The following is a 139,937-nucleotide window of genomic DNA, read 5'->3' as shown; positions in this document are numbered from 1 at the left end:
CCAAGTACCTCTTGTACACTCTGTGGCGCAACATTTGACCAAGGCGCAAGGTTTGACCCGGGCGCAACATTTGACCCGGGCGCAACATTTGACCAAGGCGCAAGGTTTGACCCGGGCGCAACGTTTGACCCGGGCGCAACATTTGACCGGTCAAATGTTGCTCCTCTACCAACAACTCTTGGCACAAACTCCTTGTAACTTAGAATATTTTCTAAGTCACATACATACAACACCATGGGAGCAACTTCACTTGGAGAGCAAACTTTGACCAAGTCAAAGTTTGCGCCTCCAAGCCATTCCTTCAGTGGTACACCTTGCTCCAACCTGAAAATACTCTAAGTACTCACACTGGAATGCACTGAGGAGGCGCAACCTTTGACCGTGAGTCAAAGCGCAATGTTTGACTTCTCCACTGGACAATATTGGCGCAAGTTTCTTTTGGTGAAAATATTCTAAGTGACATACATTCAGTAAAGCTCACTACAGGCGCAACTTTGCTTATGAGCGCAAGTTTTGACCAAAGCGCCACCTTTGACTTTCAAGTGGCGCAAGCTTACATCTTTGGAGTTAGTTTTTATTTGGACGATTCAATTTAACCACAGTTAAATTGAATTCGTCCAGGACGAACTCAAGTCGTCCAGGACGAACTCGTTAACCATGGTTAGTTTATGAAAGCCTATAAATATGTGATTGTGGTTCTCACAATTTACATCATCCTTCGGGATGAAATGGCCAAGTGCTCGGCACGGCTACTCCCACTATACACACACCCTAGCCTAGCTTTGTAATAGAAATATCAGTAGTGGTTAGAGTTTGTAATATTGAGAGTAGTGGCCATTGTAGCCGAACCTTCGGGTTTGGATTTATAGCACCTTCGAGGTATTTATCAATATACAGATATACCTTGAAAATATTGTGTGTTGGTTTAATATTTTCATATCCTCAGAAACCGACCTAATAAATATCCGGAACACGAAACCCATTACAGGACTGCAATTTGTTTATCCGCAAGATTCGAAAGAATTTTAAATTGTAGTGAGTATCGTATTCAACCCCCCCTTCTACGATACTTTGGACCTAACAGTTAATTTCAAAAAAAAAAGTCGAGTTATATAAATTTTTCTTCACAAATAGGCCCTTATCTCACATGGATTTATCATTATGACCCAAAAGATGAAAGGGGGATCATTATGAACCCAAAAGATGAAAGTCCCCCGCCCCCCTAAAAGTACAAGACACGATGAGAATTTTCAGCCAGCTCTTGCTCATAATTAACTTGCTAGTCAAGCTCTCTGGCTGTTTTGCAGGTTTAGGGTTCGTTTATTAATGAGACTTCAGTAGAATGCATACTTAAATAACTTGCAGATTTTCTAGTACGGGTCCATGAACATACACTAACAATCATTTTTTAGCTAAATGGTGGATTCTTATCGGCTCCTATTCCATTAATAATAGTGCCCCTGCATGAACAAAAAACCTCACCAATTAAAATCTCCCACCTAAATAAAAAATCATTGTCAACATGTGTCATATACATACACCAGAAAGACCCAAATACTTATATCATTATAAAAGTAGAGAAGTACATGACCTATTTCAGACCTCCGTTATACTCCCACCGTCACTCTCCTTTCTTTACAATTACTTTTGCATTATTTGACACGCATTTCAAGATGCATATATAATATAATTTCATAAATTACTTTTAAAATTTTCCTTTTTTATAAATATTTAAACATTAGATTTTATTCAGAAGATAAAAAAATTAAAACAATTTATGAAACTACATTCTATAACAGGCTTAAAATGCGTGTCAGGCCATTATACAGCGAGTACATTGCCCACAGCTTGTTCCACCATAAAGATGCCCTCCTGCTGGGGGGCATTTCTATGGGAAATTAAAAAATACAATTCCCATAAGATAAATAGAGGTAACCAGAATGGATACAAGAGACGCAAGCTGCATACTTACAAAAGATATTTCAAACTATAACAGATCACAACCAGGTAATGCCAGCCAATACTCGTACTTGACAGCAGAACAGACAAATCTAAGCTTTGTCGGACCGTTGACAACTTCAACTAACAAAAATTTGGAAAAATTAGTCCAATTTCACAGGGCCATCTTCCAACTGCGGTTTCTTTGGTTCAGCAGGAAAGTATTTTATACCAATCATGTCACCAACACTACTGATGACCTGACAAAATTCGAAGGATTTAGAACACAAGCATGTTCTTTTAATTAAGATTACATCGAGTAAAAAGTTCATAGCTTCTACAGTACAGTCACATTTGCATTTTGCAGGAAAACATAAACAGAGTATATCATGGAGGATAATTCATGTTCTTTTTTTAAAGTTACAAATATTAACTATAAAGCGGAAGGAGCCAGGAGGAGTGCAAACTAACAGTTTTGTCAAGTGCCTCACAACAAGACATAAACATAAGAAAGCCAATTTAATTTGCTGTGGCACTTTTCAATATATAAGCTTCAAACTCAACACAATAACAGTGACTAAATTTTGTCCTCCACTATCCTTGATAAAAAATAAAACAGTCTGCAAAGAAGTGGTATATTTACAGGTTTAAAACACTAACATGAGAACTTCATGATTATAGTATTAGTTTTAGTAACAGAAAACTGTAAGCCTGATGACAAGGAATCCTAAAAATTCCAAGGTCTTTCATTAAATCTGTGTTAAAGGAAGAATGTAAAATTATTAGGCTATTCAAGTCGGAAGAATTCAGAAGTACCTTTAATGCTTTAATCATATCTTCCCTTGTGTGAGCAGCAGAAAGGCATATGCGTGCCCTGGCTAACAACAGAGGGGTAGCTGGAAAAGCAACAGTCACTACAGCCAACTGCAAAAGACAAAAATGATGCGAGCATTCAGCAAAGCTAACGGTAATTTAAGCAGAAATAAATAAACAATAGCCTCAAAAAAGAAATAAATTGAGGAATTTTTCATATATAATAAGCAGAAGAGCTATAAGAAAGTGTTATATAAAATTTCTAAACGACTGTAGAAAGAAACTTGCATTTTGTTTAAGGCACTCCCGCGAAAAAGCAGGAATTTTTGCTGGATTATATAGCATTATTGGCATAACAGGAGAGTCATTGTCTCCTAGGACCTCAAATCCCATCTTCTGAAGCTCCGACCTGAAAAAATTGCTGTTTTCACGTATTCTTGCAAGTTTTTGAGCCCCTGTTTACACAATGTGCTAAAATCATGAGTATTTACCATTTATTTAATACTTAATGAATTAAATTAAAACATCTTATGAAAGGCAACAAAGTTCTCAGACCTACCTCTATTAGAACCATCCTGCCCAAGTATAACCTTTATTGCAGAAATTATCTGCTGAGCAGCTGGAGGTGATATCGATGTGGCATATAGATGTGCCGGGCAAGTGTGCTTTAAATACTGAATAACTTCCTGAAAATAATTCGCAAGATAATAGTTATGTAAACAAAGTCCATAACCCATTCTATTCACCAGCATCTAAAAATCCATAAATGACAGACAACAGAAAACAGTGCACAAAGTTACTAATAACTAATAAGAACCTTTGCCTTGTCAATTTGCCTCTGGAAAGTACTATATACATTACATTTATTGCAAGTTACAGCTGCAGCATATTTCCTTATACAGTTATGTTCACACATGAACTGCAGTGAGTTATTTAATTGGCAAGATAAACATTTTCCAAGTAATGATACGAATCACAGCAATGTGAATTCGATATGGCTCACATAATTTCAAACAATATGCAACACAATTGAACGGGTTTTAGATGCAATGTAACCATATCATGCCATTAATCAAATTATGAAGGAAGCTCAAGGAAAGATGAAAAAAGACTAACTTTCGATCCAGCAATATAGCCACCACATGATCCAAATGACTTGGTAAAAGTTCCCATCATGATATCCACATCAGCAGTGTCAACACCTAAAAGCTCACAAACACCCCTTCCTGTTTTACCGATTGCTCCAATGCTGTGAGCCTCGTCTAAATATACATATGCCTGGAGGAAAAAAAGTTAACTCTGAGTCTTCGACAGCTGTAAGTTATCACAATTATTAATAAACCTAGTGATAACCCATCCATGGCATGGGTCCTGAGTTCAATACCATGTGTGGATGGTTGGACCATTCAAACATATAGGTTACTACAGGATTATCAATTACAATAAAAGCCCAAAATATATACTATATGAGGCACCCACTAGAAAATGACAGAGTAGCAATCAGGATGACAGACCATATTCAGTAATATATAAGTATATAATTAATGCTTTACCTTGTATTTCTTGCAAATTGCAACAATCTCAGGAAGTTTGCACAGTTCTCCTTCCATGCTGTATATACCCTCAACAATAACCATAATTTTTTTCCATGGTCTATGTGTTCTAGGTTGTCCTTCGGCAATATTTTCTCTCAAAACACTTTCTAAGTGGGATGGAGCTGCATAATTTATACACTAAAAAAATTAGAGACCAAAAAATTAGGGACCAAGTGAGAACTAAAAAATAAACATGCATACAACTCTTAAATGGCTTTTAAAATTTAGGATTCTCTTGCGACATTTAAACATGATAATAGAGCTTACTGTTGTGTTGAAAAACTCTAACTGTAGCTCCGGACCCCCTAGCACCGTTTACTATAGAGTTGTGGTTTAGAGAATCACTAATTATCAAACCTCCCTGTTGATAATCATATTAAGTGTGAGAGCTCAAAATTTGATGCAATGTGCCTGTTACATATTGAATGAACATTGAGCAATACCTTTCCAATCAAGGAAGGAAGGATAGCAGAGTTTGTTGCATAGCCCATTCCAGTCACTAAAGCAGCTGGCTTGCCAACAAAATCAGCAACACATTCCTCCAGTTCAGTATGCAATGTTGTCGTGCCTAGTTTGATAAGCAAGTTAGCTCATAAATAAGCGAAAACATATATGTTAATGTTTCTAGCTAATGATGATGCTACCTCCATCAGTACGAGTACTGCAGGTACTGGGAGAAAACTTCTTCATAGAATCAATAACCCGGGGCGTGCAGTATTCATCTGCCGCAGCAAAGCCAAGGTAATTGTATGATCCCAAGTTGAGACATCTGCTAACATTAGTTGTTCGCCTGTCCAGCACAAAGATTTGGCAGTAAAATGGTTAGAATTGCAAAACTGCCTTGAACAAACTAGTGTATGTAGAGGGAAAAACAAAATAACTGTTGAACAGGAGGAAACTGTTGACCATTTATATGCAAACTTTATGTAGAAATGAAGCTATTACAATAAATACACTTTCAAACTCACTTTAGTGTCTTGTTATTGTCCTTGGAGACACGCTCCACCACATTAACCCAAGCATCGGGAGGACTCGATATTGGCCGACCAAAACAGTCCTACACATTAATAAATAATATTACCTTCCACAATTAATTAGCTGGAGCATGGCAACAGACTCAAAAACTAAACAGAAAATCAGTTTGATCCTACACAAAATCCGAATTCGGAGCATCAAATATACCTGGATACGAAGATACAACCGGCGAGTATAAAAGTCCTCAAGGCCTAAGACGATTGGAGCATAACCCTAACAAAAACACGTACGTAAATCGGATCAGATCATTAAATCTCCCAAGCATAACTTCAAATTATAGTACAGTACCAAAAAAAACACAAAATCCAAAATGATACAGCATAACACGACCTTGATATAATTAATTAGATCAACAAATGTTAAGCATAATATCTAATAACATACTAAAAGCATCACAATATCGAAAAAAATACAGCACGATACGACCTTGATATATACATACATGCAGGTAAATGAGGTGAAATCAATACATAAGGTAGATCACAAATGAGATCAATACAAGCATGACATCAAATAATTTATTCAAAACATAACAGAACTCGAAAATACAGAATATAATATAAAGTAAACAATAATTAAAATACACAGGGGAGGGAGAGTGGGTGAGGGAGAGAGAGAGGGAGGGAGGGAAGAGAGAGAGAGAGAGAGAGAGAGAGAGAGAGAGAGAGAGAGAGATGTACCTGGAGATTGTTACCGCGCCACCAATCGAAGATCTTACGAAAGAAATCACGAAACTGACCGAAAGCAAAGAGCAATCCATAGCTGAAATATGTAGTTAAAGCGGTTATATACGGTATCGTAATCATTGTTTGAGTGGATCAAAACGACGTCGGGGAGATGAGCAGATCGGAGAATATGATCGGAGAAAACGGAGAGAGACAGAGAGGATCGGATTGGGTCAAAACTAGTTTCCAATCCTCTCGATTTTTTTTTTATTTTTTGAAAAATAAAATGGTAGGATTGAAATTTCAACGAAATGTCCCCACTCGCTGTCCGAACAGACTATATTATTTGTCATTTGACAATTATTATGGTATAAAATAAAATATTTGATTATAATTTTTGAGCTATCAATCGTTTTAATCTATTTTATATTAATATAAGTATATATGCCAATTCCAATTTTCTAGTACGTTAAAAGAGTCTCCAAATGCTAATAAAATTAAACATTGTTGAAATTTCTTAAAATTTGTACACACTGCATTGTAGCACGTAGTATTATACTCCCTCCGTCCCATTTTAATTGACACTTATTTTTTTTTGGACGTCTCAAAAAAAAAACTTATTACGCTTACTATTTTTGAACACTACTTTTCAGTATTACACCCACTACTTCTTCAACTATCTCTATTCTATAATAATATAAACACTATTACACCCATTACTTTTCTCCACTATTTCAAATTATTACTCTTAAAATTTTGATGGGTCCAATCACTTTACCAACTTTTCAACTAATTTAATTTTTTAATTTTCATGAAAGTCAAAGCAGTTCAATCTTTTTGGGACGGAGGGAGCATGTCACAGATTCTAGGTGGTCTGATTAATGAATTGACTTGTTATCAACCAAATCACAGGGTCTCTAAATGATACTTGTATTAATTTTGTATTTTGATAATTAAAGAATTTTTATTCGAGAGTGAAGTGTAGACTTTGGTATTTGTAATAATGATTTAAGATTCTAGTTCATTAAATTATGAGATTTAGTAAATGTATTTGAGAGCAAAGTTAATTATCAAAATTTGTAAGTTCATTTGAGAGTGAGATTTATTCTGATATTCGAGAACTAGTTAATTCTATATTAGTTGAAGAATAAAAATTAAAATAAATAAACTAGCTATTAATACCAAATGAACGAGGAAAGTGGAGACACATCACACATCTCACATAAGAAAAGTATTTGCATCTACCGATACGAGAAAACGTTGAGCAATGTCTTGCCATAATACTTTGAATAGTTGAATACTGTAGTGAACTTCAACGTCGTCGCATCACGAGACCCCGGAACAAGAAGAAGAAGAAATAGGGAGCACTGTTTTGGTTTTGGTGTATTTCAAACCAGATAAAATAAGAAGATATTAATGCATCTACGAGCATGTTTACGGGATAAAATAATAAGGATTTATTTAAAAAAATATATATTTATGAAATATTTTTCGGTGAATAATATCTAACAAGTATTTCATATTTTTTTTTGTCAGGAGTATTCCATATTTATTATTTGCAAATAATTTGTTAATTTTTAAATATACATATTTATGTACTTTTTGCATAAATAAATGATTTTTTTAAATAAAATAAATCAAAATATGCCAAACATACTCACCATGCCAACTAGGTTTCTTATTTTAGAGAACTAGAACGGGCCTGATACAAATTTTAAATATCCTATAAAACATAGTTTGATTAATTATTTAAACTTTCTTTTTTATAAAATTTAATTATTATTGATTTGTGTAGAAACTGAAATAAAATTATATTATTAATTTGTGGTAAAAAGTTTGATTTTTTTTAAAGATGGCAACAAACTGGATCGTATATAAACTATAAACCACGATTTGTCGATTTCACCTTGGAAATTTTATATGACCAATGATATGCGAATTTGTTTAGTTTTTAGCCGATAACCACTTAGAATCGAATTGCGTACATTTCTAAAAACCATGATATCGACTTATAAGGCAAGAACTTCTGCCTTCGCTATTGCTTGATGTCGTCGAAACTCGAAAGTACAGTGGCGGAAACAGGAATGAAATTCAGGGGGGCTCAAATTTGTAAAGGACCGATTGAAATTTGGATACCGAACCTCGATACCACATTCATCAAAGGGAGACGGTCATCTCTCTAGGTTGCACGTATTGATTGGTTAAAAGGCCTCAAAGAGAACGTTGTTCAAAGTGCACTAAGGGCCCAGTTTGTCCTTCTCACAAAAACCCCATTGCCGGAAATATTAAGCCTACTGAAGGCAGGAAGAGTCGGAGAGAGCAGGTTGCAGGCCCTGCGGGCTATGGGCATTAGGAGACGGCCGCCGGGACTGAGCAGGTTGTGGCGAATCCATTCACTGCTAAATGAATTTATCACAGTGAGAAGCTGAGTTAGAGTAGTGTCAAGTGTGTGAGTATGACTTATTCTGTTTGAATGTATTTGTTAATAAAAATCTCTTTAGGTTAAGAGTAAGTCCAAAGCAGAGAGAGAAAGAGAGTATGTATAAAAATTTATTATAATATATAAGATAGAGCAAGGAGAGAGAGGTGCCTTATAAATAAAGCTTCAAGAGGTTGTCCTAATAATATAAGGCATGTCATTGTTGGATCAACATTTTTTATCAAATCTCCTAACTTATGACTTAGGACATGTTATAAGGTATCTCTTGAACTCGCTCTAAGCATCCTAAATTATACAGACATGAATAATTCAGCGGGGGCTGAAAAAAAAATATACACTGTTTTTAAGAGGTTAGGGGGGCTCTAGCATCCCCTAGCCCCCTCTGGTTCCGCCACTGCGAAAGTACATATAATCATGAACTCTTTACAACAATAACGAGAAATCATCAGAACAGATTTCTTGATTCATTAGTACACCAGAACAGATGAAAAGTAACGTTCACAGACTCACAGTACCCTAGACATAATCTAGTAGAAGCAGAAGCAGCTGCTCGCATTCGAATTTCAACAGTGAATTCTAGCACTTGGGGGCGTTACGAATCCGGCACTTGGCTGGAAGCTGCACAGCAAGTTCCGGGTCGATCCCGAGAGCTGCAGGCAACATGGTGTTGTTCTTGTAGGAACACAAGCACTTCATATCAGCATGCGATATGGCAGCGCAGCATGGTTTTGAAGGTGCTGTTGGGTGTGGCTGAGTTACAGCTGGTTTGCATGCCATTAGGCTGTCCAAGGAGACATTGCATATCGATTGAGCATCGACTAGTAGGCCACTGCTTGCAGTGCCAATGAAAAGCATCAAAGCCAGGACTAACCAGGACTGCATATTTGTTTCTCACAGGTTTAGTATCTCGCGAAGGAGAGTTCTTGATCGTGTAGTGGAAGGGGGGATTGGTCCGAGGCCTTGATGAAGAACAGGTGAGATTATAAAGGGTGCAGAAATGTTGATTTGTGTGCCCGTGAGAGTGCAGTAGACAACTACAACATGCTAAAAGCCAAGATGGTTTCACGGGTTTGGGTTCTGTAGCCGAAATTAAGCGCTTATAGAAATGGTACACAGTCACAAACAGTTACAAGTCACACCAAAGGGACACCCGTCACATCCCATCCCTCACATGACATATATAGTTTTGTTCAAGGGGTCTCAGGTCCGCGTCTCACAGCCTTGTTTCAGGGGTCTGCAGTCCGCCTCTCACAACCTTTTGGTTACAAAGGGAGCAAATAACTGTGGGGAAAAGGTCACGATTTGATGTTTAGTTTACGGATTTTCTAGTGTGTGTCCATGAGCATACACGAACAACCACTTTTTCATAAGATAGTGGATTTCTATTGACTCTCATCTCATTAATAATGATGGCCCCATAGCTTGTACAAAAATCTCCTCCAATCAAAATCTTCCAACTAACTAAAAGTACTTTGTTAGTGTGTGCTCATGGCCGCACACTAATAATGCACACTAAAAAGACTCTTTAATTTAAGAGTAATTGACAGTTTGCAACCCTTAACTTAAGTGCCTTTTTCGATTTGGTTACTTATTTATAATCTTGGCACTATGCAACCCATATCTTATAAATTTTAACCAACCTGCAACCCGCTGTCGAACTCCCGTTGAAAGTTAACAGTCAACCTCGTTTGACTGTTATGTTTAATAGCTTTAGAATAAAACAGTTGAGTCTCGAGAAGACGCAACCATTTCTCCCCGCCCAACATCATCTCCAAATTCCCCCCTTTTTCTCTATCGACTGATTGAAGCAACAAACCCTAGCTGTTGATCGAGTGATCGAGTGAGAGTAAAACGACTGTTGATTCAACACAATGAGAGGTAGATTGAGGATAGATGGTCGCGTTTTTGGAGAGAACCCTAGCTGGCTTGAAGTTCCAGTTGAGTTCTGGAGCAAGCGACTGCCCGCTGGTAGTGATGCGCCGGTGATTCCAGAGCCTATTCTTGCTCCTGGCGACGAAACCCCAAAATATGGAGGTACATCATCTCCCAAATTCCCCCTTTTTCCTCCTTTGTATATGCATGCTTTGTGTTCAGTGATTTCCTTGTATGATTCATGTGGATATGCCCGTAATTGATAGTATATTACTCTAGGATTTATGTGTTCAGAGTTCTAATTGTTTACTGTATAGTTCAATCTAGTTGGGTTTATATAGTGTGGTGCTTTTTATAGTATGTGGTGGTCCCTTTATGCTTATATATTGTCTGAATTGAAGGAGCAAGCATTTTTTTACTCAATCTGTTATCACGTGCATCCTAAAGTGTCCTTTTTTAACATATTTTTACCTATATGTATGTTCAAAAACAGAGGATTCAAGATATTTTACTATTAAAGTGCATTATGGTGGGAGGTTTGATGACAATCTTGATAGTTATGTTGGAGGTGAAATTAGGTATTTTGATATGTGTGAAGTTGTGGATTTTCGTCTAATTGATATGGAGTCTATGCTGACAGAGCTGGGGTTAGTGTTAGGAGAATTTTGCCTTTGGTTTTGTATTCCTGATACAGAGTTGTCGAAGGGGATTATGCCAATTGTCAGTGATGAGGAAGTGGAATCAATTAGTGTTTTCACTGCATATTCTAGATGCTTGAACATATATACCACAGATGAGCCACTTGATGAAGTTGTAGGTGATGGTTGGGATAACTTTTCATTAACTCAATTAGCCGAGGATCAAAGGATTGAGAGGATAGAAGAAATGAGAGAGGAGGTAGGATATGTAGGTGAGCCTGCTGGTGGGGATAAAGGGGTAAATCCATCTAAGAAAAAAGAAGAAGAGCTGAGTTGGGAAGGTGACTCTTCAAACCTGGATTCTAGTGACAGTGAAGTAGAGAAAGTCCCACCAAAAAGGAGGAGAATACCCCCACCTAATCCACCCTACAGGACAAGGAAAAGAGGAAGATATTCAATGTTGAGGGTATGTACACATGTAAATTTTCATATGTAAACTGTAATTTTCATATGTAAAAGTGTATGACCTGTGTATCATTTTTTTTCAGGGACTGTTCAAAAATACAGAGGACACTCCAGTCATCATTACTGATGAGGATGGTCCTCCTGAAAGCCAACCAAGTCAGGTTGAAGAAAAACATGAGAATTCAAAGTCAATGAAAGGGAAGACAGTGAAGAAGAAGACAGTGGCAAGGAAAAAAGCTAAGAGAGGCAGTGAAAAACAACAGAGCACTGAAGAAAAAAATGTGGCTAATGAAGATGCTGGAAACAATGAAGATCATGTGGCTAATGAAGATGCTGAAACCACTAAAGATGATGATCATGTGGCTGCAGGCATGCTTTTTGCAAATGGAGCAGTATTCAGAGCTGCAGTGAGGAAACATGCCATAGTCCAACAAAGGCCTATCCGGTTGAAGAAGAATTTTAAAAACATTATAAAATGGGTTTGCAGTGAGGGTTGTCAATGGAGGTGCTATGGTATCAAGCAGCAAAGGACAGAGAACATACAAATTAAGACACTGATTAACAGACATACTTGCAATCCTACATGGGTGCAGAAATGTATTAATTCCACCTGGATTGCAAAGGAATATGAGGACGAAATCCGATTGAACCCAGAATGGCCAACACAAGCATTTCATGCCAGAGTTGTTAATGACTTGAAATGTCAAGTTTCATTGTCTATGGTGTACAGAGCACTGAAGAAGGCTAGGGATAATATCCTTGGAAATCATGAGATGGAGTATGCAAAAATCTTTGCATATGCAAATGAAATCAAAAGACAAATGCCATCCTCCACAGTGAAGATTATGACTGAGCAAGCTGAAGAAGGTGGAACCTGTACAAGGTTTAAAAGATTCTATGTTTGCCTAGGTCCACTAAAGGAAGGGTTCTTAGATGGCTGCAGACCAATCATTGGATTAGATGGATGCCATTTAAAGGGTCCGTTAGGAGGAATTTTGCTGACTGCTGTTGGTACAGACCCGAATGATGGGATGTATCCAATTTGTTGGGCCCAGGTTGAAGCAGAAAACAACGATAGCTGGGAATGGTTTATCAGATTGCTTAAAGAGGACCTTCACATGGAGAATCCAGGATCTTACACCTTCATCTGTGATAGACAGAAGGGTTTAGTTAGGGCTCTTGAAACTGAGGTCCCTGAAGCAGAGCATCGCTTTTGCGTAATGCATCTCTACAAGAATCTGTGGAAAGAACATAAAGGAATTGGAGTTAGAAGGCTCCTCTGGTCTGCTGCTAGGTCAACAACCCCTTACCATTTCAACCAAAATATGGAGGCTCTTAAGAAGGTATTAAATCATAATTTAATCAGCACATAATATTAGCACACAAATAATATTAGCACACACATAATATTAGCACACACATAATATTAGCACACACATATATTGATTCACATAATTTCACATAATTTCAATTGATGCATATTATCAGTTAGCACCAAGGGCTTACGACTGGTTAGCAGCCAAGCCAAAGTCACAGTGGAGTAGATCAGCTTTTAGAGATATTTGCAAGAGTGACATGTTCGTTAATAACAACTGTGAAGTTTTCAACAATGCAATCAACAAGTTTAGAGGTATGGGGATTGTTACAATGTTCATTGGAATTCAAAATACATGTATGGAGAGGATCTGCAAGAGGCTGACAAAAATGGACAAGAGGGACACTATCTTCTGCACAAAACCTCTTAAGAAGTTGCACAAGTAACTACTTTACTACTTCTGTTGTTTAAATTTTATGTTATATGCTACTTGGACTAATTACTATTACTTAAAAATCTTGAACCAGATCTATGGAATTGGCTGCAAATGCAAGGCCAACTTGGAATGGAGGCCACAAATTTCTTGTGACCATGAGTGATGGAGGCCATCAAATTGTGGTGGACCTGCAGAATCGATCCTGTGCTTGTAAAAAGTGGCAATTAACAGGTATTCCATGTTTTCACTCATGTTCATGCATATTCTTTTTAAAAGAAAATCCACTGGACTATATGCATGAATGCCACAAGAAAGAATACTATCTGAGGGTATACGGCCACATTCTTGAACCTTTAAATGGGGAGGAATTTTGGGAGGAAACATTTGAAACTCCAATATTACCTCCAAAAACAAGAACAGCTCCTGGTAGGCCGAAAAAGAAGCGAGACAAAAAATCTGATATAGTTCAGACAAGGGAGAACAACCCAAGTATGCTCAAGAGGACTGGAACCTCTCTCAAATGCAGTTATTGCTCAGAATGGGGGCACAATGCAAGAACTTGCCAGACAAAGGTACTAATTATATTTGAAATTATTTTAGGTGTTATGCCATGTTTCTAATTTAATTTGAAATCTGCAGAAAATTGATGAAGAAAAGAAGAGGAAAGAAGATGGGGGAGAGGAAGGAGCTGGATCCTCAAGGGCTGCTAACATTAAAAAGTGCAGTGTATGCCAACAAGAGGGGCATAATAAAAAAACATGCACTGCTAAAGAAGCTGGAACCTCAGTTGCAGAAAAGGTACATTCATGTTATACTATTTGCTTTGATATATAAGCACTTACTTACATTGTTTTTGAGTAACCAAACTGTTTTTGTTTCACAGAAAACAGATCCAAACCAAGCTGGGAGCACTGCAAACAAAAGAAAAGACTCCAAAGCTGTAGTACAACCACCAGCAGAGGCATCAAAACAACCAACTGCCGCCAACAAAGTCCAGAGAACAGCTGAGGTTGTAAATACAACCAGTCATGGAGGGATCTTCAGAAAATTTAAGCCACCAGCTCAGTCATCTTCTAGACAGTGCTTGGGAGTTGAGCCAATACCAGGGCAGAAGTACACATCTTTAAAGAATTTGCAAGATGCTGGTAAGAAGAAGCAGAAGGAATTGCTGAAGAAAAACTAGGAGCTGCAGATGATGTGTTGTGAGACTTTCTTATAATTATTGTTTTGTGCTTGCTGGGATTTTATTTTTGGAAGGTTGGCACACCAACCTTACCCTTTAACATTGATTCATCTGTAACTGTGGCTGAGATTTTATTTTCTGATGTTAATGCTCCAACTACATTGCTGCAAATGTGATGGTATTATATCTTTCATTGTTGAGTTACAACTGCTGGGTTAGATAGTGAAATTCCATTTTTAGCCTTGCATTTTAACGTCTCCCGTTAGTACTTTAACGGGAGTTGGAGCGTGGGTTGCAGGTTGCTTAAAAATTATAAGCTTTGGGTTGCATAGTGCCAAGATTATAAATAAGTAACCAAATCGAAAAAGGCACTTAAGTTAAGGGTTGCAAACTGTCAATTACTCTTAATTTAACCACAAAAGTACACATAAAGGCACATATGCACAACTTAGAAAAATTTATCAAAGAAGAGATCTAAATGCACGAAAAAAAAAACGACACCATCTATACTGTATTAGTATAAATGCCAAGATTATGCACTTGCCGCCATTACAGAATACTTAAAAAAAAAATTAATTTTTAATATATTTTTTAATTTTTTTTTCTTTGAATAAAAGTTTGATATTTAAGTTTTTATTAAAAGAAAATTTCAAAAAAAAATATTATGAAACTATGTTTTATAGGAGGTTTAAAATGCGTGCAAACAGTGTACGTAAAGGGGAGGGAGGGAGTACGTTAAAGAGTCTCCAAAGTGCTAATCAAATTAAACATTGTTAAAATTTCTTAAAATTTGCTGATTAATAAATTGACTTGTTATCGACCAAATCACAGGGTCTCTAAATGATAAACTCTATTAATTTTGTATTTTGATAATCAAAGAATTTTTATTCGAGAGTGAAGTGTAGACTTTGGTATTTGTAATTGTTTAAGATTCTAGTTCATTAAATTATGAGATGAGATTTAGTAAGGGGCCGTTTGGTTCGCTTCGGGGAAACGGAATGAAATCTAGAAAGGAAAACACAGATAAAGGAAAGGAATGATCCTGAATTGTTTTACCTGTTTGGTTTTGTTGCAGAAACGGAATGAAAATTTGTGCGATTAATTTTATATTCGATTTTCTTAATATTATATAATTTCAAAAGAGTTAAATGTATTCATATCTATAACAAGATAATTTATTTACAGTCTAATAAATTAATATAATTTATTTAAACATACTATTAATTTTTTAAATAAATTAACATGTGAATTATGTCACAATTATATTTAATTTAAAAAACTAAATTAAAAATTATTTTTAATTCTTAAAAATACTTTATATGATAATCTTTTATTTTAATTGTTTAAAATATGAATTATAACTCAAAATAGAAAAAATGTGAGGAAAGGGAATCCAAATACCTAATTGGGGGTGGGGAATGAGTTATGAGCAATATGAGGTAAACACACTGCTAAAAAAAGGAAAGGGAATGATGATTTTTACCAAACAAACACGTACAAAGGGAATCAATCAAACAAACACGTACAAAGGGAATCAATCAGGCTAATTACCTTATCTTTCCCTTTCTGAATACTCCTAACCAAACGGCCCCTAAGCGTATTTGAGAGCAAAGTTGATTATCAAATTTTGTTAGTTTATTTGAGAGTGAAGTTTATTCTGATATTCGAAACTAGTTTATTCTGTATTAAGTGAAGAATAAAAATTAAAACAAATAAACTTGTTATTAATACTAAATTGACGAGGAAAGTGGAGACATAATCTAGTAGAAGCAGAAGCAGCTAATCGCATTCAAATTTCACTAGTGAATTCTAGCACTTTGGGGCGTTACGAATCCGGCACTTGGCTGGAAGCTGCACAGCAAGTTCCGGGTCGATCCCGAGAGCAGGCAACATGGTGGAGTTCTTGTAGGAACACAAGCATTTCATATCAGCATGCGATATGGCAGTGCAGCATGGCTTTGAAGGTGCTGTGGGGTGTGGCTGAGTTACAGCTGGTTTGCATGCCACTAGACTGTCCACGGAGACATTGCATATCGATTGAGCGTCGACTAGTAGGCCACTGCTTGCAGCGCCAATCAACAACATCAAAGCCAGGACTAACCAGGATTTCATATTTGTTTCTCACAGGTTTGATATTTCGCGAAGGAGACTTGGGGGATTGGCCTTGATGAAGAATAGGTGAGATTATAAGGGTGCAGAAATGTTGATTTGTGTGCCCGTGAGAGTGCAGTAGACAACTACAACATGCTAAAAGCCAATATGGGTTCACGGGTTTGGGTTATGAAGCCGAAATTAAGCGCTTATAGAAATGGTACAGTCACAAACAGTTACAAGTCACACCAAAGGGACACCCGTCACATCCCATCCCTCACATGACAAGTATATTTTTGTTCTGAGGGGTCTCAGGTCCGCGTCTCGCAGCCTTGTTTCAGGGGTCTGCGGTCCGCCTCTCACAACCTCTCGGTTACAAAGGGAGCAATAGGGGGAAAGTGTTTTAATTTACGGATTTTATAGTGTGTGCCCATGAGCATACACTAACAACCACTTTTTCATTTACAGCTCTCATCCCATTAATAATGATGGCTCCTTGCTTGTACAAAAATCTCCTCCGGTCAAAATCTTTCACCTAACTAAAAGTAGTTGTTAGTGTGTGCTCATGGCCGCACACTAGAAAGACTCTTTAATTAAACCACAAAAGTATGCATAAAAGCACATATGCACAACTTAGAAAAATTGTCAAAGAAGAGATCTAAATGCACAAAAAAAAACACCACCACCTATACTGTATTAGTATAAACGCCAAGATTATGCACTTGCCACAATTACAGAATACCTAAAAAAATTGATACAATGATACAATTTTTATAGAACAAAAATTATGGCATTAGGAATTGCAGATAAGGAAGTTTATCGTGCACCCTTAGACGCTGAATTAGGAACTTGTCGACATTGACACACATGGAATGAGAGGTCTGACATGAAGGTGAGAGCCAGTGAGGTCGGCCAAGAATGACTTCCTAGAAACCATTTATAAGAATTGTTACATTCATTTTTTTTATGAATGTAACTATGATGGTATTTAGGCAAGTCATCCTTGGCTTACCAAACATGAATGGCTCTGTATCTTCATACAAGACCACTCTTCCCCTTTCGAATTCTTCCTTAATTCACACTACAGTATTTGCTTTGGTTGTGATCTTGTTTGGACTAAGCAGCTTCCTTTATATAGGAAGCCCTGGAGAGTTCTTTCTTCTTTTCGACGGATTAGATTCTCAACTTGAAAGCAAAAGAAGAGAATTATAGGAACCATATCTGTTTTCTCGACAGCTACCAATTGTCAACACACACCATTTCATAGAATATATTCTATCCTTACTTATTGAGGATATTAGAATGTCAAAACTTTATTGGTTTGAACATCACAATACAGAATTTCGTTTTCTTATTAGGCCATGGTCAATTGTTCTATTCTAAACTTCTTCAGATATAAAGTATAATCAGAATAGCTTTCTACTTCTCTGATTAGCATGTTATCTATTCACATGCATCTGGATTGATGGGAGAATTTATTGTTGAGCACGTGTTTTATTCGTGATGGTACAAGTTGAGCAGTGGCACAGAATCTTCATATAAATAAAATGTCAACTCTTTATAATTATGATATTCTTATACATATATAAACTTTTACTGAAATTTGCAAGTTCATTGATCTATATTCATGCTTATTAGTGCTATAAAATATCTTGATCAGAACGGGATTATGCAAATTTCGCTGGCTACATGTTACTGCGATCTTTTTCATATTTGTTGTATGCTGATTATGTTACCTTATGGCCTATGATTAATTTGAGACAAAACAAGTGAAATGCATCGGGAACTAATGCCTTTCCAGTACCTCCTTCCGGCAATATAATCCACTCTGAGCCAAGTCATATCGGTCTGAGACATACAAAGAGCTTCTCTTTTGGACTTGATGCAACTTAGTTCAATTTTTTCAGTAATTTTTGGCTGATTTCTAACATTATTTCATAAGTTAATGTAAGTACTGGTAATCAAAAGTCTTTAAGTGGAAACAAAAGATGCCTGCTTACCTTATTATCTTCTTATCTGCGCCTGGTCTTTAATTTAAGTATGTCATATTCTCTGTTCTCATGCTTGTCTTTCTCAGTGTAAGTTAAAAACATCAACAAGAAACTGTGTTCTGTGATTGATAAGAACAAAGCATTTTTTTTGTATAACAAAGAGTCAATTCAGACCGTCAGTACTTGAAGGAGAAACGATATGCACCTGCGTTAAAGTTCATACTGATAGGATACGATGTTTATCCTTGTCACGAAGGAGCCTTATATGCATGGCAACCTTAAATGTTTTACGTTGTTATATGCAAATATGCAATTATTATGCACTTCTTTACTCTAAAATTTTTCACTGACAAATTACTTTAGTTGAATAAAATACCTCTCAGAGTAGAAAGTCACAGTTAATTACTTGAAAAACTGTTGATGAAACATCGACTAACTACGTACTGGATGGATTAAATCAGTGGTGTTTAGTTGACATGTACCAGCTGCATTTGACGTCATTGCTCCGTGCATTCTTAGTGCACGCAGGTAATATCTTTACTGTTAGAAGCTAGCATCTTCAACTAATATGTCAAACTGGCACAGGATGTAAAGTTCATGTTTGAGATTAGCCACAAATATTACTTCAGACACTGATAACAAAAAGTTGAATAGAAGAGGAGCAAGTATTAGGATATGTAGACTCCCTGTCCCACCTTTCCATCTTGAATGCAGATTATATGTGTACCGTAAGGACATAGAATCTGTGAAGTTACCAGTTCTGAGTTGAACTCGAGACTTTTGCCAACACTTAGCTCTGATATCATGTTAAGTTACCATGTTAAGTTACCATTTCTCCAAGGATGACGAGGATCATACTGTATCAGATCCTACCTATATCCGGAGAGGCTAAGATCTTTGGTTTGTAAATACATGTAAGGGAATCAAACACTTAGCTGAGTGGATATAGTTAATTAAACACTCAACTGTTTTAAAATATACACGTATGACAAACTTGACCTATATTTTTTCTTTCGTATCATCTTTTGAATAGGTTCACACCGGTATGATTCAGATTTTACCCATAAATGTCACTGTCGAATCTAAGGAGCTAATGGAATCTGAAACACATTCTGCAGAACTAAAAAACCAAACATGATAAGTCTTACAAATCAAGTTTATTTCTTTCAAAACATCTTACATATATTTAATTGCTGTCTCGCTTTGAGTTTCAGCTTCTTCACAACTCAGTTCATTTGTAAGCTCTACACATGCATGTAGTGAAAATGATCTTTAAAGAAATAGATGAAAATTTCTAACATCAAATTTACAAATAAAATGCTTGTGGAGTTGGCTTTAATTTGATGGAGGAACGTACGTAGAAACGAGCTACATATTGTAGGCAGTACTAGTTTCTTCATGATCTGATTCATATGAGGAGCCCTGCTGGTCTGCCATTACACTTGAACCCATACAGAATGAGGTAGAAGAAGAGGTACAATAACTCGATTCATCGTAACACAGAGAGCCTGCCATTGCATCATCATTCTTTGAAAAAATGTGACACAGAACCCAATCACCCATTTGCTTCATACAATTCTGCAGATTTAAACAAAATTAATGTGGGAAAATAGTGAATGCATATCTATTACAAGCCAGATGCATAGTCATCATAGATATCAGTGTGTTTACCTGATTGTTTAGTGATTGAAGTAGCCGATATTCGTGCATGATCCAGTTGCTTCTGGAGGAATGAGGATGCTTCCCTCTGTAGAAAACCAGTGTCTTCCTCATTCCCATTATAGGTTGCTTAATATTCCTCCTTGTAGGGAACGTTATATGTTTGTCGAGTCCTGTGGCTTTCCAGTAGCCACTTGCACTTGCTCTGTTACTTCTGTTCCCATTCCTGTACTTATCTTCTCTCTTGCTAAAGAAGTACTTGTCCTCCTCCACATCACCTATAGACATTACAATCTTTTATACTACACGTAGCGACATATTGAAAGATACCACGAGTTACTATGTAAAATGCAACAAACCTGGCAAGGTCCAAGGATCATAATTGAAGATATTCTCAATGTCAGGAATGACTGAAGCAGGCAAAGGCGAGGACGTTACTCTACGTGCCAAGTACTGAAACACAATCTCCTCATCTGTAGGCTGAAACCGGAAACCTGGAGGCAAATTAACCGCCCCATCTTTAACAAAATTCAGCTTGTCCATCTTACCAGAACTTGATTACTAGATCACTTTGCTAGAAGAAAGAAGCTCAGTACAGAACTGATGAAGAATGAAGCAAGTTCAGCCTTTATATAGCATGTGTTTTCCGTTTCATGCATGCAATAATAATTTCCCTCTTCGAAGCAATTTAATATGCAGGATCCACGTATGAAAAGACAGAAGTTCTCAAACTTCATTGCTACTAAATCTTTTACTTTGTTTCTTTAATTTAATAATAATCTTCAGATTCCAACAGTGAGTGCTTGCTTTGGTCACTTTAAAGCATACTGAACTTTTAGATCATGTACAGTCACTGGCTTTTCTAACATGTCTGATTCTGCTACATTGCTCAGTATTAAAGATTATTGGTTTCTGATAAAGCATTAAGGAAACATGTCCCTCATATGCAGCTCTCTTTTTTCATTTCAGTTATTTAAATTCACCTAATTCCCTGTATGCAGGCCTCTCAGTCCACAGACATTGCTAAAGTTTCATGCAGTGTGCAAGTTTCGATTCCTTACCATATAAGTAAAGTCCTCGACGTTCTATTTATGATCAAGATAATCCGCAAATAAGATTAACAGGTCCTACTTCTTCCGTACTTCAATTGATAATCAGATAATCAAACTGAAGATAATATAATTACAGTCGCGAATTCTGTCATATATGAAAATAAAAATACCGCTCCTAGGCCAAAGTGATCGGATTCAGTATGGATGTGGATCCTGGATCGTATAGTAGGATTTTTCTGAAATTTTTGAATTCGACATTAGAATGTCTGTCTGCAGGCTTAACAATACACAGGTTTTTTGATTTCATATAAAAAAACAGTAGGTTTTGTTCTGATAGAACTAGCTAGTGATCACTTTGTGTATCAGGTGGATAAATGACATAGAAAGTTAATTGCTCCACCTAAACTTCCACCAACAAGATGAGATTATTGACTAGAATATCAGCGGATCCTGCCTTTTTATATGTTAATTTTGAACAGTTTGGCCTTCGATGTTTGTATCGAAAAATGAAATTAAAAGCTCTGCTTTAATTTAAAAGCAACACAGCGTTGATTAGAAGAGAAAAAGAAGGTGATAATCGATTTGAATTGAACAGGTGCTTTCCTTCGTTGAGAAGATGTTACTTTGTGTTGCTGCTGCTGTTCTTTAAAGTAATCGAGAGATATAAAGTCAGCTCCATTCAAGAAAAGCACCGCAGCTTATTTAATTCTCTTCTGCTTTTCCTTGCATAATTTGGTTGACATAACGTACTTCTTTCAATTGTACACCGTTATGATCACTTTTCATTAACGGATAGTGTAAATTTTTAGGTCTGTAGCATAGAGAAAACTTCTATGACGTGCATGCTGAGTAATGTTTTAGATGAGCCGGTTATTTAACGCGGTATTAGAGCCCGGTTTAGGAGGAGACTCGGGATTGTAGTGTTATAGCCAAATTTGGCTAGGTCCTTGTTGGGCCAAGTATGTACTTAGTTTAACTAAGTAAGACATGAATTGGGCTAAGAGTCCTATATAAAGGAAGGACGCGTCCTCCTGCTTATAAAGTGAGGACGCGACCGACCCTTGGTGTTGCTTGAAAAGGACGCGTCCTCCGAGTCACAAGGAGGGACGCCTTACTTGAGAGTGTTGATGGAGAGACGCGACCGACCTCCGTCCACCCACGTCCTGTAATATGTGGAGGAGGGCACGCCCTCTTCGGAGGTGACCGAGGGGCGCGTCCCTTGTAAGAAGTTGACAATGAGATGAAGACCAAGGGCGTGCCTTTAACGGGGTGTCCTCGCCTCCCCGGGGGCGCGACCTCATGTTAAAGAAGGACCTGTCTGATGTGTTGTAAGAAGGCTCTTCTTATGAGAGAGTGTACATTCGCTGAGACAACCCTTCCGAGGGAGACGAAGACCGTCCCTCCGGGGATAGGAAGACCTACCCCTCCGGGGGGATATGACGACCCCTCCGGGGGATACGACGACTCTTCCGAGGTGTTGTAGCCGTTTTTGTATATCATGTGGAGGGGAGGACGCGCCCTCCCCAGACATGGCCCGGGAGGTGTGGTCTCTTGTCCAGTAAGGAGGATTGAAGACAAGATAAGGGAAGGACGCGCCCTCCCCAGACATGGCCCGGGAGGTGCGGTCTCTTGTCCAGTAAACAGGGATGAAGACGGGAATTGGGAAGGACACGTCCTCCCTATCAGGGCGCGTCCTTTGACTCAAACGAGGCATAGTTATGAAATACATGATGAGAGAGAGAGGATGAGTGAGTCTCCGTGACGACCCTTCCGAGGGATATGAAGACTAGTTACCAAGCTCATTTGGTAGTTACCAAGCTCATTTGGTAGTTATCAGGCTCATCTGATAGTTCCCGGGCTCATCCGGGCATGATCTACAATCCTCAATCCTGCTATCTGCCGAGTTAACCCTCGTGTGGGGGCTTGAGGTGATCATGGCTCTTGAAGGCCCTCCGGGGTAACACGAAGGCCGATCATATGTCTGGATCCTGTATTCTGGTGAGTTAGCCCTCATCGGGGGATTGAGACGATCGTGTAATTCGGCTCCTTGTCTACCTTGTTTGAAGATGAAGACCTCACCGAGAGGTGAGGACATGTCCCTGCACCTCGAGGGGTTAGCCATGGCTCTCCCAGATAACTTCTCCATAAGAGTCGTGGTAGATGCTATCTCTCGTAGTGGAGATATCGTTGAATCCGTGATCTATTTGGATTAGGAGTCTGGGGTAGTCATACTCAAGACTAATTCTAACAGGAGTAGGATTCTCCAAGATGGGCCTTCGGCCTATCTCCGACCTTATCGCCAAGAGGCCTAGTCCTGATCAAACTAGGACTCTTGGTCCAATAGAACTACGTATGGCTTGATCCCCTATAAATAGGGGTACGTAGGCACATTGGGGGATCATGAGTTGAGAGCACGTGAGACCAACTCAAAACCCTAATCTCAGCCACCCCCTAAAACAAACAACCACCACTCTCCGGCGACCAAAACCACCGTCACGGATCTTGATTCCGGCCATGAACCTCATCTTTGTTGATTACCAAATTCCTCTATCAACAAATTGGCGCTAGAAGGAGGGGCTATTCAAGATCTTCATCTTAGGAGGAAGAGATGTCACACGACGGAGATTCGCACGTAGAGGAGGAGCGTTTTCCGGCAGGGCGATGGCTAGAGCACAAAAGAGGAGGAGACCTTCATCTACTTTTTCAGGAAAAGGACGATATCTCCATCGGGAGTTTGAAGGAGGACGATCATCAACGAAATTCTAGGAGGTAACCTAATTTGCGATCAGGGTTTTCTGGACCGGGAAGTCAGCGAAGGATGTGATTTTCGGAGACCTGACACCTACGAAGAGGGTACGCCTCCCCCGGACAGAGTACGCCTCCCCCGGACAGAGTACACCTCCCCCGGACAGGGTACACCTCCCCCTGACAGGGTACGCCTCCAAGTGATGTGGTGCTCGACTACCACCGTGAGGAACGAATTCCCTAACACCTCCGAAGAAGGCGCACCTCCGGGTAAGATTCTCACAATGCTTTCGCATGTTATTGCTAACAAGTCTGTTGTGGTTTGAGTCTTTACGAGAAGGAGATCGCCTCCCTGGAAGCCTCAACGGTTCTCTGAAGGGGCGCGCCCTCCCCAGAGCAAGTAATTTGAGGTTCGCGAGAGGCGCATGTTGAAGGCCTGACCACATGTGATGATATGAACGGGAAAGTTACGAAGGGCGAGCTATTGAGATGGAACCTAGCTCGAAAAGTCGTAAGGATGCGCGCCTTCCCCTGACCGGGCGCGCCCTCAGGTAAATACTAAACTCCCTCAGTATTTGGTTCCCTAAGACTACTACATGTGTAAATTCACAGGTAATATGGTGTTACCTTTAAGAGGAGTACACCTCTTCTCCATGAGGAGTAGTCGCACTTTCCTCCAACAAGGCGCGCCCTCCCGAAGAGACAAACATACTCAGGAAAGAGCTCACTAGTCTTGAAGAGGTCACGTCCCTCCCTAGGGCGCGCCCTCTCGGAAGTACTCATCACTTGAGGAAGCGCATGAAGGCGCGCCCCCAGGATAATAAGGTTGAGGAGGAATATGCTTCAAAGACGCACCTCCTCCTAGTTGGACGCACCCCGAGTTTCAAAGTCACGTTTCCAGGGTTGATAATTTGGGAGGACGCGTCTTCCCCCAACAGGGCGCGTCGTGAGGTAACACTGACCATCAGTATTAAGTCGTATACATGATAAAGTGCAGGTCAAGTCCAACATGCTAAAGGAGCTGTCCATCTTGATGAGGGCGCGCCCTCCGTTCTACAGGAACGTAGCATGATACCTGCAAGGTCTTTGATCAAGGTACACTTAAGGCCTTTCAAAGGTTACCAAATTATCCATGACCAGCTCTGGGTACTATGAATTTTAACCATCCATGATACGCTCTGGATGTCATCCACGATCTACTCTGGATGCTATGATTATTTACATATCCATGATACGCTCCGGATACTATATTTGCGCATCCATGATACGCTCTGGACATTATACTTGCGCATCCATGATACGCTCTGGATCTTACATATCCATGATATGCTCTGGATAACATTTTATACTATTCATTCCCCATTGATCTATGAGCTCTGGGACCTGTGCGATGCACCGGAGTTATGAAAACCACGATAAGATTCGTGATGCCCCATATGGGAAGATGTATGGACTGGGGAGTGGTCCTCTTGATTTTCTTAAGCAAGTGATTCACGCGTGAAAAAGTAAAGCTGCGCCAAAGGCCGCGCCCTCTACTTAATCCTTGGAAAAGATCAAAAGAGCCCACATTACAAGTAAGGCTGCGCCCTCTGCTTATACAGTCCTTGAAAGAAAAGAAATATTGCAAGGCAGCGCCATCAGCCGCGCCCTCTGCTTAGGCAATTCTTTAACAAAAAGAATTAAAAGGGGTCATGTTATAACAAGGCAGCGCCACTCTGTAAGTCGCGCCTTATATTTACTATTCCCAGGTACCATGGACACACTAAGGCTAAAAAAAAAAAAACCCACAAACCTTCGCACAGCGAGGGCGCGCCCTTCTTTTGTTGAAGTTCATTGGCGCGAATGTTATGGTTGAATGTGTCCTTTGGAAGGAATAAGCGAAGCTGCGCCACTGTCAACAACAGATAGGCCGCGCCCCCTGTTTTCTTTTGTCTACATAAAGATTGCTTATTATTTATGAACACATCAAGAAGACGCGACAGCCTCATGCTTAGCAACTTTGCTAAATGATCAAAGACACCGACATTATATACATGCAAGGCTTGTGCACAGCCTGCATCTTGGAATGTCGAGGAATAGAAGTGGCTTACGTCACGCCTCTATGGGCGGACGCCCTCTCGGAAGAGGATGTGTGGTATGGAGTAAAAATTTCCCTGATATCTCCAATATCAAGAAAATTTGGGGAGTACTTGTTATAGCCAAATTTGGCTAGGTCCTTGTTGGGCCAAGTATGTACTTAGTTTAACTAAGTAAGACATGAATTGGGCTAAGAGTCCTATATAAAGGAAGGACGCGTCCTCCTGCTTATAAAGTGAGGACGCGACCGACCCTTGGTGTTGCTTGAAAAGGACGCGTCCTCCGAGTCACAAGGAGGGACGCCTTACTTGAGAGTGTTGATGGAGAGACGCGACCGACCTCCGTCCACCCACGTCCTGTAATATGTGGAGGAGGGCACGCCCTCTTCGGAGGTGACCGAGGGGCGCGTCCCTTGTAAGAAGTTGACAATGAGATGAAGACCAAGGGCGTGCCTTTAACGGGGTGTCCTCGCCTCCCCGGGGGCGCGACCTCATGTTAAAGAAGGACCTGTCTGATGTGTTGTAAGAAGGCTCTTCTTATGAGAGAGTGTACATTCGCTGAGACAACCCTTCCGAGGGAGACGAAGACCGTCCCTCCGGGGATAGGAAGACCTACCCCTCCGGGGGGATATGACGACCCCTCCGGGGGATACGACGACTCTTCCGAGGTGTTGTAGCCGTTTTTGTATATCATGTGGAGGGGAGGACGCGCCCTCCCCAGACATGGCCCGGGAGGTGTGGTCTCTTGTCCAGTAAGGAGGATTGAAGACAAGATAAGGGAAGGACGCGCCCTCCCCAGACATGGCCCGGGAGGTGCGGTCTCTTGTCCAGTAAACAGGGATGAAGACGGGAATTGGGAAGGACACGTCCTCCCTATCAGGGCGCGTCCTTTGACTCAAACGAGGCATAGTTATGAAATACATGATGAGAGAGAGAGGATGAGTGAGTCTCCGTGACGACCCTTCCGAGGGATATGAAGACTAGTTACCAAGCTCATTTGGTAGTTACCAAGCTCATTTGGTAGTTATCAGGCTCATCTGATAGTTCCCGGGCTCATCCGGGCATGATCTACAATCCTCAATCCTGCTATCTGCCGAGTTAACCCTCGTGTGGGGGCTTGAGGTGATCATGGCTCTTGAAGGCCCTCCGGGGTAACACGAAGGCCGATCATATGTCTGGATCCTGTATTCTGGTGAGTTAGCCCTCATCGGGGGATTGAGACGATCGTGTAATTCGGCTCCTTGTCTACCTTGTTTGAAGATGAAGACCTCACCGAGAGGTGAGGACATGTCCCTGCACCTCGAGGGGTTAGCCATGGCTCTCCCAGATAACTTCTCCATAAGAGTCGTGGTAGATGCTATCTCTCGTAGTGGAGATATCGTTGAATCCGTGATCTATTTGGATTAGGAGTCTGGGGTAGTCATACTCAAGACTAATTCTAACAGGAGTAGGATTCTCCAAGATGGGCCTTCGGCCTATCTCCGACCTTATCGCCAAGAGGCCTAGTCCTGATCAAACTAGGACTCTTGGTCCAATAGAACTACGTATGGCTTGATCCCCTATAAATAGGGGTACGTAGGCACATTGGGGGATCATGAGTTGAGAGCACGTGAGACCAACTCAAAACCCTAATCTCAGCCACCCCCTAAAACAAACAACCACCACTCTCCGGCGACCAAAACCACCGTCACGGATCTTGATTCCGGCCATGAACCTCATCTTTGTTGATTACCAAATTCCTCTATCAACATGTAGCACCAGCAGATGTGTTCGAATATACTTGGAGATGGGAGATCGGGCTATTTTACTTGAACTGAAAATATATGTACGAGAAAAAAATGAAATTCCTTGTTGGCAACGATACTGGCATATTATAGCAGATTGAAATGTTGCTGTGAGTGTTAGATACTGGATGAATGCAGATGGTTTCTTACAAGGTCGGGTTACAGATGGTAGATGTTGGATCTTCATGTCCCGGGCTATTACAAAATTAGCCTGTTAGAACTTAGAACATACAAAGTCAAAATCCACATAAAAACTAGTTGAATAATGAGGCAAAATAGATCGGCAATATATATGAGAGAAAAGCGTCATGTGTCATAATTTTATAAATAATTTCTAAAATACAAAACTTGGAGTAATGACCTAATATATCATTTATTAATATGCATTTTCAGAAAAAAAAAATTCTAAATCAAATTACGTTTAGATTTGAAAATCACTGCGAAACGTAACATGATCTAGCGATTTAGATGTAAAACATTACATGTTCATAGCGTTCATCTTTCAAAACACTAAATTGTGTAACGTTAAAAAGTGAAAGGGAATAAACACAGCGGAAAGTGATTATTATTTATGATGAGACTAGTGTTTTTGCCCGCGCTCCGCGCACGATCTTCAAATTTTTATTGAATTTTGTTATTATTATTTCACAAATACATTTAATAAATAATTATATTTGAATTTTCAAATAAAGTATAAAGTAGGAAGAAAAAAATTATATTAGACATAACTCTCTTATATTTAAGTTTATTATATATCAAGAAAATTCAAGTGAAATTATATGTCAAACAATATTAAACTAAAATTATATATCAAACAAAACATTATGTTAATAAGAACATCAAAATTATACGTCAAATCGAATAAATAGATTTGAATGACTATCCACTATAATGATAGTTATACTACATTTTTGTTTCATGAGATATTGGGCAGTCACAATTCTACCCGACCCGAGTCTAACTCGTACCGAGCGGATTGTGTTTTACCAAACCCAAATTATAGGGTTTCGGATAAAAATTTGTTTTCAAATCCGAATAATTTTCGGGCCAGGATAGGGTTTGATTCGAACCCGACCTGAAAACCCGGAACTCATTTCGAACTCGAACCCGAATATATATATATACATACATACATACATACATACATACATACATACATACATACATACATATATACATAATATCTTTTAAAATATATTTATTATTTACTATATAATAAAATTAAAACAAAATTAAGATATTTATATTTAATATTTTATATATATTTAATATTATTTGTTGAATAAATAATAATTACTCGTGTAATATCCTTCAAGTTCAGGTTTAAGATTCCTAAAATTTTCAAGTTTGGGTTCAATTTTGGTATTTGCGAAACCAATTTCGACCGACCCGATTGCTATCTGTAACAGTGATACATATCTACTATGATCAAGGTGACCTACATAAAATGTTTAATACGTACTATTAATGACGTAATATTAAAATTTATAAAAATATTTTTTATAATATCTATATCACTATGTTAGAAACTTTAATATATATATTATTCCCAAAACTAAAAATTGATATATTTGTGACATAGCTAAATATTAAACGACTCACGGATATTAAATATTAAATAAAAATATAATTATAAATTTCAATTTTAATTTTTAAACACTTTATTTATATATAAATTAATATGATTTAACGCTTAGTTATATGATACATGATAAGCTTAAAAATTGTGACAGTATATCCAATATAACTATCTTCTTCAATTTTCATTAGTTGTGTACAAAGTCAAAATTCAAAAAATGCTATGATACATGGAATGATTACCATTCAAAATTTAATATAATTGTCAGTCAATGATTACGCCCAATTTTAGGATTTTTAGGACATGTGATTGGTCTAAAATAAATATGGAATATGATATGACACGTCAAAATTTAAAATAGGTTTTCAATATAATTATCTTCTTCAATTTTAATTAGTTCCGTACAAATTTAACATTCAAAAAATGCTATGATTATGGAATGTAGTTATTGCATTACCATTCAAAATTTAATATAATTGTCAGTCATTGATTACGCTCAATTTTAGGAATTCAAAGATATGTGATTGATTATTCTGATACGCTTAAATAAATTAGAGAAATTATAATGACATGGCAAAATCTAAAATATGTGGCATTGAGGTGGACTTTTTTTTGAAATATGTGGCATTGATGACGTGGCACTGTTCAGGATTTATAATATACATAGATTTGGAGTCATTTTTTTTAAAACTGTGATATTGAAGTCAATACCTTACTATATAAATCAAGTCTAGTGTTTTTCAGGTTGAGGTTGATTACGAATATGAATCCGAAAAAAAGAAATATTTACGGACCTATTATATGTTAGGCAAAACAAACTCCAAATTATATATAATATAGATTATTATATATTTAAACAATAAATATTTTTATATATGTTATTTTTATATTATCTATCATTTAAATTTAATAATAATCAAATGCAAAATTTCTAGTGGCAAAAATGTATGGAGCAGCAGAAGATTATACTCCCTCCGTCCCTCCTGTTCTTATCGAATGAGTTGAGTACGAAGGTTAAGAAATATGTATAAAGTAATGGAAAAGAGAAAGAAAAGTGGGTGAAGTGATTTGACCCATTGATTTTTAATGTATAAAAAAAAGATAGTGGAGTAAAAGTAGTGTGAAAAGGAAAGAAAAGTGGAAAAATGGTAGGACCCATTGACTATTTATGGTAACCATCGATTATTTATGATAAGTTTTGAAATGTAAAAAATTGGGTGAGACATTAAAAAAAATATAAAGAAATGAGTACGACGGAATGTGTATAAAAAACAAAGCTACTCGCAAATAAGACGAGGGAAGTTAACGAGAAATTATTCTGGGCCAAAATACAGGTTCACCTTATCCAAACAATCTTTGGGCCGGTAAGTAAGTGGGTCGGAGCCCATTTACCAAATCAACGTCCTTAATTCTCCTCCTCTATCAATCGAGTTAATCTAGGGTTTTTGTCTCACGACTTTGCTTGACTGAATTCATATTAATTTGCAATCCCTTAATTAAAAATCCAATGGATCCTTCAGCTCTGAATTCCCCTCAAATGCAGCACTTCATCAATGTAAGCTCCTCTCCCACTTTTCTTCATCCTTGTATATATTTCTTTTTAATTTAACACACACACACACACAAATTTGAATTCACATATAATTCCCCTTATTGTTTGCTTTTTGTTTGTTATATATCGTTTCGTGTTTTTTTACCTCGAAATTTGATTGTTTCTCTGTTGCTCTTTTCGAAACCTTAGTGTATTTCAGTAGGTGGAATGTAATTTGGTTTGGTTGATCAGACCTATGAGTAACTGCTCGTTTTTTGTGTGGGCGTGTTACGTATATCATGAGTTATTAGATTTCTAAGTATGCAGTGAGTAATGTAATAGATAATGCCGTTTAGTTGGAAGATGAGGACGGAACCTTGTCAGTTGTCACTGAGTACTTCTTCGTCATATCGAAACCTATAATGCTTTGTATTGTTGGATGGAACTGAATTTGAACTATTTTGTAGGGATTTTTCTATAATTATCATTTTTCATATTCCTTCCGTATAAATTAAAACTAGATATTGATCCCAGAATATGCAGAGGTATATGCTGCTATAGTGTTTTTAACATTTTTTTGTTGCATTCCGCTTCATTCCACCCACTCCTGTCAATGGAGTATAAGATTTTTCTTAGAGGTAACAGTTGCACTTGCGCCTTACTCCCTATTCTTAGAAGGACCCAAAGCAAAAGAAAACAGAGGTAAGGAAAGTGATGACGATGAAATTACTTTTAAGAGAAATAAACGAAAATGAATTTTATTAGAATGCTTCACTCCGTAGCATTGTTATAAAAGCTGGCCTGGCTGCTGATCAAAGTATCAAACAATAGTATGGGTTCCATATTTTGGTGGTGAAACCTGAATTTGTAATTAAGTATTTCAATAACATATCATATACAAAAAAATGTGGAACAAATATGTATTATCTTTTGAAGAAATGTACAAAACAAAGGAAATAAATTTTATTTGAGCATAAACTCTATCTCGAATCTTGTTGATTATACCAGCTTTTATTTGTCTTATTTTTTAATTTTTTTTTATTAGTTTTATCAATTTTAGCATCTCTGTATGACTGTATATCATATGTACAACAGTAAAAGTTGCAAAAATCATGTGCTTCACTTCGATGAATTGCACAATTTGCATTTGCTTGTTGCTTTTATTTCCCGGGGTGGCTTTGCACTTCTGCGTGCGTTTGAGCATTTAACAACTGCAACAACAAAATCTAATATATCATGTATTTTACTTTTTCTTCCGCAAAACAAAAACCAAGTTACATTGTTATTTCTTTGAACTGTAGATGTTACTTCTTTATATATTCCTTGTATATACTGTATAATTGATAACTGTGATTTTATTCTTTTTGCCTGGTCAATTTTTTTATAACATGGGTTGTGAATCAGTGTGTGTTCTTTTTTTAATCACTCTGTTGCCTATGGACATTGGCAAAAAATTATTGTGTGCTGGTCTGAAACATTTGTTTCATATGGTAAATTCTTTTAGACATTGGTAATTTTTTTTTATAACATGGGTTGTGAATCAGTGTGTGTTCTTTTTTAATCACTCTGTTGCCCATGGACATTGGCAAAAAATTATTGTGTGCTGGTCTGGAAAATTTGTTTTATATGCCACATGAGTGCAAGAAGGTACTACGAAAAATTGGCACTTAAAGATTGCTGTACAGATTTGTGTCCTGTTTGATATTTTTACTCAGACCAAAGCTCCCTCTAACCATTTTCTCTTTTTTATACATCAATGCAGCAAGAAAAGGAAAAGGCTATGTTGAATGAAATGGTGGCAAAGCTTACCAATGTCTGTTGGGATAAGTGTGTCTCTGGTACTCCAGGCAGCAAGTTCAGTTCTAGTGAATCAAATTGCCTTTCCAACTGTGCCCAGCGTTACATGGATATGAGTATCATTATTATGAAGCGCTTTCAGTCGATGCAATGAAGAGGGAAAAAGCAGCAGACTTGTGTCACTGTTTCACATTACTCTCTATCATTTACCAAATCAAATTTTTTAGTATCATCTTTTGAGTTTTCTTTTAATCGAATATAGATTTGTGCGAATCCTTGTAACATGGGAATTTGGAGGCTGCATGGAACTCACATAATGATTAATATGTGTTGCTAATGAAATCCTAAGTAGGATTGGAACCAGTTACACATAGTATGCATTAGTTATGGTGTCCTTGAGATGGCTGACGGACCATGACTTATTTTATTTTTTTGCTAAGTCGGACCATGACTTATATTAACATGGACTCCATATATGCTTAGAGTATATAAGAAGACGTATACAGTATAAAATTATGTTTTATATGCATCTTAAAATACTGTGTTGGGAGAAGAAAAAAAACTGTATAGGACATAGGGATTATAAAGATGGAAACTCCAAACAATAATATACATATATATTAAAACTTAAACCAACTTATCTCATATAAATATTCTTGAGGTAATCTTATGTCTACGTTTGTTTTTAAAAAAACAACAGAATTTGGCTCTTCCAAAATCTATGATCACTTATTTATTTTATTTTGTCCAACAAAATTCTACCCTAAGAAACAGCCACATAGGCCCGCGCCCGGCATGGGCGAGTTCAAATTGCTCCAACATTCCAACTACAGATCAGATGTTCCGACTTGATTAAAGTTGAAACCCTTTCTCTAGAACAGTTGAGTGCTTAAGAGTTTATGGTATAGTTGAAGCAGAAATATGCGACCATCTAATCATTTTACAATATTAATTTCCATATATTACAATTTCTAATAAAATAAATTAATGTCGCAGACATTAATTTCATTTGCAAAAAAGAAAGTAATTGCTCCAAGCACCATGAAAAAGAAATATACACAAAACAGCACACCCTAGGTTCAATCTCACCATAGCCTACTCAATCATTAAAAAAAAAAATTCTAGTTTTTGATCTTTGCCCACTGCTATTGGGCCTTTTTCTACCTGGTGATTCTATAGCTTGTGACTGGTTCGTCATTGCCAGTCCCCTCCTGTCAAGTTCTTGTCTTTACTGTCAGTCACTCGATTTGATTCCCCGGATGCCATAGCAACTACATCAGGTGGAATATTTAGAGTTCCACTTCTCCTTCCCCAACTAGATCGTCTAGGATGTAGAATGCTTCGGCCTTCTGTTCCTTCCACGTCAATTATTCTGCTCAAGTCCTGTGAGGCCTCTGCACCTCCCCTATTCACACCATCATTATTACTGAGTTCTCTTTCGATTTCACTTGGCCCTGTTGCGGTGTCATCCCAAACTGGTTTCCTCCCTGCTTCTACATCTCCCATGGTTTTCTCTAAGTTTGGGCTAACGAAACCTACACTGAGTGACCTAGGTGGGATACCAGGCTCTTTCTGCACTTTCGCCCTAAATTTGTTCTTAGATACAGGAATGCTAGTAAAAAATACCTCCTTGAAGTTCTCAACAATCCCTCTGTTATATGGATTGTCTCGTCGATCATATCGGTATCTAAAATTTTCATAGGTTGACTGCAGAAAAAATAAACACATCGTTTAAATTGACATTACTTGTAAAATTTATTTCTATATCCAAGGTTAGTATGGAGATCAAGATATGAAACTGTAACTATCTTTACCTGGTTTGTACTGATTAGATAAAGATGGAAAACTGTAAGACCCCCAACAAACCAGACTGCAATGAATGTGTATATTATTAACACAATGGATGCAGGGTAATTAGTCATTGCCTTCCAGATGGATGTATTCTCCCTATCCTTCACTCTTAAAATGAAGACCCAACAAATACCAAAGACATACACGCAAAGCAGCGTTGCTGAAGAGACAAACATGAAGAAGAAACGGTAGTTCCGCTGCATGCAGAAGAGGGAAAGATCATCATTGTCAGACACAGGGTGGATATATATTTTATTTCAACTGAGATATGTAATGCATGTTTTAAGATTCCATATAACTGAATCATCACTGCAGGCCCATGATGGAGAGGCAGATAGAAGGGTCAAGACTACAGCTAGGTAACCTCCACAAAACTGAGTAAGAATCATATACCAGAGTACATAAGTAACAATAAAGGAGGAAAAATATAGAATTAAGGCATGATGCTTCTGGGTAAGTTCCATACTTTCAAAAAGATAGTAGCGAAAAAGGATGAGGTAAATATTAAAAGAGGTCTGAACCTTGTTAAATTAATTAAACTTGACATGAGGAACTACTTAAGGCGGGTGACTCACAGTCCTAACTCCTACGGGTAACTAAGTAAGAAACTATAAGATGAAGATCTTTAGAAACTGGGAAAAGCTTTAAATGCCCCTGTCTGTCAACTGTCATCATATTAAAATCAATAGATGAATAGGTGGAACTGCATATTAAGCATCCACAAACATTCCACCATTAAATGGGCAGAATGCACATGGTGGTGAAGGGACCAAAAAATTATCTCACTCAGACAAGCCCCTTAACTTTTAATATAAGAGAAAGAGATCTGAACAATATTAGAATACTTTTGGTAGTATAAGCTTAGGAATTTTATATGTGTATTACAAGGCACCTTTTTCTCCGAATAAACTAGCAGTCTAGCACAGATTTTATTTAGTGAAGCGGTCCTGAACACAACTCGTTATAGCTATATCGCATATAGTTTAAAACAAATAAATCATCTGCCCATTAAGGAATAGTCAGGAAAATAGGAGATGGTAGGGCCACAAAAACTAATTAAGGAGTGGCATTATATATATGTATTAGTTACCGACAGGTTTAGAATTTTAGTCAACAAGAAAGAAAACCTATGTACCGGTAAGAATAGTAAGAAAACTTACCAATCCAATACATTGTCCAACCCAAGGGCAGTGATGGTCAAACCGCTCCACGCAGTTGTTGCATATTGAGCAATGTGAACACCGAGGAGGTCTATAAAGCATGCAGGTATCACAATATTTGACTTTCACAGTTATACCGTTGACAACTACATCTTTAATGCGAGGCAAACGTAGTCCTGGAGTTTGTCCACCCCCAACCACGTTGGTCCCATCATAGTTTTCTGGCTCCGGAGGGTGTGCATTGCGAGGAACAATACCAGGATCTCTTCCAGAAGTAAGTAGAAGAAGCACCAGCACCTAAGAAGCAATAGCATGTTCTGTCAAATTCCAGTACTACAATATAATTTTTTTAAAGCTTACAAGTTGTTTTTTTTGTTGCAATATAATTTTGTTCATATCTTGTATTTGGGGAAAATAGAATCTATTACTACATTCCATATCATTTGTTACCACATGCTCAGCATAGTAGATATCATAAGAAAATGCTAAAGAAAGAAGGTATGAACAAGTTAATTAAAAAATTCATGAAATATTTTCAGAATACTCCTTCAGTATTCTGAATCTCAAATCAAAATATTAATATTACATATAGGAGACTGAAAGACTGGGAAATTATACAATCAGTTGGCACTCAAAAATGAAGTTGGTGTACTAAATATACATATGGGATTTAATGCCCTCGTACCTTTAAACTAAAATGACAAAGTTGGTTTCATAAACATATATGAACAAGAAATTTAGATATATGCAGACTTGATAGGCTATGGACAAGAAATCCCAAACAGCAGTTTGAAACACCTAACAGACTATGTATTAGAATTGATCGTCAGTCGAAATTCCAACTTACCACGCACGTTATCTCAAACATTATCATATGCCAAGAAGCTATAAGCCTCTAATCTCTATCCATACACATAATCATCTTTAAAGTAAGCTAAGATATCAGGCCAGATCTAACAAGCCAAAAAGAAGAAGGCATCTTTCTCCTTTTCCTATCTAGGTGAACGTCTAAAATGTAGTGGCCTCTTACACCCCCAGGCATACACACCATCCGCCATTTCCTCAACTGGCAAAACATCTAAACTTAAGGAAGGATAGTTGACTGGGAGAAGAATCAATGTAATAATTATTAAAAAAAAATAAAATAAATAAGGCTGCACCCTGTCTATTTTTTGTCCTTCCTTTAAAGACAAATGAGTAATTTGTCAGAAAAAACAAATTCATTTCTTCAAAGTATAAAAAAAAAAAAAAAAAAACTTCGACAAGAATCTCCTCATCCAAGGTTTTCAAAAAACAGTCGGAATATATCTTTCTAATATTGAGAAATATGCACCACAAGTTACATTCTCATTTGTAAGTACTCAACTAGCCTCCTTGGATTGCAGAAAATGCTTATGTTTAAGTTGAGTTTAGCCACTATAAAAGGAACCTCTAGCTTTCCATAGTTATTTACAAGCCTGAGTGAAGCAATCTCTTGATATATTTAAATAATATGTGTAGCTTCATTTTATATGGATGTATCGTATTTAATAGCAAACAAAGAAGTTTCAGCGTTGTATATTATTTCACCAATTAGTTTAAAGAGACTTCTGACCGAAGACATTACAAGCCAGGCATTTGAAAGCATATTAATATCACAATGGCGATTCTAAAGCAAAATTTGCTAAACCATGTACAGGTAGCTGTAACTAGACACAATACAAAGTAATAAAATGTTTCGAAGGTAGGATAAATTTGGAACAAAGCAAGACTCACATAAATTGTGAACAGCACAGTAACAACAACAATCCAGATTCCAAAACTATCAGAATATTCATCCATTAGTTTTCTGCCAATAAAGCCACAAAAAACACCAGCAGGAACTGCTATAAGAAATATTGTTAGGAAGATTGATCTTATATCTGGTCCAAAAATCAACCTCCCCTGAAGAAGAAAAACCTGTACGAAAGTAAAAGCTCATGTCAAATTGAGTGCACATGTCAACTGCTTGATATGCCAAGCCAAAAAAAATATTAGCAACATATTAATTATAATGAAGGCATCATAACCTGTTCCTCAAAACTTGAATGAAACTTTATACAAACATAATGTCAAAAGATCCAACTGTTTTCACTGCTGTCTTAACCACACTCTCTCTTATGCCTAACTTTCTCGCTAATAATTAGTTATAAAACATTGAAACTGTTACGTCGTGTGTTGGTTGGGGAGTGTAATGAAATGAGTAAAATTTCAAAACAATATATTATAGATAGGAGGGAAGTTTTGGAAAAAAAATGTATGAGTGCAGAATTGTTATGATGAGATTTTAGAAGAAATTGGGTATAGGAGAGAATGGGGAATTCCTTCTACATGTGGTGGGGGGGGGGGGGGGGGGGGGGGGGGGGGTTGTGACTTCTAGAATAGGGTGTAGGGAATGGAATGAGTGAAGGAATGAAATTTTTAAACAAGTGCCCAATCAGTTTAAAGTTGGTACAAACCGAATGAAGGAATAGAAATCATAGATATTAAGTATTTACCCACAAAAACAGTACAAATTCATAACATCCCCTCCTGATGTCATTTCTCCCAAATTCCCACCAACCGAGTAATAACTACACTTTTCAACCTGACATTTACCAACACAGTAGAAGTTTCTCCGGAAGAAAAAAATTAGTTGTAATGTAATGCCCCAAGGTTACAAGCCTAATGCGCATCGGATCATTCACAAATCACAATCCACCACAAGCCATTTTAACAATTTTTGTTTGTACACATTAGTCATAAGCCTGCGCTTACAAATGATATTCAATATTACTCTAGTCAGTTGCAATTTTTGATTAATACACAAAAAAGGCTATATATGAACGAGTCTATAAATCCAATTGTAAACAACAGAAAGCTCAATCATACAGTAACAGAATTAATAATTTACAGAAGGTCACTTACATTGCTTCCTTTCCATGCCTGATAAGCACGGAGGGGGGCGGATCCGTCGTCGTTTAATTCCGATGTAGTTTTAGGCGGAGGCACCACGTACATCCTTTCTCTCTCTCTCCCTCTCCCGAATCTCGTTCTCTCTCTCTCCCAGTCTCTCCCAACAGCAATAGCTAGTGTATGAGTAGTTCGATTAAGTGATTGCAGGTCAATGCAGTGTATGAGTAGGATTATTAACAGATTTTGGTAGGTCAATGCAGAGAAAAGGCAAAAGAAAGGCGGCTCTTTTTCGACTTTTCCCCTTTACAGTTCCGGCTATTCACCGACGGACATCTTTAATAAACTCCCCTACTTAATTTAATTTTAACAAATTATGAATTTTTTCTTTAAAAAAAACAAATTATGAATTTTAGGAGTTTAACAAGCTAATACAAAATTTAGTAGATTTGATATAGATATATTATTTTTAGATTAACAAAAATCTATCAAATATTGTCAATATTATCGTATGTTAATTTTTATTAAATCTGTAAGTGACTCTTAATGGAATAAAAATAGGAATGTAAAATCTTATTTGATATCATTTTAATGAAACATGAGATCTATAGAAAAATGATAATTATTAGTCTTTGTTTTCATGTTTACATGAAAGAAATTTTAAACGATTAAGAATGAAATAAGTTGCAAGAAAACGAGGGTAAAGTTAAAAATATTGTTGATTTGGATTATATACCGAATTATGTGTGCTTCCTCAAATTATATGTATATATAAATACTTTTTTGTTTAATTTATTTTTTTTAATGTTATTTGATATGTTTATTTAAGAATGTATGTAAAATATAATTTTATGACATTTATGTTTTATTAAATTTATATATTTTTTTATTTATAAAGAAAATATTAAACTAATTAATGATGTTAAAGTAAAGGGAAGAGCATCTCCAGCCGCGTTGGTCACAATCGTCGGCTAAATTAGATATGTAAGAAGAAGACATTAGGTGAAACTTGTTGGATCCGACCGACTGTTTTAATTATATTTGTTAGTTATAATTTTGAGAATAATATAATATTTATATTTATATTGTTATAGATAAAATATGTCAGTTTAATATGATAATAAATGATGGGTTTATTACCTATTTCCTGCTTGGTATGGTTTAGGTAACAGAAAAAGAGGTATAATTTATTTTTGTAATACACTGATTCTAACTGTTTATTGTTACAGTATATTTGACGAAGCTGTGTGCGTCTTTATCAATCTTAATGTTACTTTTTTTTGATCAAATCTTAATGTTACTTGTTTGACTGTTTACGTAAGATAAGTGATAACAGAAAATAGGTCTTTATCAATCTTAATGTTACTTGTTTGACTGTTTACGTAAGATAAGTGATAACAGAAAATAGGTAACGAGAAAACAAATCATGGCAGGTATCTTTTCAAATCTATCTAAGTTTAAAATAATTTATAATTGAATAATAAAAGACTATATTATTAAAATTATATTTATTTTCATTAATAAAAATATTTTTGATTTAATCTGTATAATAATTACAAATAATTTTATATTTCAAGTTTTTAAACACCAAAAGCCAGAATTCAAGTCACAACGAAGGTATCTCTTGAAGTCCATCTAAATTTAAAACAATTTATAATATAGTAATAAAAAAGAGTAGATTATTGAAATTATATGTATCCTTAATTAGAAAATTATTTTTGATTTAACACTTATAATACCTTTATATTTCAAGTTTTTAAACACCAAATTTTGCCAGAATTCTAGTCTTTCATCATCATGATATGGATCTTTTACATTTCACAGGGGTCCTGTTATCAAGATAAACAGCTCACCTTCTCACTCTTATGCAAGACTCAAAGTCCCAACTCCACATTTCAAGACCATCATCAATTAACTCTTTTAGCCCAAACCCTATATTAATAATTTTAATAAAAATTCCTTTCGGAGGGTGTATCATGTATGCTATAAATTTATTTATTTTTCAAAATGAGAATAAATCTCAAGATTCGACAAGATATTAACTAAAGAGCTCTTTTTATTCAATAAATTTTATAATTTAATTTATTGGACATTCAAGATGACATAAAATATTTAGATAATAAATTTCGATATCTTGAGAAAAATTACATTTCTTCAAGTCATCGAAAAAACTAAACATAATAACAAATCTTAGGATCAAGCTCACTAAGATAAAATTAACAAGATCGACAGTGTCTTCACAATTGGGACTTTTTTATTATTTAACGTTTTGACTTTTGGCACACATCTTTAGGTGAGTTGGCCGGATTGTAAAAATTATTATTTTTAATTGATTTTTTTGTAAATTAAAATTTTGATTATATATTTTATTCAAAAGAAGAAAATTTAAAAAAAAATATTTTTAACTACTCGGTCAAAGCACTTAAAAAACATGCGTAAAGTTAAAACGTCAAATAATAAAAAACGGAGAGAGTAGAAAACATAAGATAAGAGATATTTCATATAGAAAACAAAACTGAAACGAACTCTAAGCCATATTAATGAAAGAGGTCTAACCAAAGGAAACTTCGGGTAAGACCTCCATACACTATACAGTGATGTCCTGATCCGCTCAGCGTACATATTCCAAATCTATACTTTTATACTAAGCCAAAATCGCACATTTTTGGCAGATTAAACAAGAGATCTAATAGGAGTATTCAATATTCAGTTAAATGTACATGTTATGTGTGTATGTGCCCTGCCTTGTACAGCGGCCGAGTGCCGACATACATTATACGAGCCATACACTAACTGGTGTGTATATAAGCCAAGTTCGACCCCCGGCCTCGGCTAAAACAAGGCATTTTACCAATTTTATTGCTGTGAACACATGCATGCGGTCTAATGTAATCCACTCCCCGACCCCGTGTGTTGAACAGAGTGATTAACACCTTGATTGTGATTTATGAAATTACTAATTACTAATTAATAAGTAAAAATATCCAATATTGTGGATGGACACTTTTCAGAAATTCTCGTTCTTAACTTTATTCGAAAAAATAGGGGGAGAGGGGAAATAATCTTCTGAATTTTAGAAATCAGTATATACATTATTCAATTTATTCTAATTATTAACCTTGTTTGTATTGTATTGCATTTAGGTAGCATCACTTTTTATCACTTTGGAGAGGGTCATAAAAATCAGCGATAGGACCTAATTGTTTGAGCTATTAATTTAGAATTAATCGAAAATTGTTGATTTATCTGAGTGAAAATCGAATGTATTTTAGTATTAATATATTGTTTAATATTTAGTTGTAATTATATTAGTTATTTATTAATAAATATATATTTACTATATCGCAATTTCTATAATTGTTCATAATTAAAATAAGAGTAATTGACAGTTTGCAACCCTTAACTTAAGTGCTTTTTTCGATTTGGTTACTTATTTATAATCTTGGCACTATGCAACCCAAAGCTTATAATTTTTAAGCAACCTGCAACCCACGCTCCAACTCCCGTTAAAGTACTAACGGGAGACGTTAAAATGCAAGGCTAAAAATGGAATTTCACTATCTAACCCAGCAGTTGTAACTCAACAATGAAAGATATAATACCATCACATTTGCAGCAATGTAGTTGGAGCATTAACATCAGAAAATAAAATCTCAGCCACAGTTACAGATGAATCAATGTTAAAGGGTAAGGTTGGTGTGCCAACCTTCCAAAAATAAAATCCCAGCAAGCACAAAACAATAATTATAAGAAAGTCTCACAACACATCATCTGCAGCTCCTAGTTTTTCTTCAGCAATTCCTTCTGCTTCTTCTTACCAGCATCTTGCAAATTCTTTAAAGATGTGTACTTCTGCCCTGGTATTGGCTCAACTCCCAAGCACTGTCTAGAAGATGACTGAGCTGGTGGCTTAAATTTTCTGAAGATCCCTCCATGACTGGTTGTATTTACAACCTCAGCTGTTCTCTGGACTTTGTTGGCGGCAGTTGGTTGTTTTGATGCCTCTGCTGGTGGTTGTACTACAGCTTTGGAGTCTTTTCTTTTGTTTGCAGTGCTCCCAGCTTGGTTTGGATCTGTTTTCTGTGAAACAAAAACAGTTTGGTTACTCAAAAACAATGTAAGTAAGTGCTTATATATCAAAGCAAATAGTATAACATGAATGTACCTTTTCTGCAACTGAGGTTCCAGCTTCTTTAGCAGTGCATGTTTTTTTATTATGCCCCTCTTGTTGGCATACACTGCACTTTTTAATGTTAGCAGCCCTTGAGGATCCAGCTCCTTCCTCTCCCCCATCTTCTTTCCTCTTCTTTTCTTCATCAATTTTCTGCAGATTTCAAATTAAATTAGAAACATGGCATAACACCTAAAATAATTTCAAATATAATTAGTACCTTTGTCTGGCAAGTTCTTGCATTGTGCCCCCATTCTGAGCAATAACTGCATTTGAGAGAGGTTCCAGTCCTCTTGAGCATACTTGGGTTGTTCTCCCTTGTCTGAACTATATCAGATTTTTTGTCTCGCTTCTTTTTCGGCCTACCAGGAGCTGTTCTTGTTTTTGGAGGTAATATTGGAGTTTCAAATGTTTCCTCCCAAAATTCCTCCCCATTTAAAGGTTCAAGAATGTGGCCGTATACCCTCAGATAGTATTCTTTCTTGTGGCATTCATGCATATAGTCCAGTGGATTTTCTTTTAAAAAGAATATGCATGAACATGAGTGAAAACATGGAATACCTGTTAATTGCCACTTTTTACAAGCACAGGATCGATTCTGCAGGTCCACCACAATTTGATGGCCTCCATCACTCATGGTCACAAGAAATTTGTGGCCTCCATTCCAAGTTGGCCTTGCATTTGCAGCCAATTCCATAGATCTGGTTCAAGATTTTTAAGTAATAGTAATTAGTCCAAGTAGCATATAACATAAAATTTAAACAACAGAAGTAGTAAAGTAGTTACTTGTGCAACTTCTTAAGAGGTTTTGTGCAGAAGATAGTGTCCCTCTTGTCCATTTTTGTCAGCCTCTTGCAGATCCTCTCCATACATGTATTTTGAATTCCAATGAACATTGTAACAATCCCCATACCTCTAAACTTGTTGATTGCATTGTTGAAAACTTCACAGTTGTTATTAACGAACATGTCACTCTTGCAAATATCTCTAAAAGCTGATCTACTCCACTGTGACTTTGGCTTGGCTGCTAACCAGTCGTAAGCCCTTGGTGCTAACTGATAATATGCATCAATTGAAATTATGTGAATCAATATATGTGTGTGCTAATATTATGTGTGTGCTAATATTATGTGTGTGCTAATATTATTTGTGTGCTAATATTATGTGCTGATTAAATTATGATTTAATACCTTCTTAAGAGCCTCCATATTTTGGTTGAAATGGTAAGGGGTTGTTGACCTAGCAGCAGACCAGAGGAGCCTTCTAACTCCAATTCCTTTATGTTCTTTCCACAGATTCTTGTAGAGATGCATTACGCAAAAGCGATGCTCTGCTTCAGGGACCTCAGTTTCAAGAGCCCTAACTAAACCCTTCTGTCTATCACAGATGAAGGTGTAAGATCCTGGATTCTCCATGTGAAGGTCCTCTTTAAGCAATCTGATAAACCATTCCCAGCTATCGTTGTTTTCTGCTTCAACCTGGGCCCAACAAATTGGATACATCCCATCATTCGGGTCTGTACCAACAGCAGTCAGCAAAATTCCTCCTAACGGACCCTTTAAATGGCATCCATCTAATTTCTTCTACCTATCCTACCTCCTCTCTCATTTCTTCTATCCTCTCAATCCTTTGATCCTCGGCTAATTGAGTTAATGAAAAGTTATCCCAACCATCACCTACAACTTCATCAAGTGGCTCATCTGTGGTATATATGTTCAAGCATCTAGAATATGCAGTGAAAACACTAATTGATTCCACTTCCTCATCACTGACAATTGGCATAATCCCCTTCGACAACTCTGTATCAGGAATACAAAACCAAAGGCAAAATTCTCCTAACACTAACCCCAGCTCTGTCAGCATAGACTCCATATCAATTAGACGAAAATCCACAACTTCACACATATCAAAATACCTAATTTCACCTCCAACATAACTATCAAGATTGTCATCAAACCTCCCACCATAATGCACTTTAATAGTAAAATATCTTGAATCCTCTGTTTTTGAACATACATATAGGTAAAAATATGTTAAAAAAGGACACTTTAGGATGCACGTGATAACAGATTGAGTAAAAAAATGCTTGCTCCTTCAATTCAGACAATATATAAGCATAAAGGGACCACCACATACTATAAAAAGCACCACACTATATAAACCCAACTAGATTGAACTATACAGTAAACAATTAGAACTCTGAACACATAAATCCTAGAGTAATATACTATCAATTACGGGCATATCCACATGAATCATACAAGGAAATCACTGAACACAAAGCATGCATATACAAAGGAGGAAAAAGGGGGAATTTGGGAGATGATGTACCTCCATATTTTGGGGTTTCGTCGCCAGGAGCAAGAATAGGCTCTGGAATCACCGGCGCATCACTACCAGCGGGCAGTCGCTTGCTCCAGAACTCAACTGGAACTTCAAGCCAGCTAGGGTTCTCTCCAAAAACGCGACCATCTATCCTCAATCTACCTCTCATTGTGTTGAATCAACAGTCGTTTTACTCTCACTCGATCACTCGATCAACAGCTAGGGTTTGTTGCTTCAATCAGTCGATAGAGAAAAAGGGGGGAATTTGGAGATGATGTTGGGCGGGGAGAAATGGTTGCGTCTTCTCGAGACTCAACTGTTTTATTCTAAAGCTATTAAACATAACGGTCAAACGAGGTTGACTGTTAACTTTCAACGGGAGTTCGACAGCGGGTTGCAGGTTGGTTAAAATTTATAAGATATGGGTTGCATAGTGCCAAGATTATAAATAAGTAACCAAATCGAAAAAGGCACTTAAGTTAAGGGTTGCAAACTGTCAATTACTCTTAAAATAATATAGTATTTGATTGTAATAAATTATTATATATATTTCGACTAAAAAAATTTATAAGTATTAATCAATTTTTAAAAATCGAATCGATCAATCGAAATAAATAGGAGATTAATGAGTTAAATCAGAAATTTTCCCGTTTAGAACAATGCTTTGTACAACATTCCCTCGGCTCTTTTTTGATTTTTTATACGTAACCATATTCCTTTATAGATAACTATTTTTGGTTTCCTCTTGTTATCTTGTAGTGGGCCCTCACAAAATCCAATTTTAATGCATAGTAAAACGTAGTATAAGTGTGTAGTTCATTGTTCCCTTCTCCACTCATTCTAAGATCAATCTTGTACGTAAATGATGAAGTTTCGTAGAGGTTTATGCCTGCTCTTAGTTTCAGTTCTCTTCTTGCTTGGCTATGGCACTGCTTGTTCTGATGGCACATGTAAGGTACACTTCTGTTCATATGTGAGCAACATTTTGTTGGTGGTCTCTTGATTTATAACCATTTGTTCATTACCAAATGAATGTAGCTGCTGGATGAATGTTCAACTGATGAAGATTGTGAAGCTGGGCTGTATTGTTTCTCTTGCCCTCAAGGTTTCTCAGGGTCTAAATGTGTGCGATCATCGGTTACCAACCAGTTCTCCCTCCTGGTATGAAATCTTGTAGTATCATCCTCTCGATCTCCTTTGGTAAAATCTTGATCAGGTTTTATATATTAATGTGAAATTTGGTTCGATGACATTAAGAGGTTTCATACACGAGTGTGTGAGTATTTAATTTTCTGTTTTCAGTCGTTGACAACTATTTGTACACTTGTGTAACAGAATAATACACTACCATTCAACAAATATGCATTCCTGACAACCCACAATTCCTATGCAATCGAGGATGAGCCACTTCACACTCCAATTCCGAGGCTATGTCCTTTTAATCAAGAAGATAACGTCACCATGCAGCTAAATGTATGCCCTTGCCTCTCATAACCTTCCAACATTCCTAAATTTTCCCCTGAATGAGTTGAAATAAGTTTCTTTGTTCTGTTACAACCTTGCAGAATGGCGTTCGGGCTCTAATGCTCGACACGTATGATTTTCAAGACGATATCTGGCTGTGCCATTCTTTCAATGGAAACTGCCACGATTATACAGCATTTGTAAGTAAAATGTAAAAGTTGTCTAACAGCTAAATTCTTAAATGCATGAGCTCTGAGCCTGTGATTGCTCTTGCACTGGACTAGGAACCGGCTATGGACACTTTGATTGAAATTGAAGCGTTCTTGTCAGCAAATCCATCAGAAATCGTGACACTCATCCTAGAAGACTACGTGCACACCCCCAATGGATTAACCAAATTATTTACAGATGCAGGGCTGATGAAGTACTGGTTCCCCGTGACAAGTATGCCTCAGAATGGCCAGGACTGGCCGCTAGTGAGCGACATGGTAGCTAATAACCAGAGGCTGCTAGTGTTTACTTCGATTGAATCCAAACAAGCAGATGAAGGCATTGCTTATCAATGGAACTTCATGGTGGAAAATCAATGTAGTTTCCCATTGTCTACCTGCATTCCATATCTACTCGAGACGTCTTGTGCTTTATCTAATATTGAGTATGATTTCAGATGGAGATGGGGGAATGGAAGCTGGAAATTGTCCTAACAGAGGGGAGTCATCGCCACTTAATGACACGAGTAAATCACTAGTCTTGGTGAACTATTTTAGAACTGTTCCGCTCAAGTTATTAGCCTGTGGAGAGAACTCGGATGACCTCATTGACATGCTTTACACCTGCTATACCGCGGCTGGGGACCGATTTGCCAATTTTGTTGCTGTTGATTTCTACAAGGTACGCTTGTTCTTACTCCGTCCTCTCCTGAACCGAGCTCTAACTGAATACCACCGGTCTGTCTTTTTTAGTACTCGGGGAAACCCTGATTTCTGAATATGAGAAGTGAGATCATACAAACGATAAACACACATTTTGTTGATATGAACAGAGGAGTGAAGGAGGAGGAACATTTCAGGCTGTCGACACGCTGAACGGAGAGCTACTATGTGGCTGCAATGATGTACATTCCTGCGAAGTAAGTTAGTCATAAGTAATATTAAACACGCGAGTCTTGATTTGATTATTAAACGTTTGAACTTGACATATGAAACATGGGTCGTTTGATGCTTGATTTGCAGCAAGGATCTAGTGGATGTGCTGCCAGTCCTGGTCCCAGTCCAAATCCAAATTCTCAAGGAAAATGAGACAGTTTATAAGGAGAAGACTCAATGATATATAATTTAAAAGGGCTTGAAAAAAGTTATACAACTCTGTTGCTTATAAACAAGTTACTAGTAAATAACAATTGTACAAGTTTTGTTACTATGCCGCCATCATTTTATACTATAACCAATATCACATTTTTCAGAATATAACCAGTACATTCTACCAATTTTTGACTTTAAATCAGTTTTTAGCTTATTTATAACTTTAAGTCAGCTTTTGACTTATTACACAAATGTACGTTTTTCCCACAGCAGTACAGGGTTAGTTTCCCCACTGCTTTCCAAGAGCTATATTTGTACATGTATAATAAAATGAAAAGAATAAAACAAATGCAGAAAGTATACAGAACTGCTCAACATTATGTATCAAAGCAGCCTTTTAGGGATATTATACATCTGTTTTGGAATCTAGATAAACAGGCTGTACAACATCACAATTAAAGGAGACGGGTCTTTATTTAAATGAACTGAAGAAGCTGATTGTGTCTTTCAGCGCAGTGATGAAGTCGTCAACATCCTGTTTTGTGTTATAGAAGTATAGACTAGCACGTGCACTAGCATTAATGCCTAAGAAGCGATGTAGAGGCTGAGCACAGTGGTGACCTGATCTTATAGCAACTCCATGCTGGGAACAAACATTGAACATATATCAGCCATTAGAATACCTTTCATTTTATATATATCCTGGTTCCTGGCCATCGATGGTGAGGGACTGTTTATGTAAACCAATAAAATTTCAGCCCTTCTGCTCCCCCCTACCAGCATAAAAAAAAATTGCTGGAAGGCAAACCTCCTAGTAACTTTTTAAACTGGAAAGCAAAACTCCTTCGAGCAAATTTTTGTGCTGGGAGCAGACTTTTTGATCTCAGGCATTGGATTTTGTTGGATGTATAAACAGTTCCTGGCCAGGGACTAGGATCCCTACATGTATATACATTCCTTCTGACTGTTATAAGTTGACTATATTCCACCAACATTACTACAAGGCAAGAAAAGAAAACGAAAAAAATATATCACAATAAGATCCCACAATCTGGTTCAAACCTGTTGATCAAGGAATGTTGCAATGTCTGTGGGGTGAATATCTTCTACATTGAAACAACAAAGAGCTGCCCGGGTAACAGTTTCTGAAGGTGCAGGACCATAGATTCGAACATTTGGCACCTCTCGAAGACTTCCATATAGATAGTTAGCCAGCTCTACCTACAAGGCGGACATATATTACACACAAATACAATAACCAAAGTTTTATTCTAAGAAGAAAGAGTATATTTGGTGTTACAGACTTCTCATTTTCACTTTATGACCAGACGTCTGGAATTAAAAGTTTCCAGAAACATTCTGTTCAGTTCTCCCTAGTACTTTTAGGACACTTGTTCCACACCAGAGGGATGAAAACTTTATAGCATGTAAACTTGGTAACTATACTATGTGTTAATCATGCAAGTTCAAGCACAAGTAAACATCACAAGCTAGAGCTTGTAAGACCTTATCTTCTTAGACAGTAAAAATGCTAATTTTCTGAGCCTTTAATGGCCCTTAAATAAGTTGATCATCAACATTATATGTTAGCATAGAATTAACGAAGCATGACCTCGCCTAACAAACACACAATAAAAAGGTTGAAGCTTGGTTACGAGATTATCTGACCCGACATTAGCTGCAGTAAATAAGCTTGCCTGGCTCAATCTAACTTTATCTAAATCAAGCCACACGCTTGAGGCAGCGAAGCGACCAAGGCAGTGCTTCAGGACATCCCGAAGCAAACTGAGTCCATGAAGTGCCTTGCGTCTGAGACGCGAGACAACACGAAACATGCGCCTTGGTGTTAAGAGGTCTTTAAAGACCTCACTGCCTCAGCCTAAAGCAGAGAATTCTAAATATGCATGCATGCATGTCAAGGTTGCTAGTTCCACTTGTTTAAAAAAAAGGAGTTGCTAGATAAAATCATCTAAAACTATGCCAGGTTTAGCAGAAAGCGCAATGTCACACCACCTATATATAATCGAGGCACCAAATTAGAAGCAAAAAATGACGAAGGATACAATGAACTGTAAAGCAAGACAATACAGAACACACCTCATATTCATGAATCTTTTGCATGCCAATACCAGAAAGATAATCAATTGCTGCTCCCAACCCAACAGCTTCACCGATTGCTGGGGTTCCAGCCTCAAATCTGGTATATAAAATTTATAAAATAAGTTAACTAATTCATAAACATGGTCAACTACAGTACATAACTTTATGTTTGTTTCTATATTGGCAATTTGTCAACAAATACATATTACTGACGAGAATATATTGACGCGGGCCTCTAATCCCCATAGATGACATTTAATATAGGTACACCACCTCAACATTAACATGTCAGGAAAAAAATTTACGCTATGAGGTAGAAAAGACTACTAACCTAGATGGAGGTTCAGCATAGGTAGAATGATCCAAAAATACATCAGCTATCATTTCACCGCCCCCTGTTATTCCAAATAACATAACAAGGGCATTAATATACTTGCAGTCTTGCACAGGTAATACTTAACTCTGAGGCATTCAATTAGTGTTTATTTGCTTTTAATATAGATTGAATAATTTAAGCCATCTAGTTCACATTCAATTAGCAAATTCTACAATGGTTTTAGTTTACTTCTGAAAACATATAGCTGATTTTAAATCTTCTCTATTCCACACAAATATTTATGCATCAGTCACCTCTCAAACATAATTTGCCTATCCTTTGCTCCAGTCCATCTACCATTCTACTTCGAAAAGTAGATACCCATTTTATTACCTCAACCTCAAATCTCATCATCTCCATGAGCTACCCCCCCCCCCCCCCCTCCCTCTTTTTGGAGGCAAACTTCTCCATCACAACCTTTTTATTCAATTCCCACAAAGGAATAAAAATCCTACACAACAAAATTCTTGGTACAAAAAGTATACATGACATGCCTTGCTAGGTATTTAAAATTATTATCCATTTTGTAAATATCTTACCTAAGAAAGGGGGCATCGCAGCAAGCAGCTCACTTTTTCCATATAAGAATCCAATGCCTGTAGGCCCACACATCTGAAGCATGCTTAATCCTTAAACTTGAATACTATCTCACACCACTAATATCACAGAAAATATATTAAAACCTACCTTGTGAGAAGAAGCAACAAGAAAATCAGCATTCAGGCTTTGGACATCCACCACCATGTGTGGAACACTTTGACAAGCATCAACCAGAACCTTTGCCCCAACATCATGAGCCCAAAGCACAATTTCCTCGATTGGAAGAACAGAAGCTAAAAAGAGGAAAATAATATTGATAATGAAAATAGTGTATTTACATAATTGAGATATAATACCATTTTAAACTTTAACTAGGAGCACACGGCGAATCTATGTGCGAAGAATGGAAGCCATAATTATGAAAATTCATCGAACTGTTAATATGTTGTTAGTAGTTATTGGATTCAGAATGAACTTATCTATGACATCTACCTAAACCAATTTATACTCCAAATTAAGTGGCATTTTCGAGAAGAAAAGCAGTATAAGCGCTGCTTTTATTCCAAATATTTTCCATACCCCCTGTTAGACAATTTGACACGACACTTCTTCCATATCTGATCATTTAACTGAAATGGGGACATTTAACCAACTAAGAGACCACAGATCAAGTCAACTTGCAATGAATTATGTGCATTGGTCCAATTCAGGAACAAGTTCTCATCACACCATAAAACATACAAACTGTAGTGCAAAAACATGCATAACCTACTTACCAAGCATGTTTGAGACATGGTGAAGGACTACAAGCTTTGTATTTTTTGATAACAATTTCCTTAACGCTTCCATATCTGGTACTTCATCGTCCGTAAGACTCACAAACTTTAGCTCGGCACCAGTCTTTTGGGCCACAATCTGCCATGGAACAACAGCACTGTGATGTTCAGCAATTGTGAGCACAACCTGCAGTTCATTAGGAAAGTTCAGTATATAAAGCAGTCATCAATATATAAAAAGCATATTTACCAGAAATTAAGAAACACATTTGCCACCGTCACAAAAAGGAATACAAATATAGACAGCTGAGGCGAGACAGTTGAAGCAAATTTTGAAAGTAAATCGAGCTTATTAGAATAATAAGATTGAATATGGTTTGATTGAGTGATCTCAGGCAGGAGGAAAGCAAAAAAGGTGTGTCTATTAGCATTAGTAATTGAATCACTAAATGACTAAATTTCTTCCTGCCTAGCGGCTAAGATACTAAAATGATCATACATAGTGTGCACAGATTCCAGCTATGCATCAGAAATGGAGAAATTGTTGGACATCACTCGCCTTTTAATTTAGCTTGTAAGCTAGTTTTTGTAATATTTCTTTGGGTTGTAACCAAGCTTAACAGCACATATCAATTTTAGAGGTTAAACATTTGATTTTCAATACAAAATATCCAGAAAAATAAAGAGAGAAATTAAGCAGTCTTCCATGATACAAGAAAGTACAAATCCTAAACAACAGGAAAATTTGTAAGAGAACCAGATAAACTTATACATACATAACTAACAAGCAAGTTGCAATATATGAGAATATAAATGTCAAGCCATTCTTGAACATTGGTAACAGATCTCCTGCTATTTTGGATTGAATTACTACTCTGCTATTCCCTCCTAAGTCCTATGTCATTAATATAGTACACGATGTCCTCCAACATGCAAGGCCATACAGGTATTCCTAAACAGACCAAATAATCTTACAAATCCAATAAATACAAGATTATATCCAAATTGGAGTATCGCCAAAAGTTTACTTAGAATCTAACGAATAAGTGGGGCGTCAAACTTCAAAGATTAGATTTGCAGGTTCTGGGACCTGTTTACATTTTTAAACTAGTTCTATGAATGGGGCGTGCAACTGAACAACAAAACATTTATAATTGTCTATGTCTATAAAAAGAGTGGAACTGGTTCGTTTTAAAAAAAGGGGCCTTATAAGAAAGAAATATAGTATTATTGGTACAATGAAACGAGAGAGTATATAAGTAAATCGTGACTTCCACAAGGAATTTCAACAAATTTTCAAATAGCTCCACATCACTGAGAAGGTTAATTTTTTGCCTATCCAACGACACTGTGGCTTGACAATAAACTTCTCTTAATGTGAAATTTGTACTAGGCCTCCACTCAAGAACAGTAATCAAACAACATATAACACTACAAGAAATAATTCAAAGTGGCACACAGCTTCCTACAATTAGAACACTATTCGTCACAAGAAAAAAATACTAGTGAACATCCAGTAAGACTGACATCTTCTTAACATACAGAGAAACGAACGGGAAGCAAATAAAATATTGTAATATCAAACAAGAGTTGTAGCATAATGGTTTAATGCTTAAACAAGGGAAGTTAAGAGAAGTACTTGGTCGCCTGTCTTGAGATTTGTAAGTCCCCAAGAGTATGCTACAAGGTTGATAGCTTCCGTAGCATTTCTCGTAAAAACAATCTCTCTAGAATCAGGTGCATTAATAAACGTAGCAACCTTTTTCCTTGCTAATTCATATGCATCAGTTGCCTTTGCACTACATTGAGAGTATCAAGTCAATACAACTCATACTAAATTACCGTATTAACTTAATATAAGATAATAACTACTTGCTAGAGATCATAAACGACAGAACCTAAGAAAATGAACTCCACGGTGCACATTAGAATTGTAAGCCTCGTAATAGTTGTGTAAAGCGTTCAAAACAGCAGTTGGCTTCTGCGACGTTGCTGCATTATCGAGGTAGACCAGCTTCGATCCATTTATTTCCTGCACAACTCATAACAGTATCCATTTCAATTATATTATATATCAAGATAACATTCTGTTAAGTTTCTCCTAACAATAATTACCTCTCCTTTCCAATTTTATAGGTCGTTTGACTTTTTACGGATAACTTGAACTTATAAAAAGGACAGGAGTGACTAATCAGGACGTCTTACGAGGATCATATTAGTTTATCGAAAAATAAAAATCGGGAATTAGTGGATACCTGGTGCAGAATAGGGAAATCGGGGCGGGTAGCGTGGCCTAGAGATTGTGTTTCCGAAGCTACAGAAGAAGCAGCAGCAGCACATGAAGTCCTCCTAGCTAGCGCCCATGAATTGAAACAAGTAGGAGGCTTTTTAAGGGACAAAGATGAGGAATAAGAAGAAGATGAAGAGGGGAGTATCTTGCTGAATGCTCCGCCTATTGAACTCATCATCTCAATTCACAGCAGTCCTTGTGAGAATCCAAACCCCTTTTCTCAATTCATGTGCCACTGGAAACTCTATGTACGGTTACCGCTACTATCCTCATTTCTAGTTTTATTTCAGATAATATTTTGTTTTTATTTCTTTTGATTATCATATTATTGATTGTTTTTGTTAGTAAGGTCAGAGCATTCAGTCAGTTTGGTTCAAAATTGGAATGAATCAAATAGATCGAAAACTAAAATTTCAATTTTTTTCGGATTGAATCGGACCGAAATTTCATTATGAACCGATTTTGAACAGGACTGAACTTAAATAATTCGGTTCGGTTCGATATGTAGTAAAATAACCGAAATATTCAAACTAAAAGAAAAATTATATTATAAATAAAACTAAATTTTATGGATTATTTAAAAAAATAAAATTAATTAATTACCAACACTTTATCAAAAATAGATTTAATTAAATTTATAAATTATATATTATTATTATAGTATATAACACACACATATATAGGGGTGGGATCAAATAAAAACTTTTTTAAGTTACAAACTTACAAAAAAAATTTTTTGAATTCTTTTTAATCTCCCAACCTATTAATCCTTATAGAAAGTATTTGTGTTGAAAATTATTGGAAAAGACATCACAATTTTAAAAATAACACATAAATAAATCGTGCATTAAACACATTTGTAATTAGGGTTCAACATTGGTTGTAGAACATTAATTATCATTGTGTTAGATAATATTTATAGAGATGCTTGAACTATACATCTAGGGTTTGGGTAGGATCTAGAAAGATATATATTGATTATATAACACGTTTAACTTAGTTCTTATATTGAAAAATCAGTTTATGTACTTCTCCAACACAATTTTAATCGATGTTCAACAAAAATATCTTAAAAAATGTTGAATACAAGTTATATATGTATTGAACAAAAAAAGTTTGTAAGTTTATAATTTTGTACCAGAACCCCTATATATAATATAAGAGTCAAGTTCTATGGAGTACAACAAATATTGGAGTATTGGAGTACAAGATTCATACAATATAATTTAGTCATCCAAAATCTTCATTTTTTGTGTTCTACAATATTTGTAAACATCCGACAACCTGGAGATTATGTTCTACAACATAAACATTATAATCAAAAGATAGAACAATTATTTTTATAAATCGTAGGACATTATGTTCTGCAATATAACTTATAAGCAGAACACCAATTTTAATGCTTGTTAAAGTTGAAAGATATTAATGATTAATGATAATTATGTTTAATACTACTTATAAATGATAAATCAATATACTTATATAAAGGAGAAGCGAGGTGCGTGTATGTAGTGCCTCTCATATCGTTCTGTTCTATTTTTCTAATTTTCTGGAATTTTTGGATGAAAAATATCAAAAATTAGAACTACTTTTTTTAGTTTTGGATATATTAGAAGTAAGTTTCTGTTAGATATAATTGATGATTACTACTAATGTTCTTAAAGTTTGTTTTAGAACAGGAATCATCAGAGTTTAAGCTAGAAGCTGATCAGAGTTAAGTAAAGTCTGACAGAGTTTAGTAAAGTCTGACAGAGTTTGATAAAGTCTGATCAGAGTTTACATAGTCAAGACTCGACAGAGTTTACACGTGGAAAGAGCTCAGAAGCGGATATACTTCAAGGAAGGATAGATGCTGAGGAGTGATTTGCTGACTATGGAAACTAAACAGAAAACTGGAGCAATCTTTGATTGATAAATTTATTAGCTGATTTATAGGATATCAAATCAGAGATTGATTTTGTAACTGTGTCTATATAAACACAGATTAGGGTTACTCTATAGGAGTTGAGTTATCGAGTACATTGTTAAGAACCCTAGCAGCTCTTAGTGATACAATATAAATCACTGAGAGAGTTTTTGTAACTATTAAAGCTTTGTGAATATAAGAGTTTACTGCTTTCGATCTCTTATATTGTCTTACTGTGTTACAGATTGTGATCACTATATCATTCTATATAGTGAAAATATAGGACCTAACAAGTGGTATCAGAGCCAGCTCTGTTAAGATTACTACAGTGAGATCTTAAACACAATCATGTCTGAAAAATCACAAGCTTCATCCTTTAGAGTTCCAATCCTTAAGGCATCTGAATATCCAGTCTGGAAAGAAAGAATGATCATATTCTTAGACTCTGTTGATCCAGAATACCTTGACAGGATTTTTGATGGACCACATATGCCCACCAAGCTCTCTGTTGGGATTGCAGATGAACCTCAAAAGATGGTTCCAAAAGAAAAGAAAGACTATACTCCAGAGGACATCTCATCAATCAGCAAAGATGCAAAGGTGAAGCATCTGTTGCATAGTGCCCTTGATAATGCAATGTCTAATAGGGTGATTGGGTGCAAAACTGCTAAACAAATCTGGGATGCTCTGGAAACCAGATGTCAAGGAACTCAGGCCATTAAGAAAAACAGAAAAACAATCCTTACACAGGAGTATGAACACTTTGACTCAAAATCTGGTGAGTCCCTGACAGATCTGTATGACAGATTTGTCAAACTGCTGAATGACTTATCTCTGGTGGACAAGGAATATGATCTTGAAGACTCAAACCTCAAATTCCTTCTAGCTCTTCCTGAAAAATGGGATTTGAAAGTCACTACAATAAGAGACAATCTTGATCTTGGAGAAATGTCTCTTGATGATGTTTATGGAAGACTGAAGACTCATGAACTTGAGATGGAACAGAGGAGCAAACGACATGGAGGAAAATCAAAGTCTGTTGCTCTGAAAGTTCAAGAGGAAGCTGCTAAGAGCAAGGGAAAAGCTCATGTCACAAAGTCTGACATTGAGACATCAAACTCTGATGACTCAAACTCTGATGTTCCCTCAGACTCTGAAGAAAGTGATGATGAGATGATGCAGTTAGCAGCATTGATGGTGAAGAGCTTCAAGAAGTTGGCCTACAAAAAGTTCAACAAAGGCAAAAGTTTTTCAAGGAAAGACAGAAACTCTGACAGAGTTTATGAGAAGAAGAACTTCAGGAAGAATGAGGGCAAGGAAGGGAAAGCTGGAAAAGCTGACAAGTACACCTGTTTCAACTGTGGTGAAAAGGGTCACTTTGCATCTGAATGCAAGAAGGCCAAAAAGGAAAAAGAAAAGGCCTTTATCACCAAGAAAGGAAACTGGACAGATACATCTGATTCAGAAGAAGAAGTCAACTATGCTCTAATGGCAAACACTGACAACAACTCTGAATCTACTGCAAAGGTACCTCATTCTACACTTGCCTTTGATACTGAAGATATAACTGAGTTAAGATTATTTCTTAAAACTTTGCACACTAGCTTTAGAGATCAGACTTTAGAAAATGAAAGATTAAAATCTGAAACTCTGAGTGTAAAGAAAAGGAATGATTTTTTAGAAAAAGAATTAGTTCTAATGCTAGAAGTTCAGAAAGAAAGAGATGATGCTGTCATTGTCAAAGATGAATTATTAAAGAGGTATGCATCTCTTCAATCAGAACTTGCTAAGGAGAGGGAGATTATTAAGACATGGACTAGCTCAGGCAAAACTACTCAGGATATCTTAGGTAGTGGAAATTGGAAAAAGGGACTAGGTTACTCTGATAACTCAGAAGCTGAGTCATCAAAAACAGAGTTTGTCAAAACTCAAAAACCTAAGGTTAAACCTGTTAAATTTGTTGCTGAATCCTCTAAGTCTAAACAGAGTAGACCAAAATCAGAGATTAACAACAATTTAAAATCTGAAAAGCCCAAACAGGTTAACATAGGACTGATGACTCAGAAACAGCTTAAACATAAGCTTAAAGAGGTAAAGTCTGATGACAAAAACAAGGAGCCTAGGAAAAACAGAAATGGCAAGATTGGCATAGACAAGAGTAATAACTACATGCCTGTTCCAAATGCACCTAGGAAGACATGCCATAACTGTGGTAATACTAATCATCTTGCTAATTTTTGCAGGAAGAACAAGGACATTAACTCTTTACCTACAAAGTCTGGAGTTAGAAAAAGTAGTATTAGATATAAACCACAAGATCCATGTTTTCATTGTGGTAGTTTATGGCATTCTATTTATACTTGCAAAGAATATCATAGTTTGTATTATGATTATTATCAATTGAAACCTTCTTTAAAGGTTAATAAAAACTCTGCAAGTACAAACTCTGTTTCTAGTACAAACTCTGCTACAAAGTCTGTTAGCTCAAACTCTGATAATAATAAAGAATCCGCTGCAAAAGCTAACAAACTTAATAAGGCCAAGGGATCCAAGCAAGTCTGGGTCCTTAAAACTAACAATTAGTGGTCTTTGTGATTGCAGGGCAACAGGAAGAATATCCTAGTCTTGGATAGTGGATGTTCAGGACACATGACTGGAAATAAAGCCCTGCTATCAGAGTTTGTGGAGAAAGCTGGCCCAAGTGTTTCTTATGGAGATGGCAACATAGGAAGGACTCTGGGATATGGCAATATCAATCTTGGAAATGTCATCATATCAAATGTAGCTCTTGTTCAAGGGCTAAAGCACAATTTACTCTCTGTCAGTCAGATCTGTGACAAAGGGTATCATGTTGATTTCTATGAAGAACACAGTGAGATAGTTAGCAAGTCTACAGGCAAAGTGGCAGTGATTGCTCACAGACATGGAAATATCTATGAAATCCACTTGCCTACAAACTCTGAAGGAAAAGCAATTTGCTTATCTACAAGAATCTCTGCAGAAGAAAGTTGGAAATGGCATAAGAAGCTCTCACATCTAAATTTCAATTCAATAAATGAGCTTATAAAGAAAAAGCTTGTGAGAGGACTCCCTGAATCACTACTAACATCTGATGGATTGTGTGATTCATGTCAAAAAGCCAAGCAGAGAAAGACATCTTTCAAGAGTAAGACTGAATTCTCAATAAACAAACCATATCATCTTCTACATGTTGATCTATTTGGACCAGTCAATGTACCATCCATTGCAAGGAAGAAATATGCTCTTGTCATTGTTGATGAGTATACCAGATACACTTGGGTATATTTTCTTCACTCTAAAGATGAAACAGCCTTGCATCTGATGGATCATGTGACACAACTGGATCATGGATCTGATGACAAAGTGAAGATCATTAGAAGTGATAATGGAACTGAGTTCAGAAATTCAACAATGGAGGAGTTCTGCAAAGAAAGAGGTGTAGTGCAACAATTCTCTGCACCTGGTACACCACAGCAAAATGGTGTAGTTGAGAGAAAGAACAGGACTCTTATAGAAGCTGCCAGAACTATGCTTGATGAGGCTAAATTGCCTACTTATTTCTGGGCAGAAGCTGTTCAAACAGCTTGTTTCACTCAAAATGCAACCTTGATTAATAAGCATGGCAAAACTCCATATGAGATGGTGAAGAAAAAGAAGCCAAATCTGAAGTACTTTCACATATTTGGGTGCAAATGCTTTGTATTGAAGACTCATCCAGAACAGCTTACCAAGTTTGATTTAAAAGCTGATGAAGGCATTTTTGTAGGTTATCCTATCATAACAAAGGCCTTCAGAGTCTATAATCTGAGAACCAAGGTGATCATGGAATCCATACATGTGTCATTTGATGACAAAAGAATAATGGGTCTAACAGATATGGATGATCATGAAGAACTGCATTTTGAAAATGAAGAAATTTTCTCTGATTCAACAAACTCTGATGATCAGTCAAACTCTGACTGTGAACAGAATACAGTAAACTCTGATGAAAACTTACAAGTTCATGATGGTGAAGCACTTGCTGAGGGGGAGCATCAGAATGTTTCAGACTCTACTCAAGACTCATCAGAGAATACTAACTCAAACTCATCAGAGAATGCTGATTCAAACTCTGATAGCACAATTGCAGGGGGAGCTACAGAGAATAATCAGCAGAGTCAGGAGAGCATGGATCAAGGGGGAGGATCCAATGATGAAAATGGTCAACTTCCACATGCTAGGAAGTGGACAAAATCTCATACACCTGATTTAATTATTGGAAATCCAGAAGCAGGTGTACAAACAAGGACAGCTACAGCCAATGAGTGTTTACATCATTGCTTTCTGTCACAAACAGAACCCAAAAAGGTGGAGGAAGCTCTTCAAGATGCTGATTGGATTCAAGCAATGCAAGAAGAGTTAAATGAATTTGAGAGAAATAAAGTCTGGACCCTAGTACCAAGACCTAAAGACAGATCCATAGTTGGTGCAAAATGGGTGTTCAGAAACAAAACTGACAGTGAGGGTGTAATTACAAGGAATAAAGCAAGACTTGTGGCAAAAGGGTATTCACAACAGGAAGGTATTGACTATGATGAGACATTTGCTCCAGTTGCAAGATTGGAAGCAATTAGAATCTTTCTGGCCTATGCTGCACACAAGAAATTCAAAGTATTTCAGATGGATGTCAAAAGTGCTTTTTTAAATGGGAAACTGGATGAAGAGGTATATGTTGAACAACCTCCAGGCTTTGTGGATCCAAAACATCCAGACTATGTCTACAGGTTGGACAAAGCACTTTATGGACTAAAGCAGGCTCCAAGGGCATGGTATGAAACTCTAGCTCAATTTCTTCTTGAAAGTGGATTTACTAGAGGTACCATAGATAAAACTCTGTTTTATTTGAATCATGGTAATGATCTGCTTTTAGTTCAAATCTATGTTGATGACATTATTTTTGGCTCCACTAATGCTAAACTCTGTCAAAGATTTGCCAAGCTCATGCAGTCTAGGTACCAAATGAGCATGATGGGGGAACTCAGTTATTTTCTGGGCTTACAAGTTGAACAGACTGAAGATGGGATTTTTATAAATCAAGCCAAGTATACCAAAAATCTTTTGAAGAAATTTGGTATGCAAGACAGTTCAGCTGCAACTACTCCTATGGCAACAGCAACCAAACTAGAAAAAGATACTGGTGCATCAGTGGACATCACAAACTATAGAGGAATGATTGGATCATTGCTTTATTTGACTGCAAGTAGACCAGACATTATGTATGCCACATGTCTATGTGCAAGATTTCAGGCAGATCCAAGAGAGCCTCATCTGATTGCAGTAAAAAGGATATTCAGATATCTCAAGGGAACAACATCATTGGGATTATGGTATCCTAGAGAATCAGATTTTAATCTAATTGGATACTCTGATGCAGATTTTGCAGGTTGCAAAATTGACAGGAAAAGCACAAGTGGAAGTTGTCAATTTCTGGGTGGAAGACTAGTTTCTTGGTACAGTAAGAAGCAGAAGTCCATCTCAACATCAACAGCAGAATCAGAGTATATTGCTGCAGGCAGCTGTTGTGCTCAAATTCTTTGGATGAAGAATCAACTGTTGGACTATGGGTTATCCTTCTCTAAAATTCCTATTTATTGTGATAACCAAAGTGCTATTGCTATGACAGGAAACCCAGTTCAACATTCTCTGACAAAGCACATCAGTATCAGATATCATTTTATCAGGGAGCATGTGGAGGAAGGAACCATTGAACTTCACTTTGTTCCTACTGAACAGCAGCTAGCAGACATTTTCACCAAACCATTAAGTGAAGCAACTTTTACTAGGCTGGTGAATGAGCTAGGAATGATATCAGGAACTGAGTAAACATATTGGTTAGATCTTTACAATGTAAATTGTCAAATTTACCATATGTATTACTCACACATTTGCCATGATATAATCTGATTGTTAAAATCTGATGACATTCTCTGATGATATACTCTGTTTGCTTTTCTCTGATGACATTCTCTGATAGTATTCTCTGATGCTTATAAAACTCTGAATCTTGATAAATGATCTCATTTTTATCTTCTCTGAGACAAATCACCTATGAAGATACTATGAAGCATGTTCTGAATTAGTAATCATGAATCTCAGCTAAGTTCTTTCATCCTGATCTCAATTTTTGTGCTACATTATTTCACAATATGCATGTTAATATCATTGAGACTCTACTACTTCACATATCTTAATTATAAGTGAGACTAATTAATTTGAACTTTCTCTCATATCTTAGACAGTGATTATAAACTCTGATGTTTTTGTTCCCTGAGTCAAAACCCCCTGAAGAATAAGCATGGTACTCCTTTGAGATCGTAGATGACAGTGACTGGGAAGAACCAAACATTTGCTGGTATTAAGTAATTGCTAAGATTTTATAATCTATGGTGACCAGTCACATTCTCTGATTACTGGAGAAATACCAATGCCATATTATATTTAAAGGTCGTGCCTCACTTACACTGAGAAGCGTCCTGAAAAAAAAAAAAAAAAAAAAAAAAAAAAAAAAAAAAAAAAAAGGGGGTTATATTATTTTATTGTCTTCATCAGAGTATGTCCCAGTCTAAATTTTGAGAGTTTGCATAAATTATTTTTGTCTACCTTATAATTACGAAATTGTGAAATTTTATATTCTCTGATTTCACATGTCCACACACAGATTTCACAAGCACATTATTGAGCTATGGATTTTAGAATAAATTCTGATTTATTTTTGATGAATATTCTGAAAATCATGTCTTTATTCTGAGGTATTTAGAAATTTATTTAAATCTCAGAGTTTAAAATTCGAGTGAATTGTTCTTGATTTTTTTAAAATCTTGTACATTTCAGGAGTTCAAATATTCAGAGAATGTGAAGAGAGTATTTTCAAACGGGTGTATTGTTAGTGGGTTTACATGAAAAACATCTTAATAGGAGAACGTGTAATCAGCCTTTATTACTGCGCGTGTTTTACTGCACTCATGATTACTAATATCGTTTCTCCATCCCACTAACTTTCATCTACCAGTTAAACTGTGACAGGTGTCCAAGTGAACAAACAGCTCATGCGTGTTCAGTAAAACAAAATCTGAAGAGTTTTTCACTTCAGATTTTATTTCTTATCATTCACTTATACACTTATTCACTTCTTCACTTACACATACTCTCTCAACACACTCTTGCTCTCTTCTCTCTCATATTCAAATCTTCTCACACACATTTTCTCAAACACAATCTCTGGTATAATGGCCACTACAGCGTTTATCTTGGCAGGTGTTGAATTTGTTCCCAACAACTATGCAGCCATCCTTGATACTGCTGAAGCCCCAAGGGATTATCATCCCTTTCAGCGATTCTTGGCACAGAGTGTCATCGGTACAGCTCTCACCGCTCCTGCAAGACTTTCAGGAAGCCAAATCATCAGCTTTTGGAGGTCGGGTACATATGACAATGGTGGTGCAGATGGATCACCATCAATTGTGTTTTCCTATGACGGGGAGGAGTATGCAGTTACTCCAGCAACAGTTCGTCAGGCACTCAACTTGCCGGAACATCCTGCATACATTACAAATGGAGATGCAAATCTCAGAACGATGATGCTTGATTTGGGGTACTACGAATCTCTGGATAAACTGGGTCAGTTGAAGCGTCCATGGCTCAATAAGGAATGGAGCTTTTTCTTTGATTGCATTACCAGAGCTTTCCAGAAGAAATCTACCAACTGGGATGCTATTCCTATGGACATGCTACAGATCGGGTATTCTCTGATCTATTCTACTGCTTTTGATTTTGGTAGATTAGTTCTTAGAAATATTGGTGAAAGAATGCTTGAGAACAGGAACGTCATATATTTCTCAAGATTTTGTCAATTGTTGTTTAATGCCACTGTTGGAGAAGTGGATTTTGATGCTGCAGATGAGATCAAGCCTTTTAAACTTCATAAAAGGGCTTTTAAGGATCTCATATCTAAAGATGAGAAGAGACCAGTTCTCAGGCCTCTGCAAATCCCAGCTCCATTCAGAGCAAGGCTGAATCTACCTCAGGCACAACAACCACAGCCTCAACAACCTCAACCACAACATCCAACCTCTCCCACAGTCACCAGAAAACCCAGATCATCAACTACAAAACCATCCAAATCAACAAAGTCTGATGACCAACCTTCTACAACAAAAATCAGAACCTCTGTTGATACACAAGTTCCACAGACAAAGTCTGATAAACCACCAAACTCTGAAGCTCCAAACTCTGATATCCCAATAAACTCTGAAGCTGCTTCTACTCCAAAGCAGAAAAGAAGGAGGAGACTTGTTGCAGCATATGAATTTGATGATCTTGAACCTGCACAAGATGTAAATCCTGAACCTATTCCTACAACAACAAATGAACCTGCTCAGCCCAGTCCAAAACCAGCTAGATTCAAAAGAAGGGCACACAAGCCAAAGAGGGCCAAGATTCCAGAATCTGAAATTACTGATTTCACCATCCAAGAAGAGCAAGCACCATCCAGTTCAATTCCTGATGATTCATCTCAACCTCTGATGGTGGACCCTCTTCAAGCTGTTCCTCTAATATCTCCTACAACATCTCCTAAAGCAACTTCTACAGCATCTGCAGTAGATGAAGAAATAGCGTGTGATGCACAAGCTACAACTGAAGCTGGAGCCACAATGTCTCAAATGTCTGATCCTAAATCTCCAATATCTGATCATGGCCATTCTACTCCAATTCCTCATTCTCCAATGAAAATACCTGAGAATGCCATTGTTCATGATACAGCTCCAGAGAACTACAGGTCTGATGTAGTTGAGGAACCTGACAAAGTAGCTGTAGAAGCTTTACAATCTCTTGCTCAGACTGGTAAAGAGCCCATCCTGTCACAGTCTGAAGCTCAAGAAAAATCTGCTAAGGATAATGTGGAGAAAGTTGCTGATCCTGTTCCTCAAGATGAAAACGCAAACTCTGATACTGAGGATGATGCCAGTTCAGATACTGACAAGGATGACACTGCTGAAATCCCTTTGACACAACAGAAATGGGAGTCTACTAGCCAGTTCAATGCCAGGCTACAAACTCTGAATACAGCCTCTGAGCCACTCCCAAGGGATCTTCAGGTTGATCCACCAAGTGAAGTCTGGGATAAACTCTGGTTGAGCCACCAGCATTCCTTGGAAACACCTAAAGCTGAAGAGTTCTTAGCTATGGCAGAGAAGAAAATTACAAACTCTGATGTTATGTCAAGCCTCAAAGGCACAATTCTCTATCTAAAGACATTTCATCCTGCTCATGCCCAGACATCTAAATCAATAGATGGTCTAAGAACAGAGGTGGCAAAGGTCAAGGAGACAAATGAACTGGAAAAGAAAAGGACCATCAATCCTATAAAAGAAAGTGTACAGAAGCTGGTCACTGCAAATGAATCTCTGGACCAGAGGATGACCTTGATTGAATCAAATCAAGAAAAGATGTCAAAGCAGCTGGAAGCTATCCAAACATCACTTTCTCTGATCACATCAATTCTGATTCCTGATGAGGATGATGCCAAAAAGGGGGAGAGAGTAGCTCAAGTCAAATGCAAGTCTACTACTCAAACTCTGAAAAGGAAGAAAAAGGATGATGATGATGATGCTGATGATTTTACAAAGCACAAGAGATTTCAGGCAGGAACTGGTGGAAGAGTTTCAAACTCTGACAGTTCAAAACCTAAGCAAAGTTCAAAGTCTGTTCCAGTCCCAACACACAATGTCACATCTGGGTCAAAGCAGAGACCAGTGGCTGGATCAGATCAACCAATGACTGATGAAGAACTTGCTAAGTTAATTTTTGAACAAGAAAATCCAGAAGCCAATTTGGACTTGGAGTTGATTGCTGCAGAAGAAGAAGAACTAAAGAAAGAACATGCTGAAGCAATAAAGTCAGGAAAAATCCAAAAGCCTGCAAAATCAACTGCCAGACCAAAGGAAAAAGGGATACTGATCAAAGAAGCTACTGTTGCTGATCAGAGTTTACCAGTCAAAAAGGTATTCTCTGAAGATGAATATACAACTAAAGGAAAAAGCAAAGTAGATGAAAATCTGGAGAAAGGCTGGGATAAGAAGAAGTTTACAACCTCTGACACAGCTCAAGTTGTACAGGAAAAGAAAACAGAAGCTGCAATCTCTGACAAAGCTCATGTTGCAGAATCACAACAAGGAAAATTGACCTCTGACACAGCTCAAGTCAATAAAGAAGCAAAGAAAGACACAGTCTCTGACAAAGCTCAAGCTGTGTTCAAACCAACAACTACACCACTGGCTGGATTTGCAAAACCTACTCTGATGACTGAGATAAGTTTTGAAAAAGGCTCAATTCAACCATTTTCTCATCAAAAGGCAGGAAGAGATAAAGGAGGGCTGGGATCCAAGTATGAAAAATTTGATCAGAGTATAGGATCAAGACCAGATGACCCCTCATCTCTCTGTGCTCCTAAGACTGGAGTATTGCAAGATAAAATGGACAAACTTGATTCAGTCCAGTTGGTGAAGAATGACAGGGGAGATAATATTCTTATCTACTTCATGTCTGATGGAACAGTGTTTAGAGTACTTGAAGCAGATCTCTATGCTAAACACTGGGAGGAATTGAGATATGTATCACACATATTTCAAGTGAAGAACAAGTCAGGACAACACATCTCCAACCTGCTAAAAGATCAAATTAGAAGGAAGATGGGGATTACAGGAAACAAGAATGCTGGACCTTTCATTCCCAAATATCTCAATCATAAAGGACAGCTGGTGGAGATGAAGAAAAATTCAGCAAAGATAGTGACAATAGCTGGAATCAGAACTCTTGCATTCAATGAAGAGTCTGATAAAGCTTACAATATAAGGCTGGATAGAGACTTGAAGAAGAACAAGATATATGATCTCAGAGCTGCAATTTATCAAACTGGAGTTTCAGATCCAGAGTTGAGAGAGATCAAGAGACAAATGATTACAGTGCTTGAAGATGCTGAAAAAGAACTCCTCAGAGAGTATCTAAAGACAGCAAATGGTGTCTATGCAGCTAAGGAGTAAAGTATCTGTAAGTGTTAAGAGTTTTCTGTTATAATTAGTTAAACTCTGTTGCATTTGACTTAAATGTTTTGACATCATCAATTATCTGTTAACTTGCACATAATTAATGTATGCACAAGTTGGGGGAGATTGTTAGATATAATTGATGATTACTACTAATGTTCTTAAAGTTTGTTTTAGAACAGGAATCATCAGAGTTTAAGCTAGAAGCTGATCAGAGTTAAGTAAAGTCTGACAGAGTTTAGTAAAGTCTGACAGAGTTTGATAAAGTCTGATCAGAGTTTACATAGTCAAGACTCGACAGAGTTTACACGTGGAAAGAGCTCAGAAGCGGATATACTTCAAGGAAGGATAGATGCTGAGGAGTGATTTGCTGACTATGGAAACTAAACAGAAAACTGGAGCAATCTTTGATTGATAAATTTATTAGCTGATTTATAGGATATCAAATCAGAGATTGATTTTGTAACTGTGTCTATATAAACACAGATTAGGGTTACTCTATAGGAGTTGAGTTATCGAGTACATTGTTAAGAACCCTAGCAGCTCTTAGTGATACAATATAAATCACTGAGAGAGTTTTTGTAACTATTAAAGCTTTGTGAATATAAGAGTTTACTGCTTTCGATCTCTTATATTGTCTTACTGTGTTACAGATTGTGATCACTATATCATTCTATATAGTGAAAATATAAGACCTAACAGTTTCAGAATCTGATTTTGTTTCAGATTATTTATGGAATATATTAGCTTCAATATACTTATATAAAGGAGAAGCGAGGGGCGTGTATGTGGCGCCTCTCATATCGTTCTGTTCTATTTTTCTAATTTTCTGAAATTTTTGGATGAAAAATATCAAAAATTAGAACTACTTTTTTTAGTTTTGGATATATTAGAAGTAAGTTTCAGAATCTGATTTTGTTTCAGATTATTTATGGAATATATTAGCTTGAAAATTTTAATATGATTTTGTTTCAGATTGTTTAATTATGGAAAAAAGTAGCACACAAGTCTCTCTGCACTTATAAATACCCGTATAGATTGTCGGGTTTTGGATTATTAAAACGCAACCTCCTCTCTTTCAATACTACAACTAGGGCTGTAAATTGATACGGACTATCCGGTGTCTCGGCTCATATCCGGCTCGAAAATATGATACATGTCTCATATCCGTTTTGAAAACGATCCAAACCTGGCGGAAAAATTAAGCCCGCATAATATATGATCCCGGATACGAGCACACCTATACCCGCTCAGATTCGGTCTCATATAATTTTTCATAATATGATCCTACCCGAATAACCAAATATGATCCACGGTTCATATTCGATTCAAACTCATATATATATATATTATATTTTAACACCATCATATTTGCAAGTAAATAGTCATCATTTTATAAAATTTTAATATCTTATTTAAGTTTATACCTTCATAAAATATGATTTATTTAATGTGATCATGCTTATTATCTTCATATATATTTAATAAATGATATATACCAACATATAACTATAAGTTTTAATTTAAAATTATTATTCTTTATAATATTATGTTTACTTAGACTAAATGATAATTATTTGAACAATTGAAATAATAATGATATTTAGTGTTAGTGGATCATATCCGGCTCATATTCGATGGATCATAAACTACCCGGTTAAAAAATAGAAAATACGATACTGGATCATATCCGGTTCAGATCCGAATCTCAAATACCCGGGATCGGATTATATCCGAATAAAACGATCCCGGACCCAAATCCGGACAAGCTAAAAATAATATGATCCGGTACTTGAGCAGAGGGGTACCCGGGATCACCCGGATCATTTTACAGCCCTAACTACAACCTACCTCTCTATGATGATAGTTGATGATAGCTCACTTGCTCGATTTCTAACTCGATGGTGCCGTTTTTCTGCGATGATAAGTGAAGGCTGTTTATACAGTATTATAAAAAAAAATTGTTGCAAGCAAAAGTAGTTATAGACTGCTACGTGGGAGTCGACAAATCCAAATACGGGAAAAGAATATAGTATTGACATGATATTTATGGACGATATCAATAAATTAACTATTAGTGATGTATGTTTGTTGGTTATTTTTTTTATAATATTTGTTTTGTTCATCGGACATGTTTGTTGTTGTTAATTTTTATATGATTTACTCTGTATAGAGGAAAAAATTATTCATGTATTATCTGTTTGCTCCGTTCAACCAACTTTTAAGTGAAGGTTGTTATTCAGTATTAAAATATAAAGGTTGTTACAACAAAGGGTAGTTATAAACCACTATTTCACGGATTTAAGTTAGATGTTTTTGTGCACAATCAATTAAAAAAAAATTAGAGAAAGGTGATAATGTAAGAAAATGATTACTTTTCAAAAAACAACACAAATAAAATTAAGATTTGTCGTACTTTAAATTGTTAATTACGTGTATAAATTTATTTTTATTTTTTCACCATGAATTATAGTTCAATTTTGCAATTTTATATATTATTATTGGTATTATATCAAGATTTTTATAATATTAAATTTATTTTATCCTACAAATATTAATTTTGAATCATTAATATACTTTTTATAGACAGTCACAAAATTATTTTATCCTATAAATATTAATACTAAATCATTAATATAATATTTTTAGACCGCCGCAACGCGCGGCTTCTCAACTAGTTATATATAAATTTGGATAATCAGAGATATTATTTATGATTAAACTAAAAAATTATAATTTGTACTCCAATACTCCAATGTTTATATGTACTCCATAGGACTTAACTCTATAATATAAATATATATTATATATATTTTGGAATATTCGGTATATTCGGTCCGAACTGAAATATTTTTTAAAGGACCGGATCAAACCGAATTTTATTTCGGTCTTTTCAGTCCGGACCCATTAGACCGAATCTTTAGAAAATCAGATTCAAACGAAATTTGCACGGTCCAGTTTTACTCTCCCCTGTTTGTTGGGATGATTTTTCTTAACTGGACATGAACATTTTCTCACTTGTCTATATTTGTAGTACTCTATGACTCAGTGTCATGCATAAATATTTCATAAATTTATAATTTATCATATATATTGATATTTAATGTTATTGTAATAAAAAAATCATATTAGTATTAGATATGTTTTTTCATTAAAATATATTTATAAAGAATTGATGAAGTTATTGGGGTTAATATATTCTTATTGAGTGTACTTTTATTTAACATTATAGTTAATCCCGTCAAAAATTCACGGAAAATTATAAAAAGAGATATGATTTAACTAATATTTAAATATATTTTAATAATATCTACAATCTGTTAAAACATATTATTAATTAAGGAGGCCTGTTATTAGTATTTCAAGTTTAATTGTACAAAACATAAATACATATTGTTATTCAAAAATATATATATATCAATATCGTGTTTAAATATATGATTTAGTTAATTTTTAAATCCATGAAATCATCCGTTGGTGTTAACAATGTACCAAACATTCTTTTCAAAGAAAAAAAAATATATCCTTGAAATGAGTTATTTGCTAGTAATTTTTTCAACCAAAAAACTTATCACTAAATGCTCACATCAGGTCGGGCATGTGAGTCCTAAATTAAATTATCATTAAATTTTGTGTATCACACGATTCTAATCCTTTCTCGCGTTTTCTTTTTTCTTTTTTAATTATGAAGGTACTTTCCATCAAGTCGAAACCGGCAACTTATCAACAATGAAGCGATCTTCACGTTAGTTTTCACAATTCTAACACAAGAACTCATGGATTAAAAGCAGGGTCGTAAATTGTAATGATTTTTCCTACGAAAAAAATGTGATAAAACATGCTAAGGTAAGAAAAAAGCAAAGACAACCAAAAGATCCGGCTCCAAAATCGCAAAAGCAGAACAAGTCCTGCACCGCACACACCTCCCCTTTCTCTTGACAACCCTCCACGCCACCCTTCTCACTCGCTCTTGCATCTTATTTATACAACCCTCTTATCTCTACTCTCCTCATGCTACACTCCCTGAGTCTCTTTCATTATTTTCTATATTCAGGTTTTTTATTTCTTGAATCATGGCTAGTGCAGGACCTGCACTGAAAGATGAGCTAGATATCGTGATCCCGACAATCCGAAACTTGGATTTCTTGGAGATGTGGAGGCCTTTCTTTCAGCCTTACCATCTCATTATTGTGCAGGATGGTGATCCCTCCAAGACCATCAAAGTGCCTGATGGTTTTCAGTATGATCTGTATAATCGTAACGACATTAACAAGCTTCTTGGGCCTAAGGCTTCTTGCATTTCCTTTAAGGACTCTGCTTGTCGTTGTTTCGGGTACATGGTTTCCAAGAAGAAGTACATTTACACCATTGATGATGACTGCTTTGTAAGTGTATAATCATTTTACATTGCCTGTGATCAAGGGCGGATCTAGGAATATATTCTTAGGGTGGCACCAAGCAAATTTCGAAAAACGCTTATATATTTTCAGATTTTTAGTGGGGGTGCTTCTATAATTTTGTAAATTTAGAAATGTGAAAAAATGTCAAAAACATTTTTTAGGAGGGCACGTGTCTCCCATGCCTCTTACTAGATCTGTCCCTGCCTGTGATTGTTTCTCTTGTGAGTTTCATTAAAATTGATTTTATTTTATTTTTTTGGTTTTGGTTTCAAGGTTGCTAAAAATCCATCTGGCCAAGATATTAATGCACTGGAGCAGCACATCAAGAATCTGCTCTGCCCATCTGCGCCCTACTTTTTCAACACCTTGTATGATCCCTATGCCGAGGGTGCTGATTTTGTCCGCGGATACCCTTTCAGCCTTAGGGAGGGTGTTCCAACTGCGGTTTCTCATGGACTCTGGCTCAACATTCCGGATTATGATGCACCTACACAGCTCGTGAAGCCTGCTGAGAGGAACAAGAGGTCTAATGCTCTTTACTTGCACAATTGCATGTCTTTTAAGTGCACTAGTCTATGTTTTCATAAATTATTTCCCTCTGAGTCAGGTATGTGGACGCAGTTATGACAATACCAAAGGGCACCTTGTTTCCCATGTGTGGCATGAACTTGGCGTTTGATCGCGATCTCATCGGTCCTGCTATGTACTTTGGTCTTATGGGAGAAGGCCAGCCTATTGGACGTTATGACGATATGTGGGCTGGTTGGTGTGTCAAGGTGCATTCCGAGCTCCCCTTCCTTTCTCTCCCTACTCATTACTAGAAATTTCAAATTTTAACTGACATTATCCGATTCAATTCATGTTTTGTTTATAGGTGATTTGTGACCATTTGGGGCTGGGAGTGAAGACGGGGCTTCCTTACATCTGGCACAGCAAAGCGAGCAATCCTTTCGTGAACTTGAAAAAGGAGTACAAGGGCATCTTCTGGCAAGAAGAGATCATCCCATTTTTCCAAACAGCCATTCTACCAAAGGAGTGCACCACTGTTCAAGCTTGCTACATTGAACTGTCCAAACAAGTGAAGGAAAAGCTTGGCAAGATAGACCCGTACTTCACCAAGTTAGGCGATGCCATGGTCACGTGGATCGAGGCCTGGGATGAACTCAACCCTGGAAAAGATGCAGGCAAGGGCAAGGGCAAGTGAAGAACTAGATAAAGATGAGCATGACAGTCTTTCTAGGCGCGCATCAGAAGAGCTTTACCATGTTATATCATGATCAGCCAAGGGTCTTTAGAAGTTTATATAGTTTATCTTGGTCGTGTTTGATCGGTGCTTATGCATTTACAAAATGATCAATTCGATGTATTACTTTCTGTATCTTGTTATTCTCGACATAGAAGAATAAACTCATGGTGGATTGACATTTTATCGAAACTATAACATTTCTAGCTCGCTGTGGATCCTATATTAGTTCCAAAATAGTACTATTGAGCTGCGATAAAATAGCTTTAAGTGATAAAAGCTCATGTTTTGTTTTGTGTCTCAAATCTTGTGTTCAATCATCGCTCACTCCGAGATTCGGTAGAACGGACACTCGTCGTACAAGGCAGATAAGCCTGATTGATGTTAATGCATATGGTTAAGCCATTTAACTTACCTATATACATTGGATTAAACCCAAACAAACTCCTGACAAAAAAAAAAAAAAAACCAATCAAACTCATCATATTTTAATTTTCTCTTATTTAATACTTCCTCCGTCTCAAATTATTGAGCACAATGAGATAGTTCAGGTGCACTTGACGCAGATTCTGAATTCAATTCTCGCTTGTTCCGAAATTTGGCAAGAACAGATTCTCATAAAAGGCTTGAAAGATCCCAAATTAGATCCAGAAAAGATTTCAATCTTGTTACTGTACATTCTTTGCGGTGCTCAAAACAAAAGTCAACTGAAGTGTACGTCATCTCTTATGTGTCACAAAGATTAAATTGACCATTATGTCCCCGAGTCAACCGCTTGGAATCGCAATGGTATCCAGAAAGTCTCAAGTTTGAGAGAGTCAAATATGATTATATGAACTTCGACTTTACACAGAAAAGAAAAAAGTTTAGTAATGTTTAGCGTAAGAAGCTGATCTCTTATCATCTTTGTGTACTTGTGTTTTCTCTGTTTCTCTTACAAACAAACAACCAGAGGTTAGTAAACTGTGTACCAACTCTAATGTGTATGGCTGTATGCATGTATTCATGTCTCCTTATAGTTCTTGCTCATTCTGATGTACAACATCGTCACTGTTCCCTGTAATTCGGATTTTAGATTTACTTGCTAAAGTTTTTATTTGATTGTTGACTTATTATTATAGTCCTTTAAACTGTCACGGTATAAGGTTGGGATTGTTTGAGATTGTTCGAGTGTACGAAGTATTTGATTGTTGAATAATATATGATCCCGATAACGTATCCATATAACATCTTAAATTTTTAGATGAGCCGGTTGCTTAGCATTGATTATTACAGTATCTCTTTTCCGTGTTTGTCTTGTAAATTGGTGAAGAGGTTATCACCTAGCGATTAATAGGTTTCAAATATGAATCATAGATGTTGGTGATAAATGCTTCTTCACTATTTGGGAACAGATTGTGGGTAAATTTTTCAATATTTCCCCAAAGATGGGTAATGTTAATTCAGTCTTCAGTCCTTAAGGCGAGTGACTACCCTGATAATCGGAACATCCTCAAAATGTTTAAATTGGACATCTGGGTTCAATATTGCCCCAAAGATGGGCTCATGTTGATTAACTCTTTGGCCCCTGAGGCCTTCGAGTGAGAAGAATGTTATAGGTATCAGATACAAGTAATAAGATGGATTATATGCATTCCAAACATGTGTATCTTGTGAAAAATGATTAGGATCTCAACATCTATTACTCACACACATCAGAGCCATATTCCAAACAATGGACGGTGGTTTTCTTAATCATTCGCTTGATGCACATTTTTCGTATACTTGTTTCAAGTTGTATCTGGACCCTCCCTCCTATATTGTATCGCTTTGGACATGCTATTGAAGTGTAGCGGTGAAACATTGCAGATCTCATACATGGCTCAGTCAACAGCCAACAATATGGTAAAGAAGCTTATTCGAATTGACGTAAGTTCAGACACGGTGTGTCCATGGTGTTGTGTGGGCAAAAGAAATCTTGACAATGCTATAGCTTCGTCAAGGATCCACTATGATTTCAAGGTAGTTCTTCTTCTCTCTCTCTGTTTTTATACAAACACTGATGTTATGTTATAGTTTATTATGAGACTTGTTTTAGAACAAAAAAGTTACTTGGAAAGTCCAAATTAGTCTGTCAGTTTGGCCTCTAACTTAATACTGATCTATGAGGCTGATTCTTTAAAAAGTACAAGTTGAAGATAAAAGAGTAACAAATACCCTGTTTTCAAGGTAAGCCAATCAGGCCTTGAGCTTTTGTAAAATGTTTAAGTAACTGCGTGATTTACTTTGTATCGAAATATATAGTGTTGTAAGTTGTAACTATTATTGGCATGAACTCATTAATGGTTTTATTTGTAAAGTTTCTATTCCTTAAGTTGTTTGCAATAATCATTTGGTGTAGACAGTTGTAAAATGTTTAAGTAACTGCGTGATTTACTTTGTATCGAAATATATAGTGTTGAAAGTATGTACTGGAAGTGCATATCTTTCAGCAAATGTCCACCAAACCACAAAGACTCTGAGGTTCCTTTTAAATTTGAGGATAAACCATCGGATATGACAATAGGATTTCTGATGTTCAAAATAAGTAAATAATTCCGTCATTACTAAGGGTATTACAATGGAATCACAGAAATACTCATACTTATAACTTACAAGACACCTAGACCAAGTATCTCACTGAGCAATCTTTGTGTAAGCGTGATACTGTATAGAATCACAAACAGGTAACCAGTACTGTAACTTAAATTGAAATGTTAACTTGATCTCAGTCTAACGGCCATGTATTATATCCTTCTTGTACGTTTAACTGTCTAATACCAGTAAATGTGTTTAATTTTGATATATGTACAATATGTTTGCAGGTGGTATGGCACCCTTTTTTCCTTGACCCGTCAGCCCCTACAGAAGGTGTTCCCAAAAAAGATTTCTACAAAAGTAAGTTTGGATCTCGAGCTGATCAGCTGCATTCACGAATGACTGAGGTTGGTCATCTTTAATTCTAACTAACAATTCAGTGGAATTTTTTCTTTAAGTCTATAGTCAAGTTCCTACTGTATATAGTTAAGTTCCTACTTCCTACTGTACTACACTCAGCTAACAATCGCATTGCTGGACATTACTCTGTCAAATGACCTATTTCTTACTAGTTAAAACTAATAAAAAGGTAATCAAACTTAGTTTACTTAAGTGCTCACACTGCTTCTAATTGGTTTCAAGTTGGCTGCCACCCAAGAAATTTCCTATTACTTCAAATACTAAAGGTCTCATTTCTCGACATAACTCTCCCTTCCCTTTTCTCTGTGACCCATCCCATTGAACCTCTATCTTAATTAATTCCTGCCAGACGAACTTTAACAGCATTCAACTCAAGCTTAGCATCTTCCTGCAAAGTAAGACTTTTCGTCTGAGATTTAGTATACGAAATTTTCAGTTAACATTACATTTTCCACCAGTAATGTACTCGAATTTGCATTGTATGTAAATATATTTGGAGTAAATAGTGTTGCATAAGTCTTTTTCAACACAATCTAAACAAGATCTAAATTAAACTTGATGTACATACTCTCTAAACCCTTTTCTGTACCGGCTAAATTTACTCTCTTGGTTAAAAAGCTATATATTCATAGCTAATGAGTAACAGGAGAAATATAAAGTACTGAAACCTGATGAGAAGGGTGATGTGACTTTCCTAACCTTAATAAGAGCACATTCTGGAGATTATATTTATAGCATGGGTGATTTTGTTAACACCCTAGCTGCTATAGAAGCAACGACAACTCCTTAGCATTGTCATTGTTGCCACCAATTCTCTGTCAACTCCACATCAAAATTTTCTCTATCCCCACTGCTTTTACATATATAATCCATTTTTTCACCTTCAACCATATATGTAATATCCATATTTTTCCCCCTCTCCATTTGTTCTTCAATATAGCACTGAGTTATGAGGATATATAGCAGTTCCAGCAAAAAAAATATTATGATTTGATTTTGACACTTTGGACCACCCCGGTTTATTCTTATAGTTTTAGAAGCTTTAATAAGCTGTCTAGACTAGAAAATGCACCAATGCAATTGAGAAACAGAGTAAAGGGGTAAGAATCTATGTAACGAAGTTATCTGACTTTCCCTCTCAGCCTTATGATTGGTTTTAATGTCAATGCAGGTTTTTAAGAATGTTGGACTAGAATACAATATGTCCGGACTCACGTAAGTTCCTACCTTGTTTATTGAAAACAATTTCAGAGTAGAGACAAAGCAACAGGTAATGGATCTTATATGGTATATATAACAAATTTTAATCATATGCAGGGGAAATAGTATGGACAGCCATAGGCTTATTCATTTGGCTGGTCAACAAGACCTTGGTAAACAACATGATCTTGTGGAGGAGTTGTTCCTTGGATATTTTACACAAGCGAAGTATATAGGTGACAGGTACACTAATAGTCTCTTCTGATTGTAAAAACTGAAGGGTTATTTTCGGTTACCATGTATTATATGTGCTAAAGTAAACACATATTCATGTGCAGTAATTTCTCATATCATTCAACTCAAACTTTTGTCATTTTGTGTTTGAATAGGATGTCCAGAAACCTGAAATCACCCTTCTATCAGAATTATAGTTATTCCTGCAGTTCATATTCTGTATCAAGTGACACCAAAGTCCTTTAGTATGTGAAATCATATAATTATAATTTGGGAAAACAAAAAATATCAAAAATCACAGAGTCCTTCATAAAAAGGGGTTAGAAAGACGGATAAAGATGGCTGGAATTAGCAGGAGAAAGTCCAACCCTACCCTTTAATGTGGATCCCGATTTGATTAAGAGGACACAACTAGACAGTCCGAATTGGACAGGGTGAAAAGATAGATCAGTATGCCAAAATTAGTAGGAGTATGGCCAGCTGAGAGTGTATGACTGAGCTAGACAGAGAAAGTGAACTTCTAGGAGTATACATTTTAAGGGGTCACTTAAAATAATATGTCGAACAAATTTTGTTTATTATATTCAGTCCTTGAAGATGAGCACAATAAGTAACCAGTATATATACTGCACATGCAGGCAATTTCTTGTGGAGTGTGCAAATAAAGTTGGAGTTGAAGGAGCAGCAGAATTTCTTCAGGATCCTGATAATGGAAAGAAGGAGGTATCTATAATTTTGTCACACAGAATCTTCTCCAGTTCTTTTAAATAATAAGAAACTGATAATAATCTGAATAATATCCTAGAGTTAACTTCGATAAAATTAATCATTAGTAGTTGTACTTTTTTTTCTCTCTCTTTCGTTTCTTCAAAATGCACAAGTTTTCAACTTGAAAGAACAAAACAATGCAGTGAAGAACTACTTTTATTGGTTTATTATGGTACTGAATTTTTTTGTTTTAACCACTGAAGGTTTATGAGGAAATCAAGAAGTATTCAGCAAATATCGGCGGAGTTCCCTTGTACAAAGTAGGTTTATTATATAAAAATAAAGAAATGCAATAGCGATTGTTTGTTTTTCTTATGCGATGCTTCTTGTTTCTCAACAAACTGAACAAGCTGTTGCCCTGGCAGATCAATGGAAAGCAGCAGTTAAGTGGTGCACAACCACCTGAGGTCTTTCTAAGAGCTTTTTCAGTGGCAGCCGCCGACAGTACCTAAAATCTCTCTGGATAATCCATCTCTCGTGAGGACACTATTCTTTCTTGCTTTGGATACTGTCTTCTATTTGTCAATATGCTAAATAAAGGGGCTGTAATCTACCATTAGTCTAAATCTTTGTGTAATGTGTATTTAATAGCGTCTGTAAAATAAGCATTCTGTAATCTTTTTCCCTTTAGTAAATGTGCAATGGTAATCAAATTTGAAGATATTGTTCTTTTGGTTCTGTTTATATTATTGTACCAGCAGCCTCGTGAAAAAACTTTAACAATATTGAGATGGATCTGTTTTTTTCCCCTTCATATTTCATAATTTTATACATTGTTGTAACTTGTAAACGTATTCTTCTAAGGGGTATATTTGTAAGAAAAATAAATTTAAGGGTTGAACTATGAACAGTCTAAACATCAATGGCTAAACTGTACCTTTTTTCTAGCTCGTTAATGCTCCCTTGACCCTTCTCAATTCTCATAAATGATAGTAGATCTGTTCTTTTCTTATCCAGATTTTTCATTACCACAACATTGATTAATAACTTAAATACAAAATACTATATAATTTATTAAAATTTATTACCATCAACAAAACTCGGAGTTGAATATGCCCCTAAACTTATTACTTCTTAGATATTAATATCTAAAAAATGATTTTATATATATATTTCAATGAGTATTGGATAACAATAACTCCTCATACCAAAACCACAAACCAACTGATTTGGATTTTTGGGGTCACAGACTCTAGTATTTATAATTGGATTTTTCTAGTGTGTGTTCACGCGCACACACTAACCACTACTTTTTTGCATAGGTGGAAGAATTTGATTGGTGAAAATTTTTGTGCATGCAGAGGGCTCATCATTATTAACGGGATGATAGCCAATCAAAATACACCAACCAACTAAAAAGTGGTTGTTAGTGTATGCTCGTGGGCACACACTAAAAAACCCGTTTATAATTTTGTCAGTTCAGCAGATCTCCGAGGGGAAACGTATTCGTTAATAAATCCGGGGAAATAAATACAACCTTTTATTAAACCAAACTACTGCTAAAGTAATGTCAAAAAGAAAAAATACTGCTAAAGTTAAAATAAAGATAAGAGGAAGGCAACAGAGCCTGGTGAATGAAATCTCTATTTATATCCACAGCTTCTCCAGTCTCTATTTTCATGCACTTGCCAACTCCTCACTTCCTTCCCCTCGTTTTTATTTACCAAAATATTCAGCTCCACATCTAAATATCTCTCTACATTTTCCAAACACATTGTCTTTATTATCGAAGCCAACTGTTACAAACTCACATTTTTTAGATATGAGCCAACATTGTGCCTTCAACTTCCTCTTCTTCTTCTTCATTATCTTCTCCACAATTTTCCCTCGAAATGTCGTCGCCAATGAACCGAAATCTCCGCTTGCACCGGCATTATATGTCCTGGGGGACTCGCTGTTCGACAGCGGAAATAATAATCTTTTGCCAACACTAGCCAAGGCTAATTTCATGCCGTATGGCCGCAACTTTGCTACAGGCTCTACTGGAAGATTCACCAATGGACGCACTGTCGCAGATTTTATCGGTATGAGATTATACATTCATGATGTACATTTCAGCTTGAGCATGAATATTTTTTTTCTATCGATTTTTCTAGTGTGTGCCCATGGGTACATGTTATGCGCCTAAGCACAGAATTTTATAAATTTGACTTATTTCTATTGGCTCTCTATCAAAATCTCCCAAACATATAAAATTCCGCGCTTAGCATATGCCCGCACACACTAGACAAACCCTTTTATTATTATAATGCCGCTACGTTACAAGTGATTATATTTATAATGCTGCATTTTTGTTATTTCTGAAATTTTGGTTTGGATGGGATTGGTGTAGCTGAGTTTCTCGGGCTGCCCTATTCTCCGCCGTACATTAGTTCTCTCCGGAGATCGTCTACCACTACGGGGTTCAACTACGCATCTGGCAGCTGTGGAATTCTACCGGAAACTGGATTATACATTGTACGTATGAATGATGCTTATTTTTAATTTCAGAGCTGAAGTTCTGCCTACATTTTATTCTCTCGGGTTATATTTGTTAGTACAACTTACAACCAACTTTGTCGGGATCTTCTTTTCTTTTTACTAGTATTTCCGGATTCACTTCCCTTGGCATATTAATTCCATTTCTGCTCATAGCGTACGTTTTTAGGTGGAAAACTAAATGAAACTGATCAGTTGAAAGTTGAAGTAAAGCAATAATTATAGCACAGAGAATATTAGTACAAATAAAACTGGTGAAGGGGAATTAAATACTTTAATTATAACTCATTATGGAATTGACAGTACAATTGTATGGTGCATCTCTAAGTCAAACTACATGCTAGTACGAGTATGTATTAAGCAAATTAATCTGCATCAAGGTCTCAACGTGCATAACTCATCTCTCTAAATTAATTAGGACGTCAACGTTTAAACGTGTTCATACAAGTATTAGTCGAATCCCAGCTTTCGGATTTTGGGAGACTCAAATTATTAACTAATCGAAAGTCAAACTGAATTGATATAATCTTACTCGGTTACACATGAAAAACGTATCTCATTGATCTTCAACATTAATTAACCATGTTAGTATGTTACTGTTACCTGAAACAGTTTGTTATTTGTATATCACGACAAATATGTTGCAATAATCATATCCGATAATTATTTTCCGCTTTTTGTTGCAGGGAAAATGCCTGAATTTAGGTGATCAGATAAACTTGTTCAAAAGGACAGTGAATGTGAATCTGGCGAGACAATTTGAAAGCTACTCAGAGATAAAAGATTACTTGTCCAAATCTATATTTGTTATCAGCATTGGAAGTAATGACTACCTCAACAATTACCTTCAACCAGATATTTACGCTTCCAGCCTCCGCTACTCTCCTCAATCCTTCGCTAAACTTCTAAACGACGCTCTCTTTCAACACCTTCAGGTTAATTACTTCTCTATACAGTCCGTGAAAACTGTTTTAACGTGGGAACACGTGAGACTTCATATGCGCTATATTAGTTTTTCAAAAATATCATATTTTGAGTTCTCACGTCAAAACTATTTTCCACTGACCGCGATCCTATCTACTTACGTAGTAATTTATGATGTGTGCAGAAGTTGTATAAGTTGGGAGCTAGAAAAGTGGTGGTGTTCGAGCTGGGGCCAATCGGGTGCATTCCATCCGTAACAAGGCAGTATAAACACAGTGGAAAATGTGTCGAGGAAATCAACCAGCTTGTGAATATATTCAACACCCAGCTTCGCACAACACTAGCCACACTGACGTCCACTCTCAAAGGCTCAGCTTTTGTGCTAGGCCATGCTAATGGACTTGGATATGATGCCGTTATCAATTCTAATGCCTACGGTACGTAATACTGCACATTTTGTTACACATTCTCGTACAGTAGAACCCCTCTAAAGCGATATCAAAAATTTTAAACTTACTGTTAATGCACTGCACACTGTAGGATTAACCGATTCGAGCAATCCATGCTGCGTTACGTGGCAAAATGGAACATCTGGATGCATTCCTGGGACCTGGCCTTGCGGCGATGCAGACAAACACTACTTCTGGGATGGCTTTCATCTCACTGAAGCTGTATATTCTGTTCTAGGAAGACAATGTATTAATGACAACAAGATTTGCACTCCCATGAGTATCAAGCAACTTGTACAAGCTTAATTACATCAAAATGTATTCATTTTACTTTTTCTTACATGCTGATCAGTTAATCTCTTTCTCTGTGCCTAAGTGAAAGTGACTTTTAACGTTCTCGTATAATTCAGCTATGAGCTTCGTTATAGTGACCGTTTGGCTAAACTTAAGAAGTACCAGAGAAAGCAGACATTTCTTCCAACCAAGTCAAATCAGGCTACTTAATGGAAGTAGGAGCAAAAACACTGCAACAAGATTGTAACACTCCACCAAAAGCGCATAATAGTAAAACGAAAAAAACTGCTCAACGTTACAAGGCACTATCAACCGAGAGAACAAAAAGTGTACAACTATAAGGCCAAGGATGCCCGGAGAGACGAAGTCGCACTCTTCACGGAGTTGGATTGTAAAAAGAGGATTCAGAAGCTCAAAAAGGCAACTTCAGAAAAGGAAACAAGTAATTAACATGAAAACATGTGTCTTCTTGTCTATTCTTGGTTGCTAAAAGGATGGATCTCCAGTATAAATGCAAAATTTGGCATGTTCCCAGTGACTCGCAAACCACCACTTCATATATATAAATTCTCTTTGCGGTATTCACGAACAACTACAGGAACACTTGTTGGGGGTATCTGGAAAACATTAAGATTTATTATGGAGCGTAGCTTAGAACCGAAAAAGCTTATAATATACAAATGCAACAGAAAACGCAAATGGTTATACTGAACTTGAACCCAAAGAACTAGTTTAAAGCCAAAACTTGACTTACCATTCCATAGTCTGTTATGATCATTGAAACATAATCTGAAGGTGTTGCATCATAACTATTGACAAGTAAAAAGATTAGCAAATATCACAAAAAAAAAAAAGATAATTGTGGATAAAATTGGCCAATAATGTAGACAAACAAACTTTAAATTTTCTTACATGAGATTTAGAAGTTGTAGATTATCACTATTAGCCCAATCCTTCAGATAATTGAGGTCGTCTCTACCATAAACATTCGAAATGGCATCAGGATCACCTAAAGAACATAAAACAATTGTTGTACATTCAAGCTTGCAACCATGCAAATTGCAACATGTTACATATAGCACAGTAATAAACACCAATTAGACATACCCAGTTCATTTGAGCAAATTGAATCCAGCTGAACTCTTTCATGAAATTTATATGCTTCACAACATACTAGTACTGGAACACGAAATGCATGAGCAACCATAGCAACAGATGCAGTCCCAACCCTTGAGTAAACAGTTCCATTAGATAACACGGATGATGCCCCCAACAGAACTCGAGTAACTTCATGCATGATGTAGGAAACAGCATTAATATGGGTGTATGTACAGTTGAGACCCTTCCCCACCAACCTACGAAGTAAGAGTCTTCCCTCAAGTTTTGGACGTGAATCTACTATTACAACACGAAAATGTTTGCCAAGCTCATGTGCATGTAAGAGTATCATTTCCACAGCAGATGATGATCCATATGTTAAAAGAACATCTCCATCCCTGACTTTTGTTACAGCATAATTAACTATCACCTGATCAGCCAGTATTATTTTCTCATTTATAAAGCGATCAATATCTGACAGAAGAGTTGCTTTTGCTTCCGTCTCCGAGAGAGTCAAAGGTAAATTAGCAATTCTGGTTTTCACAAATTTAATTGCGTTACCCATGCTGATCGAAATGGGTCTGCACTCTATTAAAAATGATACATAACAATTAATTTTTGCAGTTAAGTCTCTGTTAAGAGCTTTTTCAGCTGGTGTTGAATAGCTTTTTATTGATTCTTGGAATGCTTGAAGCATTGCAATGCAGCGAGCATTGCCACCAGATATATCTCCGGCTAAATACCTTATCCCAACCTGACAAAGAATGCAGAAGACTTGCTAGATAAATGCAAGTGAAAAGAAGAGATGAACTGTAATATCAATCTTAGATAAATATGAGGCTTCAATGTTTTTAGCATAAGCTTTAGATCAATATATCTAGTGCCTTTAATCACCACAAGATCTCCTTTGAACTCTTCAGGAAGACTAGGCCCTTATTCATATCACAATATGTTTGCTTAGAAGAAGGAATCCACATATCTTGGACAAATGGTGTGCTGGTCAAATAACTTCTTGTTCCATTTTTTTTATGTGTATTAATATATCTACATAAAGCTTAATTATTTTACTTCTTTTTCCTCAGCATTATCCTATACTATTACGTGAATGGCAAATCATATATGTACAAGTCACTAAATAAGCATATATCAGAAGAAGTTGTAACTGTAATAAAGTTCACATGCAAGCACCTTATAAACAGCAGGGTGAACTGGATCAAGGTGGAAAAATTTGGACTCCAGATCAGGAAGCCGTGTACCATGTTCATACTGGGGTAGATGCCGAAACAATTCAACTCTATTCCTTGCTTCTCTTTGTTTAACCACAGCACGCTTTTTAGCCTTCTCCACTCTGCTCTCATCGTCAAACTGCAAGCGCGGATGAGGGACTTCTTTCTTCCTATCTTTATCTGGTGCACGATCACCTAACCTTTTATCAGTTGCTGCAACTGAAGGCCCGACTTTCTTTTGTAAAGCAGCTTTGGGGGCTTTCACGTTCCCTGGAGCTGCAATCCCAGCAGACACAGGTGCCTTTTTTCCTTCAGCTTATTTAACATTAAAAAATAAAAATCAAATAGTCAAAACAGTGCAAATGATCCAATACAGGCAGATAATTTAATAAAAATAAGTTTATAATGGCCTAAAATTCTAAAAACAGCTCAAATTCGCAACCATATTGTCGGTTATCTAAAGCCCGCTTACTTAAAAATTACTTCTAAAAACTCAGTTAACTACATCCTACATCAACAACTCCAAAGAAAATGACTTAATTCGTTTTTCTCTACAAAAACGTGAAAACTATACCTGTAGATTTACATAAGTATATAACTACAAAGGTATAGAAACAAATAAGTTGAAGGGATTCTTATATCCATTTTTCACAGAGGTTATGACAATAGTGGCCGCGAGAACTTTAACATATAGATACAGCTGTTTACACTCTTCTGCACCCTTCTATAGAGAGCCACAGATCTTTTATTTAGTTCTTCTAGATATTGATAATATAACATGTTTCACATTAGACAACACATCATCCATGGATCCTAGAAAAGCATGCTTTCTCCATCATCAACAAGATGCCTGATTCTAGACATTGGTTTGAGAATATTCCCCTTCTGCAGAGAGCCACAGATCCTTATTTTGTTCTTCTAGATAATAATAATAATAATAATATGAAAATGTTTCACATTAGACAGCACATCATCCACTTATCCTAGAAAAGTTTGCTTTCTCCATCATTAACAAAATGTCTGATTCTAAACATTGGTTTTAAGAATATTCCCCTTATTTTGCACAAAGTTCATCAGGTGCACCCCATCCAAATCATCAGGTATACCGACAATTCAACTTATTTGGTTTTACCCTGCTTATAAGAACGTACAGCATACCAGTTAAGTTAAAGAGTCAACCAGTACCTCTCACCTGCACACAGGATCAATCTCAAAAAAAGATTAAAAGAAAGAAAAAAGATTATTTATGCAGGGAGAACACAAGAAGACATCAACTCCTACAGGCAGTGCAACAAATCTTGGACTCACACACTCACAAGTCACAAGCATGCTTGTTAGTAACAGCTAAGGTAGACGTCAAATGTCGAATAGGCCCTAAAAGGTCCTTCAAGCCTAATTTCAACATGTGAAACAGATCCATTAAGTCCCAGTGTTCCAGTATGGTTACCACAGTGTCAAAGAAAATAAGTGACAGCATAATTTAAAATCCCATTTTCATAAGTTTATGCCCCTCCAGTCCTAGATTTTTTATTAGTGGACAACATTGATGTAGCAATGAACTTGTACTCCAACTAGACAGAGAGAAAGGATAGGAAATTGCATCAGAAGTCTCCAGTTACTAACAACTCATGCTGTAAAGCTTAGTAACATCAGAGATTTTAAAAAAGGAGAAAATGCCAGCATCTCCCACTCGCTGCATAAAGATTAACCATGTAAGTAAATACAAAAAAAAGTCTCTTCCAATGTAGGCACCTTTTGCAGCAGCTTTTGCTGCTCGTTCAGCCTCCTGAATAGCACGCCTTTCAGCCTTTGAAGTTGTCCCTTTCAATGATTTCGCAGCACCTTTTGCTGCTCGGTCAGCCTCCTGGGCAGCACGCCTTTCAGCCTTTGAACTTTTTTCTTTCAAAGACTTCAAACCAGCAGAGCTTTCAATTTGAGCTCCAATAGAAAGTCCACCCTTTTCTGCAAGTGCAATCATTAATCTTTAGTCAGATGCAGCTTTATTTTCTTACTAGAAAATGTTCAGGGTCCAGCCTCGTTTTTTACAATATATGCAATTAAAAAGATAATAAAAATCTACTCAAAAAATAATTTCATTCAGATAATACATTTAGGCCAACTTGCTTGCATGTTGCCAGAAGTGAACATCCATAATTTCAACATAAAATTCTATTTTGCTATTATATAACAAAATCTTCTATCCTATATTCCTATTCCAGATAGTTTGAGATGAAACCTTAATCAAATACCTTCTTAACATCTATACTTACTCTTTGGTGCCTGATTTGTCTTTGAAGGATATCCAACATATTTAAGACACATACTGAGAGAACATGAGTGATTCTAGGTGATTTCAAGAATTAGAGATGATCTTTGTCATGAGCTAAAAGGCAATAGTTCATGCACTAAACATCACAAGTATGCAGCATACTTGGTCAATTAAGAAATCAAGAAAAGAATAACAATAAAACCCCGTGGCCATGTTTGGCTAAAGGCATTAATAGTCCCGAGACTATTAAATTATAGGATATTCTCTATGGTACCACTCCACAATTGGTTTTTGCCAATGGTGCCATCACATTTTTTTCCTTTTATGTGTAGTAACCCTATATATTTGTTTTTTCAATCTTCATATATAATACCCTTAGATTGCGTTTGGGAACTAGTATTTCATTTCAAATTTTGGATTTCAAATGACATGATTTGAGTTGTCATTTCAAATTCCCAGCTTTATATTAGTATTTGAATGTCCTTGATTTCAAATGAAATTCAAATTCAACTTTTTTTGTGTATCCAAACATGTCATTTGATCAAAATCCAGGATTTCAAATGAAATCCAAGTTTCCAAACAAGCCATTATGTAAAGTAAAATGCAATAGATTTGATTTCAAATTGTAAACAAATTGTATATATGAAATCATTGTAAAGAATTACATGAAATAGACTCTTCAATCATGTAAACCGGAGTCAAAATGAATGAGATATAAATGATCAAAGTTCAGTTATGAAGTTTGAATATATCTCACTCATTTTATCTCCGTTTACATGATTCAAAATTCTATTTCATGTAACTTTTTCATAAAGATTTCAAATATACAATTTGTTTTACGGTCCTAAATCAATTATATTACGTTTTACATAACATGAGGGTATTATATGTGAAATACCAAATGTACTGGGTTACCATGAGTAGAAGTCAAAAATGTGATGGTGCCATTGATAAAAGTCAATTGTATAGTGACATCACAAATAATATCTTGACATCATTTTTTTTCTAAAAATCATCATTACTTTATTCCTACTAATACACGCCCGCACAATTGGCAAGCTGAAGTAGCCACTATGCAAGATAGAAGTACCCAAGTCGCACACTCGTATATGCATCTTAATATCAAACCGCTTATCTAGATCTTCACTTCTTAAGAAAACATTAGTTGAGAATCGAAACAGGTGTCTGAGACAGGAAGACAAAGGGAACACAAATTTGCAAATACAGTTTTAACTCTCAATGTACTCAATTATTGAGACGTTCAGCTTCTCATGATAAAGATTACGATTGTGTAAAGATGCAACCTAAAATTCAACCATCAAGTAAAGTTTTACATACCATAAATTATTCCTAATTTATACCTACTTTCTAATAGTTACCAAAACACACTAGTAGATAACAATACATTTATATATTCGTAATACAATTATGAATCATTCTCTCTATTCATTATACATGAATATAATATGATTAATGTATAACTTTATAAATCTGATTTTCGCATCAACATTGTTAAGTAACCAGCTCATCTGAAACCTAGAGATGGGAGTGGGAGGACTCGAACCTAAGACCCCTTCTACAGCAAGCTTTGAACATGTTAAGTAACCAGCTCATCTAAGAAACGTCAAGATTAATTATAGTTTCAGAGTTTAGAGTTTAATAGATACCGAGTTCTAATAGACTTTTTATAATTCGTGGCAATGAAAAGGATAAAGTACATCATAATGTGTGGAACAGTATCAACTACAAAGTTCAATACATTTGAATAGATAGATCAACCTGATAAATTATATAAATCACCTGGATCAATCTGATAAATTATAAACGTCACCCAAGACTCCACAAGGTTACTAATTTTAACAAAATCTAATGATTAATCACAATGTAATGGGGATAAAAAAGAAGATTCTGAGTCCTATTGCCGGTAAAGAATGGGACTTGGTATAGTTCTCTATGTACGTTTTAAAATGGCAACTGAAATTGGCATGTGGAACCTTCCACAAAGATGTTGGTGGAGGATAGGATTGTGTAGATCAGGGTGGCCTCTGAAAGTGGTATGTGGAATCTTTCATGAAGATACTAGAAGAGCCGGATCAGGTTTTTAAGTCAAAATTGACAGCAATGAGTGGAACTGTTTTTAAATAAATAAAGAACAAAGAGTTGCTGAAACTAGTATGGCCCCTCTAGACAGATGTTGTATTCTGCTTCCGATCATAGTCTCTTACATATGTACTCGATTTTTCACTGATTTTTCAACCAAAGTTGTGGGCTTGTAGTTGGTGAAACAAGCAAAGAGAGATAATTTGACCACATATATAGTTTTTAATATTCAAGTCTACCGTGTAAATATTTGATGAGACACAATGAAAAAGTTAAAATAGATAAGGGATATTTAGTGTAAGGCATGGCGCATACAATAATTAAACTTTCGCCTTCTCCTATCTAATAATCATACAATATTAGAGAAGACTTTTAGGCATTGCAACATCGACACTCCTATCAAACTCACAACCTAAAATTTATCTACATGGGAGTCTGGATTGAAAGTACTATGTTTTCCTCTTTCTGTTCTACAATAAGACGGCATATCTTTCTATTTAGAGATAGAAGATTGAAAGACAATTTCATCTTCTTGTTTAACATCCCCCTCCCCAGGGCATGAGGGCAACCCATTCCAGATTCCTGTTTCATATCCCCATCCACCCTCCAGGGCCCCTTCCTCCACCTGAATTTAGTTGACTTTATGTCAGTTTTTAGTAGGGGATAGTAATCCAGTCATTGGCTATATGTTGAGATTTTACTAAAATCAATTCCATCACTATCTTCATCGCATACCAGAATACTGGTGACGTCTTTTCCATATTTATTTGTTTTAATTTTTCAATTTTTTACATGATAATAGTAATATTAACTTTGATAGAAGTATCTACCTGATCTTCAATTCTTCAATGCATTGGCACTACTGCCAAACATCCCTACTCATGTTTAGCATGTTGGAGGATGTTCTTATGGGCTGACTTACTAGAATAATTATTGTAATAAAAGTTCCTTGTGTCTTAATGACTGCTTTCTCAGTTACATGCATTACAATAGCCTGAGATCGTGCAGTAACTATATATATTAACTTCTTTCCAAATACTTTATTTAAAAACTAGAAATTTCCCATTAGATTAACAGGTTAAAAGCCACAAAACAGTAAAGGTCGCACCATTCACTCGTTTAAAGAAAGAACTTATCATTCACAAGTTGACACATTGAACTGTAAGCTGATAAAGTAGGTAATGAATAAACAATGTCATTTTTGTAATTTTCTTCTGATACAAATTGACTTACTGAATTTGCAAAAATATACTTCACACAATACAATAATAATTAATTGTCTACCGCATAAGCATCAGCACGTGCTATTATCATTATTATTTTCTTCATACAACACATAAAGTGACAATCCCGTTTATTACAATTAAAAATCATTACCAAGTGGATGTGCCATATGTTGCATCTAAAGACAGATAGACTCTCTTGCGGGGTATACCAGATTTTGCATACAAAGCTCTCAGATTATCTACAACGCAATCCTATATTAAGCTCCTAAACCAGGTTCGGGTGACTCCAAATCCAGCTCCCTACCGATTTGAAAATATGAACTGACGAGAAAGAATTGAATTATAAAATTCATTTAATGACAAATGAAACATTAATAAAATCTTGTGGGTTGTGGCTTTTGTACACAGGTCAAAGTGATTTACATAAGTATTAATACTTAGAGCACTCAGAAAGATGACCTTGACTGGTCTCTCCTCTTTTCAAACTAAAAGCAAGAGCAGAACACGACAATTCTATATTGTAGATTCTACTCGAAACAAAGATGTGACAGATGAAGCATAATAACCACTACAAACAGCAGGAGTAGCACAGAACTTGAGTAAAAAAGCAATGTTCTCTCGGCAATAAGTTAGGCTCCGTTTTTTTGCCCAGAAGTAACTTAATACTCCCTCTGTCCCATTTAATTGTATACATTTCTTTTCAACTGCTCGACACGCATTTCAATGCTCTTATAAAATATAGTTCCGTAACTTATTTTTGAGATTTTCTTTTTCTGAATAAAAATATAACATCCAAACTTTAATTCAAAAAAAGAAAATTTTAAAAATAAATTACACAACTACACTTTACAGGAGCATTAAAGTCCGTGCCGCGTCCCCGTCCCCCAATGTATACAACTCAGGGGGGCGGAGGGAGTAATGGATAAGAATTTATTTCATCCTTTTGACAAAAATTGTAAGAAATAATAAGAAAATGTTATAAATTCAACCTCTTTCGAAAGAGGAATTCATTCCCAACCATCATAACATTTTTCACAAAGATTTTTCCTCATCTGTAATTTTCTTAACCTAAACCAATGTGTGTACAATATTGTAAAAAACCTTCTAAAAACAGAACAAACGGCCGAAAATAGAAAATCAGGAAAATCTTATCCCCAAGCTAAACAACCACCCAAATTGAGCTACAATACCAATATCAACACAAATATCCAAATCAGCATATACAAAAATAAAAAAAAACAACAAATATCAAGCAATAGTCATAGGCAGCTAGCTCACCAAGCAAATTACTAGAACCGCTGAGCATCGACACAGTGGTCAGACTACTAGCACCAACACCAGCATTCCCCTTAATAAGCTTCCGGGGAATCTCAAACCCCCCAGCCGGCATCGAAGACGCCCCAACTTTCCCCACACACTCCCCGCCAGAACCCGAAAACTCCGTAGCCGGAGACGACGCATTATAGCTGCTCCCCACAGCAATACACTCACCCCCACCAACTACACACTTGCTATTACTGTCCGAAAAGTGCAAAGGCGGTGGAATCATTACAGGACACAAAACAGAGTTCCCAGAAGGAGACACGAGTGGAGATGTTGATGTTATTGTTGTTAACGTTGTTGATGTCTGTGTCGGGTCAGGTGGGGCCCCTGGTGTGAAGAACCCCACTTGACGAACCTTGGGATCTATCACCGTGCGTGATGAAGCTCGGCGAGGATCCATGGATGGGGATATAGATACAGATGGTTGTGTGTATAGGTTAGGGTTTAATGGTCAGGTGTGTTTCCAATTTACTACAAGTACTGTTGGGGACCTGATTGAGTTCATACTCGTGTACTTGTGTGTGTGTATTATTTACCTGATAAGAAAGGAGTGACTATACTGCTGCACCGCAATTTCGTTTTTTTGATTATTTATGTCATGTTCTTGTCATTTTTAATCAGAGAAATTATCAAAAATACCATATATTTAAAATAATTATAAAACATACAGTCATTTTAAAATTTATTTTTAGAATTATTATATTTCAAATTTTATGTTAGAAAATACAGGGTGTAACTTTTACAATCATATTTGCAATTTTGATTTAATTTTTGAAAAATAAGATTTATAAGTTGATTTTAGTTGATTCTAGTTAAAAAGTGGAAGAGAAGTGGAGAAAGAGGGAGGCGGACCGTCACGCTCGCCACTTCCGACCAAAACCCGAACGGCAGAGGGTGACGCACTGTAATGATGCTCCGATCAGCAACGACGGCACATCGAAGAGATAAGGATGGTAGCTAAGGTTGTTGAGGATAGTTTTGAAGAGTCATGGCTTCTAGCAACAGTTGGTCGAAAAGGGAATGGTGGTGAGAAGTCCGGAGTATCGAGGGAACGGGAACGGTGGTGAGAAGTCCAGAATATTGGGTGATTTTGGTATAATATAATGATGATTGTTGAAAAATGAAACATATTTAAATTGTAGGTGAATTGTTTGATCTTTAAGATATATTGTTTTGACATGAAATCAAGTCCAATAATAACCCGCAATTTCAACAAATTTTCGAGTTATCTTCGAAAACAGTGTCTAAAGATATTTTATTCAATTTGTAATCCGTTGCCACCATTACATGTATCTCATATTGGAAGGATAGATGATTTTTGATGAAACCTAGTTCGTATTGAATTTGATCATTTAAAGATACCGCCAAATATGATTTCAAATATCAAAATTTTAGAATTGCATTTGTGATTGATTATGATTAATGAGTTGCAAATATGATTGTTATAGTTGCAAATTTTATTTTGATTTTGGTAGACCAACTATAAATATGGTTGCAACAGCTGTAAAGTGTATTTTTGAAAATATTTTTTAAAAATCATTATTTCTGAAAATATTTTTTGTACCTTGGATATTTTTGAAAAATTCCATAAAATTAATATATAAAAGTGAAAATTATTTGTATAATTTTTTTTACTATATTTCGAAAAAGCGGTATAATATCGTATGTCATCTTTTTCGCGTATCATTAATAATTACAATTATAATATATTTATAACAAACCTAAGTGGATATCAAGAAATATCATAATTAAAATACATAATTTGAAAATTGATAAAGCTGAAAAAGTATAATAAATTTAGTTGCGTTGCATGGTTAAGTTAACATTATACATTATAGATTTTTTTAGGAACTCATATTAATTGAACCCATATTATATCATGTCGATTTCTATTATGTATATACTCATTATTTTTGCAAAGATACTTTATTTACATATTAGTACAATAAATTATAACGGATAGAAAAACTGGTTATTAATTTATTATGTTATTAGAAACAAAAATTTATATTAAATAAAGTAAATAAAAGTTACTGTCAATTTTATATTTAAATTTACCCGTAATTTGTACTAAATATTGACAAAATCCACAATAAAGATACATTTGGTGAAAAATCCCGAAAATCCAATCCAATTTATCCTCGTAAAAGTAAAATTTGGTAAGATAAAACGATCTATGTCGAAGCCCATAATTTATTATTTAAACGGAAAGATTGGGGCACGCTTTCAACTGTATAAACTAAAAAAAACGAGTCGATGATCATAAATAACAATTATCTATTTCTTACTTCTCTCCTCTCTATTTTCACACAATCATCACAACCGACACCGTGACTTCTCCTCCGAGCAATCGCCGTCCGTCGATTCATCTCACTGTGAGTTCTCTAATTACATCTCCTTTTTATTTTTCTCTTATTCTTTGCTTCATCACTTTGTTTCGCAGCTGCCTGTTTCAAACCCTAATTAACTATATTCATTTCGTTTATTAAGGGATTGTTGTTGTTGTGATTATATGTTTAATTGGACCTTGTTTATGTGTGTTAATTAGGTGTTAATGAAGTAATTTGTGATTAGAAATAGATAGAGTGAAGGGTAGCTTGATTGATTGTTGAGGAGGTTGGATTGGGGAAACGAATCGGATAATGTGTATACTTTGCGTAATTCAGAAGTGGTCGAGACGAATTGCTACCATGCTTCCGTGGTTAGTGATTCCGCTTATTGGACTATGGGCTTTGTCTCAGTTGTTGCCTCCTGCTTTTCGGTTTGAGATTACGTCTCCCAGGTTGGCGTGTGTGTTTGTGCTGTTGGTTACGCTTTTTTGGTATGAGATTTTGATGCCTAAGTTGTCGGCGTGGCGGGTGAGGAGAAATGCTAGGTTGAGGGAGAGGAAGAGGTTTGAAGCTATTGAGTTGCAGAAGCTTAAGAAGACGGCAACGAGAAGGTGTAGGAACTGTTTGACACCGTATCGGGAACAGAATCCGGCAGGAGGGAAGTTTATGTGTTCGTACTGTGGGCATATTTCGAAGAGACCCGTGTTGGACTTGTCGATACCGCATGGGTTGGGGGTTCCGAATCCTGGAATTTTGAAGGATTTGGGAGTAAAGAATGGGAAGGTTTGGGTGGATAATGGTGGTTTGATGTGTGGTCAAGATTGGTTAGATAATGGTTATTGGGTTGGTGGATCTTTTCCACAAAAGGCTTCGTATTGGCGGAAGCATGGAGGTGTATTTTTTGGACGAGATGACCATTGTTTAGCAGAGAAATCTTATTCTCATGTTCTGATATTTGCGGGAAGAGCACTAACAGCTACTATGTTGAGTATCATGTGGGTTTGGAGAAAGATATTTAGAGTTGGTTCATCTGGAGGTGATGCATCACTTGACGCGGAACGTAAGAGGATGGGTAAGAGAGGTGAAAATGGTGCAAATTTTCAGGAGGACAGAGGAGAAAAAGCTCGTAAAAAAGCTGAAGAGAAGCGACAAGCTAAGTTAGTGAAGGAACAATCGGAGGAAGAAGATAGGAAGCAAAGAGAGGAAGTTCTAAGGCTGGTAGATGAACGCAGGAGATCAAGGGACGAAAGGATGGATGTTGATAAAGATCGTGGGAAAGGACCGACTCCTGCAAAGGATAATGATAATAAAAAAGAAGCGGAAAAGAAGCGGCAGTTAAAGAAAAAGGAAAGAGATAGGGGATCGAGTAAAAGCAACTCAGATGTTGAGGAATTGGAAAAAAGAGCGGACAAGGAAAGTGAACGAAATGGAAAGAGTGAGAGCGGTCGTCGGGATCATCACAGACATGGAATTGAAACTGCGAAGTCTTATAACAACAGTACAATTAAGGGTGCCCCAACAAACAATAGCAGCCATGGGGCTGCTGGAACAAAATACTTCGACCGTGTCAAGGGAAATATTATGTCTTCTTCAAGAGCATTTACTGGCCATGTGAAGGGTGCTATGAATTCTGTAGCTGTCGGAAGAGAACACCGATATAATGGTCCTGTTAATCATTACCAAACTCCTGTAACCAAAAGAGAAATGTCCCAACCGGACCGTGTATCAGGGAAACCATATTTCACTGGCGATGATAAGAACACTAATCTTCCGGTAAGTTGTCTAGCAACTTCAAAAAGTATTATGAACTGTCAAATTTTTATTTGTTTTTGCCTGGGTGGTGTTCTTATGCATTGTCCGTCTAGCTGATTGAATCTCAGGTTTTCTGTATCATATGATAATTCCTGTTGGGTTTTATAGTGATGGAGATGAGACATTCTTTTTTCTTTTGCGGTGCATTTATATTTATTGAACGAATGTGTTTGGTGCATCCACATTGACCTGTATTTACTTCAGGACTTCACCCTGAACCTTGTGGTCCCTCTGACCCCACTACTTTATGTAATAACTTAGACTGGGCATTTTACTTAACCCCAAGTCCTTATCCCTCTCATATCTTGAATGTGCCATTCCTGTACTTCGATTTTATAAGTTTATACATGATCCAGTTCTAGTACTTACAATGATATTATTTCATATGCTGCTGCGTATCTCCTGTAAATACAGTAGCAGCAATTTGAGACTCTAGCTCATTTATTAATTTGGTTTTGTAATTGAACTTGTGCATTGATCTGAACCTGTTCCGGTTGAACAGGCAAGATTAAGAAATTCACATCCGCTCGAAAAATAATAGATGAGCAGTAAAACATCTTGTAATTTAATTTAATATCAAGCATTTTTGTATTCTTGTCAATTGATGTTTTACCGTAATAACTTGATGTTTAACTCTATCCGGACACAAATTAGCTGTGCCTCAATTGGAACTAATACAGTCTAGGGCATATGGGCATTTGTTAGGAGCTTGGGTCCGATAGGTAATGTACAGTTCTCGACTGCATGCTGGTATAAGGTTTTCACACATTCATTGACATTACCAGAATCAATAAGTGGCAGGTTTTTTTGTTAAAAATAGAAGTGGTCGGCATATTTTTTAATGGAGTTTTGTGTGCAGGTGCATGTTAAAGCACAACCTTGTGAAGCTCCAAAAAAAACGTGGCGACAGTTATTCACTCGTTCATCAACTGTTTGTCCTTCTGATTCAGCAGTCACAGATAGACCAAATGGGAAGTCATTAGAAGTCACTAGTCCTTCACTCACAGGTCGTCCGGTAACAACACAACCATACGACAACCCCATTAATTTTGGGTTGCCATCTCCATTTCCAATAATTACTAATCCCTGCGAACCCATGAGTAGTAAAGGTATTCAGATGTCATCTGAATCTAAGTTTCCTTTGAATGGAGAAGCTCTTCCTGAATGTTTACTAGAAGATCCAGATATCTTTGAAGACCCATGTTATGTTCCTGATCCTGTATCTCTGCTGGGGCCGGTTTCAGAGTCACTTGACAATTTTCAGTTAAACCTGGGCTTTGCAACAGAGATGGGATCTGAAAAGCCTTGCACTATACAAAGTATACCCATTTCTTCTGAAGTTGTTAGGCCATCACCAATTGAAGCTCCGGCATCTCGTTCAAGAGTACAAGATGAAAGACATGCTAGCTCTTTTCTTTTACAAGGTACCCCTAAAGCTAAGGATGTGCACAGTACATTAGCAAATGGGGTGTCTAGTGGAAATGAGAATGGAACATGGCAGATGTGGAATACTTCTCCTCTTGGTCCCGATGGGCTGGGTTTATCAGGTGGTCCAGCAAGTTGGCTTTTGTCACCAGATCTTAACAGACCAAATAAGGAAGAAATTGCAACTCCCTTGCATCAGAAAAATATGGCTTCACTTTTTATGAGAGATGAGCATATTCCTTCTGGTACTGTTTCTCCTCAAAAGGTTTCTTTTGGCAGCTATCAAAATGGAGAGACATATGGTATCCCAATGTCTGGTGGTTCTAATGATCCATGGTTACCAAATGCTTTGTTTGGACCATTGGATAGTCAAGACCATTTTGCTATAAAACCAAGTGAAAGGATTGGTCAAGATGAGCTGACTAGTGGGAGCCCAAAGTCTGCAGCTAATCATCCATTTGAGCTGTCTTCAGCTGATCGTTGGCCCAAGTAAGTGCATCAATTTACTAATTTATCTCAACTACCATGAACCACGTTTATCTCTTAACATATAAACAAAAAAGCGACTAACTGGAAAAACAAACAAAAACTTAATTGGCATTTAAGAAACAACTGCAACCAAACAATAATATGTCCAACTACACAACAATAATTATTGCGCATGTTTTTTTATAATCAATTATATTGGTTCTAAATCACTGCAACTACTAATTACTGTTACTAAATATTGTAAAACCATCAAGGACAACTATATCAGCCCTTGACAACAACTATTAGAGTCAGAAGATGTATTATGTGTGTGAGATGTTTCTCTCTGATAAGTTCTATGAGAAAAGGTCAATTGATAGTGTTAATAGCTAGAATATGTTTCTTATCAGCATATAGGTAAATTAAGCACTTGTCAACTGTTATGGCCACTATAGAGTAGTACAATAAGCGTGTTAATTTTAAACAAATTTTATGTTGATTTTTGTGTACTATTATACTATTCTCTACTTATGTATTTTTCTAGTAAGGAGGCATATTTTATTCTATGTATTACATCTATATCAGATCCTTTTAGCAAATTTATTTCAAGTTGCATCATGTTATGTGTTAATTTGAGCATCTCTATTAGGGGTGGCCAGAGGCCAGAGGGGTGCCGGATCTATGTGGCGTGGCACTCCTGGGTGCCTTCACTTCTTATTGGAGTTGCAGGGTACCCGAAGGGTGCCAAGAGAAGTTGCCATATTATGGGTCCTCTCTCAGTTGATTAGACACAAATACTTAGTATTGGAACTTGGAAGTATAGATCATTCACGCCTTTTTACATTATATTTAGTTTCCCTTTATTTCTTGGGGACCATTTAGACACCTTGTATGGGGTGCCAACTACTGGAGCTTGAAGTGGGCAAATATGACATCGATGAAAGAGAAAGTACATACTTATTATTTATGTGTTGGCAATGTTGGGTGCCTCTGTTGAAAATGATCTTAGAACATGCCAAGTTCCTGGAGAGTTTGAATGGACTCTGAGGGTCCATCATATACTTTACTTTGTAGTACAGTTGATATCTTAGTTTTAGGCTAACCATGCATGATCTCTTCAAATTATTGTTCTCACTATCCCTGATGTTGATTTGGGGTTTGTAGTTCTAGATATATGTGATTAATCTATGCCCTTAGTTCCAAATGGTATCCATGAAGTTGTATTTAAGTAGAGCCTCATTGCCTGGAGAGAGCAGGTTTGCTAATGCAGGAAAACTTGTAGAAAGAATGACAATGATATTAATATAAGAATAAAGCGAAGAACACCCAATACGCCAAGGCTTTCCCAACTGCAATCTCTGGCTACCATTTCAGAGGTGTCATTCTGGTCCTATCAAAAGTGGAATTTGTGCCCACTACGTGTCGTATTTGGTTTTGTATTGCTCGGGTCACTGGACGGAAGGAAAAAAGGCTTCTATATCCTGTATCGACCATAGGATCACTCAAGGGAAGGTCCACCAATGACTGATAACTCTCGGATAGAGTATTTTAATGGAAAACCGAAACTCACAAGAAAAAAGCGCCTCAGTTCTACTTAAAACTCGTTAATTTGTTATTTCTAAGAGAGAAAAGCTATGGCTTGCGACCGAAAATGGAAGATACCCAATTCAATCTATACTAAAATATAACCACCGAACATTATAATCCAACAATCAACCCGGGGGTAGTGGGTTTTCTGCGGTAAATCCACCCAAAATTTATTGTCAGTCTGTTTATTTTGTATAATTATTGTTTAATGAGTTGTCCTGTTGCCAAACTGTCCGTAGCTGCTGTCTTTTGGGTTAATATACTAGGATTTGGTGTCTTTTGAGTTATCGATTTACCATGTTATAAAATTTTCCTGTCATATGTTTACCCTGCTCCATATTTTTTTCTCAATTTTTTTCCTTAAGATATTTGTTTATATTATACTGCTTTACACTTTTGCATATTATTAGTGCAGGGTATTCCTGCCTTATAAATAGGTGAATATAGTTGTGGATTTTCAGTTTAGCAAAAATTGCTTACTGAAAAAATGGAAGAAAAAAATTCATTGTCAATCTGATTGGTTACTGAAAAGATGGCAGAAATAATATTTGCCTTTGCCATGAAATAAGTTTCAAAGTACCTATTCAACAAGCTATCTTATGTTGTGCCAACACATCTAGCTGCATAATTACATTCAGTGAGCTTTACCTTTTTTTTAAAAAAGATGGTGGAGCCTGTACATTTTATATAGATCAGGCACATTTTTACAGGTCTTATATCTTTGTTTTTGTTGTTTGGTTTTGTTCTTTCTACACTTTTCTGTAGATCTTGGATTAAAAACGCCTTTCTTTTATTGGCAGAGTGGATTGGACTGTGCATGGAACTGGTGAAAGCACAAGCAACTCACCAATTAGGAGGCCTCCAGTTGGTGTTGTATACTCTAGCCTGGATGTACAGTCAATTTGGTAATATGATCTAATAGAAAATCTTAAAAACAAGGGAAGGGCACTAACTTATCCATAAAAACAAAGTGAGGGACTGAGGGGACTTACTGTTCTGAAGAGGGGAAATATCATTTTCTCTTTTGTATGAGTTTTAGAATACTGGACCCAATGTATCAGTCTTCTTCATCATCAGGGAGTTTTACTTGCAATAGCATTTAGGACTTACAAGTGGAGCGTATGTGTTCGTAAGCATCAGGTGAAATGTCAAGTTCTTTTGGTATATTATCTTCGGTTCTGTTCACCTTGGAAAGAGGTTGGAGTATGCGGGTATAAATTTAACTACATATCATATGTCTAATCTAACTGAAATTTTGGAAGCGGGAGACAGAAAAGTTGTAATTATAACAAATTGAATAATAAAAAACACAGAATATTACCAGTTCGGTCTTTTTTTGGAAAAAAAAAAAAAATGCTAGTTCACAGTATTGGAGTATATTATTTAAGTTTTAAATGCCAAGCACGAAGCTATAGTTCTGTTTTTTCAGTTATGAGCTAACTTATTTAAATAAGGCGTATTTGCACCTAAATGAATAAGTACCCGAATCAGACACTGAGCTGGTCCTATGTTAATAAGAAACATTTTGGGTCATGATATTTCTTTTTGTTCAGTTTGGGTCAAAATTTTGACATGAATACCGGAAAAGCAATTTTACTTATCATATACTAGTTTCTCGTCTGTTTTTAGAGTGTTTGGTGATTCAGGTCATTCTGGATTTCTACCTAATAAACCACACGGAGTTGGTTGAATTTTATGTGATTAATATTTTTTTATGAAATTAGTTAGTAATTTATATTAATGACAAATATGTAATATATGTTTAAATGAAAATGTGTTATAATTATTAATAGTAAGTATATATTAGTGTAGTAACTAATTTCCGAAAATTCAAATGTTAACATATAATATTTATATTAGATAAATAAATAAAATATTAGTATAGTATACGTACATATAAGTATTTAAATTTGTAAGATGACTGCTTTTTGTCAGAAAATGTCTAATTCACCGCGTAAAACTTCTGGTGCCGTCTAATATACCTGGACACCATTTATATTTTATAGCGATACTCAGAACACCGTTTACATGATAACTAGTTTCATAACACGTGTGAGGTACACCATATTCTTGAATTATTGCCTGATTGGATACAAAGAAATATTTGTTGTGTTTTTAAAGTGCAAATTTGTTCAAGTCCTTATATGATTATTATCCTGCTTAAAATTCGTAGTTATTATCGTGCGAATCGTTTGAACTACTATGATTCATGTTTAACAATGAATGTTTTGGAAACATACAACCCGACCATATACTTTCAACAATATCATAACTCAAAATTTTGGTATATAAATTTCATTTTTTTTTGGATGAAAAGTGAAGAATTCGATAGAGTACTACAATCGAACTGGTATAAATGTCGTAGTGGTTAATGGGCAATGTTTGGAATTTCGAGGTTTTGAACAAAATTAGAGGTTTTAGACAAAATTAGAGGTTTGAGGTGTTTTAGAAGTTTGACCACTAGAATAAGCTAATACTCACTCTGGTCCTTATTATAAGGCATCAAGACTTTTTGCGCACAATTCTAGGTGCTTTGACCAGCTACTTAAAATTATTTTTTTAAATTTTTTTTCTGAATTAAAATATGTGATATATATTTTAATTCAGAAAAAGAAAATTTTGCTCAAATATGATGTGTTAATCCCGATCATCCAATTACGTGTCTGATTCATCACACATGAGCATTTTATTCAGTGTTAGTAAATTAAATAACTAAATTATGGTCTGATGCTATGAGCCATTATGAGCCATTAAAATGAGTGAACTGTTAGTCTACTAGAAAACATATATGTTTGATTTTTAGTTCAAGTACCTAAATATTCTGCAGTGGCACATTCAGATCTCATGCAAGTGATGTGAGAGATATTTATTTATCAATATCTTTCATATTTACAGATGAATGTAATATAAATTAATAAATATATGTTTTGGAATTTTGGTGGGATGAACCATATGTGTGCCCTGTGTCAGTGAAGTGTGACATAATTATAGAAAATTATAATTCGACACATACAACTTTCTCAAAATTAAAGAGAGTTTAATTATCACTAACAAGCTTAAAAGCTACTCCCAAATTGGGTTGGAATCTTCATCTAACAATTTAATTATTATTTAGTTGTAGGTAACTCAACTCCAAAGTTAGGCGCGGGAAAACAAAAATATATGTAACTATTTGCTTTGTCTTAATTCAGTCATATCATTTTATAGATGATTTCTCATGCACATAACTTTAAGTAGTAACTACGAATATACAAGTATAAATAGTAAATATAATTTCGGATGTCAATTATGAGAGCTTTTTTCAATTAGCAATTTGATCAATTTTTATTTATAAACTATGACATTTACATGCGTTTAATGTCCATTTTGAACATTCGTACTACCATACTTTTGAAAATGATCATTATTGTGTTTCATATATAATTGTGGCGCCGTTTCAAAATTTCTCTGGGAATGATCATTTTTGTGTGTCTTAAGTATTTGTGGCGTAGTTTCAAAATCTTTCTTGAAATGATCATTGCCGTGTGTCTTCAAAATCTGTGGCGCAATTTCGAAGTCTTGGGGATCTTTTCTTGCACATGCCAGGCCTAAAAGCTGATTCATCAAACAAGCATAAAAAAACACAAAACATATTATTAATTAAAAATTAAATGAGTAGCGTAAAGATATATGAGATGACTATATGCATATGTTACAAACTTCCCATATTAGAAATGAATTTTATATTAAATACTTACAGTGAAAAGTACAATGAAAACCGGAATGAAACTTGAAATTTTCATTCTAGTAATCTATGATACTATATTTTGTGGTACTCAACTCAACTACGTTTGACTCCTTTTATAGGCCAAATGTTATTTATTTTCACTCTCCCAACCACCACAACCACCACAATAACTGTGTCAATCTCATTAAATGACATGAGATTGACAATAATTAAGTTATGAAGAAAATAGTTGGGCATTTAATGTTCGTATCCACATACATCTCTTATTGTCAATCTCATGTCATATTCAGTTATGGCTGTGTTATAAATGCCCAACTATTTTCTTCATAACTAAATTTCTCTTTATTTCTTAAATAAATCAAAATCAAAATGTTGATGTTTTGTTTTATGCATTCAAATATAAATATATGTACTTTCATTTTTTAGAAAAAGGACTGTTAAACGTTTTTTCAGATATAGATATGTGCATAAGAAGATATATGAGGAATATCTCTTCACTGAAAATCATAAGATGTTATTTCTTATTTTCATTATATTATAGAATAACAACTCTGTTGATAGAGGAATTTGGTGAATCAACAAACGTGAGGTTCGTTGACGGACTTAGGTGTTTCACGGTGATTATATGACAGAAATCCGCTGTGGGCGGTGGTTTTTTGGTGTTTGAGGGTGGCTGAGATCAAGGGAATATACTTCTGCTCTCGTTCTCACAACTCTCGATATATCCCCTTGATGTGCCTACGTACCCCTTTATATAGGGGATCAAGCCGTACGTAGTTCTATAGAACCAAGACTCCTAGTTTGATCAGGACTAGGCCTCTTGGGGATAAGACCAACCTTGGGTCGATGACTTATCACTTAGAGTTCTACTCCAGTTAGAAGTAAGCCTTGAGGCAATTACTATAGACTCCTAGTCCAAGTACATCACGGATACGGAGGAGACATCGGATAAAGCCGTGATCACTTTCTTGAGGCGTAGGGACGCGTCCTTACCCCTTAGTGAAGGTTCTCACCAAGAGGTAAGACCAATGAGGAGCCAAGTTACACGATCGTCCCAGTCCCCCAATGAGGGCTAACTCACCAGAATACAGGACCTGGACATATGATCGGTCTTCATGTCACCCATGAGGGCCTTCTACAATCATGATCACCCCAAGCCCCCGCACGAGGACAACCCGGCAGATAGCAGGATTGGGGATTATAGATCACGCCCGTTCGTAACCCGGGAACTACCAGATGAGCCTGATAACTTCCAGATGAGCCTGGCACTAGTCTTCATATCCCTCAGAGGGGAAGGTCGTCATCGAGACTCACTCAACCCCACACTCATATTACTTACCTGTGGGCGCGGCCCCTGAGGGCGCGCCCTTCACCCATCTCCTTATCTCTGTCTAATCAGTAAAGATCATCACCTTTTGCAGACAAAGGGCGCGCCTTCCGGGTTGACCCCGTGAAGGGCGCGCCCTTGCCTATCTCCATTCAAATTCGGTCATAACAAGTACTCCCCAGATTTTATAGATATTGCAGATGTCTATGAAATCTTCTCAGCACAACTCTTCACCCCCCTTTCTCCAATCTTGAGTCCCGAGCAAGGGCGCGCCCTTATTTTGGACGGCGCGACCTCAACCTCCGTAGGAATTTGAAAAATTGTAACCGTTATGAGAGTACAGCTGTCTCATTTTGGTATTTACTATAAATACCCTTCCTTCGTCTTCATTTTATTATTTTCATACTCTCTCTCTCTTCTCTAGGCGACACAGCGGCGATTTTCATTTTCAGGCGGCGATTCGTCGATTTCCGGCCACTTCCAACGATTCCATTCCAGCCAATCGACTCCCCAGATCTCAAGGTATATTTTCGTTATTCTTCTGCAAGATTCCACCATGTATTTTGCTAGATCTAGCACCATGTCCTTTCGTCTTCCCGCTGTTCTTCATGTTCTTACGGTTATATAAATGTATATGTATGTGTGTATTTAAATCCCGCCTGTGTTTGATCCAAAACCCATAGCTAACAACAAATCATTACTTGTTTGTTTGACAACGGTGATGTACACGGAGGGCGCGGCCATGAATCAGGGCGCGCCTTCCTTGCTAGCATCTCTTACTTATACCTCTATCCTTTCTTGGACCAACCACCCTCATGACAGCTTTCGCATATGCCTTTTATTATTTCCTTTCAATGAGTAAACGAGGGCGCGCCCTTGTTGATGGAGGGCGCGACCTTTACTACTCATCCGCATTCAAACAATATCCGAGTACGCCCTCTATTTTACTTTATCATTCTTTCGCATAATTCATCTCCGGGGGCGCGCCCTTACAGCCTCTTTACTTTTTTCTTTTCAGCTGGCAGACAAGGGCGCGTCTCCACCTTTTCATCCATTCCGAGAATTCTTGAGTCGCATTGGCATATTAGTTTCCCCTCCTGAAGTCTTCCCTCCTTCTCCTCCCACGAGTCCTCAAAGAGTTCCCCAAGAGCTCTTAGATAAAATCAACAAACAATTAGCAGAAGGCACCCTCATCTCAGACATGGATTCCTCCTCCCCCAGCCTCACGGTACACAGAATGCACCACGACCCACGGAATGGGCGCGCCCAGATGATTATGATTCCGAAATTGAGTCCTGGTTCGAGGACGTGCCCGTGCCTTCAAAAGCCGATAAAACAAACGAGGCCGCGTCTCCCGTGCCTGACACGACAACCGAAGCCGCGCCCTCCAAGCCGGATAAGGAGAAAAGCATAGCTGTTGAGGACTCCCCTTACTCCCCATCACATTCCTCTCCTTGTCAAAGAAATTCTTCCGATTCTGAGGGCGCGCCCGAGGAGGGTCCTAGCGAGTTCATTATTACCTCTCCTGATAGTTCTCCAGAGCCATATGAACATCCCAGGATTGAGACATGGGAGGAGGACGTCGACTGGGAGGCTCTTTCTGACAACGAGACTTTGTCTCCCAGAGCGGTGGAGGCCATCAAAAGGAGAGCAGGGAAAATGTCTTGCGTAGACCAGGATTCCTACATCTCGTGGGATGAACTCGAATGGTTGCAAGACTATTACCACATGCAAGGGAAGTCTGTGGTTCCTAAGGAAGGGATGCGTCTTCACAGATTCGACAAGGAAAACATCAGGATTCCAAGGATGGTCACCACCCTTAGACATGTTCCCTTGGGCGTGACCGCGCCCCTGCCATCATACTATGTCGACCTATGCAATTTGTTCAAGGTCGCGCCCATCCAATTCCTATATGTTGGCTGCAGGACTCTACATCCTGTTCGACAAAGTTGACCTGGGCGCGCCCTCCATGCGGGAAGTGAACTACTTCTTTAGGCTCGCTCAAAGCCAACCTGGTTACTTCTACCTTGTAGTGCAACACGAGCACAACAAAAAGGGGCTTTCTGAGGGGAGGAACACACATGTAAAGAAATGGAAGGATACCTTCTTTTATACTTACAACACCACCCGGGTTACAACTCAATTCAACCCCAACCCAGGTACGTTTCTTTGACACCCATGACTAGCAGGCGCGCCTTGTTGCCAAGCCTGAGGGCGCGCCTTCTTCCTCTCTTATACTTAGGTCTCTTGACGCCCCTCTTTACTTTTTTCTAGTTTACCACGAGAAGATTTCCCTCACAAAGGAAGAAGCTGCCCGTGTTAACAAAGTATTTGAACTTCCAGCCTCGGAGCGAAACATCCCCTCCGTAGTAACAGAAGAAAACTTGATAAAGATTAAATTGCTACCCGAGGAAGTGGGGACCAAAGTCGGGTGGAAAAAATTTATAGATGGGCGCCCTGTTGGCGAGAAACAAAAAGGGGTTAAGAGGAAAAGGTCTGAGTCTAGCGACTCAGAAAGTGACAACGAAGAAGGTAGGATAACGGCGCGCCCCTATAGAAGGGCGCGCCCTTTTTCCCTTTTTACCTTGGTTATGTTGTATCCTTGTTCATACTCCCTTAATAGCTTGTGTATGTCATGCTTATCTTGCATTGTATTCCAAGGTTGCGTCTGCTCCATTTCATGACAAGCCACTACGCCATATATGGCCTACTGCAACACCCAATAGCGATGTTACCACCTAAAATGTAGCCTTAGGGGACCAAAATCAGAAAAAAATGATGTATGGCAACATCGGGGCACGATGTTGCCATTTATGTTGCCTTAGATGCTCGAGAAAACCACAATGCCAACACATCTCTCGGTGTTGCCTTAGCTGGAGACATGAAAATTTACTAAAAAAAGCGGGGCAAATAACCTGCCCCTTGTATATTTTAATTCCCGCTCACTCATCCCAATTACAGAAAAACTAAAACTAAAACACAAAAACACTTGTATCTCTTTTTCTCTATTACACAAAAACACTCATCTCTCACGACTGTACTCGTCTCTCTCTCCTGGATCGTCTCTCTCAGCGTCTCTCTCCGGGCTAATCCGCTTGTCTCTCCCGGCGTCTCTCTTCGACCATCTCAACTTAGAAGTAAATACATTCATCCTTTTAGTTCTTCGGTTTAATTTGGGGGTTTACGAACCTTAATTTGTTAAATTTGTTTTAGTTTGAGTTCATCTCTTTGTGGTTATAATTTGTTAAATTTGGGGGTTTGATGAACCCTAATTTTTGTGGGATTTTTGATTCTTAAGCTAGGGATTTTATATTTTAAGCTGGGTTTAATTTGGGGATATGTTGATTTACAAATGTATAAACCTAGATGGTCTATTTAATGTTGATTTTCTGGGGCTAATTTAGGGGTTTAATGAACCCTAATTTCTGTGGGATTTTAGATTCTTAAGTTAGGGATTTTATATTTTGAAGTTGGGTTTAATTTGGGGATATGTTGATTTATAAATGTATAAACCTAACTAGTCTGTTTAATGTTGATTTTCTTGGTCTAATTTGGGGGTTTGATGAACCCTAATTTCCTGGGATTATTTTAGATGTTTAAGTTGGGTTTCAAACATAATCAGTCCAAACATAATTATTGTGAATTTTCGTAACAGAACAGTTGGTGGTTTACCGCATTATTGGTTTAATTCCAAGCGCAGAATATCTCTCACTTTAATTTACTCGGAACAGAACAGTCGGTGGTTGACCGTGCAATCAATGACATCTGCATCCTTCTGCAGTGTAGTCGCCACAATCTGAATGTAGTATGTAAAAAACTCCACCTGATGTTTTTTCTGTTCTGTTATTTTGTTATTCCACCTGAATGTAGTATGTATACTGTGACAAGCAGGTTACATCTCATGGGTGTAGCTGACATGCTCTTGTTAAATCTATGGATATGATTTTTGTTTCTAATAGATTGGTGATGGGATGGCTAAGATTCTCAGAAGATGGAAGGATATTTAATTGCATTAACAGTCCCAATTCTGTCAGAACAAGCATCATTAGTTACTACAACATTATAAATAACTTAAACTGATGATTGTTTGTTTACTTCAGGCTCATCCTGTTCCGGTGAACGTTGAAGAAGTAAAAGGTATCCATAAATACAATATCATTATCATGATATGATTTCACTATACCTTCATTAGAGACCATATACAGTAATATTGATATACGGGGATTGTTCTAAATCAGTATCTTTGCTTAAGTGTTCTTTCCAGAGTTCCTGCTGTTGTGAAGTAGGTAAGTAGAACATAATTGTGCAGCTTGCCTCTTAGCTAACTTTTCTTCTTCTTTCTTGGGACAGATATCATGAGTGTTGCCAAATATATATTGATTGTGGAGAAAGAATCAGGTTAAGCATTTCTTATGCAGACTGCCATTATCATTGTTCTTAATTTAAATTTAAGTAACTATTTAATTGGGTTTAATGCAGTTTTTCAGCGACTATCCAATGATTAGTTCTGCAAGAAAAACCTAGTGTATTGTCATCACAGTAAGTGTACTATTAATTTCTTATTTGCTAGTTGTTGTATAATCTCGAAACACTGCTAACTTCCTTTGACCAATGAAGGTGAGATTAACGGATTCTGTTCGAAACTACAATACTTTCCATGCTCTCTTCTTAATATTTACGTGTCATCCAACAGAGCCTAGAAAAAGGCCACTCTTTTTTAATCTGTTACTTGGAAAGAGAAATGCCAGAATGGAGGTGTGACACAAGTTTGTTATTCTTTCTGCTATTGTTATTAAATATATTGGCACTGCAACCAATTCTTTTTCATTTATATGGTGTTGCTTTTGAAGGTTGGACCTGGAGTTGTTGCTGCAAAGAGGAGTCAAATTTGAGATTGAAGTATTGTCAGCACGCTCACTTTCTTTCTTGTCAGAGGTTTACCTGCCATCTAAGATTGAAGGTGAATTACAAATGTAAAAATCCTTTTTTTTTTGCTCTAATACAGTGTTTGCTAGATCCTTAAAGCTCTTATGATATCGTACTAAAATAATATTGTTGGGATCATTTTGAGTCCTGACAATTGTTTCCAGTCAAACCTAAAATCATAAATTTGAATTGCAAATTGTTTACCCTGCTTTAGAGATCGGTACTTGGCAAGTTTGACTGAAAAGATCCAAGATCAATTTGCTCAAGAGATGGAAGAAAAAATGGATCAGAAAGTTCGGGAGAATGTTAATACGATGGTGTCCAAGTTGGCAGAAAAGAATCCAGACCTCAAGACTGATATTGAAGACCTCAGTGTCGAGCCGACGTATGATGCCTATGCAAGTGCAGTGAACACAGCCAACACGGAGACTGCTTGATGTGATGTGTGATGTACTTAGATACTCTTATCTTATTTTGCAAAGTTTAACTTGTAATGTAATCATGACGTAAAAATTTTATGAATTTGAACTGCTATTTTTGTTGGATGGTTGAATTTTGATTGTTGCAAAACTTGGATGAATGGTTTATGGTTGAGTCAGAATTTGTGATCGGTTGGCTTGATTTGTTTTGGGATGTTACAATTTTAGATAAGAACATGCCAAAATTTTATCAATATAGGTGTTGCCATATTTAATAAAAAAATGTTGTTGTGGAGTGAGTAACATGTTGCTATTAGATTAATGGCAACATTAACCTTATGTTGCTAAAAAATGAGCTGTGTTGCCATAGATTTTAGGGCAACACTCTATTTGGTGTTGCTATTAGAAACAAAATGTAGCCATAGGGACCTAACACCACATTTTTTGGGTGTTGCCATAGCTTGTTAAAATATGTTGGCTTACGCTCTAAGGCTACAAGGCGATATCCAACACCCACTATTTTGACGAAAATGTTGCCTTAAACCTTATAGCAACATTTTTACACATTTTTAACACTTTTTTTGGGTGTTGCTATAGGCCATATATGACGTAGTGAGCGAGGGCGCGCCCTTGCACGTTGCTTCACATTTTATACTTCCCATGCATTTTTCACTTGTGTAATTTTTCTCACATGCCACTCTGACTTTTACTTGTATATCTCTATAGTGGGAGAAGGCGCGCCCTCTCTTATAGGGGCGCGTCCTTTAATTTCTTATTAAGTCCTAACCCTTTTCTTGGTTTCACTTATACAGACATGCCTCGTCCCAGCTTTATAGGCAAGAAAGGTACCGCTGCTCATCAGCCAGACAAGGCCACGACCTCTGGCTCTAAGCAACTTCAAGAGAAGGGCGCGGCCTCAGCCCTAACTCGAACGATTCCTGACATCCCCGAGGCTCCCTCTCCTGAACATCAGCCTGCCAAGAGGAAGAGGCAACTGAGTAAGGGCGCGCCTGCGATGAGCAAATCGGCGCGCCACTTTGCTGACATGGGTGATACCTATGTCGAGGATGGAGAGCTCGAAGCCTGGAGGGCCAAGCCTCAAGAGGAGAAAGACTCTTTCCTTTTGAAGGGCGCGACCGAGTTCTTGGTCCATCTGCATGATAGAGAGGAGCGTCGTTTGGAGGACGTGCCCTCACTGAAAAAGGCTGAGGAGAGTCTTTCCAAGCTGAGGGAGGACTTTAAAAGTCAAAGGGAGGATCTGAAGAAAGCGCAGGAAGGGTGGAAGAGCTGTCAGAGGCTCCTTAAGGAGGAGAAGGCGCGCCTTGACCCTCTTCAGAAGGAAGTGGAGAGCCTGAAGAAGTCCAATGAGGACTTAACTTCAGCCAACCAAAAGCTGAAGGAAAGCCAAACCTCCTTCGCAGCTGCGGAGAGGGCGAAGGTCGAGGGCGCGGCCTTCGATGACGGGGTAAATAATTATGTGGCCACGTTCGTGGCCGGCGTGCCCTCCTTTGATTGGGCTTCTCACTTTGGTTCTGGAATGGCCCAGTGGGTAGAGGAGTTCAAGGTCGAACAGCCAGAACTTATCGCCGTCAAGAAGGCCCTTATTGAGGAGACCCTGACCAAGGAAGCTTTTGCCAGCCGTGAAGCTGAAGAGCAGGCGCGCCCTCAGGATAATGTTCCCATGGTTGACAACTAGGCTCCTTAATTTTCTTTGTTTATTCGTCTTAAACTTGAACATACACTGAGGAACAGGCCCTCTTTTGATGCCTTGCAAGTTGTACCTATAATGGATAAGTATTTTGAATGACTTAATTTTATGGTGGGCGCGCCTTTGCCCTTAACATCTCTAAGTTTTAATGATTTCGTTCATTTTTTGTTATAACAGTTAATATAATCATGTGCTATGTTATCTTGTAACGTAGCAGTCTTCGATCTCGTGCACGGAGGCATAGGGGCGCGCCCTTATGCTATGTTGCTCTACAAAACTGATTTCTTCAAGCTATAGCTATCCACTATGAACTTGTGTTTGAGTTGTACCTTTTAAGAAGGGCGCGGCCTCATCCTTAAGGGCGCGCCTTTTAAGGTTTCTTAAGAATTTTACAATTGTTATGACATTCTTCTGGTCTTTTGTTAGTACCAGGGGGAGCGCCTTGCGCCTGCCTTGTGATTTTTCAGGGCTTGTATCCTTATGTTATCGGCAAGGGAATGGCTCAGAGGCCATTTCAACTATAATGTTCAGAAACAAGCATTCAACACATCTTTTTTGTGGAAAATTGAGTGGCTCTAGGCCTTTATTAAGATGGTCAAAACATAGCATGGCCTCGGGCCCATACCTAAATACGATAGAGATAATGCGCTCGAGTACGAAACCGCACCCGTCCCAAGTGGCTGTTAACCCCAAGGGGACATAAAAAGACTTAGCAAAAACCTTAGCCAGGAGAGGGCATATATGCACACTACTCCCCTAGACTAGGGATGACATTAGTGTCATGGCTAGTCTATGCAGCCTTTGGCTACTAGTAGTATTTCTTTAGGTGTTCCGCGTTCCAAGGACGCGGAACAGGCTTCCCTTCTAGGTCTTCCAACCTATATGTTCCTTTCCATAGTATCACCTTCACCCTGTAGGGACCTTCCCAGTTAGCACCGAAGACCCCGTGCAAGGGGTTTTTGTTGTTGAGCACAACCTTCCTGAGAACGAGGTCCCCCACTTGGAATGGGTGAGCCTTTACTTTGCTGTTATAATACCTCGCTGTTCTTTGCTGATATGCAGCTAGTCGTATCTGCGAGGTAGCTCTGATTTCTTCAATCATATCCAAGTAGAGCCTTTGGTTGACGTCGTTGTCTTGTTCCTCAAAGTAATCTCTCCTGAATGATTCGGCTCCAACCTCTATTGGAACCATATCCTCGCATCCATAAGCCAACACGAATGGTGACTCCCCAGTTGTAGTCCTCAGAGTTGTGTTGTAAGACCATAGCACCATGGGGAGTTCTTCCGGCCAGTTTCCCTTGCTATCCTCCAGCTTAGTCTTCAAGGTGTGTTTGATGATTTTATTCACCGCCTCTGTCTGCCCGTTGCTCTGAGGATGGTACACCGCTGCGAAGTCCTTCTTAATTCCAAGGTCATCGCAAAGGCCTCTCAGCTCCTTGCTGTCGAATTGCTTCCCGTTGTCCGAGATCAGCTTGTAAGGAATTCCAAACCTGCAAACAATAGAGTTAAAAACAAAATCTTTAATCTTTTTGGTTGTGATGGTGGCTAAGGGCGCGGCCTCCGCCCACTTGGTAAAGTAATCCACGGCTACCACTGCATACTTCACACCTCCCTTGGCTTTAAGGAGTTCCCCAATCAAGTCTATCCCCCACATAGCAAAAGGCCAAGGACTGGTCACGCTGGTCAAGGATGTTGCTGGGTTATGGGTGAAGTTGGCGAACCGTTGGCACTTATCACATGCTCTGGCAAAGTCGAAGGCGTCACTCCTTAGGGTAGGCCAGTAGTACCCTTGCCTCAGAATTTTCATAGCTAACGAGTTGCCTCCCGAGTGATTCCCACATATGCCTTCATGGACCTCTCTCAACACATAGGTGCATTCGTCACTGTCTATACACTTCAGTAATGGTTGGTTGAAGCCTCTCTTGTATAGTTTGCCATCATACTCCACATACCGGGCTGCCTTATATCTTAGCCTCCGAGCTTCGGCTTTATCTTCAGGTAACTTTCCTTCTTTAATGAAATCCCATATCGGTGTCATCCATGTTTGACGCTCGATGCCGTCTCCTGCTTCCATGACATTCAGTTCCGGGATGCTAGGCACCTCCTGAACTTCTAGTCGAATCACCCCTAACAGGGCAGCGTCTTTCTGAGATCTCAATTTTGCTAAGGCGTCGGCGTCTCCGTTGGACTCCCTAGGTACTTTGCTCACTTGTACCTCCTCGAACTGGTCTAATGATAGAGCATATATTTATATATGTTTTTATATAATTTTATTCCCATAAATTTAGTATTTTGTAAATAATCGGGTTATTACTAATGGATTTTAAGTGTTTAATTTCAGGAAAATAAATATTCCTAAAGTTGGATGAAAAGAGATTATTTGGGCTTTTATTAGATGGAAATTCGGACTTTATGCATAGTCAGCGAAGCAAATCTTGTTTGGGCCATAACTTGAGTTCCGGACGTCAGAATTGGGCGATTCAACAGCCCACGCGAAGATATTGGAATTTTCTACAAGTTTAAGGTGGTCCAGATATCAAAAGGCAACTGGATCAGTCCAGAATCAGGCCTGAACAGCAGCCTACGAATTTGAGCATCAGAATCCAACCCGTTTTAGGATATTATTTTATTTTCTTGTAAATTAAGAAAACTCTTATATATATTAGGGTTTGATAGATATTAGAGACAACTAACTTGTATATATATTAGGATCCTTGTATAATAAGGATCCAGTTTGGGAAGAGTTTATGAGTCGTACTTATGATGATTATTCTGACGACTTTTCTAGCTACTTTGATTTTACGAGGTCTCTTGAGCAAGTGTGGTCCATTTTAATTTTCTTATATGTTTTTGGACCATATATATATTTGCACATCATAATTATATTATTGATTCGTAGATATGTGCACTTATTTGCTTTTTCACCACATTAGTTTTGCTACTTGTTTGTGAATAAGTCGAGCTAATGACAATAAACAAGCGCTTCTTGAGAGGCAACCCATGATTATAATATTAGGTAGATTTTGATTTGTTTTTACTCCCACAAGTTACCTTGATGTGTTTGTTTGAAGTGGTTGTTACAGGTGCAAAAATAAAAAAATTCGCAGCAATTTTTCTGGTTGCATCAGCTGCATTGTTTTTGCGTTTCCCGGAGTTCCAACGGTCGGATCGTCCTGAATTTTGGACAGCATCTTCCTTACACTAATATCTAAATTCTGAACGGTGGAGATCGGATTTTAAGGTCCAGAAGGTCAGTTTATGAAGTCCGGGCAGAATGATTTGCACCATGGGCATGGTTAAGGTGCCCGCGGTGCATCGACTTAGAGGCAACACACTTCGCTTATTTTTCAAACGGCACTTCATGTGTTTGCATAGGGGAGTATTCTTACTTTCCTTTTATTTATAGGAGGAGTATTAGTGTGTCATTGAGGACATAGACTCATTTAAGTGTGGGGATGTGCTCTCAATAGTATGTTATAATATAAAAAAAAAAATTATAAAATTTAAAAATCAAAAATAATTCTAGCCTTGTAAAATAGTTAGATGATCATATCATGCTAGGATAAACACTCATACATTGCATACATTAGTTCATATAATTGCATTACATGTTAGTTTCATTGCATGACATAACATAGCATGATCCCATGTAATAGTCCAAGTTAGTAACCTATGATGATACTATGTGCAGCTTGTTTTTGATTAATTCTTGCTATGATCACATATTAGCGATGTTACATGTGTAGTGTCACTAGTGCAGAGCTTATTTATTGACACAAGCTTATTTTGCTCTTAAATATTGAATTGAGACTTAGATATACTTGCTTCTTGAGGGGTAGCCGCTTGTTGATGATTAGAATTTTGACTATTCCCTTTTGAGCTTAGTACGTAAATGCTTGAGTTTGAGGTGATTGTGGGGTGTAAATGTTTTCTTCAAAAAAAAAAGAGAAAAAAAAAAAAGAAAAAATCAATAAAGTATCAAGTACTCCTTTGAGATCAATGGGTGGCGAAAATGAAAGGGACGACCCATGTACTTGTGCTGGTATTAAGTGCAATTGTACTGGAAATATAATTTTCTTGGTGACTTTTCATTATCCTTGATTACTGGAGAATTACTTGACTTTAAAAAAAAAGAAAAAAAAGAGCTTGTGAAGTCTTTTGGTGGTCGTAACTCACTTACCCTGAGGAGCGTCCCAATCTTAGACAGATCATGTGGGGAAAAAAAGATTTATATATAGTAGTATTATAGAAATAAAAAGAAGACGTGGAAATCCCTTGTAAACTTGAATGATAGCTAGTGCTAAGTAACGAAGTGTTTAAGATTTATTCTAGTAATCAAGTTGGGAGCTATTAACTCGCATGACTAGTCATGTTGAAACTTGTGTGTCTCTGTTCTTGATTCAAAGAAGAGCATGTTGTTAAGCTAGGCACACACGCACACTCTGTACTTGTGTTCACTAAGTGATTTTATTGCGGTGTGAGCTTGATGTGTCTAAACTTGTTGCATATTCTGATGGTTATCACTAACTTGGAATATACTATTATTATTGGGATCAATACATTTACATTTATTAGTTGCATTCATGTAGTTGCACTCCATGCTTGTGTTCTTGTGGTCATCTATATTATTATTACATGAGCTAGATGGATTTTGTGGGTACATTCGCTATAGGCCCTCACGAGACCTTACTCGTCCACTAGGGCTGCCTAGGGGTTTAAAGGGCTTGTTGCATATGCCAAATGCAACCGTGATCACCTACGGAAGTGGTATATATCTATTAGGTGTTAGTTTTATTTATTTTATTTGCCCGAGGACGTGCAAAAGACTAAGTGTGGGGATATTTGATAGAGCATATATTTATATATGTTTTTATATGATTTTATTCCCATAAATTTAGTATTTTGTAAATAATCGGGTTATTACTAATGGATTTTAAGTGTTTAATTTCAGGAAAATAAATATTCCTAAAGTTGGATGAAAAGAGATTATTTGGGCTTTTATTAGATGGAAATTCGGACTTTATGCATAGCCAGCGAAGCAAATCTTGTTTGGGCCATAACTTGAGTTCCGGACGTCAGAATTGGGCGATTCAACAGCCCATGCGAAGATATTGGAATTTTCTACAAGTTTAAGGTGGTCCAGATATCAAAAGGCAACTGGATCAGTCCAGAATCAGGCCTGAACAGCAGCCTACGAATTTGAGCATCAGAATCCAACCCGTTTTAGGATATTATTTTATTTTCTTGTAAATTAAGAAAACTCTTATATATATTAGGGTTTGATAGATATTAGAGACAACTAACTTGTATAATATAGAATAATATAGAGATAGCCTTTTTAGAGAGAAAAGGGAGAGAAACACTTGTGTGAGAGATTGGAAGAAGGAGTGAAGGGATTCATCCGGACTTCAAGCACTTTCATCAAGTTGTATTCTTCGTACTTAAATTCTTACTCTCATGGTTTGTGGTATAAATATATATTTGTTTCACCTATTCATGAGTAGCTAATTCCTTAATCCAAGAGTTGGGTAGTATTCTTTGGCTTATTATGTTTGCTTAGTTGGATTGTGTTTTCTCGTGATTTGTTAATCTGTCATTGAGCTCTTTATACAATTACAGGAGTAGCTAACTTGTAATTGAATCTCTAGGAGTTATAACGAATCGGGAGAGGAGTTATAATTCTAGTACATGATGTGATGGACACAATTTGAGTATTAGATCGGGAGATTGATATGAGAATTGTGAGACTTAAAATCCTTGGTCCTTAATAGTTTACAAGTGTTCTTTGATTGACCATGGGAGTGGCTTTTAATGGATAATTGTAGGCATTATAATCTACCTTGGGAGAGGATTTTATAAATATTAGAAGGATGTTTTTAGCAAGCAAGAGACACAAATTAGACATTCATGATAGCCATTGAAGAACTCTAATTCTTGGGTTGTTTTCTCTCATATTTATTATATAGTTTATTTATTTATTATATTAATTAGTTGATAACCATACATCACCAAATTCTTCTCCACACTTCTGAATTGCAAGAGATAAGAGATTTGAAATTAGTATTGATATCAGTCCTTCCCTGCGAACGATACTCTTCAAAATACTCGACAACAAATTGGCGCCGTTGGACGCATTTAAGATACATAGCCGTCTTAGGCCCCTTATCTTGGTACCCCCCTTTGATGTGTTCCACCACCAACATTGAGTCGAGCTTTACCACGAGCCGTCTGACTTTCATCTCGAGAGCCAACTTTAAGCCTCCCACTAATGCCTCATATTCTGCGTCATTGTTGGATAGCTGGAAGGTAAAGTGAATTGCATTTAAGAGTCTGTGTCCCTCGGGGCTTACCAACACTATACCTGCACCTGCCCCATCATTGTTTACTGCTCCGTCGGTGTGCACTATCCACCACAGCTCGGGGATATCTTCTTTCGGGGCGTCCGGTTGTGACGGTAGGTCGGGATCGTATTTGATTAGCAGGCCAGAGTTTTCTCCGTCTTCTGGAAATTCCAAAATGAAGTCAGCTAAAGCTTGTCCTTTGATGGCAGTTCGTGGCTTGTAATCAATGTCAAATTGTCCTAGCTCGATCGCCCATTTCATCATCCTACCTGTGACTTCTGGTTTATGCATGATTTATCGAAGAGGGTACGCGGTTCTGACCTCCACCTTATGTGCTTGGAAGTAAGGTCGCAGCTTTCGGGATGCATGTATCAAGGCGTATACCAACTTTTCCATACTTGTGTAGCGGGTCTCTGCGTCCAACAACCTTTTGCTTACATAGTAAACGGGGGACTGACCTTCCGCGTCCTCCTTTACTAATACGGCACTAATGGAGTAGTCTGAGACAGCCAAATAGAGTATGAGCGTCTCACCTTCACTTGGTTTGGCTAAGAGGGGGGGCTCGCCCAAGTGTTTTTTGATTTTCACAAAAGCGCTTTCACATTCTACCGTCCATTCAAAATCCTTGGATGCACCCTTCACAGCTTTGAAGAACTCTTTGCATTTTTCAGAGGACTTCGACACAAACCTGTTCAAAGCGGCAATCCTCCCGGTTAAGCTTTGGACCTGTTTGACATTGGTTGGAGACTTCATCTCTAGCAAAGCTTTGATCTTTGCGGGATTGGCTTCAATACATCTGTGATTGACCATGAAACCAAGAAACTTCCCCGACTCTACTCCAAAGACACACTTTTGCGGGTTGAGCTTCATCCTGTACTTCCTTAGGATTTTGAACATGTCTGACAGGTGAGACACATGGTCATTGGCTTTCTTAGATTTGACCACCATATCGTCTACGTACACCTCCATGGTCTTTCCGATCTGTTCTTTGAACATCATGTTTACAAGCCTTTGGTAGGTTGCGCCTGCGTTAATGAGCCCGAATGGCATGCCAATGTAACAATATAGGCCTCTGTCCGTAATGAAGGAGGTATGCTCCTGGTCCGGCTCATACATAGGGATCTGATTGTATCCCGAGTAGGCATCCATGAAACTAAGGAGGGCGTGGCCGGCTGTTGAGTCTACCAGCTGATCAATTCTAGGAAGTGGGAAACTGTCCTTAGGGCATGCTTTGTTGAGATCGGTAAAGTCTATGCAGGTGCGCCATTTCCCGTTGGGTTTCTTCACGAGCACAGGGTTTGCCAACCATGTTGGGTAGAACGATTCCTTCACTAATCCTGCTTTTAGGAGGCGGTCAACTTCCTCCTGGAGGGCCTCGGCCCTTTCTCCACTTATTGGTCTGCGCTTCTGCCTAGCACCTTTTTTGGTAGGATCGATGTTGAGGTGGTGGCACATAACGGCCGGGTCCATTCCAATCATGTCCTCGTGACTCCAAGCGAACACGTCTAGGTTGTCTTTTAGGAATTCTATCAGCTCGCCCCTTACCTCCGGACTCAACCTGGACCCTATTTTTAGAATCTTGTCATTACTCCCCGGTGTGACTTGTATATCGACCGTGTCTTCGGCTGGTCCCGTGTTCTGCACGGGCATAGGTAGTCTGGGGTCTAGATCAAAATTGAACTGTGATGGAGACCCATCGTGATCCGAGGGTATGTCTTTGGGGGTTTCTTTGACTGGTGTGGACTCATCCAATTCCAACACTGCCTCGTCCTTGTTTAACTTCCTGATTTTCCTGGGGGGTGTGACCTCTACCTTCATGACTTGTTCTCCACATTCTTCAATCTTTGGTTCATCAGAAAGAGGCGGCTTAACCTCATGGTGAATGTGTCCTTCTGGGAGTCGGAGTGAGGGCGCGCCATCCGTATCGCTTTCTGGATATTGAATGAAGTAGATGGCGTGGACTGAATGGAGCTCTTCATGGGGTGGTACCCCTCTTCTATCTTGAAAATTTTTGAGGGATCGGCCATAGCAATCGCGAGACTCATACTGAGACCCCTTCACATCCAACTCCCCCGGGGGTGGGAAACTTCAAAGTAAGATGATAGATGGAGGTGACTATTCTCATATCCTTCAAGAGGGGTTGTCCCATTAGTGCGTTGTGCGCTGACGGGTGGTCGATGATTACGAATTCAGATATCTGGGTGGCTGCTCGTGGAGCTTCTTCTAGGGTCACAGGTAAGCGGATGGTTCCTTTGGCTTTAATGGCCTCTCCTCCAAAGCCATATATGTAGAGATTCCCTGCCGTCATGTCCTTGTCCGGTAGTCCCATCTTCTTATAGGTGTCGTAGTAGAGGATGTTAACTGAACTCCCATTGTCCACGAACACTCAATGAACGTTCATGGTAGCGATGCGCATGGCGACCACCAGGGCATCGTTGTGGGGATGGTGTACCCATCTAGCGTCGTCCTCAGTGAAAGTGATGTCCATAGTCTCCCCTTTGAACGCCCTCGGGGCCCTGGCCGACAGATGATTCACATTAGTAATGGGGTAGTCCTTTGCCTCCTTGGCGTACCTCTCCATCGCTTTTCGACTACCTCCCCCTATGTAGAGGCCTCCAAATATGCTCCTAATACTACCCTCCCTCACAAACTGGGTATCGTTCTGTTTCTCGTCGTCCTTGTCTTCTGGTGACCTCCCGCGGGCGCGCCTTTCTGGCGGGTGACCCATTCTGTATTTCTTTACCCATTCTGTCAAGTAGCCTGCCCTGAGTAGCTCCTCGATTTCTTCTTTAAGGTGCCTACAATCCGCGGTGTTGTGCCCGGCTGATTCATGGAAGTCACAATACTTCTTCTTGTCTCTGGCAACGTTATAGGCAATAGGCTGCGGCTTTCGGAAAGGGGCCTTATCCTTGGTTACTGCATATATGTGCTCGGCTGATGCCACGAGAGGGGTGTACGTGCCTGGTTGTCTTGGGGGTCTCCAATTTCTTCTATCGCTCGTCATGTGTATCCTTGCTGGGGAACGGCCGCGCCCTTTTGGTTCCGGGCTAGGGGTATGGTCCTTTCTCTAACCCCTCGACTTAGCAATTTCTTTTTGATTTTCGGCGAGTGACTGCTCTATCTTATGTTGTGCCAACACATCTAGCTGCATAATTACATTCAGTGAGCTTTACCTTTTTTTTAAAAAAGATGGTGGAGCCTGTACATTTTATATAGGTCAGGCGCATTTTTACAGGTCTTATATCTTTGTTTTTGTTGTTTGGTTTTGTTCTTTCTACACTTTTCTGTAGATCTTGGATTAAAAACGCCTTTCTTTTATTGGTAGAGTGGATTGGACTGTGCATGGAACTGGTGAAAGCACAAGCAACTCACCAATTAGGAGGCCTCCAGTTGGTGTTGTATACTCTAGCCTGGATGTACAGTCAATTTGGTAATATGATCTAATAGAAAATCTTAAAAACAAGGGAAGGGCACTAACTTATCCATAAAAACAAAGTGAGGGACTGAGGGGACTTACTGTTCTGAAGAGGGGAAATATCATTTTCTCTTTTGTATGAGTTTTAGAATACTGGACCCAATGTATCAGTCTTCATCATCATCAGGGAGTTTTACTTGCAATAGCATTTAGGACTTACAAGTGGAGCGTATGTGTTCGTAAGCATCAGGTGAAATGTCAAGTTCTTTTGGTATATTATCTTCGGTTCTGTTCACCTTGGAAAGAGGTTGGAGTATGCGGGTATAAATTTAACTACATATCATATGTCTAATCTAACTGAAATTTTGGAAGCGGGAGACAGAAAAGTTGTAATTATAACAAATTGAATAATAAAAAACACAGAATATTACCAGTTCGATCTTTTTTTGGAAAAAAAAAAATGCTAGTTCACAGTATTGGAGTATATTATTTAAGTTTTAAATGCCAAGCACGAAGCTATAGTTCTGTTTTTTCAGTTATGAGCTAACTTATTTAAATAAGGCGTATTTGCACCTAAATGAATAAGTACCCGAATCAGACACTGAGCTGGTCCTATGTTAATAAGAAACATTTTGGGTCATGATATTTCTTTTTGTTCAGTTTGGGTCAAAATTTTGACATGAATACCGGAAAAGCAATTTTACTTATCATATACTAGTTTCTCGTCTGTTTTTAGAGTGTTTGGTGATTCAGGTCATTCTGGATTTCTACCTAATAAACCACACGGAGTTGGTTGAATTTTATGTGATTAATATTTTTTTATGAAATTAGTTAGTAATTTATATTAATGACAAATATGTAATATATGTTTAAATGAAAATGTGTTATAATTATTAATAGTAAGTATATATTAGTGTAGTAACTAATTTCCGAAAATTCAAATGTTAACATATAATATTTATATTAGATAAATAAATAAAATATTAGTATAGTATACGTACATATAAGTATTTAAATTTGTAAGATGACTGCTTTTTGTCAGAAAATGTCTAATTCACCGCGTAAAACTTCTGGTGCCGTCTAATATAACTGGACACCATTTATATTTTATAGCGATACTCAGAACACCGTTTACATGTGATAACTAGTTTCATAACACGTGTGAGGTACACCATATTCTTGAATTATTGCCTGATTGGATACAAAGAAATATTTGTTGTGTTTTTAAAGTGCGAATTTGTTCAAGTCCTTATATGATTATTATCCTGCTTAAAATTCGTAGTTATTATCGTGCGAATCGTTTGAACTACTATGATTCATGTTTAACAATGAATGTTTTGGAAACATACAACCCGACCATATACTTTCAACAATATCATAACTCAAAATTTTGGTATATAAATTTCATTTTTTTTTGGATGAAAAGTGAAGAATTCGATAGAGTACTACAATCGAACTGGTATAAATGTCGTAATGGTTAATGGGCAATGTTTGGAATTTCGAGGTTTTGAACAAAATTAGAGGTTTTAGACAAAATTAGAGGTTTGAGGTGTTTTAGAAGTTTGACCACTAGAATAAGCTAATACTCACTCTGGTCCTTATTATAAGGCATCAAGATTTTTTGCGCACAATTCTAGGTGCTTTGACCAACTACTTAAAATTATTTTCTTAAATTTTTTTCTGAATTAAAATATGTGATATATATTTTAATTCAGAAAAAGAAAATTTTGCTCAAATATGATGTGTTAATCCCGATCATCCAATTACGTGTCTGTTTCATCACACATGAGCATTTTATTCAGTGTTAGTAAATTAAATAACTAAATTATGGTCTGATGTTATGAGCCATTATGAGCCATTAAAATGAGTGAACTGTTAGTCTACTAGAAAACATATATGTTTGATTTTTAGTTCAAGTACCTAAATATTCTGCAGTGGCACATTCAGATCTCATGCAAGTGATGTGAGAGATATTTATTTATCAATATCTTTCATATTTACAGATGAATGTAATATAAATTAATAAATATATGTTTTGGAATTTTGGTGGGATGAACCATATGTGTGCCCTGTGTCAGTGAAGTGTGACATAATTATAGAAAATTATAATTCGACACATACAACTTTCTCAAAATTAAAGAGAGTTTAATTATCACTAACAAGCTTAAAAGCTGCTCCCAAATTGGGTTGGAATCTTCATCTAACAATTTAATTATTATTTAGTTGTAAGTAACTCAACTCCAAAGTTAGGCGGGGGAAAACAAAAATATATGTAACTATTTGCTTTGTCTTAATTCAGTCATATCATTTTATAGATGATTTCTCATGCACATAACTTTAAGTAGTAACTACGAATATACAAGTATAAATAGTAAATATAATTTCGGATGTCAATTATGAGAGCTTTTTTCAATTAGCAATTTGATCAATTTTTATTTATAAACTATGACATTTACATGCGTTTAATGTCCATTTTGAACATTCGTACTACCATACTTTTGAAAATGATCATTATTGTGTTTCATATATAATTGTGGCGCCGTTTCAAAATTTCTCTGGGAATGATCATTTTTGTGTGTCTTAAGTATTTGTGGCGTAGTTTCAAAATCTTTCTTGAAATGATCATTGCTGTGTGTCTTCAAAATCTGTGGCGCAATTTCGAAGTCTTGGGGATCTTTTCTTGCACATGCCAGGCCTAAAAGCTGATTCATCAAACAAGCATAAAAAAAACACAAAACATATTATTAATTAAAAATTAAATGAGTAGCGTAAAGATATATGAGATGACTATATGCATATGTTACAAACTTCCCATATTAGAAATGAATTTTATATTAAATACTTACAGTGAAAAGTACAATGAAAACCGGATTGAAACTTGAAATTTTCATTCTAGTAATCTATGATACTATATTTTGTGGTACTCAACTCAACTACGTTTGACTCCTTTTATAGGCCAAATGTTATTTATTTTCACCCTCCCAACCACCACAACCACCACAATAACTGTGTCAATCTCATTAAATGACATGAGATTGACAATAATTTAGTTATGAAGAAAATAGTTGGGCATTTAATGTTCGTATCCACATACATCTCTTATTGTCAATCTCATGTCATATTCAGTTATGGCTGTGTTATAAATGCCCAACTATTTTCTTCATAACTAAATTTCTCTTTATTTCTTAAATAAATCAAAATCAAAATGTTGATGTTTTGTTTTATGCATTCAAATATAAATATATGTACTTTCATTTTTTAGAAAAAGGACTGTTAAACGTTTTTTCAGATATAGATATGTGCATAAGAAGATATATGAGGAATATCTCTTCACTGAAAATCATAAGATGTTATTTCTTATTTTCATTATATTATAGAATAACAACTCTGTTGATAGAGGAATTTGGTGAATCAACAAACGTGAGGTTCGTTGACGGACTTAGGTGTTTCACGGTGATTATATGACGGAAATCCGCTGTGGGCAGTGGTTTTTTGGTGTTTGAGGGTGGCTGAGATCAAGGGAATATACTTCTGCTCTCGTTCTCACAACTCTCGATATATCCCCTTGATGTGCCTACATACCCCTTTATATAGGGGATCAAGCCGTACGTAGTTCTATAGAACCAAGACTCCTAGTTTGATCAGGACTAGGCCTCTTGGGGATAAGACCAACCTTGGGTCGATGACTTATCACTTAGAGTTCTACTCCAGTTAGAAGTAAGCCTTGAGGCAATTACCCTAGACTCCTAGTCCAAGTACATCACGGATACGGCATCATCGCCACTACGAGAGATGACACTAACCGCTACTTTTCGTAGCACGGAGGAGACATCGGATAAAGCCGTGACCACTTTCTTGAGGCGTAGGGACGCGTCCTTACCCCTTAGTGAAGGTTCTCACCAAGAGGTAAGACCAATGAGGAGCCAAGTTACACGATCATCCCAGTCCCTCAATGAGGGCTAACTCACCAGAATACAGGACCCGGACATATGATCGGTCTTCATGTCACCCCTGAGGGCCTTCTACAATCATGATCACCCCAAGCCCCCGCACGTGGACAACCCGGCAGATAGCAGGATTGGGGATTATAGATCACGCCCGATCATAACCCGGGAACTACCAGATGAGCCTGATAACTTCCAGATGAGCCTGGCACTAGTCTTCATATCCCTCAGAGGGGCAGGTCTTCGTATCCCTCGGAAGGGTCGTCATCGAGACTCACTCAACCTCACACTCATATTACTTACCTGTGGGCGCGCCCTTCACCCATCTCCTTATCTCTGTCTAATCAGTAAAGATCATAACCTTTTGCAGACAAAGGGCGCGCCTTCCGGGTTGACCCCGTGAAGGGCGCGCCCTTGCCTATCTCCATTCAAATTCGGTCATAACAAGTACTCCCCAGATTTTATGGATATTGCAGATGTCTATGAAATCTTCTCAACACAACTCTTCACCCCCTTTCTCCAATCTTGAGTCCCGAGCAAGGGCGCGCCCTTATTTTGGACGGCGCGACCTCAACCTCCGTAGGAACTTGAAAAATTGTAACCGTTATGAGAGTACAGCTGTCTCATTTTGGTATTTACTATAAATACCCTTCCTTCGTCTTCATTTTATTATTTTCATACTCTCTCTCTTCTCTAGGCGACACAGCGGCGATTTTCATTTTCAGGCGGCGATTCGTCGATTTTCGGCCACTTCCAACGATTCCATTCCAGCCAATCGACTCCCCAGATCTCAAGGTATATTTTCGTTATTCTTCTGCAAGATTCCACCATGTATTTTGCTAGATCTAGCCCTGTGTCCTTTCGTCTTCCCGCTGTTCTTCATGTTCTTACGGTTATATATATGTATATGTATGTGTGTATATAAATCCCGCCTGTGTTTGATCCAAAACCCATAGCTAACAACAAATCATTACTTGCTTGTTTGACAACGGTGATGTACACGGAGGGCGCGGCCATGAATCAGGGCGCGCCTTCCTTGCTAGCATCTCTCACTTATACCTCCATCCTTTCTTGGACCAACCACCCTCATGACAGCTTTCGCAGATGCCTTCTATTCTTTCCTTTCAATGAGTAAACGAGGGCGCGCCCTTGTTGATGGAGGGCGCGGCCTTTACTACTCATCCGCATTCAAACAATATCCGAATACGCCCTCTATTTTACTTTTATCATTCTTTCGCATAATTCATCTCCGGGGGCGCGCCCTTACAGCCTCTTTACTTTTTTCTTTTCAGCTGGCAGACAAGGGCGCGTCTCCACCTTTTCATCCATTCCGAGAATTCTTGAGTCGCATTGGCATATCAGTTTCCCCTCCTGAAGTCTTCCCTCCTCCTCCCACGAGTCCTCAAAGAGTTCCCCAAGAGCTCTTAGATAAAATCAACAAACAATTAGCAGAAGGCACCCTCATCTCAGACATGGATTCCTCCTCCCCCCAGCCTCACGGTACACAGAATGCACCACGACCCACGGAATGGGCGCGCCCAAATGATTATGATTCCGAAATTGAGTCCTGGTTCGAGGACGTGCCCGTGCCTTCAAAAGCCGATAAAACAAACGAGGCCGCGTCTCCCGTGCCTGACACGACAACCGAAGCCGCGCCCTCCAAGCCGGATAAGGGGAAAAGCATAGCTGTTGAGGACTCTCCTTACTCCCCATCACATTCCTCTCATTGTTAAAGAAATTCTTCCGATTCTGAGGGCGCGCCCGAGGAGGGTCCTAGCGAGTTCATTATTACCTCTCCTGATAGTTCTCCAGAGCCGTATGAACATCCCAGGATTGAGACATGGGAGGAGGACGTCGACTGAGAGGCTCTTTCTGACAACGAGACTTTGTCTCCCAGAGCGGTGGAGGCCATCAAAAGGAGAGCAGGGAAAATGTCTTGCGTAGACCAGGATTCCTACATCTCGTGGGATGAACTCGAATGGTTGCAAGACTATTACCACATGCAAGGGAAGTCTGTGGTTCCTAAGGAAGGGATGCGTCCTCACAGATTCGACAAGGAAAACATCAGGATTCCAAGGATGGTCACCACCCTTAGACATGTTCCCTTGGGCGTGACCGCGCCCCTGCCATCATACAATGTCGACCTATGCAATTGGTTCAAGGTCGCGCCCATCCAATTGTCGCCAAATTCCTATATGTTGGCTGCAGGACTCTACATCCTGTTCGACAAAGTTGACCTGGGCGCGCCCTCCATGCGGGAAGTGAGCTACTTCTTTAGGCTCGCTCAAAACCAACCTGGTTACTTCTACCTTGTAGTGCAACACGAGCACAACAAAAAGGGGCTTTCTGAGGGGAGGAACACACATGTAAAGAAATGGAAGGATACCTTCTTTTATACTTACAACACCACCCGGGTTACAACTCAATTCAACCCCAACCCAGGTACGTTTCTTTGACACCCATGACTAGCAGGCGCGCCTTGTTGCCAAGCCTGAGGGCGCGCCTTCTTCCTCTCTTATACTTAGGTCTCTTGACGCCCCTCTTTACTTTTTTCTAGTTTACCACGAGAAGATTTCCCTCACAAAGGAAGAGGCTGCCCGTGTTAACAAAGTATTTGAACTTCCAGCCTCGGAGCGAAACATCCCCTCCGTAGTAACAGAAGAAAACTTGATAAAGATTAAATTGCTACCCGAGGGAGTGGGGACCAAAGTCGGGTGGAAAAAATTTATAAATGGGCGCCCTGTTGGCAAGAAACAAAAAGGGGTTAAGAGGAAAAGGTCTGAGTCTAGCGACTCAGAAAGTGACAACGAAGAAGGTAGGATAACGGCGCGCCCCTATAGAAGGGCGCGCCCTTTTTCCCTTTTTACCTTGGTTATGTTGTATCCTTGTTCATACTCCCTTAATAGCTTGTGTATGTCATGCTTATCTTGCATTGTATTCCAAGGTTGCGTCTGCTCTATTTCATGACAAGCGAGGGCGCGCCCTTGCACGTTGCTTCACATTTTATACTTCCCATGCATTTTTCACTTGTGTTATTTTTCTCACATGCCACTCTGACTTTTACTTGTATATCTCTATAGTGGGAGAAGGCGCGCCCTCTCTTATAGGGGCGCGTCCTTTAATTTCTTATTAAGTCCTAACCCTTTTCTTGGTTTCACTTATGCAGACATGCCTCGTCCCAGCTTTATAGGCAAGAAAGGTACCGCTGCTCATCAGCCAGACAAGGCCGCGACCTCTGGCTCTAAGCAACTTCAAGAGAAGGGCGCGGCCTCAGCCCTAACTCGAACGATTCCTGACATCCCCGAGGCTCCCTCTCCTGAACATCAGCCTGCCAAGAGGAAGAGGCAACTGAGTAAGGGCGCGCCTGCGATGAGCAAATTGGCGCGCCACTTTGCTGACATGGGTGATACCTATGTCGAGGAAGGAGAGCTCGAAGCCTGGAGGGCCAAGCCTCAAGAGGACAAAGACTCTTTCCTTTTGAAGGGCGCGGCCGAGTTCTTGGTCCATCTGCATGATAGAGAGGAGCGTCGTTTGGAGGACGCGGCCTCACTGAAAAAGGCTGAGGAGAGTCTTTCCAAGCTGAGGGAGGACTTTAAAAGTCAAAAGGAGGATCTGAAGAAAGCGCAAGAAGGGTGGAAGAGCTGTCAGAGGCTCCTTAAGGAGGAGAAGGCGCGCCTTGACCCTCTTCAGAAGGAAGTGGAGAGCCTGAAGAAGTCCAATGAGGACTTAACTTCAGCCAACCAAAAGCTGAAGGAAAGCCAAACCTCCTTCACAGCTGCGAAGAGGGCGAAGGTCGAGGGCGCGGCGTTCGATGACGGGGTAAATAATTATGTGGCCACGTTCGTGGCCGGCGCGCCCTCCTTTGATTGGGCTTCTCACTTTGGTTCTGGAATGGCCCAGTGGGTAGAGGAGTTCAAGGTCGAACAGCCAGAACTTATCGCCGTCAAGAAGGCCCTTATTGAGGAGACCCTGACCAAGGAAGCTTCTGCCAGCCGTGAAGCTAAAGAGCAGGCGCGCCCTCAGGATAATGTTCCCAAGGACGTGGTTGACAACCAGGCTCTTTAATTTTCTTTGTTTATTCGTCTTAAACTTGAACATACACTGAGGAGCAGGCCCTATTTTGATGCCTTGCAAGTTGTACCTATAATGGATAAGTATTATGAATGAATTAATTTTATGGTGGGCGCGCCTTTGCCCTTAACATCTCTAAGTTTTAATGATTTCGTTCATTTTTTGTTATAACAGTTAATATAATCATGTGCTATGTTATCTTGTAACGTAGCAGTCTTCGATCTCGCGCACGGAGGCATAGGGGCGCGCCCTTATGCTATGTTGCTCTACAAAACTGATTTCTTCAAGCTATAGCTATCCACTATGAACTTGTGTTTGAGTTGTACCTTTTAAGAAGGGCGCGGCCTCATCCTTAAGGGCGCGCCTTTTAAGGTTTCTTAAGAATTTTACAATTTTTATGACATTCTTCTGGTCTTTTGTTAGTACCAGAGGGAGCATAAAAAGACTTAGCAAAAAGACTTAGCAAAAACCTTAGCCAGGAAAAGACTTAGCAGAAACCGCACCCGTCCCAAGTGGCTGTAAACCCCAAGGGGACATAAAAAGACTTAGCAAAAACCTTAGCCAGGAGAGGACATATATGCACACTACTCCCCTAGACTAGGGATGACATTAGTGTCATGGCTAGTCTATGCAGCCTTTGGCTACTAGTAGTATTTCTTTAGGTGTTCCGCGTTCCAAGGACGCGGAACAGGCTTCCCTTCTGGGTCTTCCAACCTATATGTTCCTTTCCATAGTATCACCTTCACCCTGTAAGGACCTTCCCAGTTGTTAGGTCCAGATATGATTGTAGAAGGGGGGGTTGAATACAATCAGTACCAAATCGTCGCGGAAGTGAATCTGATTGAATATGATTTGTTAATCAGATTATAATTAATTAATATAACAATGTTTGCAGTCGTTATATAATTAAAATGGTTCAGTTTTAATGTCCACTAAAGTTCGTAGAATAAATTCGACAGGGTATATTCTAGATTTAGTGATTAAAACAACCGGGTTATCAAAGCACAGAAAACTGTGGATATAACGATCAAGCAAGTTACAAACAACTTGAAAGCTTTACAAATGCTTTGAATACAAAGTGAATGAACACTTGAAAATGAAGAATGGATGCCATATTTATAGGCAAAGCATTGTACATGCAAGACAATCACTAGACAAGACAATTACAAGCTAGCAAAGACAATTACAAGAAGGGTAAGACAATCTAGGCTTGGGCAAGACAAAAAGGGGCAAGGGAAGACAATCACAGATTGTCTACCAAGCTTTAACCAAGTCAGAAAGACAATCAAAGGGGAAGGGAAGACAATTGCACTGCCAGTAAGACAATTGCAAGAATCGGCAAGACAATCCAGGATTGTCTTGCACACCATCCACTTGACTCGGCAAGACAAGACAAAGAGATTGTCTTGCTGTCATACTCATACCTTCGGCAAGACAATTCACAAGAATTGTCTTGCACACCATTGAACCACTGAAATGAATCGGCAAGACAATTAGAAATTGTCTTGCTGATTCAACCAAGACCCAGGCAGACAATGGAGAATTGTCTTGGAAGCAAAGTGAAGCCACTCGGCAAGACAATCCAGAATTGTCTTGCTGAGGTGGTTTTTGTGATTAAATAAAGAAATAAAATAGTATATTAAAATAGAAAATTATTCACTTAATTAATTTAATCATATAAATTCATAAATTAAATTAATTCGAGAGTGAATTAATTTAATAAATAAATTACATAATTAATATAATTATTTGAGAAGTGAAATAATAGTCTATTAAAATATTTAATCACACAATCTTCAGTAGAACAGCTTCCGGTCTTCTTTAAACTTGAATAACTTCTTCTTGATTTGTCGAACGAACGAACTACCACTTCTGCTTGACTTCAAATATTTAATTTGAATAACTGATACACAGATGTACTGTCTGGTTCATCTGTATCTAGTTAAATCAAATATTCTTCGTCAAATAAACAATAAGAATTTGGTTAGTTCGTCGAGTCTTCGTCTTGTACGTACATCTTCATTAAATGGAATCTTCTGATGAAATAAAGTATAGAAACTTTATGTCTTCTGAATTCCTGGACGTGCCACAAAAGATTATTTGTGCACTGAGGCTTGAACATATTAATGAACTTCTTTCAGTGGCGTGCAGCAGCATCCTGGAACTTATCTGACATATGATTTCCATAAATCATTTGACGTTCTTCGTACTGATTCCGATGACTTGCTATTTACTGAGCTTTCTGATCTGAGTTGAGTTGTACCTCTTTAAATACAAATAGGCTGAACATATGCCTTTCACCAGTTAGCACCGAAGACCCCGTGCAAGGGGTTTTTGTTGTTGAGCACAACCTTCCTAAGAACGAGGTCCCCCACTTGGAATGGGTGAGCCTTTACTTTGCTGTTATAATACCTCGCTGTTCTTTGCTGATATGTAGCTAGTCGTATCTGCGAGGTAGCTCTGATTTCTTCAATCATATCCAAGTAGAGCCTTTGGTTGACGTCGTTGTCTTGTTTCTCAAAGTAATATCGCCTGAATGATCCGGCTCCAACCTCTATTGGAACCATGGCCTCGCATCCATAAGCCAACACGAATGGTGACTCCCGAGTTGTAGTCCTCGGAGTTGTGTTGTAAGACCATAGCACCATGCGGAGTTCTTCTGGCCAGTTTCCCTTGCTATCCTCCAGCTTAGTCTTCAAGGTGTGTTTGATGATTTTATTCACCGCCTCTGTCTGCCCGTTGCTCTGAGGATGGTACACCGCTGCGAAGTCCTTCTTAATTCCAAGGTCATCGCAAAGGCCTCTCAGCTCCTTGCTGTCGAATTGCTTCCCGTTGTCCGAGATCAGCTTGTAAGGAATTCCAAACCTGCAAACAATAGAGTTAAAAACAAAATCTTTAATCTTTTTGGCTGTGATGGTGGCTAAGGGCGCGGCCTCCGCCCACTTGGTAAAGTAATCCATGGCTACCACTGCATACTTCACACCTCCCTTGGCTTTAAGGAGTTCCCCAATCAAGTCTATCCCCCACATGGAAAAAAGCCAAGGACTGGTCACGCTGGTCAAGGATGTTGCTGGGTTATGGGTGAAGTTGGCGAACCGTTGGCACTTATCACATGCTCTGGCAAAGTCGAAGGCGTCACTCCTTAGGGTAGGCCAGTAGTACCCTTGCCTCAGAATTTTCATAGCTAACGAGTTGCCTCCCGAGTGATTCCCACATATGCCTTCATGGACCTCTCTCAACACACAGGTGCATTCGTCACTGTCTATACACTTCAGTAATGGTTGGTTGAAGCCTCTCTTGTATAGTTTGCCATCATACTCCACATACCGGGCTGCCTTATATCTTAGCCTCCGAGCTTCAGCTTTATCTTCAGGTAACTTTCCTTCTTTAATGAAATCCCATATCGGTGTCATCCATGTTTGACGCTCGATGCCGTCTCCTGCTTCCATGACATTCAGTTCCGGGATGCTAGGCACCTCCTGAACTTCTAGTCGAATCATCCCTAACAGGGCAGCGTCTTTCTGAGATCCCAATTTTGCTAAGGCGTCGGCGTCTCCGTTGGACTCCCTAGGTACTTTGCTCACTTGTACCTCCTCGAACTGGTCTAACAACCTTTGGACGCATTTAAGATACATAGCCGTCTTAGGCCCCTTAGCTTGGTACCCCCCTTTGATGTGTTCCACCACCAACATTGAGTCGAGCTTTACCACGAGCCGTCTGACTTTCATCTCGAGAGCCAACTTAAAGCCTCCCACTAATGCCTCATATTCTGCGTCATTGTTGGATAGCTGGAAGGTAAAGTGAATTGCATTCAAGAGTCTGTGTCCCTCGGGGCTTACCAACACTATACCTGCACCTGCCCCATCATTGTTTACTGCTCCGTCGGTGTACACTATCCACCACAGCTCGGGGATATCTTCTTTCGGGGTGTCCGGTTGTGACGGTAGGTCGGGATCGTATTTGATTAGCAGGCCAGAGTTTTCTCCGTCTTCTGGAAATTCCAAAATGAAGTCAGCTAAAGCTTGTCCTTTGATGGCAGTTCGTGGCTTGTAATCAATGTCAAATTGTCCTAGCTCGATCGCCCATTTCATCATCCTACCTGTAACTTCTGGTTTATGCATGATTTATCGAAGAGGGTACGCGGTTCTGACCTGCACCTTATGTGCTTGGAAGTAAGGTCGCAGCTTTCGGGATGCATGTATCAAGGCGTATACCAACTTTTCCATACTTGTGTAGCGGGTCTCTGCGTCCAACAACCTTTTGCTTACATAGTAAACGGGGGACTGACCTTCCGCGTCCTCCTTTACTAATACGGCACTAATGGAGTAGTCTGAGACAGCCAAATAGAGTATGAGCGTCTCACCTTCACTTGGTTTGGCTAAGAGGGGGGGCTCGCCCAAGTGTTTTTTGATTTTCACAAAAGCGCTTTCACATTCTACCGTCCATTCAAAATCCTTGGATGCACCCTTCACAGCTTTGAAGAACTCTTTGCATTTTTCAGAGGACTTCGACACAAACCTGTTCAAAGCGGCAATCCTCCCGGTTAAGCTTTGGACCTGTTTGACATTGGTTGGAGACTTCATCTCTAGCAAAGCTTTGATCTTTGCGGGATTGGCTTCAATACATCTGTGATTGACCATGAAACCAAGAAACTTCCCCGACTCTACTCCAAAGACACACTTTTGCGGGTTGAGCTTCATCCTGTACTTCCTTAGGATTTTGAACATGTCTGACAGGTGAGACACATGGTCATTGGCTTTCTTAGATTTGACCACCATATCGTCTACGTACACCTCCATGGTCTTTCCGATCTGTTCTTTGAACATCATGTTTACAAGCCTTTGGTAGGTTGCGCCTGCGTTAATGAGCCCGAATGGCATGCCAATGTAACAATATAGGCCTCTGTCCGTAATGAAGGAGCTATGCTCCTGGTCCGGCTCATACATAGGGATCTGATTGTATCCCGAGTAGGCATCCATGAAACTAAGGAGGGCGTGGCCGGCTGTTGAGTCTACCAGCTGATCAATTCTAGGAAGTGGGAAACTGTCCTTAGGGCATGCTTTGTTGAGATCGGTAAAGTCTATGCAGGTGTGCCATTTCCCGTTGGGTTTCTTCACGAGCACAGGGTTTGCCAACCATGTTGGGTAGAACGATTCCTTCACTAATCCTGCTTTTAGGAGGCGGTCAACTTCCTCCTGGAGGGCCTCGGCCCTTTCTCCACTTATTGGTCTGCGCTTCTGCCTAGCACCTTTTTTGGTGGGATCGATGTTGAGGTGGTGGCACATAACGGCCGGGTCCATTCCAATCATGTCCTCGTGACTCCAAGCGAACACGTCTAGGTTGTCTTTTAGGAATTCTATCAGCTCGCCCCTTACCTCCGGACTCAACCTGGACCCTATTTTTAGAATCTTGTCATTACTCCCCGGTGTGACTTGTATATCGACCGTGTCTTCCGCTGGTCCCGTGTTCTGCACGGGCATAGGTAGTCTGGGGTCTAGATCAAAATCGAACTGTGATGGAGACCCATCGTGATCCGAGGGTGTGTCTTTGGGGGTTTCTTTGACTGGTGTGGGCTCATCCAATTCCATCACTGCCTCGTCCTTGTTTAACTTCCTGATTTTCCTGGGGGGTGTGACCTCTACCTTCATGACTTGTTCTCCACATTCTTCTATCTTTGGTTCATCAGAAAGAGGCGGCTTAACCTCATGGTGAATGTGTCCTTCTGGGAGTGGGAGTGAGGGCGCGCCCTCCGTATCGCTTTCTGGATATTGAATGAAGTAGATGGCGTGGACTGAATGGAGCTCTTCATGGGGTGGTACCCCTCTTCTATCTTGAAAATTTTTGAGGGATCGGCCATAGCAATCGCGAGACTCATACTGAGACCCCTTCACACATCCAACTCCCCCGGGGGTGGGAAACTTCAAAGTAAGATGATAGATGGAGGTGACTATTCTCATATCCTTCAAGAGGGGTCGTCCCATTAGTGCATTGTGCGCTGACGGGTGGTCGATGATTACGAATTCAGATATCTGGGTGGCTGCTCGTGGAGCTTCTCCTAGGGTCGCAGGTAAGCGGATGGTTCCTTTGGCTTTAATGGCCTCTCCTCCAAAGCCATATATGTAGAGATTCTCTGCCGTCATGTCCTTGTCCGGTAGTCCCATCTTCTTGTAGGTGTCGTAGTAGAGGATGTTAACTGAACTCCCATTGTCCACGAACACTCGATGAACGTTCATGGTGGCGATGCGCATGGCGACCACCAGGGCATCGTTGTGGGGATGGTGTACCCATCTAGCGTCGTCCTCAGTGAAAGTGATGTCCATAGTCTCCCCTTTGAACGCCCTTGGGGCCCTGGCCGACAGATGATTCATATTAGTAAGTGGGTAGTCCTTTGCCTCCTTGGCGTACCTCTCCATCGCTTTTCGACTACCTCCCCTTATGTAGGGGCCTCCAAATATGCTCCTAATACTACCCTCCCTCACAAACTGGGTATCGTTCTGTTTCTCGTCGTCCTTGTATTCTGGTGACCTCCCGCGGGCGCGCCTTTCTCGCGGATGATCCATTCTGTATTTCTTTACCCATTCCGTCAAGTAGCCTGCCCTGAGTAGCTCCTCGATTTCTTCTTTAAGGTGCCTACAATCCGCGGTGTTATGCCCGGCTGATTCATGGAAGTCACAATACTTCTTGTCTCTGGCAACGTTATAGGGAATAGGCTGCGGCTTTCGGAAAGGGGCCTTATCCTTGGTTACTGCATATATGTGCTCGGCTGATGCCACGAGAGGGGTGTACGTGCCTGGTTGTCTCGGGGGACTCCAATTTCTTCTGTCGCTCGCCATGTGTATCCTTGCTGGGGAACGGCCGCGCCCTTTTGGTTCCAGGCTAGGTGTGGTCCTTTCTCTTACCCCTCGACTTAGCAATTTCTTTTTGATTTTCGGCGAGTGACTGCTCTACCTTCTTGAAGGACTCAGCTGCTGCGTATAGCTCTGACAGGTTGGACGGGTCTTTCCCTTGGAGATGTTTCCAGAAGTCAGTACCGACCTTCAAGCCAGCGATAAGGAAATTTTTCAAGGTCTCGTCTGACGCTCCTGTAACTCCCATAGACTCTTGGTTAAATCTCTTGAAGTATGCTGTCAGGGACTCGTTTTCACGCTGCTTGACATTGGCCAAGGTGGTGACCGGTGGAGCGTATTTGGTTGCGGCCTGAAACTGCGTCATGAACATTCGTTGCATGTCTACCCAAGAAGAGATCACACCTTCCCCTAGTTTCCTGAAACCATTGCTGAGCGCTTTCCCTCAGACTTGCCGCAAGGAACCTACACCTGACGAGGTCCGAGATTTGATACAAGTCCATCTCAATGTTGAACCTGATTAGAAATTCTCGGGGGTCCGAATTACCATGGTAGCGAAGGTCTGCGTTCACGTGTCTGAATCCTGTTGGAAGCTGGGCGTCACGAACTGCAGCAGTGAACGGCGAAGGGATGTTTGGTACTGCGGTAGAATGTCCAGCTTGTAAGAGGGCAAGTAATTTCTTCAGGTCTTCTCCATTAATGGCTCCGAGTCCAGGGATGGTTTGTGTAGTCGTTTGGGTAGTAATGGGTGTGGGGACTGTGCTAGCGTTATTAGCCGGGGTAGCGATAGGTGTGGCCACTGTGTTGGCATTGTTCCCGGGGGTCTGAGTGACGGCCGTGGCAAGGGTCGTCTGAGTACCCGTGGGTGTCTGTTGTGGTTGGGTTGCTGTGGCTTGTTGGTTGGTTATGATGGGAGTGTTTTGCTAAGGATTAGTTATGATAGGGATAGTTTGCTGAGTATTGGCTTGAGGGTTCGCGCCCGTATGATCATGAGGAGTGGTTTGAGTGGTTACGCCCGTCTGACCATTAGGTGTAGTTTGTTGGGGATTGGTTTGATGGGTTGCGCCCGTCTGACCATTGGAGGGGCGTGACCTTCTCCGACCTAGCTGGTTTGGCGTGTGCTGGCTAGACTCGCTCTGCGAGGGGAGGTATTCAATTATGGGTGGTCCGCGACCTCTTCCTCCGACCGACGTATGGTCTCTGCCTCTACCTCTTACCCCCCGGTAGGTTCTGCCAACACCCGTGTTGCGCCTTTGCTCCGAGGGGTCGCCTTGGGTCCCCTGGCGTCCTCGCTGTTCCTCTCCAGCCAAGTGCACAATCATGGCTAGGCTGTCTTGCGTGATCCCCAGTCTTTCGGCCAATGGTCGGGCGTTTGTGTTCTGATTTCCTATTCCTTGCCTCGACCCTTCCGGCTGGGTTGGTGGTATGGACATGGTCAAGGGCGCGCCCTGATTGCCATGAGCCCCATGATCGACGGTTGTTCCTTTGGGATGATTAGCACCGGGAGTTGCATCTCCATATTCCAACATCCGAGGTGTAGGGCGCCTGAAACGTCTGCGTCCTCTCCTGTCATGGCTCCTAGACTGGTGAGGACGTCTAGGTGTGAGTTCTTCTAGTACGGACTCCAGGGTATTCAACCTTGTGTTGTATCTTGCTTGATTTTGTTCCATTCGGTGAAGGGCACTAAGAAGCTCCGTGTTACTGACCACAACCGGAGGTGGGTTGTTTGGCAAGGTGCGGGGATCCTGAATGTGCACCGGTGAGTATGCCTCCACTGGTTCATCTTCGACATAGTATTCTCCTTCATACAAATCATCGTCGTGGTTGGCCATTTCTTCCTCTTTGAGATTTCACCTGGTTCCCCTCCTTCTAGCGCCAATTTGTTGATAGAGGAATTTGGTGAATCAACAAACGTGAGGTTCGTTGACGGACTTAGGTGTTTCACGGTGATTATATGACGGAAATCCGCTGTGGGCGGTGGTTTTTTGGTGTTTGAGGGTGGCTGAGATCAAGGGAATATACTTCTGCTCTCGTTCTCACAACTCTCGATATATCCCCTTGATGTGCCTATGTACCCCTTTATATAGGGGATCAAGCCGTACGTAGTTCTATAGAACCAAGACTCCTAGTTTGATCAGGACTGGGCCTCTTGGGGATAAGACCAACCTTGGGTCGATGACTTATCACTTAGAGTTCTACTCCAGTTAGAAGTAAGCCTTGAGGCAATTACCCTAGACTCCTAGTCCAAGTACATCACGGATACGGCATCATCTCCACTACGAGAGATGACACTAACCGCTACTTTTCGTAGCACGGAGGAGACATCGGATAAAGCCGTGACCACTTTCTTGAGGCGTAGGGACGCGTCCTTACCCCTTAGTGAAGGTTCTCACCAAGAGGTAAGACCAATGAGGAGCCAAGTTACACGATCGTCCCAGTCCCCCAATGAGGGCTAACTCACCAGAATACAGGACCCGGGCATATGATCGGTCTTCATGTCTCCCCTGAGGGCCTTCTACATTCATGATCACCCCAAGCCCCCGCACGAGGACAACCCGGCAGATAGCAGGATTGGGGATTATAGATCACGCCCGGTCGTAACCCGGGAACTACCAGATGAGCCTGATAACTTCCAGATGAGCCTGGCACTAGTCTTCATATCCCTCGGAGGGGCAGGTCTTCGTATCCCTCGGAAGGGTTGTCATCGAGACTCACTCAACCTCACACTCATATTACTTACCTGTGGGCGCGGCCCCTGAGGGCGCGCCCTTCACCCATCTCCTTATCTCTGTCTAATCAGTAAAGATCATCACCTTTTGCAGACAAAGGCCGCGCCTTCCGGGTTGACCCCGTGAAGGGCGCGCCCTTGCCTATCTCCATTCAAATTCGGTCATAACAAACTCTAATGCAAATTCAACCCCCTACAAAAAGGACAAAAAAGAAACTTAATATATAATAAAACAAAGACGACATATGATAGATTTGGGGATGTGCATGCATAACAGATTTCTTGATCATAGTAAAAAAAAACTTACAATAACAATGCATTCAACTTGCATGCCAATCTATGACAAAAAAAAAAACTTGCATGCCAATCATTTACATATATACAAAATTAAAAATAAATTAAATACAAGATTAAACTTACATGATGGCACAAGTTATTCAAGAGCCAGTTGAATAACATATGTACTTGACGTCAATCTTTGGTGGCATTTCTTACTCGTTCATCCAAACACCACCATTCATAAACCAAAGGCAGACCACTGATTAATTATTGCGAAGTTGGAATATGATCTGGCTTATTGATTGGAATGGGCAAAGAAGTCAGAGATGGGTGAGTAGCTCATTGATGAGAATTTTCATGTCCCTTCAAAGCAGAAATCGAGTAGCATGGTTAAATATTTTGATGTAGTTTTGCCACTAATATGCACGTGAATTAGCAATTTATTTAAGTGGTGGGACCAATTCTTAATAAATTTAGTAGTTGATTATGACATAACATTTAAAATACTTAGGGCGCCTGAATATTTTATTCATATAAGTTATATTATTTTCCCAAAAAATGTACTTGTGGATCATGAAAAAATGGTAATCCCTGCATTGCCAATCCCAGTGCGCTACCCATGAAATAAATAACCGGAGCAAGCAGATAGTTGGAAGATATGTTACAAAATTACATATAAATAAACACATAAAAACAATACAATAGTCTTACAACAAGATATGTTACAAAATTACATATAAACAAACACATAAGACCAATACAATAGTCTTACAACAAGATAATACAATATGCTGTGTAAGTTAAGAGCATTAAAAAAGACACCAAATAACGTTTAATACGCGAAAAATAAAATTTACAGTTTCATTCAAAAAAGTGGTGGGAAATTCGGACATGCTGTCTCAAAAACAAAAAATTAGGTAAAATATCACTCAAAATCCAATCTTACTTCAATAAAAAAGAAATCAAAAATCTTTCATCAAGTTGATCGATATTGAGGAAGGCTTCAATCTAGTCACATAGAGCATAATGGTGGTTGATTGTCATCGAGAAAGGCATTGCACAAGATATTGTACAAAGTGAATGATACGGATAACGAACATCTCAAACAAAGAGGAAGGGTTCGAGAATGAGCAAGTTTTTAATTTCACACAACTTAATTGGCTCACATGCTCCTATTTTGCAGTGTGTGTGTGTGTGTATGTGTTTTGTGTGTTAGTGTCTGTCCTACAGACAACACAAGATCATGTTTTTCTGATTAAAGATATTTGATTATTATTAACATCACTTTTTTGATTATTCCCTATAATTTATTTTGATATAAATGTTAGATTAATAAATATCCTCAGAATATGATATGAATTATATATCTCTTAGTACATGATTTAGAAATGAGATTATGAAAATAG

General features: G+C 38.0%; 16 protein-coding genes, 1 long non-coding RNA gene and 1 pseudogene across 18 annotated transcripts; 9 read left to right on the top strand and 9 right to left on the bottom strand.

Annotated features, from left to right (window-relative positions):
* Window positions 1-1,774: 1,774 nt before the first annotated feature.
* On the bottom strand, window positions 1,775-6,375 carry LOC108227782 (long chain base biosynthesis protein 2b). The gene is made up of 12 exons (XM_017403123.2): window positions 6,062-6,375; window positions 5,529-5,594; window positions 5,315-5,403; window positions 4,991-5,136; window positions 4,790-4,914; window positions 4,614-4,707; window positions 4,305-4,468; window positions 3,868-4,029; window positions 3,311-3,437; window positions 3,040-3,206; window positions 2,755-2,862; window positions 1,775-2,198 (listed from the first exon to the last, which is right to left on the bottom strand). Exons 1-12 carry the CDS (start codon window positions 6,185-6,187, stop codon window positions 2,103-2,105), a joined length of 1,470 nt encoding a protein of 489 aa, XP_017258612.1. The 5' UTR covers window positions 6,188-6,375; the 3' UTR covers window positions 1,775-2,102.
* Window positions 6,376-7,921: 1,546 nt separating this feature from the next.
* Window positions 7,922-9,025, bottom strand: LOC135147053 (uncharacterized). The gene is made up of 2 exons (XR_010284455.1): window positions 8,882-9,025; window positions 7,922-8,103 (listed from the first exon to the last, which is right to left on the bottom strand). It is a non-coding gene; the product is annotated as an uncharacterized LOC135147053 (long non-coding RNA).
* A 585-nt stretch (window positions 9,026-9,610) lies between these two features.
* Window positions 9,611-14,562, top strand: LOC108226911 (uncharacterized). Its single transcript, XM_017401907.2, has 7 exons — window positions 9,611-10,520; window positions 10,852-11,462; window positions 11,545-12,804; window positions 12,950-13,218; window positions 13,304-13,784; window positions 13,852-14,010; window positions 14,096-14,562. The coding sequence occupies exons 1-7, from the start codon at window positions 10,358-10,360 to the stop codon at window positions 14,393-14,395; spliced, it is 3,243 nt and encodes a 1,080-aa protein (XP_017257396.2). The 5' UTR covers window positions 9,611-10,357; the 3' UTR covers window positions 14,396-14,562.
* Window positions 14,563-16,098: 1,536 nt separating this feature from the next.
* On the bottom strand, window positions 16,099-16,622 carry LOC135146970 (putative lipid-transfer protein DIR1). The gene has a single exon (XM_064079001.1). The coding sequence runs from the start codon at window positions 16,505-16,507 to the stop codon at window positions 16,205-16,207; it is 303 nt and encodes a 100-aa protein (XP_063935071.1). The 5' UTR covers window positions 16,508-16,622; the 3' UTR covers window positions 16,099-16,204.
* Window positions 16,623-19,619: 2,997 nt separating this feature from the next.
* LOC108226582 (NAC domain-containing protein 83) lies at window positions 19,620-20,763 on the bottom strand. The gene is made up of 3 exons (XM_017401562.2): window positions 20,496-20,763; window positions 20,149-20,414; window positions 19,620-20,055 (listed from the first exon to the last, which is right to left on the bottom strand). The coding sequence occupies exons 1-3, from the start codon at window positions 20,677-20,679 to the stop codon at window positions 19,846-19,848; spliced, it is 660 nt and encodes a 219-aa protein (XP_017257051.1). The 5' UTR covers window positions 20,680-20,763; the 3' UTR covers window positions 19,620-19,845.
* A 10,002-nt stretch (window positions 20,764-30,765) lies between these two features.
* On the top strand, window positions 30,766-33,062 carry LOC108226505 (mitochondrial import inner membrane translocase subunit TIM8-like). The gene is made up of 2 exons (XM_017401467.2): window positions 30,766-30,926; window positions 32,665-33,062. Exons 1-2 carry the CDS (start codon window positions 30,879-30,881, stop codon window positions 32,851-32,853), a joined length of 237 nt encoding a protein of 78 aa, XP_017256956.1. The 5' UTR covers window positions 30,766-30,878; the 3' UTR covers window positions 32,854-33,062.
* A 542-nt stretch (window positions 33,063-33,604) lies between these two features.
* Window positions 33,605-38,946, bottom strand: LOC108224449 (probable protein S-acyltransferase 7). Its single transcript, XM_017399084.2, has 5 exons — window positions 38,636-38,946; window positions 37,466-37,648; window positions 35,711-36,007; window positions 34,514-34,747; window positions 33,605-34,406 (listed from the first exon to the last, which is right to left on the bottom strand). The coding sequence occupies exons 1-5, from the start codon at window positions 38,726-38,728 to the stop codon at window positions 33,894-33,896; spliced, it is 1,320 nt and encodes a 439-aa protein (XP_017254573.1). The 5' UTR covers window positions 38,729-38,946; the 3' UTR covers window positions 33,605-33,893.
* Window positions 38,947-42,233: 3,287 nt separating this feature from the next.
* LOC108226176 (uncharacterized) lies at window positions 42,234-44,365 on the bottom strand. Its single transcript, XM_017401117.2, has 5 exons — window positions 43,982-44,365; window positions 43,578-43,846; window positions 43,012-43,492; window positions 42,786-42,944; window positions 42,234-42,700 (listed from the first exon to the last, which is right to left on the bottom strand). The coding sequence occupies exons 1-5, from the start codon at window positions 44,291-44,293 to the stop codon at window positions 42,401-42,403; spliced, it is 1,521 nt and encodes a 506-aa protein (XP_017256606.1). The 5' UTR covers window positions 44,294-44,365; the 3' UTR covers window positions 42,234-42,400.
* Window positions 44,366-44,378: 13 nt separating this feature from the next.
* LOC135147260 (uncharacterized) lies at window positions 44,379-45,627 on the bottom strand. Its single transcript, XM_064080163.1, has 2 exons — window positions 45,123-45,627; window positions 44,379-44,791 (listed from the first exon to the last, which is right to left on the bottom strand). The coding sequence occupies exons 1-2, from the start codon at window positions 45,283-45,285 to the stop codon at window positions 44,379-44,381; spliced, it is 576 nt and encodes a 191-aa protein (XP_063936233.1). The 5' UTR covers window positions 45,286-45,627.
* Window positions 45,628-45,947: 320 nt separating this feature from the next.
* On the top strand, window positions 45,948-48,069 carry LOC108192929 (PI-PLC X domain-containing protein At5g67130). Its single transcript, XM_017359466.2, has 8 exons — window positions 45,948-46,071; window positions 46,155-46,277; window positions 46,452-46,589; window positions 46,682-46,780; window positions 46,865-47,168; window positions 47,248-47,471; window positions 47,623-47,709; window positions 47,813-48,069. The coding sequence occupies exons 1-8, from the start codon at window positions 45,979-45,981 to the stop codon at window positions 47,876-47,878; spliced, it is 1,134 nt and encodes a 377-aa protein (XP_017214955.1). The 5' UTR covers window positions 45,948-45,978; the 3' UTR covers window positions 47,879-48,069.
* Window positions 48,070-48,202: 133 nt separating this feature from the next.
* Window positions 48,203-54,250, bottom strand: LOC108192928 (cysteine desulfurase 1, chloroplastic). The gene is made up of 10 exons (XM_017359465.2): window positions 53,929-54,250; window positions 53,572-53,705; window positions 53,313-53,472; window positions 51,674-51,860; window positions 51,045-51,190; window positions 50,897-50,969; window positions 50,313-50,376; window positions 49,979-50,078; window positions 48,944-49,102; window positions 48,203-48,524 (listed from the first exon to the last, which is right to left on the bottom strand). Exons 1-10 carry the CDS (start codon window positions 54,139-54,141, stop codon window positions 48,354-48,356), a joined length of 1,407 nt encoding a protein of 468 aa, XP_017214954.1. The 5' UTR covers window positions 54,142-54,250; the 3' UTR covers window positions 48,203-48,353.
* A 7,997-nt stretch (window positions 54,251-62,247) lies between these two features.
* On the top strand, window positions 62,248-67,631 carry LOC135147259 (uncharacterized). Its single transcript, XM_064080162.1, has 4 exons — window positions 62,248-62,281; window positions 64,261-64,591; window positions 64,706-64,975; window positions 67,625-67,631. Exons 1-4 carry the CDS (start codon window positions 62,248-62,250, stop codon window positions 67,629-67,631), a joined length of 642 nt encoding a protein of 213 aa, XP_063936232.1.
* Window positions 67,632-70,935: 3,304 nt separating this feature from the next.
* On the top strand, window positions 70,936-72,824 carry LOC108226786 (probable UDP-arabinopyranose mutase 1). The gene is made up of 4 exons (XM_017401780.2): window positions 70,936-71,356; window positions 71,645-71,895; window positions 71,979-72,147; window positions 72,246-72,824. The coding sequence occupies exons 1-4, from the start codon at window positions 71,045-71,047 to the stop codon at window positions 72,573-72,575; spliced, it is 1,062 nt and encodes a 353-aa protein (XP_017257269.1). The 5' UTR covers window positions 70,936-71,044; the 3' UTR covers window positions 72,576-72,824.
* Window positions 72,825-73,419: 595 nt separating this feature from the next.
* Window positions 73,420-78,470, top strand: LOC108225235 (uncharacterized). The gene is made up of 8 exons (XM_017400062.2): window positions 73,420-73,568; window positions 74,463-74,615; window positions 75,458-75,577; window positions 76,762-76,805; window positions 76,908-77,033; window positions 77,663-77,747; window positions 77,996-78,052; window positions 78,158-78,470. Exons 2-8 carry the CDS (start codon window positions 74,472-74,474, stop codon window positions 78,242-78,244), a joined length of 663 nt encoding a protein of 220 aa, XP_017255551.1. The 5' UTR covers window positions 73,420-73,568; window positions 74,463-74,471; the 3' UTR covers window positions 78,245-78,470.
* A 936-nt stretch (window positions 78,471-79,406) lies between these two features.
* Window positions 79,407-81,993, top strand: LOC108228054 (GDSL esterase/lipase 7-like). The gene is made up of 5 exons (XM_064079727.1): window positions 79,407-79,816; window positions 80,125-80,249; window positions 80,957-81,205; window positions 81,379-81,631; window positions 81,735-81,993. Exons 1-5 carry the CDS (start codon window positions 79,555-79,557, stop codon window positions 81,947-81,949), a joined length of 1,104 nt encoding a protein of 367 aa, XP_063935797.1. The 5' UTR covers window positions 79,407-79,554; the 3' UTR covers window positions 81,950-81,993.
* Window positions 81,994-82,143: 150 nt separating this feature from the next.
* Window positions 82,144-91,728, bottom strand: LOC108228053 (uncharacterized). The gene is made up of 7 exons (XM_017403527.2): window positions 91,135-91,728; window positions 86,014-86,223; window positions 84,224-84,576; window positions 83,045-83,789; window positions 82,850-82,946; window positions 82,692-82,746; window positions 82,144-82,554 (listed from the first exon to the last, which is right to left on the bottom strand). Exons 1-7 carry the CDS (start codon window positions 91,577-91,579, stop codon window positions 82,492-82,494), a joined length of 1,968 nt encoding a protein of 655 aa, XP_017259016.1. The 5' UTR covers window positions 91,580-91,728; the 3' UTR covers window positions 82,144-82,491.
* Window positions 91,729-93,396: 1,668 nt separating this feature from the next.
* On the top strand, window positions 93,397-120,940 carry LOC108227645 (uncharacterized). 2 transcript variants are annotated; one of them, XM_064079076.1, is made up of 4 exons: window positions 93,397-93,554; window positions 93,728-95,282; window positions 96,181-97,235; window positions 120,575-120,940. In XM_064079076.1, exons 2-4 carry the CDS (start codon window positions 93,822-93,824, stop codon window positions 120,681-120,683), a joined length of 2,625 nt encoding a protein of 874 aa, XP_063935146.1. In that variant the 5' UTR covers window positions 93,397-93,554; window positions 93,728-93,821; the 3' UTR covers window positions 120,684-120,940. The 2 variants fall into 2 exon arrangements, with proteins under 2 accessions (XP_063935146.1, XP_017258406.2); XM_017402917.2 differs by lacking the exon at window positions 120,575-120,940 and adding an exon at window positions 99,602-99,970 and having other exon boundaries at window positions 93,398-93,554.
* On the top strand, window positions 105,825-109,370 carry LOC135147069 (uncharacterized; annotated as a pseudogene).
* Window positions 120,941-139,937: the final 18,997 nt, after the last annotated feature.

The sequence above is a fragment of the Daucus carota genome, chromosome 6 (genome assembly GCF_001625215.2).
Source record: "Daucus carota subsp. sativus chromosome 6, DH1 v3.0, whole genome shotgun sequence".
Classification (NCBI taxonomy): domain Eukaryota; kingdom Viridiplantae; phylum Streptophyta; class Magnoliopsida; order Apiales; family Apiaceae; genus Daucus; species Daucus carota.
This window is presented reverse-complemented; position numbering and strand designations above follow the sequence as displayed.

What these genes read in the sequence shown, in the direction of transcription:
- LOC135147260 (XM_064080163.1), bottom strand. Translation starts at nt 45,285, where the DNA reads ATGAGAGGTAGATTGAGGATAGATGGTCGCGTTTTTGGAGAGAACCCT. An exon ending in CGAAACCCCAAAATATGGAG is followed by an intron (nt 44,792 to 45,122) that starts GTACATCATCTC and finishes GTTCAAAAACAG; the next exon opens with AGGATTCAAGATATTTTACT.
- LOC108227782 (XM_017403123.2), bottom strand. Translation starts at nt 6,187, where the DNA reads ATGATTACGATACCGTATATAACCGCTTTAACTACATATTTCAGCTAT. An exon ending in CAGTACTCGTACTGATGGAG is followed by an intron (nt 4,915 to 4,990) that starts GTAGCATCATCA and finishes TTATCAAACTAG; the next exon opens with GCACGACAACATTGCATACT. An exon ending in GGGAGTGCCTTAAACAAAAT is followed by an intron (nt 2,863 to 3,039) that starts GCAAGTTTCTTT and finishes TGTCTTTTGCAG; the next exon opens with TTGGCTGTAGTGACTGTTGC.
- LOC108192928 (XM_017359465.2), bottom strand. Translation starts at nt 54,141, where the DNA reads ATGATGAGTTCAATAGGCGGAGCATTCAGCAAGATACTCCCCTCTTCA. An exon ending in ATCTCAAGACAGGCGACCAA is followed by an intron (nt 51,861 to 53,312) that starts GTACTTCTCTTA and finishes AATGAACTGCAG; the next exon opens with GTTGTGCTCACAATTGCTGA. An exon ending in CAACATTCCTTGATCAACAG is followed by an intron (nt 48,525 to 48,943) that starts GTTTGAACCAGA and finishes GTTTGTTCCCAG; the next exon opens with CATGGAGTTGCTATAAGATC.
- LOC108225235 (XM_017400062.2), top strand. Translation starts at nt 74,472, where the DNA reads ATGGCTCAGTCAACAGCCAACAATATGGTAAAGAAGCTTATTCGAATT. An exon ending in GGATCCACTATGATTTCAAG is followed by an intron (nt 74,616 to 75,457) that starts GTAGTTCTTCTT and finishes ATATGTTTGCAG; the next exon opens with GTGGTATGGCACCCTTTTTT. An exon ending in GCGAAGTATATAGGTGACAG is followed by an intron (nt 77,034 to 77,662) that starts GTACACTAATAG and finishes CTGCACATGCAG; the next exon opens with GCAATTTCTTGTGGAGTGTG.
- LOC108228054 (XM_064079727.1), top strand. Translation starts at nt 79,555, where the DNA reads ATGAGCCAACATTGTGCCTTCAACTTCCTCTTCTTCTTCTTCATTATC. An exon ending in CGGAAACTGGATTATACATT is followed by an intron (nt 80,250 to 80,956) that starts GTACGTATGAAT and finishes TTTTTGTTGCAG; the next exon opens with GGAAAATGCCTGAATTTAGG. An exon ending in CTCTCTTTCAACACCTTCAG is followed by an intron (nt 81,206 to 81,378) that starts GTTAATTACTTC and finishes TGATGTGTGCAG; the next exon opens with AAGTTGTATAAGTTGGGAGC.
- LOC108226911 (XM_017401907.2), top strand. Translation starts at nt 10,358, where the DNA reads ATGAGAGGTAGATTGAGGATAGATGGTCGCGTTTTTGGAGAGAACCCT. An exon ending in ATATGGAGGCTCTTAAGAAG is followed by an intron (nt 12,805 to 12,949) that starts GTATTAAATCAT and finishes GCATATTATCAG; the next exon opens with TTAGCACCAAGGGCTTACGA. An exon ending in CCTCTTAAGAAGTTGCACAA is followed by an intron (nt 13,219 to 13,303) that starts GTAACTACTTTA and finishes ATCTTGAACCAG; the next exon opens with ATCTATGGAATTGGCTGCAA.
- LOC135147259 (XM_064080162.1), top strand. Translation starts at nt 62,248, where the DNA reads ATGACAGTGACTGGGAAGAACCAAACATTTGCTG. An exon ending in GAAGAACCAAACATTTGCTG is followed by an intron (nt 62,282 to 64,260) that starts GTATTAAGTAAT and finishes AACCTGCACAAG; the next exon opens with ATGTAAATCCTGAACCTATT. An exon ending in GGAGCCACAATGTCTCAAAT is followed by an intron (nt 64,592 to 64,705) that starts GTCTGATCCTAA and finishes AGAGAACTACAG; the next exon opens with GTCTGATGTAGTTGAGGAAC.
- LOC108228053 (XM_017403527.2), bottom strand. Translation starts at nt 91,579, where the DNA reads ATGGATCCTCGCCGAGCTTCATCACGCACGGTGATAGATCCCAAGGTT. An exon ending in TTCACCCTGCTGTTTATAAG is followed by an intron (nt 83,790 to 84,223) that starts GTGCTTGCATGT and finishes ATTCTTTGTCAG; the next exon opens with GTTGGGATAAGGTATTTAGC. An exon ending in CTACAACTTCTAAATCTCAT is followed by an intron (nt 82,747 to 82,849) that starts GTAAGAAAATTT and finishes ACTTGTCAATAG; the next exon opens with TTATGATGCAACACCTTCAG.
- LOC108226582 (XM_017401562.2), bottom strand. Translation starts at nt 20,679, where the DNA reads ATGGACAAGCTGAATTTTGTTAAAGATGGGGCGGTTAATTTGCCTCCA. An exon ending in TGATCCTTGGACCTTGCCAG is followed by an intron (nt 20,415 to 20,495) that starts GTTTGTTGCATT and finishes TAATGTCTATAG; the next exon opens with GTGATGTGGAGGAGGACAAG. An exon ending in TTCAATCACTAAACAATCAG is followed by an intron (nt 20,056 to 20,148) that starts GTAAACACACTG and finishes TTAAATCTGCAG; the next exon opens with AATTGTATGAAGCAAATGGG.
- LOC108226786 (XM_017401780.2), top strand. Translation starts at nt 71,045, where the DNA reads ATGGCTAGTGCAGGACCTGCACTGAAAGATGAGCTAGATATCGTGATC. An exon ending in CCATTGATGATGACTGCTTT is followed by an intron (nt 71,357 to 71,644) that starts GTAAGTGTATAA and finishes TTTGGTTTCAAG; the next exon opens with GTTGCTAAAAATCCATCTGG. An exon ending in GGGCTGGTTGGTGTGTCAAG is followed by an intron (nt 72,148 to 72,245) that starts GTGCATTCCGAG and finishes TTTTGTTTATAG; the next exon opens with GTGATTTGTGACCATTTGGG.
- LOC108192929 (XM_017359466.2), top strand. Translation starts at nt 45,979, where the DNA reads ATGATGAAGTTTCGTAGAGGTTTATGCCTGCTCTTAGTTTCAGTTCTC. An exon ending in GCCACGATTATACAGCATTT is followed by an intron (nt 46,781 to 46,864) that starts GTAAGTAAAATG and finishes GCACTGGACTAG; the next exon opens with GAACCGGCTATGGACACTTT. An exon ending in ATGATGTACATTCCTGCGAA is followed by an intron (nt 47,710 to 47,812) that starts GTAAGTTAGTCA and finishes CTTGATTTGCAG; the next exon opens with CAAGGATCTAGTGGATGTGC.
- LOC108226505 (XM_017401467.2), top strand. Translation starts at nt 30,879, where the DNA reads ATGGATCCTTCAGCTCTGAATTCCCCTCAAATGCAGCACTTCATCAAT. An exon ending in AAATGCAGCACTTCATCAAT is followed by an intron (nt 30,927 to 32,664) that starts GTAAGCTCCTCT and finishes ACATCAATGCAG; the next exon opens with CAAGAAAAGGAAAAGGCTAT.
- LOC108227645 (XM_064079076.1), top strand. Translation starts at nt 93,822, where the DNA reads ATGTGTATACTTTGCGTAATTCAGAAGTGGTCGAGACGAATTGCTACC. An exon ending in ATAAGAACACTAATCTTCCG is followed by an intron (nt 95,283 to 96,180) that starts GTAAGTTGTCTA and finishes TTTTGTGTGCAG; the next exon opens with GTGCATGTTAAAGCACAACC. An exon ending in TCAGCTGATCGTTGGCCCAA is followed by an intron (nt 97,236 to 120,574) that starts GTAAGTGCATCA and finishes TTTTATTGGTAG; the next exon opens with AGTGGATTGGACTGTGCATG.
- LOC108224449 (XM_017399084.2), bottom strand. Translation starts at nt 38,728, where the DNA reads ATGTACGTGGTGCCTCCGCCTAAAACTACATCGGAATTAAACGACGAC. An exon ending in AGGCATGGAAAGGAAGCAAT is followed by an intron (nt 37,649 to 38,635) that starts GTAAGTGACCTT and finishes ACTTTCGTACAG; the next exon opens with GTTTTTCTTCTTCAGGGGAG. An exon ending in CTGTGCTGTTCACAATTTAT is followed by an intron (nt 36,008 to 37,465) that starts GTGAGTCTTGCT and finishes ATTGCTTCTTAG; the next exon opens with GTGCTGGTGCTTCTTCTACT.
- LOC135146970 (XM_064079001.1), bottom strand. Translation starts at nt 16,507, where the DNA reads ATGAAATCCTGGTTAGTCCTGGCTTTGATGTTGTTGATTGGCGCTGCA.
- LOC108226176 (XM_017401117.2), bottom strand. Translation starts at nt 44,293, where the DNA reads ATGTATCCAATTTGTTGGGCCCAGGTTGAAGCAGAAAACAACGATAGC. An exon ending in ATATGGAGGCTCTTAAGAAG is followed by an intron (nt 43,847 to 43,981) that starts GTATTAAATCAT and finishes GCATATTATCAG; the next exon opens with TTAGCACCAAGGGCTTACGA. An exon ending in GAACCTCAGTTGCAGAAAAG is followed by an intron (nt 42,701 to 42,785) that starts GTACATTCATGT and finishes TTTGTTTCACAG; the next exon opens with AAAACAGATCCAAACCAAGC.